Source organism: Sciurus vulgaris (genome assembly GCF_902686455.1).
Source record: "Sciurus vulgaris genome assembly, chromosome: 15".
Classification (NCBI taxonomy): Eukaryota; Metazoa; Chordata; class Mammalia; order Rodentia; family Sciuridae; genus Sciurus; species Sciurus vulgaris.
Window position 1 is genome coordinate 31597675 of NC_136476.1, and position 144179 is coordinate 31741853.

The window sequence follows — 144179 nt, forward strand, 5'->3', positions numbered from 1 at the left end:
CCCTCAGGGTCTGGTTTTAACCTGGACAACTAGCCCCTGATGGTCAAAACTGCACTGTCAAAAATGCATGTGCACGGTTTCCAATGATTACATCATCCTCACTGTACCCTATAAAACCAGAATCCCATCTGTAACTGATGACCATTTTCCCATCCGGAAATGGCACCCAAGTCCACAAAGGAATAAAGGTTTCCCTGAATTCATGGAGGTCTGCTTGCCATCTTTTTGCATTTACAATGGTCTTTTATAAAAAATCATTATTCATGATTACCAAAATATGCATGCTGCCAAGATGCCTTCAGTGAGTGAAGGGATAGATTGTTGTACATTGAGACAATGGAACATATTATTTGGTACTAAAAGAAATGAACTATTGAGCCATGAAAAGATATGGAGGAAAATTAAATGTATATTACTAAGTAAAAAGAAGCCAATATGAAAAACTACAGACTATCTATGTGCTATTGTTCCAACTGTCTAACTTGTAGAAAAATAGGAAACAGTAAAAGAATCAGTTGCATCTAGGAACTATTGAGTAAGGAGGTATAAATATGTGAAGTACATAAGAGTTTTTAAGGCAACAAAACTATTCTATATGATACCACAATGAGGGACTCATAATAGTATATATTTACCAAAATACACAGAATTTACAACACCAAGAATGAACCCTAATGTATACTATGGTCATTTGGATAATAATGATGTGTCACTGTAGATTTATTGATTGTAACAACTGCCCCAGGGAGGTACAGAATGTTGCTAGTGGAAGAGTTTGAGCATGTGTGGGGACATGCTATAAAATAAAGTTTATTTATTTTTAAACTTGAAGTTCCAGACCATTTAAGGAACTTTCCCAAATTAAATATTTGATAGTCAGTTATGTGGGACTTCAATTCAGGTTTATCTTACTCTGTTGGTCTCTCTGCCATGCTGAAAGTTCCACGTGCACTTAAAAAAACTAAAGACGAGGTCCTATCAATCCACATCAGAGGCAAGAGATGGTCTCTGAGTTAGGCTGGGAAGTTTTAGGAAAAGTAAACTGTAAACCAGGTTAAGCAATGAAAATATTTGCAAGTAAATGTGAAAATGCAGGGCAAACATAGAGAGTTAGACATAAACAGACCAAGAGAGAAACAGCCAATTGAAAAATCAGGGACAGGAAAACCCAGGCACCTCAGAGGAGCAGCAAAGACAGAGGACCTTAACTCCAAAGGATTTGAGTAGAAAGATGTCCAACTCTGTCAAAAAACTGGAATTCAAGACTTAATCCCAGAAGATATATTAAAATGTAAGGGAAAAGCAAAGAATGATTTAGAAGACAGAGTAGAAATTCTGTTAATGAAAAAGACATTATTTTAGATAACAGAAAGCTTGAACAAGTAGGAAGATTTCAAAATGTAAGGTTTAAACAGCTGGATTACAGACCATAGAGAAATCAACAGTCATGATAACATGACATCCAAACAGTGCTGCTGCACTGGGTTCTTTCTTTCAGGGTATTTGTCTGCCTAGCATGACTTTTGTTTCAAACATTACCAGTATGTATATGTGTTATGGTTTTCATTTTATTTGTCCCACAAAAGCTCATGTATGAAACAATGTAAGAAAGTTGAGAGGTGAAATTGGGATTATGAGTCTTAACCTAATCAGTGCATTAATCCGCTGATAGAGAGTAACTGAGTTGTGATCCTAGGCAGGAAGGCTGTGTTTGGAGGAGGTGGTCATTGGGAGTCCGTCTTTCTGGTTTATATTTTATCCCTGGTGAATGGAGTCTCTTTGCTTCCTGATACCATGCTCCCAGCTGCTTTTCTTAGCCAAACTCTGCCACCATGTGATCCTGTCTCACCTCCAGCCCTGAGGAACAGAATCAACCATCTATGGACTGAGACCTCTAAAACCGTGAACCCCCAAATAAACTTTTTTTCCTCTAAAATTGTTCTTTTCAAGTCTTTGGGTCACAGTGATGAAAAAGATAACTAAAACAGCATGTGAGCACACTCATGCAAGTGTGTGCATTTAAATATAGTGTCCGGCTCCTACAGGTTTTCCCTAATGATCTTTACAGTTTTCTTTAGAGATAATAATTCTGAAGTTCTTCTCTTTATTGTGTTTCACATTTAACCAATTTCATCATTTATTAGCTTTCCATTCTGAGCCTTGTATTATGCTGTATCAGATAGATTAAATAGATAGATGCATACATATAAATATATATACACACATAGAAATTCATAATATATGGTATTTATGTAGATCAATTAAAGCTACTACTATCAAACACAGATCACTTTCCCCTTCACAAGCACACTCTTTTTATTCTTTTCACACTACAGCTTCAATCATATGTTTGCTTAACTTGCTTCTCATATTAGAGTAAAAGCTGTTTTATCAGCAGCTTGTCAACTAGAAATCTCTATTTATGGGTACTCTTGCTCATTTGCAGTGCTCAGTCACTCTCCAAGTTATGAAATGTGAATCTCTGATATATACAAATAACCATTTGCACAGTGCTTGCTCCTCTTTCCACTCACTTAAGATTGCTCCATCACAGCCACAACTCATAAACTGTCCCAGTATGAAAACAACACCCAGGGAATTCACTGAGTTGAATTGCTACATCAATTCAAGAAATGTCAGTATCTACTAAGTATATGCTGTGTGTCAGGTTCTGTGTTTGGTATATTGTTTGTTTTATTGTTTCAAAACTCACAGGCACATATAAGGTACAGATTTTTTCTTCGTTTTTTAGGGATCATAATTGGGATCAAAGTGTCACTACTGACTGTAGACATTAACACATCTCTAGAAGTGAAGGCAGTATGTAGGGAGGTCATGCCTGGTCAAAGTTACATGCCTGAAGGTAGTTTTATTTTATCAAGCTATGCCAACAGAAGAGCCCTAATACAGGACATGAAAGCAAAATACCAGGAACTCTGTTGATTATTGTCCTTCCTTAAAAGCAATGGATTATTTTAATGAATTGAGTCATTTTAATAAGATACTTGGGAATGTAAATTTTCTATTTACTTAGAAAAAATTCAAAATCTTTTTCACCAGAGCTGTATATGATTTATCAAACCATTTCTTTTATTTTTTTTCCCTGAGAATATGTAAAAGGTCACCTGGCACACTTTAACTTCCTTATAAATGTTCATTTTAATTTGAAAGTGCATGCATTTTAATTGCTTATAATTTCATGTCTTTGTGTCAAGGAAGTTCAACAGAAAAGAAAAATCTTCTGTAGTGATTGTGATCTATTGTTACTCTATTGTCACTGAAGTCACATTAACCTAGTCAGCTCATTAGTCTTACTTACATATTTGTCATAAATCTATAATGATACATTTAAATGTGTTTTCAAATGAAGGTGAAGAACCCAATACTTTATCAAAAACACTGAAAAGCATATTTCTACTAAATAGAATCGAATTATATAAAATCAGTAAACAGATAAATGTTTTTTTTATTTACAGGGGTTTCAGGTGTTTTCCATCAAGAAAATGAATTTCATAATTTGTTAGTTACAGGTTTTATTTAGAATAGACTCTGTAGCATTCAGGATGCTAATGATTTGGGGAAGAAAGAAAAATCTGTAGAGTGGGCAGTGAAAACATAAAGGAGGAAAAATCCTAGAAAAAGAAAAGAAAAAGAGTGGGCTTCTTTAGTAGTATATAGAGTTATTGTCCACATATTTCTTCAAAGAACTAACAAATGTGAGTTTGGAATTAGAGAAAAGTAGTTGGAGTGAAGGAGGGAGTCTTCCTCATCAAAGACTCTCTTTAATAGACTTTTTCATTTAAGGTATGTTATTTGCATTTAAAGATAAATGAATAGATGTGGAGAGAGCCAATTAGGATCCTTGATAGCATAATGAAACAGCATAATGCCAAGCTTCATGCAGCTTATCATCCAGTGAGGGACACAAATACTTGTTAAAGAGTAGTTCATAAAAAGCAGTGGAATGTGAACCAATAACATAAGAAGGCTAGTAGGTTTTTTGATTTGCATTTAAACGACCATCAAGTAACTCACAGAAAAACAACAGGTGTGCTAACCCTGAAAATAAACATGTGAAAACAAAGGGAGTCAGTAAAGAAATGCATCAAGAAGGAAAGATCAGTGGGGCTAATTCCTGACAGGGTCTACTCTGGGATCATTGTGAAGTTAAGATTGATGGCCATAGGCTTATCAATGTATTCCAGAAGGGAAATTTCATTAATAGCATTGTTGCACTAAGATAAAATTTGCCCTGTTATTAACCCCCACCCTCATTAACATAGGATTTACTTGTAGATGAAGTACTCCTTGAATAGGATGGTCTCCAGGACAGTTTCAGAAAGGACCAACTGGGCTCAAAAACATGTCCACCTGCATTAGTCAGGTTCTCTAGAGGAACAGAATCAACAGGAAGTGTGATTTATAAGATCGGCTTACATGACCAGAAGCTGAATAGTTCACAATGGCCATCTGCAGGCTGGTGAGCTGAAAGAACTAGTAGCTGCACAGACCAAGAGGCAGAAGCCCCAGAACAAGAGGGATCACCAGTGCTACCCTAGTCTGAGATGGACAGCTTCTGAAAGCTCACTGGGGAATCACTGGTGGAATCCACTTTGGAAGAGTGAAGAAGCAAGAGTCTGATATTCACAGAGGATTGAAGCAGCAATCACGAACTCGTTCAACAAGATTCGAGGTTGCATTTGTATCTGCTTCCTTGTTCTTCCAGCTTTTGTTTCATCCAAGCCATCATCCTATTTGGTGGTGCTGCCCACTGGTAGGAAGGGTCTCCACTTCAGCTGGCTATTCCACATTCTAATCACTCCTAGACACACCTTCACTGACACACCCAGAAGCCTCTTAATCATTGGCATTACTCAATCCAATCAAGTTGACAATTCAAATTAACCATAGCACCACCCAATATGAAGGAGGATTAAACATCTAATTAATTGGTGAAGATTACAGAAGGTGAACCCCAGTTCTCCTGATAAACATCAGACAGTAATAAATTTGAAAGTAGCATTCACCTCCCTTTGTCCTTTGCTTGGAGACAACTCTCTTTCTCTCTTGAGAGTGTTTTTACTTGTGTTTTATCTTCACTTATAATAAGCTTGTCTTTGTGTCTGACTCTAAATTTTCTTCCTCAGGACACAAGAGCCTAAGTTTGGAGCTTCAGCCCCACACTCACCTGTGACATAATTAGCCTCCATTTTCTTTTAAACATACCCAAAAAAGAAATTCAGTAAGTCTTCCTGATATGGACTACAGAAGAAAAATCAGTGGGAATTATAATAATGAGGTGAAAGAGAATAAAGAAAGGTGTGGGAATCTTCCACAACCAGATTTTCAGAAAGGAAAAAACTACATGAAGAAAAAGCACGATATGCCTAAGCAACTGTTAATGGATCCATATGGCAGAGTGATGTTCTTAATAGTAGATTTTGCTTTAATTTGCCTTGTTTTGTTTGCATATTGTGTAAGCCATAATGACTTTCTCACTGATAGAAACCCGAATGTACTATCATCCTGCATCCCACATTTATATCTATTCTGATTGAACTTAAGGTTGTGAGGTGGTCCTGAAGTCTGGTTCTTCCTTTTTCCTCCTACCCCTACGGTGCATGCTTAGCACACAAAGACAGACTCATACTCCCTGACACACCCCTGCACACACACAACCCTCAAATGCTTCTGAAAGGACTTTGTACAAACCTTCTATTCTCTAGGGTACAATTTTCACATCATGGAGTTGTAGTCTAGAGTATGAGAGTAAGCGCTCAAAGTAAAGGAGATAGTGTGGTAAATGAACCATGAAGGACTTGTAAATCACTTTTGAAGTTCATATATGAGTTCATCTTTGAGGTTAAATATGAGTTCAAAACGCATTGAAGGCAAAGGGGAGATAATAATGACTGTAACGAGGAGCGGGTAAGTGAGGGATCCCATTATGCTTTAAAGAGATTACTCTCACCTTAGTGCCAAAGAGTTAATTATGAAGGCCTTGTGACAACAGGTAAGAAATTATGGACCTTAACTAAGGTCGTGACAATGAAGATAAATGGAAAGAAGTCAATAGACTTAAGACGTGTTTGGGAGTCAAAATTGTTGGATATAGTGATGATTGGAGTGGTCGAAGAGAAAAAGATTTCTTTCTTGAAAACATTAACAAAGTTTACCAAAATAAGGAAGATAGATGGAAAATTAGGGGAAGGCAATAAATAAATTTTATTGAGTTTATGTCCTTTGTAGAAAATTGGAAAATTGGTTTTACTGATCTTATTTAATAATTTCACAAAAATATAAGCATAAATAAGTTAAAAAGTAAATAAAATAAGAACTTTGAAAGAAACAAAAATGACTTTACTCAAAAATTTATTTGAATGAAGTTAATTAGTATATATTTACTAAATACACTTACATATGTACTAAATTACAACTTTACTTCCCAAATACCCTATCCCACTACCTCCCCTCATTGACTTTAAACAGTTGAGAAGTGAAAAAGTATGACAGGCACCTTAACATCAGCAATGAACAATTTCTTATAAAAACCCAATTTTTTCCTGTTAATCTACAATACATTTCACATTTATTTTTTGATTCAAGGTTTAGTCTTCTAACAATGATCAAAAATCCCCAGCCTCATCTGAGCCTATCCTTATGAGGTTACTGACAAAATAAAATAAAACAATTACTTTTTTTTTTCAATAGAGACTACAGGTATGGGTAATATCTACTCAGGTGCATACAGGCCCATGGTAGGTATAAAGATCTGAATTGCTGTTTGTGGTTGTAGCCCTGCTGACTCCAAATAATGAGGCATCTGTGAGTCTGATCTCCTAATTTTATGGTGATTAGCTCCAAACTCTATTTTAGGACTCATTCTCTGGGGACCCACCGACCTTTACCAGAGTCTTTTTTTTTTTTTTTTTTTTTTTTTGAGGTGCTGGGGATTTGAACCCAAGGCCTTATGCTTGCAAGGCAAGCACTCTACCATCTGAGCTATATCCCCAGCCCTACCAGAGTCTTAATATCAGAGTTCACATGGGGGAAATGTGACTGCTTCCCTTTACCAGTGTCACCCTGACTGTGTCCATGCTCATGACAGGAACCTGTCTTTTTTTTTTTTTTTTTTTCTTTGTAGTATATTTTACTTTTAGAGAGGTTTCAGGTTCACAGCAAAAGAGTGGGAAATCCCTAGATATGCCCCACCCAATTCCCCTACAGTCTCCCCTGTCATTAACATTCTATACCAGTAGGGTACATTTGTCACAATCAGTGAACTAGTATTGACATATTATTAATTAAAGTCCATAATTTCCATTAGGATTTGGTGTTGTACTTTTTATAGGTTTGGATGAATTTGTAAGGACATGAATCCACAATTACAGTATCATACAGTGTAGTTTCACTGCCCTAAGAATCTCCTGGCTTCCACTAATTTATCCCTCTCTTTATCCCGATTCCTCAAAACCACTGATATTTTTATTATCTCCATAGTTTTGCTTTCTTCAGAATGTCATATGCTTTGAGGCATAAAATATTCAACTTTTTCAGTTTGTCTTCTTGAACTTAGTAATATGCATCTGTTTCTATTAAATGGTAGTACAGTTAATTCCTTTTTAGAGCTCAGTATAATATTCCATTGTCTGGATGTACCATAGTATATTTATCCATTCATGAAGAACATCTTGATTATTTCCAAGTGTGGGCAACTATAAGTGAGTTGCTATAAATATTGGTGTACAGAATTTTGTGTAAATATAAAGTTTCAACTTAGGTGGGTAAATATGAAGGACCAGGCTTACTGGATCCTATAGTAAGAGTATGTTTAGTTTTGTAAGAAATTGTCAATTGTCTTCCAAAGTGGCTGTACCATTTTGCATTCCCACCGGCAATGAATGATAGTTCCTGTTGCCTCACATCTTGACAGCATTTGGTGTTCTCAGTGTTTTGGATTTTGGCTAAATGGGTGTACAGCAGTTTCTCATTGTTTTAATTTACAAATCCCTAATGATGCATGATGGTGAATATCTTATCATGTGCTTATTTGCCCTCTGTATATTTTCTTTTTTTTCTTTTCATTTTTACAGAATGCATTTTGATTCATTGTACAACTTTTCATTTCTATGGTTGTGTGTGCCAAAGTGTCACACCATTCATGTAATCATACTTGTATATAGGGTAATGATATTTGTCTCATTCCACTATCTTTCCTTCCCCCACCTTTTCCCCTCCCCTCTTTTCCCTCTACCCAATCCAATGCTCCTTCATTCTTCCCTTACCCCCTCCCCCACCCCATTATGTAACATAATTCACTTATCAGAGAAATCATTTGGCCTTTGTTTTTTTGGGATTGGCTTATTTCATTTAGCATGATATTCTCCAGCTCCATCCATTTACCTGCAAATGCCATAATTTTATTCTTCTTTATGGCTGAATAATATTCCATTGTGTATATATACCACAGTTTCTTTATCCATTCATCTATTGAAGGGCAACTAGGTTGGTTCCACAATCTAGCTATTGTGAATTGAGCTGCTATAAATGTAGCATGGTGATTTTAAGTCCTTTGGGTATAAACCAAGGAGTGGGATAACTGGGTCAAATGGTGGATCCATTCCAAGTTTTCTGAGGAATCTCCACACTGCTTTCCAGAGTGGCCACACCAATTTGCAACCCCACCAGCAATGTGTGAGTGTACCTTTTTTTCCCCACATCCTCGCCAACACCTATTATTGCTTGTATTCTTAATAATAACCATTCTAATTGGAGTGAGCTGAAATCTTATGGTGATTTGCATTTCTCTAACCACTAGAGATGTTGAACACTTTTTCATATATTTGTTGATCTGCACTGTGCAGTCCATAGCAGAGATATGGCTGTGGACAGTTCCTGCCTTCAGCTCCTTTTGCCATCTTGTCAGAACTCAAGGAACACAGAGATTTGGCTTGGTGAAAATCTCTTGTAAGCAATCATTGCCTTTTCCCAAATTACTGTGCCCCTCTGCCCACTCCCTGAATTCTTGTTTCATATTCCGGTGGCACTGAGAGAACTCAGTGAACAACCGGCTAGGAAAAAAAAAATACAGATATATCAAATTCTTATCTTGGGGCAGCTCCCAATTTGCAGTGAGAAGATCAAGTGTATTGGCTTTTACACATACAAGTTGAAGTATAACAGGAAGGGGAATTCATCTGTCTAATGAATTCATCTTTTCCCTAAGATACCTGTCCCCACCATTCAGCTTTCATTCTATTAGTGGGAAGGAAGAAGGCAGGAATGTATAATACGGATTCTGCAAAAATGCCACCTCTCCCTAAACCAAGAGGTGACTTATCTAGGAGTGAGGAGGATAATTATTTAATCTTAAAATATGAAATACACAGAAACTTTTATTTTTAGCTATGTACTGTATTCAGGGTGAACTTTACACAGGGCAGTAAACATGTAGACTTAAAGGGAGAATCAGCTGTCATTTCATATCCAAAGTACAAAAAGCCTGCTGTAGATACATACAGAATAAACTCTATCAGCTTCAATTCAGACAAGAAAACTTTACTCAGGTGCTCTTGAAGAGATATATATCTGACCATGGCTTTGGCCCCACCTGGTCTAGTTGTTTTAGATCACCTTATTCCCAGTACTATTCTGAAGATATTTAAAGTGATTGACATTGTCAATATGAAAGTATGCTTGTGAATGTATTTATGTTGCATATATGTGTGTAAAAATTGGAAGAAAAAATTTTACTTCATAGGGACTTATATAACTCCTGAGAGAAGTAAGCTAACATTTTTCCAGCTCTTACTAGAATTCAATTCCAAATACAAGCAATTATATATGAAGATCATAAAACAAGTTGGAAAAATCTTATAAACATTGATCTTTGCATCCTTATGCAATACCAATGTGTAAACTTGGAGCCACTTAGCTTCTTACATGGAAACTGTAGTAAATACTGAAGTCAAAGAAATAATAGATCTTGTTAAAACTTCAAGGTTTTGGACACCATTGTGCTACATTCACCAGATGGCATGCCACCTCATCCAGGCTGCTATTCTTTAATATTTATTACCTGGATGCCAAGTCAATCATGTTTCTCAGGTTTTATCTCATCTAACAAAGGAAATATTTGCTACTGGGTCTCCCTCTACTTCAATTATCTTTTTGAATTTTCGGCTGAAGCAAAACATTTGCAAGGAAGAAATCAGAACTCTCTCTGAATTACAGCCAGAAGGAGCTGCCAGTGAGCTGGAAACAGAAAGGGGATGTGAAATGCTATCAACCATTAACAAGAAATGGAGACGGGAACCACAAAAAATAAATAAATAAATAAAAAGGAATCTCATCACACACCCCCACTTACACACAATCTATAAATACAGTACATCTTTAATTGTGATGTTCCAAGCTAGCCAGATTCTTTATAATAGTAACTCCTGTTTGCATGTCACATCATATTTTCAAAGCATTTTAATAAATCATATCATTTGGTTTTCATAACTATCTACCTAGACAAATTTCTATTATTTTCTAAGATCTGTCCTGATTTTCAGGTAAAGATAACAATGCATGACAAAGTAAAACTTCCTTGCATAAATGCATATATTGTTGCAATGACCCTAATAATTTCTTATGGCCTTTAAAATTCTACTAAAGTAAAACTGGCACAGTATTAAAATTGCAAATAATTAAAATGTAAAATTTGATAAGATTTTCCACGTGTATACATGCACAATTTTTATGAAAATCAAAATAATGGATTTACTCATTACCCACAAGAATTTCTTCATGCCACTTTGCGTTCCCTTCTCAATCTCCATTCTGTCCCTTCATTTTCAGGCAACTATGGATCTGCTTTCTGTTATCTACTTTAATTTGCATCTTCTAAGTTTTTCTTCATAAATAGAATTGTATAATATGTACTTTAACTAGATTTGTTCATTTGGAATTAATATTTTCAGATTCATCTAAATCATGCTCTATATCAATTGCCCATTACTTAAAATCAGTGACTAGTATTCCAGCATATGGGTACTATTCATATATCACAGTTGATTTATCTAGTTAGCTATTCATAGATATTTGAATTATTTCATACTCATGGATAGTACATATAAAGGAGCAATGAGCATTCATGTACAAAGTTTTGTATGCCCATGTATTTCCTTTTTTCTTTGGGATGTATATGTGAATATCTGTGTCATGTCTGTGTTTAAATTTGTAAGAAACTACCAAGCAGTACTTCAAAGTAATTGTACCCCTTTATACACTAACCAGCAGAGGATGAGAGGTTTATTTTCTTGACTGTTCTACATCTTCCCAACATTTTATATGGTCAATATTTTTAATTTTAGTATGATTCTAGGTGTGTAATGAAATTTTGTGATTTTAACTTGTATTTCTCTAATAAATGATGATGTTGTGCATCTTTATATATGTTCATTTGCCATTCATATGTGTGCACTTGGAGTTGACTTTGTGGGGTATTTTTAATTCAAGTTATCTATATCTGGTTGAAAGAACTTTAGTGACTTATTTCAAGGATCCAAATTAATAATTTAACCTTCTTTAGAAACTAGGAATAAAAAGCAAAATAGCTCACTGTATCACTGCAATGAAAATAAGGGTAAAAGTGGTAATTAATGAAATGAAAGACTGGAACTTAATAGTGGAAATAAATAAAATCCAAAACTAAATTTTTTAGAATTTATTTTTATTGTAAACAATTGGGATGCATGTGGTTTCTGTTTGTACATGGAGTAAAGGCATACCATTTGTGTAATCATACATTTACATAGGGTAATGGTGTTTGATACATTCTGTTATTCTTTCCTTCCCCCCTACCCTTCCCACCCCTCTTTTCCCTCTATAGAGTCCCTCCTTCCTCCATTCTTGCCCCCCTCCCACCCCCATTATGTGTCATCATCCACTTATCAGCGAGATCATTCGTTCTTTGGTTTTTTGAGATTGGCTTATCTCACATAGCATGATATTCTCCAATTTCATCCATTTGCCTGCAAATGCCATAATTTTATTATTCTTTATAGCTGAGTAATATTACATTGTATATATATACCACAGGTTCTTTATCCATTCATCAATTGAAGGACATCTAGGTTGGTTCCACAGTCTAGCTATTGTGAATTAAGCAGCTATGAACATTGATGTGGCCGTATCTCTGTAATATGCTGATTTGAAGTCCTTTGGGTATAGGCCAAGGAAAGGGATAGCTGGTGGGTCAAATGGTGGATACATTTCAAGTTTTCTGAGGAATCTCCACACTGCTTTCCAGAGTGGCTGCACTAATTTGCTACCCCACCAGCAATGTATGACTGTACCTTTTCCCCCACATGCTCGCCAACACCTATTGTTACTAGTATTCTTGATAATCACCATTCTAATTGGGGTGAGATGCAATTTTAGGGTAGTTTTGATTTGCATTTTTCTTATTACTAGAGATGTTGAACATCTTTTCATATATCTGTTGATTGCTTGTAGATCTTCTTCTGTTTACCTGTCTATTTTGGTACCAATACTATGCCATTTTTGTTACTATTGCTTTGTAGTAGAGTTGAAGATCTGGTATCGCAATACCCCCTGCTTCGCACTTTCTGCTAAGGATTGCTTTAGCTATTCTGGGTTTCTTATTCTTCCAGATGAATTTCATGATTGCTTGCTCTATTTCTGTAAGGAACATCATTGGGATTTTAATTGGAATTGCATTGAATCTGTATAGCACTTATGGTAGTATGGCCAATTTGACAATATTTTTTCTGCCTATCCAAGAACAAGGTCTTCCTTAATTTCTTTCTTCAGTGTTTTGTAGTTTTTATTGTAGAGATCTTTTACCTCTTTGGTTAGATTGATTCCCAAGTATTTTATTTTATTTTATTATTTTTTTTTTGAGGCTATTGCAAATGGAGTTGTTTTCCTCATTTCCCTTTCAGATGGTTCATAGCTTGTATATAAAAATGCTTTAGATTTATGCGTGTTGATTTTATAGCCTGCTATTTTGCTGAATTCATTGATGAGGTCTAGAAGTTTCCTCGGGGAGTTTTTTGGATCCTCTAAATATAGAATCATGTCATCAGCAAATAGTGACAGCTTAAGTTCCTCTTTTCCTATTCGTATTCCTTTAATTGCTTTAGTCTGTCTAATTGCTCTGGCTAGAGTTTCAAGGACAATGTTGAATAGAAGTGGTGACAGAGGACATCCCTGTCTTGTTCCCATTTTTAAAGGAAATGCTTTCAGTTTTTCTCCATTAAGAATGATGTTGGCCATGGGCTTAGCGTAAATAGCCTTTACAATGTTCAGGTATGTTCCTACTATCCCTATTTTTTCTAGTGTTTTGAGCATGAAGGGGTGTTGCATTTTGTCGAAAGCTTTTTCTGTGTCAATTGAAATAAACATAAGATTCTTATCCTTAAGTCTATTGACATGATTGATTACATTTATTGATTTACGGATGTTAAACCATCCTTGCATTCCTGGGATACGGTTTGCCAATATTTTGTTAAGGATCTTTGCATCTACATTCATCAAGGATATTGGTCTAAAATTTTCTTTCCTTGATGTGTCTTTTCCTGGTTTGGGTATGAGGGTGATATTAGCTTCATAGAACGAGTTTGGTAGGGTACCCTCCTTTTCTTTTTCCTGGAATACTTTGAGAAGTAGTGGAATGAGTTCTTCTTTGAAGGTCTTGTAGATCTCGGCTGAGAATCCATCTGGTCCTGGGCTTTTCTTGGATGGTAGGTTTTTAATGGATTCTTCTATTTTTTTGCTTGATATTGATCTGTTTAAATTGTGTATATCCTCCTTGTTCAGTTTGGGAGGAGCATATGTCTCTAGAAATTTGTCAAAGTCTTCGGTAGTTTCTATTTGTTGGAATACAGATTATCAAAGTAGCTTCTCCTTATGCTCTATATCTCAGTGGTATCTGTCGTGATATTTCCTTTTCATCATGAATATTAGTGATTTGAGTTTTCTCTCTCCTTCTCTTTGTTAGTGTGGCTAAGGGTTTATCTATATTGTTTACTTTCTCAAAGAACCAACTTTTCTTTTGTCAATTTTTTGAATAGATTCTTTTGTTTCAATTTCATTGATTTCAGCTCTGATTTTAATTATTTCCTGTCTTCTACTACTTTTGCTGTTATTCTGTTCTTCTTTCTCTAGGGCTCTGAGCTGTAATGTTAGATTATTTAGTTGTTGACTTTTCATTCTTTTCTGGAATGTGCTCCATGCAATGAATTTTCCTCTTAGTACCACATTCATAGTGTCCCAGAGATTTTGATATGCTGTATCGTCATTCTCATTGACCTCTAAGAATTTTTTTTATCTCCTCGTTATCCATATTTCATTCAATAGCATATTGTTTAGTCTCCAGGTGTTGAAGTAATTTCTGTTTTTTATTTTCTTATTGATTTCTATTCTCAGTCCATTATAATCTGATAGAATACAAGGCAGTATCTCTATTTTTTTGCATTTCCTAAGGGCTGCTTTGTGGCATAACATATAGTTTATTTTTGAGAATGTTCCATGTGCTGCTAAGAAGAAAGTGAATCCACTCATTGACAGATAAAATATTTTATATATGTCTATTAAGTCTAGGTTATTGATTATGTTATTGAGTTCTATGGTTTCTTTGTTTGGTTTTTGTTTGGAAGATCTATCTAGTGGTGACAGCGGTGTGTTAAAGTCACCCAGAATTATTGTGCTGTGATCTATTTGATTCCTGAAATTGAGAATGACTTGTTTGAGGTACAGGGATGAACCATTGTTTGGGCATAAATATTTACTATCGTTATATCTTCCTGATTTATAGTTCCCTTAAGCAGTATGAAATGTCCTTCTTTATCCCTTCTGACTAACTTTGGCTAGAAGACCATTTTATCTGAAATAAGGATGGAAACCCCCGCTTTTTTACTGAGTGCATGTGCATGGTAGGTTTTTTCCCAAGCTTTCATCTTTAGTCTGTGGATGTCTTTTTCTATGAGATGAGTCTCTTGCAGGCAGCATATTGTTGGGTCTGTCTTTTTAATCCATTCTGCCAGTCTATGTCTTTTGATTGATTTGTTTAAGCCATTTATGTTCAGGGTTATTATTGAGATATGATTTGTATTCCCAGTCATTTGGGCTTATTTTTGGTCTTCAACTTGGCTTGGTTTCTCCTTTGAGTGATTTTTCTCTAAGGTAGTTCTTCCCTTTGCTGACCTACATTGTTTTTTTCATTTCTTCCTCATGAAATATTTTGTTGAGAACATTCTGTAGCATAGGCTTTCTATTTGTAAATTCTTTTAACTTTTATTTATCATGGAAGGATTTTATTTCATCTTCAAACCTGAAGGTTAGTTTTGCTGGATACAGGATTCTTGGTTGGCAACCATGTTCTTTCAGAGCTTGAAATATGTTGTTCCAGGCCCTTCTAGCTTTTAGAGTCTGGGTTGAGAAGTCTGCAGCTATCTGTATTGGTTTCCCCCTATATGTAATCTGATGCTTTTCACTCGCGGCCTTCAAAATTCTATCTTTATTTTGAATGTTAGGCATTTTCATTATAATGATCCTTGGTGTGGATCTGGTGTGATTTTGGGCATGTGGTGTTCTGTAAGCCTGTTGTATTTGAGTTTCCATTTCATTTTCCAGGTTTGGGAAATTTTCTGATATTATTTCATTGAATAGGTTGTTCATTCCTTTGGTTTGTTTCTCTGTCCCTTCCTCACTCCCAATAATTCTTAAATTTGGTCTTTTGATGATGTCCCATTTGTTCTTGGAGATTCTGTTCATGATTTCTTACCATCTTCTCTGTTTGGGCAAATTTATTTTCAAGATTAAATGTTTTGTCTTCATTGTCTGAGGTTCTGTCTTTCATGTGGTCTAGTCTTTTGGCGATGCTTTCGATTGAGTTTTTTATTTGGTTTATTGTCTCCTTCATTTCAAGGATTTCCGTTTGTTTTTTTGTTTTTTTTTTTTTTTGAGAATCTCTATCTCTTTTTTTGAAATGATCTTTTGCTTCCTGCAGGTGCTCTTTCAGCTTATTGGTATTATCATTCATGACCTGCATTTGCTCTCTTATCTCATCCTTTGTTTCCCGAATCATCTTAATCATGTAAAATCTGAAGTCCTTTTCTGACATTTCTTCTAACATACTGTCATTGAATTCTATTAATATAGAATCTAGATTTGTTTGGATGATTTTCTTCCTTTGTTTTTTCATGTTGTTCATGTATCTTCCCCTCTAGCAGTGCAGATCTGGGGTATTGCAGATTTCCCCCAATAGTCTTATAGTGGCCCTATAGGTGTCCAAAACCCTTTCTTTAAGGGGAGATCAATATTAGCAGTGCCCAATTCAGACACTATGCAATCCTAGACCAAATAGCCCCTATGAGGACAATAACAAAATTGTCATGATAAACAGAATGAGTTCAAATATTATCTTCAGTAATACGCACAGATTTGCAATAAGGTCAGCAGTTTCTAATGGAGGACAAAGAGGATGCAGAGGGATGTAGGATGTAGCTGTTGATGGGATAAAAAAAGAATATACAGAAGTTCTAGATAATAGAAAGGGTGAGAGTGTAATCAAAAGAAATCAGATGTTAGCATGCAAAAAGGGAGAAAGAGACTCTGAGGGAACAGTAAACAAAAGGAAAAGAGAGCAAAAAAAGTAAAGAAATGAAAACTTAAAATTGTTCAATAAGGAGAAGAAAGAAAATCTACACTATTACAGTCATATAGTATTCAAACCTCCCAGTCTTCCGTAGCCTGATGCATGAGAGATACCTGACAATGAGCTTCAAGTCTCCAGCAGGTGTCTCAGAATGGGATATGCCCCACCTAATGATCTAGCTATGGCTTCCAGGATTATCCAAGATGGCCACTCTGGCTTCCAAATGTGTTGGCAAATGGGGAGCTGCAGCTCGGGTTGTGGGCATGGTCGACTGGAGGTCTTGGAGGCGGGGTGCAGTTGGTCAGGCAGGGGTTCTGGATGTCAGGCATGTTTGGTGTGGTTGCGGGATCTTGGAGGCCAGGTGCAATCAGTCTGTCTGGGGTCCTGGTGATAGGGCGCAGTCTATTGGTCTGGGGGTCCTGGCAGCAGGGAGCAGTCAGTCGATGTGAGGGCCCCAGAGGCAGGGTATGTTTGGTTGGGCTGAGGGATCCTGGAGACAGGGCTCAGTCAGTCTGGCCAGGGGTCCTACGGGGCCTGGCTGTTGTCTTATAATGGTGGCAGTCACATGTAACCAAACCTGCAGGTATTGTCACAGTGAACTTCCAGGCAACAGCAGGTAGCTGGTGCTCCACTGGCTTCTGTGGTCAGTCTGCTAGCAGCTGTCAGATGATCGGAATGGGAACCTCGCGTGGTGGGTGATGGATAGGTGAAATGCAGGCAATGGACAGGCAAGAGTCAGGCAAATGGTGGATGATAGGCGCCTGACCGTGAGCAATATGCACTCAAAAAAGTCATTGATATGCTGGCAAACTGCAGGTGATCACCACAGACAAATGGGGTAAACATCAGGGGATTGATAATCAGCAAAAACTGCCTCACCAAGAAACAGATATCCTCTGCTTGAAGCCAGAGTTACGGAGCTTCAAGGAATGCAGCCTCCCTCTAGTCCGCCATCTTGGATCTCCTTAAATTTTTAAAGATCTCTACTTTTGGACATTTGAAATGGCTTTACTCATAATATCAAAAAATGGAGGGAGACCAAAAATTTACCATTAATGAAAATATAAAGACAGAAAATATAATGAAGAAATATAAAAATTGTGCCAATTATTTTGATAAATTAGATTAAATGATAAATTCCTTCAGGGAAAGATACACCAAAACTTAACTGTGGAAAAAAATTATATTATCTATAGCATTATATGTGCTAAAATTGTATTTATAATTAAAATCTCATGAAGCAAACTTCAGACTTAGATGACTTTATTAGCAACTTTGACCAGAAGAATCAAGAAAAAATTACCAATTTTACATAACCTTTATGGAGAATAGAGGAAAAAATTTTCAGCTGATTTTATGATGCCAGTATGACCCTAATACAAGAACCAGAAAGACATTACCTTGAAATAAACCTCAGACTACCATGTTCCACAGAAACACTCACAGAATTTTTAATCAAATATTAGCAAACTAGATTCAAAAACATGTTGAAGGAAAACTGCATCATAAACCAGGTAGAGCAATTGCCCAGAAACCATGGGTTTACATTTCAAAATCAAGCAATAGAATTCACCACATTTACAAAATAAGAAATAAAGTCCATATGATGATTCCAATAGATATTTAAAAAGAATTTGCAAAACTGGGCATCCAATAATGTTAATAACTTTAGAAAAGTAGGAATCAAAAGCAAATATCAATTTCTGAAATTGATATGAAAGCTACAATAACCTACAACTAATTTTACATTTAATTGTCAATACAATCCCAATAAAATTAGGAACAAGACAAATATGTGAAATGTGTGGATACTACTTCCACATAGCATCATACTATAATTTTCAAGTCAGTATAATAAACATGAGAATAAAATAAAATTATATAAATAGAAAATTAACAAATATAAAATAATTATTTATTCAGTGACTAGATAGTGTAGATGATTCAGCAAATCATCTATATAGAAAATGTTATGAAATTTACAAAATTAAGTACCACAAACTGTAAGTGAATTCAGTAAGGTATAGATACAGATTATATGCAAACTCAATTGTATTTTTGTATACTATTAACAAATATTCAGAAATTGAAGTTTTAAAACATCATGTCAGAGAGTATCAAAATTTGGAAAAATTTACTTATTCATGTACCAATATTAATGCCAGACATCAACATCATTTTTATGACATACTTATAAAAGAAGTTAAAATTTACCTAATTTAATTGAGAGATATATCATGCTCAGAGATTAGAAATACTAACAGTAGGTTAGACATAAGATCAAAATTGCAGTGATTACAATAAATACAGCAGAATAAAAATATTAAAAATTATCAGATTGCATACTAATAAAAGAATCCAGTTATATACAGTTTTTAAAGATTACTTTAAAGTATAAGGAAAACAAATGGTTGAAAGAAAATGGATAAAAACCATTATGATTTGGGTATTAGGTGTCTCCCAAAAGCTCATGTGAGACAATGCAAAAATGTTTTGAGGTGAAATGATTGGATTATGAGAGGATTAGCTTAATTGACACATTAATCCCCATATAGGGATTAACTTGGTAGTAATGTAGTCAGGTTGGGTGTGCCTGGAGGAGTTGGGTCATGGGGGTGTGCCTCTGGAGTAGATATTTTGTTCATGGTGAAGAGAACTCTCTCTCTCTGCTTCCTGTTGCTATGTTGTCCTGGCTGCTTTTATTCACCACATTCTCCTATCATGACATTCTGACTCATCTCAGGCCCTGAAGAATGGCATTGGCTCTCTATGGACTAAAACTTCTGAATCCCTGAGCCCCAAATAAACTTCTCCTTTAATTGCTCTTGTCAGGTCTTTTGGTCACTGAATCAAAAAAAGCTGACTAAAACAAAAACATAGATACAAGGAAAATCTAACCAAAGAATGCTAGTGTACCATGGAAAATAAGCAAAGCCTACTTTATGTCAAAAGGAAATTAGTATGCTAAAATAATTCCAAAATGAGAAAGACATTTTTTCTAGATGATATCTAATGAATAATTAACTTCTTGAACTTAACAACAAAGCTTCAAGTTAAATAAAGTAGAAAGAAAAAGAGATAAAGACAGAGAGGATAAGAAAAATAGAGTTACAAGGGAAAAACCACTTGTGCTTAGTGCAGGTTCTAACTTGAGTGTACATGCATATATGTATGTATAAGTATAAATACATGTATACATATGTACACACATACATATAAACATATATATACATATATAGAGAACAGCTTTACATAAAAGAAAAAGATGAATAATAATAGTGAGATTTATTATATAATGCAATCAGGCTGTTTGATGCAATGGATTTAGAAAATCCATTTACTAAAGTTTAAATTATTTGTATGACTTTGTCTAAGAAAAATGAGAGCACCTAGAAGTTTGGAGTATTCAGTTATCATCATTTGTGTTCCCAAAGCCAGATGAGAAACTGATTTCAGGGTTCAGGGAGAAACCAAATATTTAAAGTATTTCACATATTCAATAAATGAAATAGGCAAATGTTGTAATAAAATTAGTCACATGGATTTTTTTGGCTTCCCATCGCATATAAAATTATGTTTATCTTGTAAGTGGTAATACTAAAAGTGCTACTTATCAACTAAGTTCTTATAGTATTCTAAATTCTTTCTTTTATTATTCCTAACATATTCATACTATATTCCCAGGAGTAGCCTCAGTTTAAGAATCCATTTAATTTGCTTATTCATGATAAGTAACTCCTCATCTACTAAAGTTTCACCATGAGATCCGGCAAGTTTGTCCTGTCTACAGGACTCACTTCAAATTCTAGTTTTCCTTCTGTCTCCATCACACCTGTACTTTGTTGGAGTTTTGAACTTCTCAAAGTCATCCATGAGTGATGGAATCAGCTTCTTGCAAACTTCTGTTGACATCATTGTTTTGACCTCCTCCCACGAGTCACACATTTTCTTGACGGCATCTGGAATGGTGAATCCTTTCTAGGTTTTCAATTTACTTTGCCAGGGTTCGTCAGAGGATCCAATGCTTATAAAGCAGCCATATAGCCTTAAAAATGTATTTCTTAAAAATAAAACTTGATCTACGAACTTCAGAATGGATATTGTGTTAAATCACATTAATCTCCTTATACATCTCCATCAGAGCACTGAGTAAAGGTGCATGGTCAATGCATGGTGATGTTTTGAGACTAAGTTTCTGGGGGAGCAATGGGTCGGATCAGTGGGCTTAAAATCTTCAGTAAACCATATTATAAACAGTTGTGCTACATCATCCAGGCTTTGTCCTTCCCTTTATGGAGTTCAGGCAGAGTAGATTTAGTATAATTCTAAAGAGTCCTAGATTTTCAGAATGATAAAGTGGTATTAGCTTCAACTTAAACTCACCAGCTGTATGAGTCCCTTCTCAGAAAGTCAACCTGGTCTTTGAAAGTTTAAGGCCAACCATTGACTGCTCCTGTTTAGTAATGAAAGTCCTATATGGCATATTTTTCCATTATAAGGCTGTTTCTTCCAAATTGAAAGTCTGTTAATTAGTTACTTACATTCATCACTTATCTTAGCCAGATCTGGATACTTTGCTGTAGCCTCTGCACAGCATTTGCTGATTCATCTGCACTATTATTATATGAAGATGGTCTCTTTCCCTAAGTCTCATGAGCCAACCCCTGATAGCTTAGAACTTTTCTTCTGCAGCTTCCTCACTTCTCTAAGTCTTTATAGAAGAGAAGAGTTAGGGCCTTGCTCTGTATTCATTTTGGGCTGAATGGAATATTATATCTGTTTTGATTTTCTATCCAGATGACTGAAACTTTCTCCATATCAGCAAAAGTCTGCTTTCCTACCTTTTAGGAAATTGAAGGTGTGTTCAATGGAGTAGCACTTTCACTTTCAACTTCCTATAAGAACATGTCTTTGCATTCAAAATATTGCCAGCTATTTGATGCAAGAGGCCAAGTTTTTAGTCAGTCTCAGATTTTGACATGCCAAGCTCACTAAGCACAGTCGTTTGTGACTTTTGACTTCTTCCTTCACTTGAACATTTGGATGTAAATGTAGGGTAATTAACTGGCCTAATTTCAGTGTCTCAGAGAATAGGGAGACTTGAGGAGAGGAAGAGAGATGAAGGAAAGGGCAGTCAGTGGAGTATTCAGATCCCACATGACACAAGTTCATCATCTTGTACTGGTGCAATCATGACACCCCAAAACAAGTGACATCAAAGATGACTAATCACAAACAACCTTAACAGAAATAATAATAATAGGGTTTGAAATATTGTGATCATTGACAAAATGTGACAGAGAGTCATGAGGTGTGTAGAAATTGTTAGAAAAAAGCAGCTAGTAGATTTGGTCAACGTTGAATTGCCACAAACCTTCATTTGTAAAAATCAACCAACCAATCAATCAATCAATCAATCAATAAAATACCTTAAAAAGGACAATGAAACAGAAAAATAAAACTAGATGTGACTATATTCAAAATTGAAAGACATGGAGAAAGTGTATGTGGTGGAGGCTTTGATTGTAGTGGTGTGGAGGCTAAAGGGAAACATGGAAGGGAGAGAAGTGAGAAGAACCCACCAGAGCTGCTGGACCTGAAAAGCTGAGGTCTTTGCAGTGCCTCTCCTTTGTAACACAACAGACATTCAAAATTAATTGAAATGAAACTATGGATATAGATATCACATATATACTTCATATTGTACAGATTTCCTTCACTGCAGTTAGTTGATGTGATCATGTAATGTTGAGCAAAAAGGGGAAAATCATGATATTTTGGAGTGGTATGTAATATAGGTTTTCTAATGACTTATTATATATCTATAAAATCAAGCATGAATAAAGTTAAGAAAAAAATTGGTTGCCTTAATGGTTGAAAAAAGACTCATTGAGAAATACAATGTGATAAGGCACCAAGACAAGGGTATAAAATGTTTTATATATATATATATATATCTTCATATACATATATAAGTGTACAGTATTCTGTACATATGAATACTAACCCAAAATAAGGTTTTGTTGGCTATAAATAAGCATTTACAACTTGCACCACTTTGCTAAAAGTTGCTATAAGAAATCCATCCTTATGATATCTATGTATAAGCTCAAAACACACTTATGTTTGTTCCCATTTTATTTCTGGGTAGGTTCTAAAATGCTGGACTTCAAGAATTTTCTCCTAAGCTCATAATTGTTTAAGTTCCTTAAATATTTAAAAAGCAATCTTGACTCTCTTCACGTCTTCTTAGATGGGAAATAAACCACCTGGGGAGAGGATCAGTTAAGAACATGGTTTATCTGCAGTGCAGGACTTCAGTCTGCAGGCATAAGCAAGGCAGATTGCATAGCTGCACTGCTCACATAACCAGTCTAAGTCACTCCCTGAAAGTCAGGGGTTAAACCCAGATGCTGCCTCAAGACTTGAGGTTCCAAGCAGCCAAGTGCACCCTAAGATAAATCCTTTTATTTATATTTTAAGAGAGGCTGCTAATATTCCAAGCATAGGCAGATACTCTGACTCGGGCATTTCTTTAAGTCCCTGTGGTTCTATCACAGAGCATAGCCCTCTTCTGGAAAGCACTATGTCAGCAAAAGGCAGAGTACTGCACAAAACCTGCACTTTACAAGCATGGACAGATTCTTTACAAAATAGCAAGTGTAATTTTTTTTTTTTTTTTTTTTTAGGAGAAATCAAGCACGAGTGCTTTGTCTTTGAGTGGAAGTTCCTATTGAGAACCAGTGGAGAGAACACTGGCTAAAGATGTGCATTTCAGCACTTCCTGCAGAAAGCAAGTAATCTCACATGTGATTTTTCAGAATTCGTCTTGAATTAATTTGACATTAATTATTCACTTGATAGTCCAAATTACACATTTTCTTTGTACAGAAACCAGGTGTGTTCCAAACACCCTAAGCATCTGCTGTCTTTTACACACAAGTCAAATGGGGATAGCAGTATGAAACAAAAGCATTACAAAAGAATTCTGTTTTTCACATTTGGTGGCATAAAAAAAAGGCATCGAATCAAAAGATTCTTTTGCTTCTTCTTCTTTCAACATGTATATTTGGTGCTGAAACAAATCATACAATACTTAACAAGTATTTATATTACATTAACGTACACCATCCAGACTTTATTTTCATTTTAGTTACCAGGAAATCTAAACCATCCTATTTTCTGCCACAGACTATTAAAATGGCATGTTCATAATTCATGCTATCCTAAAAAAGGAGTTTTGTCTTTTCAGAAAGCATTAAAAGTTTATAATCATTTTGTGACATAAGCTCCTGAGGTGAACTGAATTCCACTGATTAATCAGTGAAGTTATCCAAAATATTAGTTGCAGTACAAGGTCTTATGCTTTTTAAAGCCCAAAGTCAAGGACAATCTTTACATGGAAGGCAGGAACCTCTGTGATTTTAAAAAATGGAGTAGTAGAGAGATACCCAGGTTTGACCTGTGCAAGGAAGATAGAATACATCTTGTCTTGCTGTGCTCACCTAACCAAAAAGGGAACATTTGGTATGCTGTGGTTGCTGAGCTACTTCCACACACGAAGGTAGATTCAGCACTACCGACAGCAGGCCTTCCATCTTCCCAGATGTTGTGATAAAGCTCTTCTACATTTTCTGGAAGGTCAACTTTGAACAAAAGGAACATTCATTCACAAATCACATGATTTCAACCCAGGCAAGGAATAAGCAAAATGATTGATTGTTCATTCTGAAGTGATAAAGGAAATATTTTCCTAAAAAACATTATTCAAGCATCTTACATTGTGTTTGCCTGCCCAAAGAATGGCTTAATATAACTGCTAGATGACCTACTTCTTTGATTTCCATGGTAGATTAGGTTTCAATATAGACATTGTATTTTTTATGATGATAATGCCTTGCAATTTTCTTTTCTTATACTTTGCATTCTCAGCCTTTCTGCAGCAAAAACAAACAAAAAAAGTGAAAAAGACTGAATCTGTCTAAGCAATTTTAGGAGAAAAATTAAAATTCACAATGCTTTGTTACTTAAAATGTGTCACAAAACTAGATCAGTTAATGTGAACAAATACAGATTTCAGATATGAAGAGCAGTCCTTTTTAAGTGGTTTTTAAAGAAAAGAAGATGACTTCCTCTTTCTCTTGATACTCTGCTCGCAAACAACTCTGAAGGTAATTTTGTTTAAGAAGCACATTTTTTCTTTTATGTTTACCTTTTCAGGCAATTTTACAGTGATAGGAAAAGTAAAGTCATTATCAGCGTTTTAGTGAAGTGTTTTACCAAGTAACACTTCACTCTCTGTTGCTGATTTATCTTAATTTTAAACTTAAAAAATGCATCAGACAATTAGTTGACTACAATTATATTTCTCCATTACCAATGATAATAAATGAGAAACTTAGTAAAATAAATATTTTATGTTTTTGTGTCCATGATAGAAATAGTGAAGGTATAAGATTTTTGCACTCAGTAATCTGATTTGGCAAAGCCTGTTATATTTGCTATACTTTTAACATGATTAATACAGGGGCACATTTAGCTGGCAGACACAGTTATACTCACTAAAAATAATTGTGAGTTGAGTAGATGCTGCCCACACTCTCAAAAATTTTAGTAAAATGTATTGATTAATCACAAAAAGTATATTATCAGTACACTATCAATAATAATTTAGTTCAATAATATGCAGATATCAAGCAAGACCGACCACTTGAGTAGCTTCCTTGGAAAAGGATACATTGTTACAGTATTCAACCATATTTTGGTCTAACATATCATTTTCAAATATTCAGCAATTTAATTTTGAATTATGTAAGTATATAAAGTTCTATGACTTCAGCTTACATAACAAGACAGGCTCTAAATTGTAGTTGAAATCAAAGAAGTGTCTATATCACTGTTGCTTCCATGGACAATTTTGTATATATAAAAATGTAAAGTTTGTAGATATTTTATAAAAGACAATTATAAATACCTGAGCAAAAAGATAGTCAAAGGACTCCATTAATTTCTGAAATACCAAAAGAAGAACTCTACATAGCTCAACATATATCCAAAATACACAACAAGCTGAATCACCAAATCCATGCAGAAGTGAGCTTCAGTGTCATGAGTTTTTCTTTTAATTGTTTTTCCATCATTGGACTCAAATTATTAAGAAATTTATATGAATCATAAGAAATGGAAAGAGGAGAACACAGGACTGCTAAATTTTAGAAAGTATTTTGGCCTTTGCCCATTTTATTTAACTGTTTATCTTTAACACATCAGATATAACTGTTGTCCTTTGCAAATCTAAATCATGAGATTAGAGTATTTATGAGATATTCCTATGTAGTATATTGAGAGATAAGTAATTGTAGAAAGGTTTATTTCAGAATAAAGACAAAATCACATTTCACTTATATTTAATTAACAGAAGGATATGAGAATTCTGTCTGTAATTTTCCAACATGTACCAATTATTAGTAAAATTCATTATGACTTTTTTTTTCCCTTTGAGCTTTTCCTCCCACACAGAATTTTTATCTAGCAACTATTTTATTTCAATCTGGAAGTTTATCATAAATTGCAAAGTTACCATTCTTAGTTTGTAAAGGAGAAAAACAAGATTCAGAGTTCCACTGATACATTCAAGGTGTCAGAAGAACTGAAGTGGAACACATTATGTCTTACCTCCATCCAAAGCTCTTCCCACACAGCTACCTAACATTTTCATCTGTCTTTTAAATCCCTCTTCTGTCTCTAAGATTTCATATAGGGCCCACTTTCTTGGAAAATATTTCTGACTCTACAGTCATCATGCTCAGGTTTAGTTCTCTTTTCTCCAGGAACCTGAATGTAGTACTTTTAACCTTCCCAGGAAGGTTATCCCACTGGACTGTGCCATCTCCTGAAAAGTAGGACACAAACTACCAAAAGACTTCTTCATATCTTATTTTACATACGGTTTTACATATTTAACTCCAGCTGTGTTGAGTCTATATACTCAAAGAGACACTCAACATGTATTAAAGGAAAGGATTTGGCAGCATTTTAATTTTTAATATCTTAATAGTTAAAACAAGAGCTGCAGTGGAAATTGGACTGGATGCAGTGTCTGCACATTTCTCCTTACATGTGACACAAGCAAAGTATTGATCATAATCACTTTAAAATCTTGCTTATGAGGAGAAATAATTCCAGGAATAGCTTCCTCAGAATCACAGTATATCTAACAATGATTTTTCAGTGCCAGAAATGCTAATTTACCAGGGCTGTATCATCAATTGTCAAAGTGCTTCTCCTAGGAGTGATGTCACTGCATGGCAAGTTGGCAATTATTTGAGGAGTTATTTCAATAACTGCACAGCTCTTTGTCTGATTAATGAAATTGTCAATGGATTTATAACTCCTGTTACGGAAATGTATCATTGGAGATTTGCTGAATTGTGTGTCATAAATTCCAGACACCTGAGAAATTACGACAGAATTTGATTAGAACAGCTACTTTCATCTCCCTTTTTCCACTAAATTCACTTCTCATTATCTACTGCCAGCACTGCCTGTTCCAAGAAGAGAGAGAAGAGGGCTGTTTGTGACAAATATTCCGTTTGCTTAAGTTATTCTTTCTTTCACTGTCCACACTATCTAAATTTTCTTGTGGTCAATATTTAAACATGTCAAAGCAGATCCAAAGAGAATTAATGTCATTGAAGACAATTTCTTTGGAGTCCATAATGTTTCTGGTAACTAAGGGCAGATTCAAGAATATTAAGAAACCAAGCAATAAGACTCAGCAGAATCTAAGTTATAGCCAAATACTTTTTACATTGTTAGGAGGGAGGTCTCAAGCTGAATGTCATTAAGATCCACACTGCATGAATTATAGTTTCATTACTCAAAGCTCAAGATGTCTTACATGATTACGAAAGTACAAATATTTTTGTTGTTTCTCTTAAAGAAGAGTATGCTGTTTTTAAAATGAGTATAAAAACTGAATATTCCTAAATAATTGCAAACATTTATTTCTATTAACATGACTAAATGAACTATGTTGAAAATATACAAATTAGCAAAAAGAGGCTTTGATTTACGTATAGTCCATTATATATAGTATATCATTATAATTTTTGTCAGATTATCAGTTTGAAATAAGTTTTTTCTCCTAAACTGAAAATTCATTTTGGAAAAAGTTGAAATATTGTGAATGTTCTTAATTACTGATAAATGGTTCATGAAAACAAAATAATACTATATTAAGACTACAAAGATACTCAGTCTTTACAATGTGGTCTCTTTGAAAAGGACCAAAGAAAAACAACTGCTCTTATAAATTGAGTACAGAGAAATAAGCATAGAACAAATCTTGGTTCACAGCAATAGGAGAAGAATATCCCAGAACTCTAATTTGTATCTTCATATATAGAAATGAACAAAAATAGAAGCAGATCCCAGGGATGAATTGATTTTACTTCCTTCAGCTCACACCATATATTATGTCTGTAAGAATTATGATATAAACCAGCATTTATATTTCAGTGAGTCCCAGAGAAAGCCATGAAATATATAGGATCAAAATGTAAGAGGGGAGGGATGATCCATTTGCAATAATGGATACCAGTCCATGATTTCCACCAGACCTCCTAGAATAGTAGCCACAGCAGTGTCTATCATACCCATATCCACTTTACATCTATTAATCTGCCTAATTCTCATGAAAGTCCTATGCATTGTACTAATATTATTCCCATTTTATAAATAAGGAACTGAAAAAGAGGTTATTCAGTGGATTCACGATAGAACAGGGATTTAAAACCTGTCAGTCTGAATTCAGAGTTCACCCCCTTTTTCCTTTTTAATATACAGACCTCAAAAGCACAATTCTTCAAATAAGCCTGTGCAGAAGCTACTCAATAATGTATCTCAGTTAAATTTCCCTATTCATTTCATTCATTATGGTTAGAGAAATGGACATCTCCTTATTTTCTGGTCACTTTCCTTAATTTTATATCTCCCTAAATCCCATGTTCTTCCTTTCATCACATTTCCACATTCATAGTTTATAAAAAAAGAAAAGGAAATGTTTCTTTTCAAAATTTTTAAAATAATTCAAGTTCAAAAAAATAAGTTAATCATTGGCATCTGTAGGGCTCAGCAGGACAAGTAGAATGATATCCTTTAGCCATAGCTCTAGTCTGGAACAGCCATTGATTATTTAGTTAAAAAAAAATCACCTGAGTTTCTTGTATTTTAGTTTTTCGTTAACTAAACAAGGAAAATGAAATTTAAAAATTGTGCAGACTTATAAAATATCCATTGAAATTCCACTGTGGCAACATGCAGATTATTTCCTTTCATTTTGCTCTCTGAGTGTTGCACTTAGAGATCACCACCAATCAAAATACAAGAAAGTCAAATCAACAAAACTGCTTTGGTGTTAATTTCAGGTAAAAGTTAATTAGCAATCCCACTGTATGTCTAATAAAGCTAGTGGGTAGAAGAAATAAAGAGAAATGCAGCATGCATTCTAGTCATACTATATAATCTGTGTGCAAGCCCCTGAACTAAAATTGGAAGTCTATTTAATAGGATTATTGCCCTTCTTCAATTTCTGAAACCTAAAGAGAAAGCTTAACAGGCTGGTGAGGGAAGTGTGGGGATGATTAATGTCCTTTTGTTGTAAATGTGACAGATCATCTCTAATGAGATGCTAAGTGTAAACAATGTAACCTGAACCTCTTAAACTATAGACCTGGTATTGGGGAAAACATACCAATAACTTTTAAAAGCCTCAGCACACTCAGAAACAAACCTCATGGAGTTCTAAAATCCCATAAGCATAGAATTCTCAGCAGAGATACTGGATCAGAATCAGAGAATAGAAATAAAAGAAATGAAATATAAAGCAAATCAGTCAAACTTGCCCGGGCGGCCTTGCCAATCATTGAATAAACTGAAGAGTTTTTAGAAAAAACAACCAAGGGTCAATGGAGTTCCAGTGCCTTATAGCCAAAAAGTCTAACCTCATATGCAGGTGTAAGAAATTTATATGTGCATTTCTCAGCCTTGAGCTTTCTGGAAGGTTGGCAAAACAAATGAAGTAAGGGTACCCCCTAAAAAGAGACCAGGCTATGTCCTTTGAGATTAGTTTTCTGTAATTCCTGAAGTTATATTAGATGTCCTTCATAGTCCAAAACAGGCATGAAACAAATAATGTCAATTATCAAGGTGTATTTATTTATAGGACTTTTCACCCTCTTTCAAGTTGGATGTCAGGTGATAACTCTCTATCTTGATACATATACATATATCAGCTGACATTTCATAGCAGATGCATTTTGTTTATGTACATAATTATGCATGAGTGAGCTTGTGTGTATGTATATTTGCACATTCCAGGTCTTACCAGGTTCATCACAGGATTTATAAAGTATAATGTTGAGATTGGTCTCTTTGGTTTACTATAGAGGAGAGGCCCTATGAGTTCTATGCATAGTCATAAAGGTCAAACTCTTGCTATGTATCTTTAAATGCAATCAAGTGCTATTTATTTTTGCTGGAGTTATTTTTTAATCAGGAAACAAAATTTAGGAAAAGAAAAATCTACACAGTTCATGTTCAGAAGTGTATCTAAATAGAGTCATTTAAAAACTTTTTTTATTATTATAATGCTTTTAAGAAAGTCCTTGGTTGCTAAAAAGCACACATATTTTTCATGCTGAGGTCTATGACTCTAACATTTAGTATACTTCTAGAATGTCCTGTCACATCATTAAATCACATCTAAAGGTTTCATAAGACTAGAAATTATTTACATCAGACTTTAACAAAATCTTCCCAGGGAAGGACAAGTTGTGACCTAATAAACTATCTTCGACATGAGGAATAGGCACTGTCTCCAATAAGAATTTCAAATGACCTTTTTATAAATGAACCCATGTGAATGAAATTCCTGTCCCCTCTTTTAGGCAACTGTAAGTGTGTTAAGTAGTTTCTTGCTACATGTCTCATTTCTCTGATTACTTCTACAAGGAATTGGCATTTGGTGTTGGGACCTGTTCTCATTTCAGATGAACTAGGCAGCAACTGACTATTGAACAACATCCTGAGTCGTTTCTATTTTTTTATTTTGAGATAGGGTCTTGTTAAGTTGTTTAGGGCCTCACTAAGTTGCTGAGGCTGGCTTTGAACCTGAGTGTCTCTTCTTATATACTATGGATACTAAAGCTAGAAGTACAAAAAATTTTAAAACGTGTTTTGTAGAATGTCAACTAGGTATATCAATTTACCTTTCATCTCAAAACAAAGCAAAAAATAATAATAATAAAGACTAAATTGGAAGAGACCCCAAATATTCCATTGTTCTGCTCTTTTACTTGAATATTCTTTGTGATCTTTGCAAGGATGCAGCTCAATTTTATCTTCCAAATCTCAAATTGAATACTAATTCCTCAAAGAGTCCTTATCTGGTCCCAAATTAGTGTTTACTTTCCCCATTATTGTCTATTGCAACTCATCTTCTAGATTTATATAGCATTCACTGTAGTTATATAATTGAAGGGATACCAACATATGTTTAATAAAGGTGAAATATACTACAACAGGATAAAGAAAGCAATGGCAAACTGTAAATAGATGAAATTTGTTAGAAGCAATGTTTTGGGACTTCCTTGGTGATTCCCGCTATTCTTTTAGATTACAAACCGTTAGTTCATTAAGAGGTCTTTTATTCTTTACCGGGCACACATAAACCAGATTATGTAACTGGTTTAACCAGGTGCAAACTACCAATCTGTACAATTTTATTAAACAACATAGACAAGATGTTATACTTCTAGGAGAACTTTGAAATTTATACTGCACTTCATAAATCACTATTTAGTATACTTCATCACTGTCCTACCCAAGAGTTTCCTAAATTGACCAGACTTCTAGTCATCCTTGATATAAGCATAGAGTTATCACAAACCAGTAGCAAATTAGCCCAATACATAATATCAAGCTTTAATTCTGTCACTGTATTTTGTTACTTTTGCATGTATTTATAAGTCCTAGTATTTATTATACATCATTTGTAGGATCTGGGGCCATAAAACAAATGGAGGCCCTGAGTCAATGGTCCACTCATTCTAACACTCAGGCTTCAGAATGTGAGCAGCATTAGCTGCTTGGTGAACTCTCAGAACTTATTGAAAAATGAGGCCCAAACACGAACTAGAAGCAGGTTTTCAGTAGTTTGAGCAGGGACCCAGGAGTCCCAGGTATCTGTAAAATGGACTTGAAGTATATATTGGGGATACAGGCTTCATACACGTGGTCTGTGAGGAGGGCAGAGCCATGAGTGGACCTGCACATATCTTTCTAAAGCATAGGGATTAAAGTAGGGACCTTAGGTATGCAGGTCTATTACCAGTACTGTCTATGCCTCCTGTGTTAATATTAGTAACCTAGATCATAAATGAGTGAAAGAAAAAATGACAGAAGTAAAACAATTTCTGGGAATATAAATCAATATTTGATGCTGCCATTTTTAACGTGACATTGGAGTATAGAAAATGATTGGCAATAGGAAGACTGTAGATTAGCACATAAACTCAAATTCTTATAAACAAAATGCTATTATTAATAGAGATATTTATGTTCAAAGATTAAAATGTGGATTCAAATCAGCGGTGACTTGAGAAGTTAGTTGTATAATTCATTTGTCAATGACAAATCTAATGAATTAGTGATATAACTTGAATATTAGAGATACAACTTAGAATCTCACTGCATGTTTTATTTAAAACTTGATGCACTGTGGAAATAAATCTTTAAAACATAATCCTAAATCAAACTGTAAATAAAAATATAAAGAATGGCAGTCTGAAGCAGTCAAGAGGGAAGATGATTAAATGACCATGGGTATTCGACTTTCACGAAGAAAAGAGGAAGCTTGAAATGAGGACAGAGAAAGGCTAACGAGAGGAAGTTGAAAGGGATATTTATCATAGTTTTATGTCACAACCATCAATATTGTACTTGGCCATTCTGTACTTTGCATTGCAGTAGGTGTTATGAGACACTATTCTATTAGCACTGGTGTTGCTGAATCATCTGGAACTGGAAGTAGGCCCAATAATAGAGAATTTGGTTATCCAACAAAGTTATGTTGGCTATTTAAAATGAATTGATAAAAGCAAACACTTCCAGAGTAGATGCTATTGCAAAACAAAAAGCTGATTGAAACTATAATTCAAGCACTTCAGGTTAAAAAAATATCTAGTTTACATTGTTCCTCTGTATTCTGTCCACACTCATCTTCCTCCTACTTTTTAGTCTCATGGTCATATGGTCACTACCTTTTAAAACAACACTTTCAAAAAATGAAATCCCAATATCCCCAAATTAAGTCTTCGCTATTGACAACTGCCCTCCATATTTGTCTATCATCAACAATTACAGTTATATTTTGTGTCTCAATCCAATTCCTATTTCTGCTATCCCAATTCCTTATATGTGTTACATTCACACACAGAAGAGAAGGAAAAATCCCCCTAAGAGCTCCTTATTCTTTAAGTATTCAATACATGTATTCCACGTTATTTTAATTTCTAACAGACACAATCCTGATACACTGTCCTTAGAGAAATAAAATAGAGGAATTTTTGCTTCTTCCATGTTTTTGCACTTAGTTTTCTCCACTTGACTTACTTGATTTGGCTCCCTGATGAAAGAAACATAAGTAGAATTTATTGTATGAAATACATCACTTCACTATTTTTTTAGTAACTAAAACTCACTTATTTAAAGAGTATCTTTTGCAAATAAAGATTTTTAAGTCACCAAGATTGGTTTCTAATTTAGAACCACTACTTTTTCCTCTAAAGACATCTTAACCATATCTAACTTACACATACTTAGCTAAGACTGGGAAATCTGATTCACATACTTAATGTGTAACAGCCATGGTGCTATTGTTTCAATGGCATGTTTGCAAAGAAGCCTTCAAACCACATTTCTCTCCCCATCCAGTTCCTTGAGGTCCACTCAAAGTCCTCTCAACCTGAAGCCCACTCCCTCCTTTTATTGCCTTTTACTACATTCACTTCCCATATTACTATTAGCCAATTGAACTCTAATCACCAAAGGACTTCCCTTCTGCTCTTGAATTACGCTTTTTCTTCAAATATTATTCTTAAGTATATTATTTGTCTTATTGTCCCATTAACATTATTTCACTAAGTAGAGCATAAACTGCGTTTTGAAAAAAAAACCTTACCTCCTACTTATCTTTTTTAACACAGCAAAAAATTGTGAACTTAGTTATATATCATAAGATTTAAATTTTGACATTTTAGTTACCAACATATTTGAATAAGTTTTATATTTGGAAAACCTAACTGTATGTTGTCTAGTTTATTCAAACTTTATAACAAGGCTTTACATTATTAGTCACCTATTATAAATGATAGAAAAAAGTTCTAGAAAAACTGTGTTACACAACAAGTGAAAGGACAAGAAGCAAACCCAAGTCAGAAGACTCTGAGGGCAGAGACCCTTTTCACCATCCGGGAGGACAAAAGAACTAAATAGTTCAAATACTGGGCTTGAATGTGAAATTACAAACGCCTCAGGAGTGATGTTTTGCCAAAAACTCACAGGTGCATACCCTGTGAGCAGATGAAAATAGCATAGCCAGCAATGGGCAGCATCTGTGTCTTTATTACATGCTCACTTCACAAGGTAACTCTGCATCTGTGCTGCCTTTAAGGTGGTTTTATTAATACATTAGGAGCTAGGTAGAGAATGCATAAAATTCACAAAATGCACAAAAGCAAATAAAAGAAAAGTCACACCAGTGGGAAAAAATGTGTAAACATTCATGTACATGAGATATATATATATCTCCCCACGAATTATTTTCTTTGGCATTTCCTCTAAAGAGCTGTGTAGATGGCTATACTTTTTTCAAAAAGGGCTGCAGGTATATTTGGAGATGGGAAAGTATAGCCGCCACATAAAAACTTCATGATTTATACAGATGAAAAACTAATTTTTCATGGGTACATGTTGCAGGGTTGCGCGGTCATCACTGTTTTCTCTCTCTATGGCAGAGGCTAGCGCTACTCTACTCATTTAACAGATAATAAAATTGTTATGCCTCAGGTGATAAACAAAACTAATGGCACAAGTAGAAAGGAGTCTGGACCATTTAACTGCCAGTTGTCCATTTTTACTATGAAATAAAATTCCATTTTTGATGGTGATATTCTGACTCAAAGGCATCCTGATAATGCATACAACACTGATGTCTCTCTTTTATGCAAATATGATTGGTGTCAAGTCAAGCAAATAAACACAACATTCTACTGCTGCTGGTTCTGGCTTGATTGATAAAAATCTATATCACTAATACTAAAGCTTTTCTTATTTTCCATAATCCAACCTTGTGTGTGAATGAAAGAATGCATTTATTAGAATCTTCTTAATATATTGGAGATTTAACCCTCTTTTGGAAAACATTTCTATTTGGATCCATAAAAATATCTCTTTAAAGATGACTTTGATTAAAAATAACGGTGATTGATGAATGGATGTTAAATTTCTGCTAAATGTTTCATTAACTTTGTATTGCTATTAAGCTAATAGGAGTAATCATGTTAAGATTATGCCTGATTATTCATCAAAATGCTGTCTACCACTTATTTGCTAAGCTCCTTAGAACTACTCTTTACTAAATTCATTATACCAATCTATTTTTCTTATTTGGTTTTTATTTGATAAGTGCTTTCTATAATTTTTAGAATTGATTATTATATATATATTCATCTCTTAATACATTCATTTACTTTTTATTTTGTAATTTTCAATTATTCAATTGACTTTAGCATTGTTTCTCTAGACTATTTCTGACTCCACTTCTTAAATTTTTTTTCCAGTCTGCATTTTGATTCATTGTACACAAATGGAGTACAAATTTGGTTTCTATGGTTGTACACGATGTAGATTCATACAATTTGCGTAATCGTACATGTACATAGGTAATGATGTTTGTCTCATTCCACCATTTTTCATAACCCCCTCCCTCTCATTTCCTTGAAAACTTGGAATGGACCCACCTTTTGACTCAGTTATCCCACTCCTCGGTTTACACCCAAAGAACTTAAAATTAACACACTACAGGAACGCAGCCACATCAATGTTTATAGCAGCTCAAATTCACAATAACTGACTCCACTTTTGATGTCATGTGAATGCCACTTGTGAAAATCAAAGCCGAGGTTAAATGACTCGGGAGAACCAAGTTCTTAAGGTTCTAGTGTGCTAACTACATAATGTTAAGTGAAGACATGCATAATGCTCAAAACTAATATAAAAAAATAAGAAGCATAAACCACATAAAAGTGAAAAAAGACTTTTAACATTCTTGGCACTTGGTATGGCTACTATAACATTCTTTTACATAGTTCTATGTAACTTTAAATCTACATATATAACACACTTATTTTGCTATTTTATTTTCTTTTGCACTCAGCAAGTCTTATATATAACAAATGTAAGAATTATATATGTTATATATAAGATATATATAACATATGTATATGTTATATAAGCTTTCCTGTATTTTTCTTTTTATTATTCAACAAAACATTGTCCGCCACTTTGTTGCTAAGCCCCCTAGAACTACTGTCTACTAAGTTCATTATACCAGTCTCTATTCCATTTTGGTTTTTATTTGGTAAGTACGTTCTTTAAATTCTCTTTATCAAAAAAAAAAAATCCCCATTTCAATACATGTTCTTCTGCAACTTCATATATGCCCTCATCTGCCATTTCAAGAGTCCTTAAACTACACCAAGCAGACTCCATTCTCAGGCTTTTGGTCTTACAGTTTCTTCAGTTTGAGATTTGATTTCCCACAGATATTGTCATTCCTTATTCTCTCACTTCAGTCAGTTTTCTTACAAAGACTCCCCTTCAGAGAAGCTGTTCTTGAGAGCCTCAGTACACTATCCATTCTCAAGGAATAACTCATGGTGACACCTACATATCCCCTGACATTATTTATGATTTATGTTATATAATATAAAACTTTTATTATTTTATTTTCTATCTGACCTAGTAGAAGGTAAACCCCACAAAGGCATGGGATTTATTTTGTGTACTATTTTTCTTCCAGTGTTTAAAATGGTTTATAGTACATGGTAGAAAATCAACTTGGAAAATCAATGGATGAATGAATATTATCTCAACACATGATTTTGACAATAGTTTATTTCAATAGTCCAAGGAAGTGGTTTCTTTGGTGGTGGTTTCTTTTCTTTTTCTGTTTTTATTTGTTTGTTTTTGTTTTGGGTTTTGTGTTTTTTTGTTTGTTTGTTTGTTTTTTGGTACCAGGGGTTGAATTCAAATGGCACTTAATTACGAAGCCACATTTCCAGCCTTTCCTTTTAATTTTATTAATTAATTAATTAATTTTGAGATAGTGTCTCCCTAAGTTGGATAGGGCCTCACTAACTTGCTGAGACTGGTCTAAGTTCCTGCCTCAGTCTCCCAAACCACTGGGATTACAGGTGTGCACCACCACACCCAGGCAAGGAAGAGGTTTTCTTATGGAATTTCCCAAATTATTTTCTAATTAAAGATAGGAGAAATTTCAACATCAAATTCAATTAGCAATTCATTCTTTACTTTAGCAGCGTTTATGTATTATATGTTTATGAAAAAAGATTAAAGTGCATGGATCCAAGACAAAGGAAGACCAGAAGATTTCCCTAATAGAGTTGCTCAGTTTACTGATCTTTGATAACTTCCTAGAGAATGAATAGTAAATTTATCTTTCAACTATATTAACAGTTGTTTTGTGCAGACTGATAGACTCAAGGCTAGTTTCCATATACCTTTGTGTTTTATTATGTGTTATTCTTTTAATAATTTTCAAGAACCTTGACTACAGGTACTATAGTTTGTGTGTGTGCGTGTGTGTTTGTGTGTACGTGTGTGTAATTTTCTGAGAAATCCACAAGTTAGGGTTATAGAAAACACAGCAAATATCTGGTCATCTGCTTGTCGATTGCTAATTACCCCAACTTTGAGTTTCAATAACCCAGTGAGCATAAAACCAACTGTGTACTTTAGCAGGGGATTTCTGGGAAATTTTAGTTGAGTTATAAATTTACAATTCTGTGATATATGTCTTCCTATACTGCATAATGGCATTCAACTGAACTAGAAATTTTCCATTAATTATCCAAATGATGCATATTAAAATTTTTATCATATGAAATAAGGTCATGGGGCAAAATTTTTGTTTAATTAAATATGAGGAGTGAGGCTCCCTAATGTTAAGCTCAAGGTTTCTATAGGTAAACTCCTTGGGTTCAAGTAACATATTTTCTATATCGCTATTATTCAGAATTAATAATTCCTTATTTCTGACTTTGAACAAGCTAATGCAACACTCTTCTGTGTCATTTTCCTCATCTATAAAATAAGAATGTAATAGCATCCTCTTCATAGGGCTGTTATGAAGGTGATTTTCAAGTACCTTGTGTTCTTCAACTAAAATAAGAGATAAAATATTATGTCTGAAATGTAATGTTTGCTGTAACATGTTAGATAGTACTTGCCAGTTGTTTTTTTAAAGTTTGTAACCTCAAAATTATTTTAACATTAACAAAAGTTCTTATTTGCCATATGAATCTAGATTTTAAAAAAATAATTAAATTTGGAATATTTGTGAACTCGCACAGCTCTTATAGCTCTTTTGTAACAGTGTCAATAAAAGCCTGGGTGGGAAATATAGCAATCTGCCTCAGAACTGAAAGAAAAAGAGGAGAGAAATAGAACAATAACCAAGTGAATAGAGGTCAGAGGAATTGCAGTCTTCATTATAGAAAGAAGGTGAGGCTGTTGGGCAAGATGCTCCAGAGAGTCTGGGCAAGATCACTACTTAAAGATAACTGGAGAGAGAATCAGGAAATCCAGGAAATGTTGCCAGATTTTTTATTTAGAATTTTTTCCTTTTATTTTACTTCTAGAGATTGGAGTAAAGAACATAATTCGTTCTTCTCTCTTTCTCACTTTCTCTCTCTTTCTTTCTATCTAATTCTACCACTCCTTCTTCCTCTCCATCTTTGCTTTGCAATAACTTTGTTGTTGTTGTGAACTGGGGATTGAACCCAGGAGGCTTAGCCACTGAGCCACATTCCTGGTCCTTTTTTATCTTTATTTTGAGACAGGGTCTCACTACATTGCTTAGGGTCTCACAAAGTTTCCAAGGTTGACTTTGAACTTGGGATCCTCCTGCCTCAGCCTCCTGAGTCACTGAGATTACAGGCATGTGCCACCATGTCAATCTGGAAACACTATTCTTATATGATACACTAATCTAGGCTGGAACCAAGTGAAGTCTAAAACATCAATCAAGTCCACCTTAAACATTTATATTCGTCACACTCGAAGTTCACCCTTTCTTTTCCCCTATTCTCTACTGAAAGCATACACACCAACATATAAACCAAATACCTGGGACATCTCCATTAATTCTCTGTATGCAGCTATAAGTTTTTATCTATGTGAGAAAAACTAGTAAACAATGAGAATAAAAGATCTGATTTATTTTTCCTACCTTCATACTTCTATTATGTTACAATCTTCACTTATTTATCACACTGATAGAGAAAGAAAACTATTATTTTTTTTTTCATGGATCCAAACGCATTGTTGTGATAAAGCTTCATAAGTACCTCCTTGATCACTGTTGGAAACAGTCTCATAAGACAATCAGTAAAGTGATGTGAAACCAGCAAAAGTAAACTCGATCATCTTATATTGTCAATGTTTTTCTTTGTAAATGTGCTTCAAAATCTCAATTCATCAATGGAGTCAGGAAATTGTGCCAGAATCATAACAACTCCCTTGGGTAATGAAAGTTGAATGATCAAAAGGAGACTCGTCAATGAAGACAGAGAATGATTTTATGATCATGGTCTGTTAAATGTGAGAATCTTCTGAAGAACAAATTTCCAAGCAAAGGAAACAAGACGAAATTTTAAAAAAATTATTTATAGATGGACACAATACCTTTATTTTATTGATTTATTTTTATGTGGTACTGGGGATCAAACACAGTGCCTCACACATGCTAGATGAGAGCTCTACCATGGAGCCACATTCTCAAACCCAAGACTAAATGTAAAGGAAGAAAGGTGATATAAATCAATTTAGTAATGTTTTACTAAAAATTACAATAACTAAAATTATTTTACTAAACAATTTATAATTTAATAATGTTATACTTAAACATTATTGTTGTTCTACTTGATTATGAAATATTGATAATAATGATACAGTCATTGTTGATAATGAACATTGAGAGCTAAGGCTTCATTGAAGGAAAACTGGGAGGAATTTTAAAAGCTATCTTCATAAGATCTGTAATAATGGCATCACATGATGTGTAAACACTAAACAAAAGAAATGACCCACTTTTTATTTAACATCAAAAACCAAAGGACGAATGATCTCACTGATAAGCGGATGATGACACATAATGGGGGATGGGAGGGGGGCAAGAATGGAGGAAGGAGGCACTGTATAGAAGGAAAAGAGGGGTGGGAGGGGCGGGGGGAAAGGAAAAAATAACAGAATGAATCAAAAACTTTTACCCTATGTAAATGTATGATTACACAAATGATATGCCTCTACTTCATGTACAGAGAAACAAGATGTATCCCATTTGTTTACAATAAAAATAAATTTTAATAAAGGGAACATTATTAGTATTGCTTGGATTGTTGGATGTAGACGTGGGATGTTAATCAAGAATTTTCTTACTTTCTGTATATGGAGTTGTGCTGAAAAGAGCACAGCTTGGTTAAGTAAGATTCAGAAATATCTGAGCATGCGTGCTATACTGCTAGGGTCAGGATTTGAGAAGTCTCTCTTGTACAAGAGGCATGAAAGGATGTATGTCTTACATCCTTAAAGAGGATCCAAGAGTGAGACATAGTCAGCCTAATGCTGTGGAGAGAAAGACAAAGAAGTCAGATGAGCAAATATTGTACAATTTTAAGTATAACCTGATGTCTATTTGTCCTGATTCTTAGCAAAGCCAACCTTAGTCTCCTATTTCTGCAAATGACAGGAACTCTGAATCCAGCAATCATGCAAATAGAAATAGCCTGAAAAAACCTTCACAGTAACTCAATGTAAGACACATATCATTGCTTTGGAACACATGTTTAAGAGTGTAACACAATGGGAGAAACAAATTCTTCCCCACTTTGCAAGAGATCACCTAAAGCTTTGACTCTGAAGAAATCAGTGCAAAAGGTTGGGACCCAGAAGAACACCACCAGGCCCTGGTAGGAAACAAACTGCATTCACAGCAATATCAAATTAATGAGCACACATAAAATAAATCCTGGGCATAAACATACATGTATATATGTATTAATTAGAGCATCAGAGGCCAATTCAGCTGAAGCTTGAATTCTTGAAGTTTATAACATCTCTTCTCTATGAATCACATATATTTGTACCTATTTATATATATACATATGTTGTATATATATATATTTATATATAAGTGTATATATATAAATAGGTATATATGTATATGTGTACGTGTGTGTATGTATATATATATATATATATATATATATATATCTTGAAGTTTTGCTTCTGTATCACTTGGAATACTAAAATACTAAGTTCTGGGATCAGGAGAAAATAGGAAGTGCAACACCACTAGACCATATGGGAAAAAAAATTGGCCACATGTAGGCTTTTGTCACAAAATCTAACTCAAACTTGATCACATACCTAGATGCAAGATGCATAGGATTTGGCATAGTAGAAAATCTAAAAGAAGTCGACTTCGGCAATGGTAGTTTTAGGTATAACATCAAAGACACCAGGCTTGAAAGAAATAATTGAGAAATTGGACTTCATCACAATTAAAAATTTCTGTTCAAGCTGGGTACATTGGAGCACACCTGCAATTCCAGCAACTGAGGAGGCTGACGCAGGAGGATCACAAGTACAAGACCAGCTGCAGCAATTTAACAAGGCCCTAAACAACTTAGAGAGACCCTGAAAAATAAAAAGGGCTGGGAATGTGACTCAGTGGTTAAATGACTCTGGGTTCAATCTCTAATACCCCCAAACAAACAAATAAACCAATTTCTGTTCTGTGAAAGATGCAACAAGAAAATTAAAAGGCAAGCCACAGATTGGAGGGAAGTATCTATAAAAGACAGAGTACAGAAAAAAAAAAAAAAAACTTCCATCCTAAATACACAGAGAACTTCTAAACTCAATAACAACAACAACAACAACAAAAAAAAAAAATTTGAAAAATCAAAGACTTGAATAGACACCTCACCAAAAAAAAAAGATAGATGGCGAATAAACGTACAATAATGTGGCCTACGTTATATGTCATGGGAAATTACAAACTAAAAACATCAATGTATCCAGTGCACATCTATTAGAATAGGCTAAATCCCAAACCCCTGAAAATATCAAATACTGGTAAGGTTATGGAGCAATAGGAATTCTTTCATTGTGGGTACGAATGCAAAATAGTGCAGCCTCTTCAGAAGACAGTTTGGTGCTTCCTTACAAATGACATAATCATCATGCAACTTAGCGATCACACTCCGAGTTATTTACTTAATCAAGATAAAAACTTATGTACACTTACAAAGTCTGAAAATCGATGTTTATAGCAGTTATCTTTTTGTAATTGCCAAACTGTAGGAGCAACCAAGGTGAATGGGTGAATGAATAGTTTAGCTATTTACATCCAGACACTGCATTCAGTGTTAAAAAGAAATGAGTGAACAAGCCATGAAAAGACATGAAGGAAACTTAAATACACACTAAGGGGAAGAAGGCAATCTGAAAATGCTACCTACTGTATAATTCCAATTATATAACATTCTGGGAAAGGCAAAGCTATGAAGACAGTAAAATGACCAGTGGTCACAGGGGCTAGGGTAGGAATGGATGAACAGAAAAAGCTCAAAGGATATTTAAGGCAATGAAACTAGTCTGTATGATAGTGCAATGGTGGGTATGTGTCATTAGTATCCATAAAAACCAAGAGGGAACTCTAATATAGACTTGAGTGATAATGATGCTATAATATAGGTTCATCAGTTATAGCAAATGTACCACTCTAGGGGAAAATGTTGATATAATGAAGATGGCTTCACATGTGTACATATAGACGTGACATGGCAAATCTCCTGACTTACAGTTCAACTCTACTACAAACCTAAATCTTGTCTGAAAAATACAGGCTATTTATTTAACAAACAAGCAAACGAATCAATACGTGGTATGATTATTTTACTTTTCTCCACAAAGGAATGAAGAATACTGGAAATGATAAATTTGAAGATAAATATGTTTTCTTTTCATAAAAATTGAATTTAAAGCAAAGATATTAATGTGTGAAGTAGTTAATAACATGCAAAGTTAAAATGTATAACAAGAATATTATAAAGAATGGTAAAATAATATGCAAATAAATAAAAATTTCCTTAGATTGCATGTGAAGTGCTATAAAATCATTTAAAGATGGACTGTGAAAAACTTTAGTAGGTCATCGAGCAGCCAGCCACTAAGAAGGAAGACAAAGACTATAAGGAGATTGAAGAAAATACTAAAGCAATACTTATTCTAAATTAATGTAAGAAGAAAGAGGAAAAGAGCAGACCTGACAAATAGAAACAATACTCAATGGTATATCAAGCCTAAATATGATCAATTATTACATTAAATGTATGTGGATTAAATATTTAATTTGAAATCAATACAAGGCATGTAAAACAGTAAAAAAGCAATTTAAAAGAAATACACATTAAAGACGAAGACAAAGAGATTCAAAGCAAAAGGATGATTCAAAAATAATTATACAAATACTATGCAAAAGGAATCTGGACTTGCTATATTATTATGGGAAATACACTGTATGAGGACTATTACTAGAGATAAAGGAAATTATCTCATAATGTTGAGTCAATTAGAAGGGAAAATGATTCTAAATATGTATTATCCGATAAATTAACTTAAAACTTTGAAAAACAACACAACTGAAGGAAGGAATAGATTTTTTTTTAATTGTTAGAATATTTTTAAGTATCGGTTTTAGTAATAATAAGGAGAAAAAAGTCAATATTGAGAAAAATTGCATGCCATTTGAATCAGTGTTTTTCACAAAAACAGACCTAATAGGAGATGAGGATAGATCCTTAAAACTAGATTTAGTTTAAGGAATTGGCTCATGGAATTCTGGGAGCCTCAAATCTGTAATGGGTAGGCTGAAGACTAAGTACAGCCAGTGGGGTAGTTATAGTCTGAGCCCAAAGGAGTATGAACCAGAAGAACCAAAGGTCTCTGTTTCTCTCCAAGAACCTTAAAAGACATGTCTACTATGGTAATTGACAGGTGAACTTCTCTCCTACAAGCCTCTTTGTTCTCTTCAGATTTTCAGTTGAATGTGCCTACCCACAATAGGAAGGGTGATCTTTACTCAGTTTATTCAAATGTTGATCATCCAGACATATCCTTACAGACACACCCAGAATGATTGACCAAATATCATGGCACCCTATGATCTGGTCAAATTGACAAATAAAATTAATCATCACACTCTGTATCCAAATAAAATTTAAGGAATTATATATAGCCAATAATTGCAAAATGCACATCTTTTCCAAGTGCATTATATGAATACTTCATTGCTACAGTCATAAGTTTATTGGTTCCAAATCAACCTTTCTTTGCCCTGCTTTTTGACACTGGAACTGGTATCAAGACATTTGCCAACTGGTTTGAAGCTAGATTTTGTCAACAGAGGCTGCTGGAAAGGTATACTAAGTCCAAGGCAGGACAAGAGGATTTTTCTTTTGTGCTATTTGCTACTCTGTAGATTAGTATTGAGTGAGGGATATATTAAGCATTCAGTACAGTGCAATGTTCAAAGTCCAGCTGTGACCTACACTAACCTGTGTTCCTGAGGCAGCTACAATCTTTCAACTAAATATTTATTCGTCTCTTATCATAACTTTTTACTGTGAATTATAAAATATCCCCCAAAACACAAAAATATAAACCTACAGTTCAATGAATTTTACTTTAAAAGAAAACCCTCAGGTAAATGAAAATTAAATACTATCGGCACCCCCAGAAATCCCCTCTCTACACTATTTTTATGTGATTCTCACTATTCGGATATCTTCTTTTAAAAGTACCAATTCTAGCCAGGCATAAAGTACCCTGCCTATTTTTCTGTCAATAGTTTATTTATGGTTTTCTGTATCATAATCTCACACATATTTACTAAAATTCATTTCTGGACATGTGAATAATCACATAAATATCTCAGTAAAAGAAGAAAAATTCCAAATTAGTACAATAGTGAAATCTGTCTGTCAGTTCTGGAACTTGCCAAGGTGTGGTATTTGCCACTCCTGAAGGCAGCCTGCATCACATCTTCACTGTGGGCTTATGAACACACTCTGATCTTCTCCAACTACAAAGGAGAAAAAGCCAAGGACTATTCCCAGTGGCCCAATATTTAATCATTAAGAGTAGGAAAGGTCTAGAGAATGGTCTGCTATTCTGATTCAATCCATGTTCGGGAAAGAAAAAGATGCCAAAGGGTGAAACAGGACCATTCACTTGAAAATATTGAAACCCCAGAATCCACTTTACCATCCAGACTTGCAGAAGTGGCACAAGCTTCCTGGTCAAAGACCAGTGCTTCACCTGTGCTTAAAAATAATAAAAAGTTGTTTTCCTGTAAAGCAAAACACTTGTTATCATGATCTGCCCCTATCTACTCTCCTGATCACCAGTTCTGTAATTAGTTCACAACAAAGCTGAGCTATATGTGTCTGGTTTGTTTATTTATTTATTTTAAAATGCTTATACTTTCTAGGAGCTACAGACTCTAGCTGAAATTTTCTGTAAAGAAAATGTATGCTGAAAACGTGTGCACGTATGATGAAACTGAGTACTGAGAGTGCTGGATCAAGGGACAGGAATATAAAGCAAGTTATGGCCTGGTGAAAACTTCAGGAATACTGTACTTGGTGGTAATACTTTGCTAAGATGACTCTTGGGAAATGAAGAAAAAGTGAAGGCCAACATTAAGTGATTTATAAAAGCCAGCATTGTTATTGCAAGTGAGAGAGAAGGGAAAGGAAGGCTGAGAAAGTTCTCTTAGCAAGAGTATAATACAGAATCTAGAGGACAATAAAGGAAAGGGAGAGGGAAGAATAAGATTACATACAGAACCAACCAAATGCAAATTAATAGACAGCAAAACAGGGTCTAGCAGAGTAGAGGCAGGAGAAAGGGAGTTGGAGAGGACAGGAGGAAAAAGGGGCAATCATAAACTGAAATCAATTTCCATATATATCTGAGTTTGTTAGGATGAACCCAATTACTATGCATGACCATTAAGATCTAGTAAGTAAAGAGTTTTTATAAAGTATAATGTACTACAAAACCCACAAGATAACTATGATAAATACCATTTATTAGAGAAATATGGAATGTAATTATAGTGGAGAATAGTGGTCATTAGAAAGCTCGCTGGTTTCTCTCTTCTACAGGTTAAGAAGAATAGCAAGTGATGCTATTGCAGAATTAGTCCCACTGCAAGCAATACAGATGATAGGCAATAACAATTGTCAGATTTTCATTTTTCAGAAACAAAAACTTTGAAGTTAATATAATGAGTGACAAAGGTGGGGTTGTACACAGAAAGGCATTATCTCTATATCACTGTTTTAGTCAGTTTTTTCACTCTTGTGACCAAAAGACTTGACAAGAACATGTAGAGGAGGAAAAGTTTGATTTGAGGCTCAAGGTTTCAGAGGTCTCAGACCATAGATGACTGACTGAGTAGCTTTGGGCCTGAGGGGAGACAGAACATCATGGCAGAAGAATGTGGCAGAGGAAAGGAACTGGGAACATGGCACCAGGAAGCAGAAAGAAAGACAGCATCCCTCACCACGGATAAAATACAAACTCCCAAGGCATGCCGCCAGTGACCTCTAGTCATACCCTACCTGCCTACAGTTACTACCAAATTAATCCCTATCAGGAGATTAATGCATTGATTAAGTTAAATTTATCATAACTCAATCATTTCACCTGTAAACTTTCTTGCATTGTCTCACACATGAATTTGGGGGATATACCTAGTATCTAATCCATAACAATAGCTACAGAGATATTAATAAAAATGTGTATATACAGGCACAAAATTTAGTTGTTACTAATTCAAAACAACTAAAAGAAATCAAAGATAGATGATCAGGAGACTGAGGAAAACCACCACAATGAAAGCTAAAACCCAACTTGAGTGAATTTTATGTGAAGTATAGATTGAGCACTGAGGTCTTACTCCTCATATCTATTTTTTCTACCTAATTTTGCATTTTCATTTTTCTCTAGTATCATGTGTTGAAAGCACTGTCCTTTCCTCACTGAGTTATGATGCCACCATTGCTCAAAATCAATGGACCATATACATTGAGTCATTTCTAGATAATTCTATTCTGGTCCATTGATTTATTTTTGCCCTTATATTACACTGCCCTTATTGTTCTTTTCTTTAAGTCTTGGTACTTTATCTATTAAAAAATTAACTTATTCTAGATTAATTTTATTTATAAAGAACTTTTAACATAAATTTGACATTTTAACAAAGAAATATTTTTCAGGATCGCATTGAAATTGATAGATTAATGTGGGTAAAATGGATATCTAAACAATACTGACTTTTCCAATTCAAAAAAGTTGGATGTTTTAAAAATTTCTTTCAACAATGTTTCTTATGTTCCACACTAAAGTTTCACACTTTTTCATTAAATTTATTTCCAGAGATTTCTGTTTTTATTGCTTTTGCAAACAGTGTATTTAATTTATTTGATGACTGTTAGTATACAGAAATACAATGAATTTAGTGGTTTTTTTATTCTTCTAACTTTTTAAAATTTCCTTACTAATTTAGAACTTAATTTGGAAAGTGATTGATTTTATAGATATAATAATGTCTTTTGTTAGTAGAGATAATTCTACTTTTTTCATTTTTTTATTTCAATTATTTTTATTCCTTTTTCTATTTTTGTTGCATTAGTTAGAAAACATCCAAAATATTGACAAATTAAATTGAACAGGCTTGCCTTTTTCTCAGTCTATGAACAAAAGCTTCTAGTGTGATAGTAAACTGAACATTTTGTGAAAGTTTTGTGAACTTTGTCAAGTTCAACTCATTCCCTTGTATTCCTAGTTATCTAAAAGATTTTATCATGAATGTGTGTTGATTTTTCAAATGTTTTTATGCATATATTGAGTTGATGTTATGATTTTTCTTTTATAGTCTGTTGATACGTTGAATTGTATAGATTAATCTAAAAATGTTTCTTCTTTATCATTTTAAAGTAATAAACTACATTTATTGATATTCAAATCTTAAATTCATTTTTATTATTCTTTTTAATATTGCTAGATTCAGTGGTCCAATATTTTATGAGAATATTTTGTATCTACTTTTAACAGGGTCATTGATCAATAGGTATCTTTTATTGTAATGTTTTTACAATGATTGTGCTATCAGGGTATTAATGGTCTCATCAAGTAATTTGGGGAAAAGTCTTTCATTTTCTACTTTCTGAAAAGTGTTTGTGAAATTTTTTATTCCTTAAATCTTTGACAAATTAATCAACGAAGCTGTTTAAATCTGAAGTTTTCTTTGCAGCTATATTTTAATTTCTAATTTAATTATTTAATAGATAAAAGAAAATTCATATATTTCACCTCTTGAACAAGTACTGGTAGTTTATGTCATTCAAGCAATATATCATTTCATTAAAAAAGCCAAACCATGTGAAGCTGTTCATAATAACTTCTTAGTAACCTTTTACCTAGCAGAACTTCACGACTATCTCTTCCTTTATCCCTGCCACTCATGATTTCATTAATAATTTGTGTACTCGCTCTCTGTTACACTCACTAGAAGTTTTACTAACGCTTCACAGATCAAACTTTTGACTTCACTGGTTATCTCTTTTATTTTTATTTTTCAGTGATATCTACACTAATTTTTAATACTTATTTCCATCTACATACTTTGGATTTAGTTTCTCTTTAAAAAAAAATTCTTGGTAAAGCGGAAGTTCAAATCACTGATTTTAGTTTGTCCTTCTTGGTTACTATGAGCATTGCATATGTGTTGATCTCCCTCAAAGTGCCACTGTAGTTTCTTCCCATTAATATGTGAAAACAACATATGAAAGCCTGTTTTCTTTTCTTTCCTTTTTTCTTTTCTTTTTGTTCTGGGGATTGAATCATGGGTGCTTTACTACTATGCTTCATTCCCAGTCCTTTATTTGTATGTATTTATATTTTTTAATTTGAGACAGGATCTCAGTAAGTTGCTTAAGGCCTTGATAAATTGCTGAGGCTGGCCTCAAACCTGTGATCCTCCTGCCTTTGCCTCCCCAGTCCCTGGGATTATAGGCAAGAACCAGTTTCCAACTTCATTTTCTTTTGATTTGAAATATTTTCTCATCCTACTTGTGGTTTCTTCTTTTCTACATGGATTACTTAATGTGTTTTAAACATACAAATGTTTGAGAACTGTGTTAGGTGGAATAATGGTTCCCAAGTTGGTCCATGTCATAATCCCTGGAAACTGGGAATGCGACCTTAAATGGGAAGATATTTGCAGCTATGATTAACTTAAGGATCTTGAGTTGGGATCCCAAAATATATGAATTACAAGTGTCTTATAAAATGGAAACAAAGGAGCTTTGATGCAGAAGTGGAGGGGGCACCATGAGGACACACACAAAGATTCCAGAGAAGCAACCACAAGCCAAGTGACCAGACACTAGATGCTGGAAGAAACAGGGAGTGGTTTTTCCTCCTGAGGCCTCCAGAAGGAATCAGCCCTGCCAACACTGCAATTTTATCCCCATGAGACTCATCGTGCACATCTGGCTTCCAGAACTGCATGAAAATTAATTTCTCTCTCTTAACCAAGTTTGTGATATTGTTTTATAACATCCATAGGTAACTAATGCTGGAACTTTACCAGATACTGTAAAGTTGTTGGTTTCTAATTTGCATCTGTTTTAGTCAAGGGATATACTCTGCAAGACTTCAGGTTTTTGAAATGTACTGTCAAGAATATGAGTTATTTTGGTGAATGTATCAGTCAGGATCAATGCAGGAGACAGGATCCACACCAGTAACTGGGTATCTGACTTCACAGTTTTTTCTTTCTTCTTCTTTGTAGGTAGTATTAATTTAACATGCCGGGGTATAGGTTTCTTTGTATTTATTGTACTTAGGGTTAGTTAAGCTTCTCAGGTCTCTAAATCAATGTGATTTTTAAAATGATATTTGGGGAAATTTTACTCTTTCATTTTCCAAAACAGTCTATGCTTCATTCTTACTCTATTCCTCCTGGGATTCAGCTGCCTCTATATTAGACTATTTAATAAGCGTCCATAGGTCCCTGAGCCTTCAATCACTTCTCTTCAATCTTTTTCATTCTCTATTCTTTACTTGGGACAATAATCTACTGATGTCCTTGAATTCACAGAACTTTACTTCTGCCATAAGAACCACTTATTTCTTCAGAGAGTTTAAGTGTAATTACTTAATTCCTCTTTATTTTATTTTGCTTTCAGGTCTGAGGAAATAAACTTTTAAGTATTTTATTTTCCTAGATGACTAACCAGTTATCTCAAGGCAACTTTTTGAATTACATAAAAATCTTTATGATTTTCAAAAGAGGTCCACAAAATCTAGATGACCCCCCTTCCTTTAGGTACCTAGACTCCATATTCATTTTTCAATTCTATATTTCTGAACTCACGTCACTTTTAAAAAAAAAAAAAAAGTCTAACAGTATTGCCAACAAAATCCATTTTCCCAATATAGGCACCAAATGATTTTCATACAAAAGAATAACTAGTAATTCCAGTCTGCAAGGTGAAGCCTTATATGAACATCTAGCATAATGGTGTCCTTTGTTCTCTTCTCTAAGCTGGGAAATTGCATGTGGTGAAGAAAGACTGAGTTTCTTTGAGGAAATTATCTTAATTTTATCTGCTGCTTAATGTTGTCAATTTATAAAGTACCTTAATAAATATTATTTTATCAACAGCTTGTTTATTATAAATTCCATTTGATTAGAACATTAAATTTTCTTGATGATTTTTAGGGTTTATTATCTATGTCATATAACTATATACTTTTAGGAATATATATATATTGTGTGTGTGTGTGTGTGTGTGTTCCTATGTCATATAACTATATACTCATCAGCACCCTAAATAGATTTTTAACTTCACGGAAGTTAAAATCAGGAAGATACATGAATCCTAGAAAAAAACCAGAAAATAACCAAGGAGAGAAGTCTCAAAGAGTGGTCAAAACCAAGATTCCAGAAGTAGACGGTGAACATGGTGGGAACACAACTAGCACTGTGCATAGCTGATCTGGGAGGAGGAAGGGGTGGCAGGTTGTTCATGAAAGGACAGAATGAAGCACAAACCAGCTTTACTACTTCTCATTTCTCAGACTTAGTCCAGTCACACATTTATCAGGTGTGTTGTTTCAACTATGCACAAAATGCTTCCATTTTCCATCTGGAATAACTTCCTGGAATAACCTCTAATCTCAGCTCTGCAGAGCCTAACTTCCGTGAGGCTTTTGTCTAACTGTTTTAGTCTAACCCTATGTATGAATTCTGCTGCCTGAGCCAAGCCTGTCCCTTCCTCAGACAAGAAAGGACAGAGTTAGAGATGAAGGGTGAATCCAGTTCATGGGTTTCTAAGGCATATTAGAGGAGTCTGGACATCAACCTTAAGTGTAGGTCCCAGTTCAAACATCAAGTTCAACACCATCTTTTATAAAATAGCTTCCTAGGCTGAGTAGACAATGAAGATTCCTAAAAGATGCTTCAAGCAGGAGTAGAAATAATGATATTGAAGACCTGCTTCTAGGGAATAATGAACACAGATTAATAAAAAGGTAAAGACGAGTTGTGAGCCAAAAAATAAAATATTGCGATTTTTAGATTTCTTTTAAAGGGGAAAGTAGGAGGACAAAATATTAAGTTCTATACTGTAGATTTTAACACACATCTGTTAGGTGATAATTTCTGCCTATTTTGTCATTTGTGACCTCTGAGCCTCACTCATTCTGGACCCTGAGTATATTTTTAATTTATTGTGATTCAAGACATAGATCCCAGAGTCAGCTTGGATGAAAATTTTGAATTTAATACATTTTATTTACATGAATTTGATCAGGACTCTTAATTTCTCTGTACTTAAGTTTTCTTATTTGTAAAGTGTGGTGATAATCACAGCTAGTCACAAAGTTGTTGTGAGGAATATGACTTCTTGTACAGAAAATACTTGAACCAGTAGTCTGGCCCACAATAAAATATAAGTATTACCAAGCACACAGTTACTGTTGGCACTATTTTTCAGGAAAACAAAGACAATTCTTGGTCATCCTCAATCCTATAAAACCCAACCCAGTTGGATTAGTACCAAGCACTCTGTCTGACATGACAATTAAAACAGGTTGAGAACCATAATTTATTGCACCTTGATTCTATCAAATTAATAATTTTGTTTTTAACACATGAGAATCTGCACATTTGGAATTTTAAGAGTCACTTTTGATAATTAATTCTTTATAATAAAATTACTGATTATCACGTTGGCAATGAAAACAGAGCAGTAGGGATGCCCTGATTTCAACTGCAGGAGAGACAGCTCCAAAGGACCTCAAGGTGAGTCGTGCTGTGCATAGGCTATACAGCTAAGCAAGGAGGCCTGGCAGATGCATTCATAAAGAGAAGAGGAAGTATCATCTTATTATACATGGCAGCTTCTATCCAAACAGTGTCAGCATGAGGAGAGCTCTTTGTTTCTCCTACCTAGCATGAACTATATGAATAATAAGCTAAGTAGCTCCTATTTTCTTTGAAAACTGTCAGTTCACTGGAATTAGAACCAATGCTACTTTAAGTTAAAAAAATCAGTTTGAACATATTTTTCCTACACCACAATCTTGAATTATTCATTTTATGTTTAGATTCTTCAGGATATTTTCCTAGACTAACTTTTAGAATATGAATGTATAAATATTGATACATGAAACCACAAAATTGAAAATATTAACAAATCAGTGTAAGCAAGAAGTGCCAACTTCTAATAATCACTAGAAAGTTACAAGGAAATGTGGGGTTTTGTTGTTTTTCATCTTCTTCTTAAATTGCCTCGTAAATAATATGTAAATGTGCTAAAACTCCTTTAAAAATGTTTTGTGAGAAGATACTCCAATGCAGAAGAAGAGCTAGAATTTATCTCTTGAAATTGTGAATTTCCTACAGTTCAGGGACTATCCTGTCACAGTTTGCAGCAATTTTGCTCCCTTAGACAGGCTTATTTCTGTCTGAATTTTCTAGAAGGTATGACAGCACAACAGAAAAAAAACAAGAATTAGAAGAACAAAGCAGTTGTTTATAAGACCTACTTCCTTCGCAGGAGAAAAGCATAATTGAAGAAGCCATTGTTTCATGGAAATAAAATACGTGAAGTGATGCAAGATTTCAGAAGCCATGATAAGTCAATATATAGATAATTTATATCCACTATAAGTTTGCATAAAAAAGAAAGCAAGCTAGAATATGAAACCAGACTTCTTATAAATTTAGAGAAATAAGACTTTGGATAGAGCACAAATGTCTAATAGGGATTTTTAAAGAACTTTCCTGTGTGAAATGAAAAAAACTATCTTTCACATCTCCTTCCCAAAATCTCTGTAAGATGCAGCAGTAGTTACTTATGCTTCTTGGATTAGATTTTCAACACAGCATTTGTCCTTCCTGAAGATTAAAGAAAGCAGCCAAAAACAAAACAAAACAAAAACAGAGGCTGCCAGAAGAGCCCACTATATGGAAGGTTTGCATAAACAAAAGATAGATAAAGAGAATTTAAAATTATGGGAGGAAACAGGCTTCTTTCAGTATCACACATCAGAAATTTCTGATATTTTATAAAATGGAGTTTTCCTCCACATAAGGTTTCATTTTTTTTAATTGAATACTAGCAATTGCTTAAACAGAGAGTACAAGCCGCATGCAATGTGATACTTTGGGTTGTAATTCAATAGATGCTGCGAATGACCAAGTGAACCCAGAGGAAACAGAAACTGTCATGTGAAGAGTGAGTGTGTACACAGCTGTGCAGCTGAATGATTGGCTGTTTTCCTCTAATCTGTTGGCAGTGAAAAGACAGGGGTATGCAGGGTTCTAGAAAGAATGCTAAGATGGCAATTTCTCCTTGAGTCTCAAATCTAAATAGTTTGTTTGCCCTAATTTCATTGGGTACAGATAAAAGTCAACTTGTTAAAACAATTGATTCAAACCTTCAAGAGATTTGAAATAGCCTTATGGTCACTGGGCTCAGGAGAGTCATTCTAATTGCTGCTTTAAATACTGTTTTGGAAGGTCAAAAGGAGAGGCTGCAGACAGACCTACGTTGGAGGGATAACCTACGCCTGGCAGGTTGCAGGGCTACAAATCCCAGGATGGTGTCAGGGCTGGGGTCGACTGCAATCTGCTGCCAGCCTGATCCTTGCAGCCCACAGGGGCATGTACTCAGGAGAAGGACGAGCAGAACACGACTGCCTAACAGATGGCACTAAAACCTGCCTCCTCTGGTGAGAGAAAAATCTGCCAAAACCAGGTGTTTCACAGGTTTTTCCTTTCTTTTTATTTTTTGCCCCTGAATTTCTCTGTGTGAGTCCATTCCAAAAGCTTCAATATGAGCACAGCTGCCTACAAGTTATCTAAGGAAATGAGATTTTTTAAGTGCAAGACATTTTGCAAACAGCTTTGGGGGGCCACCCATACATACCACATACCGAGTGTCCTTTAATCGGGTCATTTCCAGGCACAACATGAGCATGGGAGGAAATTTGGTATCTTCCCTTCATCTGTTCTAATAGTAAAAAGTGGCTGAACTAAATCAATTCCTCCACTGGTGGAGGCTGTTAGCAGGCTGAATTGAACACTCAGGTTATCTTTATTTATACTGTTGCATATAGGCTTAGCAGACCTTGTTTGCGATCTTAAAAGAAGGGAAGGTGTCTTCTAACACAAAAAGAGATCCAGAAATGCATGCTTATGTTCTTTGTGCACCAGTATAGAATGACAACAGAGAAAATGGGAATTAATGAAGATTGAAACAGTGGGAGTATAGGATGATTCTGCATCTATTTTAAAATCCCTTTACCTTGTTCCATGGGAAAATAAACTATAGGTCTCATGATTCAAAACCCAAGACATTTAACTGTCCTGAGTTACATTTACTAGAAGGAGCAGGACACTCTTCCTAAATATATCACGCTGCCTCATCTCAAAGAAGCTATGCCTCCAGCCTGCCATTCATTCCATTCCATACCTCTGGCTGAGTGATTTGATTCAGGGAATTTTATGGCCACTTATCTCTCTCCTCAAGTAGACATAAGCATGAAAGTCCTAAAATGTAGACTAGGAACTGGATGAAGCAATGAGAAAATCCCTTTTGGACTTGAAACAGCAAATCCTTCATTTGGAGATTGTTGTAGTTTACATATATGCATGTCCTCCAAAAGCTCATGTGTGAAACAATGCAAGAGAGTATAGAGGTGAAATGATTGGGTTATGAAAGCCTTAACCTAGTCAACGAGTTAATCTCCTGATAGAGATTAACTGGTTGTTAAGTGTAGACAGGCAGGGTGTAGTTGAAGGAGTTGGGTTATTGGGGGACATGCTTTTGGATTACACATTTTGTTGTTTGTGAGTAGAGCTCTCTCTGCTTTCTGGTGTCATGTTCCCAGTTGCTTTCCTTCTCCAAACCCTTCCACATGATGTCCTACCTCACCTAGGCCCCAAAGAATGGGGCTGTTGATGGACTAAGATCTCTGAAACCATGAGCCAAAAATATGTATACTTTCCCTCCTGTTTCCTTCCCTTGTCAGGTCTTTTGGTCACAGTAACAAAACACTAACATAGAGGGTTGTGTGCCATTGCCCTATAAAATAACACATAATACTTATTCTTTTGCCAACTATTTATTAGGTTCTCAGTGCTCTGCTAGAATACTTTGTAGTTCATTTAGTCTATGATTTCCTGGCTATTCCACTCTTTAGAATGGTGTAGATAGATATATATGATTGTCAGGATTTAAACATTCTAGGGGTCTTAGCATCATAGAAAAATATTTCTATTGATAATTATATGATTTAAATTATGCACAACATCTGGCAATTAATAGACACTTGGTTGTTGTTTGTTCCCATTTCTTTCATTTTGAAAAGCAGTATGCTATTGTGCAGCAAGTTTTTACTTAAATAGAAACCAATTGGCTTCTGTGGAGATGCCTTAGGCTTATGCAGAGGAAAGCCAGGGAGATGAGTATTTCCAATTCTATGCCACTGTCTTCCATGTACCCCTGAACTTTAACTCTGTTTCTATACTGTGGCTTAGTATGAGACTATTTGGGGTGGGGGAATGTTAGAAGAAGGTATGAACATGGAGAAGTATTTGAGTGTATTAGAAGGGTGGAAAAAACATTAATGTAAACTAAGAGAAACCTGAGTTTTAGCCCTAAATTTGATAGGTACATCATTTAATTTCTTGAGTATTAGTTTTCAATTCTAAAACAGTAATCATCATAACTATCCTTTGGTAGAAGAAGAAGGAAAGCTTTTATGAGATAATGTTAGTAAAAATTTGACAAATAGTGTGTCACTCAATTATTAGTTACATATAGTTCCATAAATATGCTTTAAAACCCTTTACTAGTCACTTGCTAGGAATTACAAAGCTGAATAAAATAGTATTTCCTAATAAAATTCTATGGTGCAGAAGAATGAGGAAGAGAAGAAAAGACAAATGAAAATTAGAAAATAGAATGGGATTTGGAAAAAAGATTTAAAATGCTCTTGAGGAAATCATGTCAGTCATGTAAGGCACTAAGTCTTATAAACAATGCATATGGAAAATATTCCTTTGTCCCTTGAGAAGGGGAGACTTTAAGAGTTTTGAAATTTTTGCTTTCTCTTAGCTATAAATGAATTGGTGTGTTGATATCTTTAATGGTTTATTTACCTCCCACTATTCCAAAATGCATTTGTAGAAGGTAAATTCAATGTTGGACTTAGAGGAGGCTTAGGAAGGGTGGAGAAAACTAGCCAAAGTCAGTCAATTGGTTCCTTAGAATCCACTAATATTTAGACAGTTCTAAAGCAATGTATTTTCATTTTGTTCAAGATTCCAATAGTAATTCAGGATTTTAACTATAGAATTAAAATATGTGCAGCCCTAACAAAAAGGAGAAGTTGTCATACTAAGACGTGAAGATACAAACACATGCTTAGGTAGAGACTAAACTAATGTAAACAAATCTCCCAACATTCAGTGGCTCCAGCAAACATTAGCCAATCTCTCTCTGGAGACATAGACTCCTTCCACCTTGTTACTTCTGCATCTCCGAGGGATGGTCTCAGTCAACATGTTTTTTCTCTACATTCTAGTCTGATGAAAGAGAAAAAAAAAAAAATATAAGTTGAAGGCAAAAATTTTTCTTTGGAACAAGTGATATGGAATTTCCAAACATAATTTTTGCTCACATTTTATATCAAGGTTGTAGTTAAAAGGCCACAGCTAGCTACGAAGTAGGCTGATAAATGCACCCAGCTAAAACTTCAATATTCTCTAGGAGAAGGGGAAAATGGACCACCAGCAGTCCACCACACACTGAATGTTTATAAGTCCACTGTGATTCAAACCACATTCTATAATAAATCTAAATATTTAAAGTTTGTTACTTTTTATCCTAATAAAGAGCTTATGTAATGAATGTGATTCATTTTTTTCCATTTAGGTATTTTTTTAAACTCAAAACACTTTGTAAATGAACTGACAAGGAAAACACCAACGTTGGGTTTAGTGAATAAAAATGGCATATAATCTTTTGTAATTATTTTTTATTTTCATATTCCAATGGTTAATTAGTGGATTAATCCTTTTGATGAATTAATAATTTGCACTAACTACTGAGTGGTAACAATAGGCAGATGGGGCATGGCTCTGGAGCAAGTGAGTTACTGTGGGTGTGACCTTAGACTATATATGTCTCTGGCCCCTTTCTCCCTGTGAGCTCCCTGCTAACATGAACTGAGAAGCTTTCCTCTGCCATAGCTTTCTTTCATGATATTCTGCCTTACCTCAGGCCCAGAGCAATGGAGTCAACCAGCAATGGACTGAGGCCTCTGAGACTGTGAGCCAAAAAAAAGCTTTTCCTCCTCTAAGTTGTTCTTGTCAGGCATTTAGTCACAATGATGAAAAGTTGACTGACACTGGACTTCTGTTGAATGAAATTGAACTAAGCTAACAGCTTAACATCTGTGCATTGAAATGTAATAGTAGATATTTCCTTCAAGTTCTGCTATTCTGGATATTACAAATGTTTATATTTCTACAAGCACTACGATTATTCTACTTAACACTTATATTCCTACCCACACTTATATTTTCACCTGCTCTCTTGCACACACATTCTTCAGCATCTCATTCTCTTCTTTGAGGTATGCTTCACTTGCCTTTAAGAGTTCATGTCAATAAAATCATACTCTCTATTCACCAGTGGCATTAACTACGTGTTGGGTGTTTCGTTTTGTTTGCTTATGTTGTATAAAATTATATAAAAATTAGAAAGATCACAATTGGAAGAATACTGTTCTTTTTTTGTTACTTGTTTTAGACACTGAGACACTGAATTGGTGCACTGAAAGCTAATGTTAAGTTTTCATTTCAGCCACATGGAAAGCACAGACACTACACTATAACCTTTATTCCTGAAAATCTGTGCCCTCAAGTGAAGTAATGGGTTGATTTTACTATTCACATCTTGTCATTCATAATTTCCAATGTTCTTAATCATTTCATCTCTAAAATAAATGCCAGTTAGAATATTGTAGCAGGGTTTGTGGATTTAGCCTTGCCTGCATGCAAGTCTTACAAATAAATAAACAAATAAGAAGAAAATAATTTTATTAACAAAATAATCTCCCCCAAAACAAGATTTTATGTGCTGCTGGGCTCTAGAGAAGTTTTGAAACATGAATATACAAGGTGAGACATAAGAGTAAACATAAGAAAGAAACAAAAAGTAAATAATTTATCTAGCTGGACTTTTAAAAATAAGGGATTAGAAAGAAATTCTTTCAAAGCAGAGATCCTGTAAAACCTTAACCATATGCTTTTTGTCAAAACTAGATTTGTTATGTCACACCTCCACAACTCAGACCTGTAGTGCTTGGGAAAGAGCTTGTTCAGACTTACTCTGTAATGATTTTTCTTAGCACTATTTTTAAATGCATGTTTCCCAACTTGGGAAAAAATCGTGGGTTGTTATGAAGCTGTTTCTTTCTGTGTCAGTGAATAGTTTATTGAAGAAGGAACTATCCTCTAGAGAGTGCAGTGAGGATTCACCTGTCTCCAGATGGTCAAAGTCACGCATCCCTGCTATATTTTTTTTAAAAGATTGAGCTGTTACATTACATCGTCCTCTTAATTAATTTACTATCTCATGGTTTAAAGAACATAATATTTTGAAGGTGGGAGACAACAGCCCTCCAGGAGAAGGAGGTAGAACCATCTAAGGAAATGGATTCTACTTTTTTGGTAGAAAAATATGTCTAAGCAACCTAGAGTTTTCTCCATATCTATTTTTATCATTAAACTATTCAGGGTTCATTGCTAGAAATATATTTGGAAAATTATTTTTCAAGTGATCAATTTTACTTTTTAAAAATTAAAAAAAAATATTTAGCTTTGTTGGTGTGACTTAACTTGCCCTCTATGTTCATGAAGCTATGAGAAACGTTTCCCAAAAACCTAGACTCTTTGTTAGGGTAGCAAATGATACACTTTCTTTAAATAATTGAATCTAGGAAAATAAGTCAAATTGCATTGTTTTTTCTCGGAGTGCTTATTTCATTTTACGGTTATTCAATTTTCAGTGTTATTAATTATTGTGGTCACTTCCCTGCCAGATCAAGACTGATCTTGGGAAAATGTCCAATATATAAATACTGCCAAATGCAGAATAATCTTTCTCTGGCTCTCTTGAATAAGGCTGAGTTCCTGACTGTGACAGATCCTGGATTTCATTCCGAGAGTTTAAAGTGTATGAAGTCTCAAGGAGGTCTTGCTTTCTTGCAAGAATTCCAGTCTGGTGTATGAAATTTTGATAGTTTATGTAGTAATTTGTGAGAAGCCATCGTATTTAGCAGAATCGGACTAGGCTGAACCATGGGATGCAGATGTCTGGCTGCTAGGAACTGCTGGGAAGCATGCGACGCCATGTGGGAGTGGTTCTCTGTCTCCTTCTGGAATAGTCTCCCTAAGAGAATGGCTCCCCTAACTCCACCCTTTCCTGTCCATCACAGAAGAAGCTCCTCCTGGTCTTGCCCCCTTCACCTGTGTGTCTATAAATAAAAGAGAGTTGGGTTACTCCATGTTTAGAGGCCAGAACTGGTATGGCCAGACCAGTCACTCCCCCTCTCATTTAAAAAGAGTATTGGGTCTTGTATGTTTATTGATTAAATAAGTTCATGGGTAATTGATTGATAAGCAGTTAACATCATCCTCTGGCAATTAACCCTTATTTTATCTTTATCTTATGCAGGAAGTGGCTGAGAGACCCCCACAGTAATTCAAAATGTCTGTGTCTTAACTGGGGTTTATGCTTAGATTCTATAGATTTAGTTGGAAAGATTCATTACTACTATCATTATTAAGAGACAAGATTAATTATTTGTAGAGTCTAATCCTTCAATTTCTGGAACATTGGACTGGAACTTGTTTTGGTGCATTTAATATATTAAAGTTCATACTTCCACATATCTATTGTATCATCTCAATGAACACAGTCTTTGCATCAGGAAAATATTTCATGGTGGTGATGCATTAAGTATACCTCAAACCTAGAAGATTTATATCAACAACCATTTACTCTTTTCTCATCTGTCTATGGGTGCATGAACTGGGATCCCAGCTATAGGCTTTGCCCAGTTATGCTCCATGTGTCCCTCAACATCCTTAGAGCAGGGAAGTTACTGGGAATGGCAGAAAGACAAGAATAGTGAGGCAAAGTGACACACACTCCTTCCCATGCACATTTGGTTGGTAAAAGCACACCACATGTTAAAGCCAAATATGAAAGATAGAGAACTACACTTTAAAATTAAAGTCACATGGCAAAGAAAGATTAAAGCATTTTGAATAAAGGTATACATTTTCTAGTCTTGCTAGCTGGTAATTTATATAATTACCCATGCTAGTTTAAAAGTACATTTGTAGTGTTGAGGTAAATAAAGCAGATTTGTAATATAAACAGCAGATCTCTATATATATAGACATGTATATATGTAAACTATATATAAAGTAAAACTGCACACACACACACACACATATATATATATATGTGTAAACTATTTGTTTTACTCATTTGTAGCACTAAATCCTTGCAGACTTACTGATTAATGAAAAAGTGCCTGTTTAATAACTTTTAAATGTTGGATAAAAGATGGATGTGATGAGAATTTAAAATGAAATGGTTTGGGAGCCCAAAGTTAGGCACATAAACTATTTCTGTTCAGTCCATGCAGAGTACAAAGGAGAATTCAATATTTTTCTACACAAACCCTAAGATTTGGGATAGATTCTTGTCATTCTGCAGTTGCAGGACAGACAAATGCTCAACCATCTGGGTTTTTAAAATATTAAAATACTTCCATTACCAAGTAGAGCCAACCTTGGATCCAAAACAATAAGTACATTAAAAACAGGTCACCAAATTCCATCCATGGCACCTTTCACAATCTAGTAGCTGAAGGTGTCATACCCAGCACTGGAGGGACTTCACATGGTCTTCCTTCAGTCCTCAGACAGAGTTAATTCTGACTGAACGGTACTCATAAGGTAATCCATGCTGTACTGGAAACTTAATATTGGAATAGCAACTGATAAGTTTGATCAAGAACAGACATTTGATTTTATGATTTGAGTAGTGACTAGATTCCATTGTTCAGGATAAACACTAAAAAGCAAAATAACTCCTTCCAACTCACATTCTGTAATGATTCAACCGTTGTCACTGAAAACAAAAAAAATCATTTCAGTATTTATACTAATACCCCAAATAATCATAACATTTCCATAAGTAGTCTCTAATAATGATTTTTCTTTTCTTTTCTTTCTTTTCATTTTTGCTTAAAACATGCAGTTAAGCTTTATTATAGGAAATAAAAACATAACTAATTTTCACAAATTAATTACTTGAAATATTAGTAATCATAAAAGGCTATGTTTATTTAAAACTGCATTAAGTATATTAGATAGATACCTCTCAAAACCTTTTACCTGCACTGTAAAATCATTGCGATATGTTTATAAAAACATAAATGAGGGGGGGAAAAAAAACGAAATAAGTTTGTGACCCTAGCGTATGCAACACATAACAATGAAAAACCTAAAACATACAATTTCATATTTTTATCACCCTTGTTTATCTGCAGTTTTCTCTGTTGGATGGCCCATCTTTTTACCATTTAAGAAGAGAAGAAAAAATACAATACTATATAAACAGTAACCTCAGAACAAACATTTATATATAGGCCTGACCTACAACTACAGTTTTCTGGGCAGAAGGCATCATGAGTGAGGATAGAGACATTTCTGGAAGGTGTTTTGTAGATCCCAAATCCCATGTGCTGCCTTGATATCTCTGTCACAGGGTCCCAAAGACCTATGCAGATATCCCCTGACCTAGAACATCCCTGTACCTAGATAGGCCGGCTGAAAACCAGACTAGCTGCCTCCCGCCTCATTCTCAGTTTCAGAGGTTCTATCTTCCTGCTAGACACAGTTATGCAAGTTAGTTACGTGCTCCTGAGGAAACAAATATCCCTCATCCACTTGTCACCACAAAGCATGATTCCCACATTGTTTCCTGGTTCATGCCACCCCTGAGTGCAGCCCCTGTGCAAGCCTGTATGGTCTATAGTTTGTTCCTTCCCCAGATCGTGAATATATGATAAATTTTATCTATCTCATGTCTAGTGTCACCAGTCATGGGTTCATTCATTTCAAACTATTTGTGGTAGAGGATCCCTCCTTCATCAAAAGGGTCAGTAGGAGCTGATAAGAGCTTTTCTTTGTTTTCATTTTTGCCTGAAAAATGCAGGTAAGTTTTTAGACTGGAAGTAGACTGATTTTATACCTGTGTCCAAAGAGATGCTACAATTTGGGAGAGGTGGTAGCATCCACTGTGAAAATCCAGTCCATTTTGTCTATTAGACACAGGGCTTAAGCTTTGCCCTGTGAGCTTTGCCAATGCCTGTAAAGGAATTTTGATATGTGAAGAGAAGCAATAACTCCAAATATAAAGATAAAACTGTAAAATTTGGCTTAATGAGAGATTGATTAAATATCTGTTATAATTACTGAACTCTTTCACTGTTACATGTACATTACATTTAATGTGGAATGTGAGAACATTTTAGTATGTTTATAATGAGGAATGTGTAGTACTAATACATTATCTGAGAAAATAAAATTATTCAGAACTTGGAAGACTGACTTAATAAGTAAATATTACTTTATGGAAATTAAAAACTAAACCCACAGTCAGAAATGATTTGAGCATATTAAGATTGTAATAGAGTAAAAAGAAGAAAGGAGAGACTGTGGTAAGAATAAAAAGGTCAGAAAAGAAAATATACCACTGAAGACATGAGGAGAATTGTTCTCTGGAAGGCTAAGGAAGGGTCACTTTGCTTGCTGCAGAGCGTCTGGCTATATCTAACCATGAAACACTAAGAAAACCAGGTACCATGTTGTCTGCTGAACACTGGGGTTAGAGAATAGTGAGATTCCCACACTGTGGTCAGAGTTCTATTATATGTAACATACATTTAAGTCTTCCACTAATGGCCTGTTTCAAGAAAACAAACTAAACTAATATAACTGCGTAATGGCACAGGGCTATGTTTATAGAGCTATTAATCTAGCTCCTTTCAAAGCAATCCAGTTGAGAATAAACAAATAGTAAATGAACCCTGCCAGAATGAACACCAGAAAGTGAATCTGTCAACATCTTTTCCTAACTAAAATAATTCAAATGGAATAATAGTTATGCATTTCTTTGTGCGCCGGAAGAAATGTAGTACCAGTAAACGTTAGGAAAGTGAGTGAATGTACGTAATAAGATATAAGGTTATGAATTAATTTTTGCTCATTTCTTGTCTTTTGAAACTAATTTTCATTAGTACTTTTTAAATTTTTTTCTTGCTTTTCTCCCCCACCTCTTTTTTAATTGTTCTTCCTTGCTATTTCTTCCTGGGGATAAGTAATTATAATTGTGATTTACTCAAACTAAATAAAAATATTATGATGTAAAAACCATCAACTTACTACACATAAACTGTCATCAGTATTGGTTATGACCTTCATGGAGCTGGAATATAAAGAAATTGTCCATAGTACTTTATCTATCTATCTATCTATCTATCTATCTATTTATTTATTGCCAGGATTGAATCCAGGGCTTCATACATGCTAAGAACATGCTCAACTGCAGACCTATGCCCCCAGCTCAGAGCATGTATTTTTAAATTTGAAACAAAATATGCTTTTTGGAGATAATGGTAATATTTCTCTTAAACCTTTAGTTTTGAAAGTATTTTCACCATTCATGTAAACAGTATGATTTTTTAAATTTTTGAAAAACAACTAAAACTGATTCTAAAGAGTAAACAACTTTTCTATTTTTAATAAATTTAAATATGATGACTATTATAAGGTATATTTGTTTATTATTATAACAGCTTTTCTTTTTTAATTTTTAAAGCACTTATTATATATACTTAACATAGAGCTTTCCTTTTGATAACAGTCTACCCTTTGGGTAGGTAGACCTTAAGGAAAAATGATCCAATATTTGAAAAGATGGATGCAACACCAAAAGGTTGTCTACTAACTTTAATTTAATCTCATAAGTCCAAATGTCATTAAAATAGGCAACATTTTGTGACCCACACTGATCATAAAAATACATTTTTTTTCTGCTCAAGTAACAAGATTATATATTATCTTGAATGTCCACCTAAATCTCAGTAAGCAATCATCATGGCATATTAATCTATATTCTATTAAGAGACAAATTTCAATGTCCGATATCAATTTTCTGCTTTCATTTTCATAATGTCCACACAGACTGAGAATGTCCATGAGATTCTAGTACCCTTTCTAACAAACAAAATATTTAAAAGTTTTACTGCTACAAAGTATAACAGAGCTTTAGATTAATTGTTCTTATTTCTCTATAAGCAAAACATTAAAATTTCAGACATGGGATAAATTAAATCAATTGTTGATTTTTTTAGCCTTTGTCCTGATTTAGTTTTAAATATGTAAGTACTTAATAGGTAACTAAGATTATGGAGTAATAATGGCTAATCCTGAAAATATGAAAATATACTATAAAGACATTATAATTTAAAAGTATTGTCGAAGTGCAGGAAAAGATAAGTTAATAACCTGACAGAGAGAGAAAGAGAACACAAAGCAGATCCTGTTAGTTAAGAATTAAGACAAAAAGGCAGCATTTCAAATCACTGGGTTAAACATAGACTTAAATGCAAAGGAAATATATTAAAAATACCAAAAAGAAATACAGATGAGTATCTTCCACATCTTTTATTGGGTAGGTAGACTCTCTAAAGTTAAAAAAATAAATAAATAAATGTAAATTACTCTGTAGTCTGCTGAGAAAGAAAACTCATCACTGTTGTTGGGAGTGTAAATTAGTACAACCATTATGAAAACAGTATGAAGGTTCCTTGAAAATTGAAAGATAGAACAACCACATGATCCAGCAGGTCCACTGCTGGGTACATATTCAAAGGAAATGACATCAGTCTGTCAAAGGTACATCTGCACTCCCATGTTTATTGCAGCACCATTCACAATAACCAAAACATGAGATCGATTCAGATGCTTATTGATGGCTATATGGATAAAGAAAATGTGATAATAAATTACTATCATTCATAGAAAGGAATGAAATTCTGTAATTTGCAGCAACACGGACAGAGTTAGGGGACATTATGTTAAGTGAAATGTCAGATAGGAAAAGACAAATATCACATGTTCTCATTTACATCTGGAAGAAAGTAGAATAGAGGTAAGTCCAAAGGGGTGTGTGGAGGAGAAGGAGGGATGGAAAGATAATGGCTACTTGGTACTGAAGGATATGGACAATAATTTCGATTGGAAATTACCTTCTTGTTCCCCTACTTGCCCTCCCGCCCTATTCTAAATGATCCAGACACTAAAACTCCTATCATGACCTGGCCTTGCCTGCCAAAGGGCCCACCAAAAGTAACTCCTCCCATGACCTGGCTCTGCTTAGGCCCTATAAAACCCAGACCCTCACGGGGGCTACCGCCTTTTTCCCCCTAAAGATGTGCCCCTCCAATGCTGAATAAAGCATCACTGGTCCATGAGGTCTCCCTCCATTTTCTTTTTCTTTTCATATTCTCTTTCATGTGCTTTCAGGTACAGGGATACAATTGGATAGGAGGAATAACTTCTAATGTTCTAAATTGCAGTAGGAAAACTATAGTTCATAATGATTAATTGAATATTTCAGAATAGGTAAGACGAATGTTATCAACACAAAAAAAGAATTTGTGTCTTGGTGATCGATATGCCAATTTCCCTGGTCCAATCTTTACACATTTATGCATGTATTGAAAGCATCACACTGGGCACTATAAATATGTGCAGTTACAATGTGTCAATCAAAATATATTAATTACATTTTAATATATTAAAAAGATGCTACTCTCCAATATTTTTAAATTACTGGCAGGTAAAGGGTTAAAATTTTAATATTTAAAGTTTGTTTGTTTTGGTACTGGGGATTGAACTCAGGAGTGTTTAATCACTGAGTTATTTCCCTTTTTACTTTTTTTTTTTTTTTCCCCTTTTTACTTTTAATTTTGAGACAGGATCTTGCTAAATTGCAAAAGGCTTCACTAATTTGTTAAGACTGGCTTTGAACTTGAAACCCTCTTACCTCAGCCTCCCAAGCTGCTGAGATTACAAATGTGCACCACCACACCCAGCAAGATTGTTTAATAAAATAATCACAATGTTAGCATCAAACAGTTCACAAAAGTAAATAGTGAATGTGAAAAAAATGTTCAAGCTCACTAATATAGTAAATTTACGTAAAATCAAAAACAGTAAATTGCCACTTCTTTTCATTAGACTTGATTAAATGAACAACAAAAATAAAGAATAGAGGGGGGAAAGTGGGGAGACAGAAAGAGAAAGAAAAAGGGACAAGAGGGAAGGAAGGTACAGTGGAAGGATGGAAGGGGGGAAATGAAAAATACAAGATGCTGAGTAAAGGAAAGTTTGTACTGTCACCATACCATGTTTAAAGTCATAGAAACTGACAGAGGTGTTGGTGAAAATTTTTGCAGTACATATAATGTCCCCTAAGTATGCATCTATCTCAGTCTTCTAAGAATTTGTGCTACAGAAATCAATGTTTGTACAAATATTTACTGCAAGTGTTACAGCATTATGTGTGGAGAAAATGTTGCATGTAATCTAAATGACCAATTCAAGAAGTCTGTAAATCATAACATGTACATATGAACTGCAATCTTTCAGAATAATGCTGTTAAAGAGTAACTAAAGATGATCAAGATGTATCATTTACTGTGAAAAGCATAATATAAATTAATATTTCTTAATAAATAATTGCCAGCACTATTTGATAATGTACATTTATTTATATGTTTTACATGCATGAAATTGCTTGCAGTCATGTCAGTACGTTCAGGCTGTTTTGAGAGTATACCATAAACTGGGTGACTTACAAATAGCAGAAATTTATTTCTAACAGTTCTGGATTCTGGGAAGTCTAAGATCAGGGAGCTGCAGATTGGCGTCAAGCTTCCTGACCGTCTTTTCATTGTAAACTCATATAACTGAAGAGACAAAGGAGCTTCTCAGGTCTCCTTGACAAAGGCACAAATACCATTCTTGAGGGAAGCATCCTGACCACTCAATCACCTCTGAAAAGAGCCCACCTTCTTACCATCAACCTGGAGGTGGAGTTTCAACATGTGCATTTTGCAGAGACACAAACATTCCAGCCCCAACAATGGTTACTACTGAATGAAAACTTCTCAAGGATTTTTTTTTTTTTTTCACTTTTGACCTATAGGTTTTTCATAATGATTTACTGCTGAAGCTTCAGGCAAGGACGTTGTCCTGTGAATTTGTTGATAGAGATTTCATGCATATTCCTTTTTTTAAGAAACAGCTCTTAAACTAATAATATTTTCTATATGAAAAATGTATATTCTGATTTTTTTATAGCTCAAAATTTCTAAAAATTCAAATATAATCCCATATCAAGGTATTAGCCACTAGAAATATAACTAGAATTATACATATCTATTTTTTTACTGAAAAAGAATTTTATAATTATAGCTGAAATTTACAGTGTATATATATATATATTACACTATATATATATACACACAGTGTATATATTTATATTACACTACTATATATATATAGTAGTGTATATATATATATATAGTAGTGTAATATAAAGCTGCTTCCCCCGCCCTTTCCCCACAGTCATTTCCCCACCTCCCAACTACTTGTCAGTCTGTGAACATCCTAGCTAGCTATTGGTTCATCAGTCAGCTTGCAAGTATCCTTCTCCATTATTGGTTCCCTGTTAGCCCGGCAGAATTCAACTGCTTTAGTATAGCTTCCCCTGCCATCTTTTCTTATGCTTTCTCTCTCCTACACACTTTCTTTCTCTCTCCTCCTCGTTTTTCACACTCTCTCTTGTGTGGGCCCTTTCTCTTTTCCTCTCATTTTCTCTCTTACCCTGCAGGGAGACACTCCGTTTGATTAATAAACCCTCTTATGTCAATTCCCACATCTGGCGTGGTTTCCTGGGTTCTTACATATATACGTATACATGTATATATATATATATATATATGTATATACATATATACACACACACACACACCATGCACTTATCTAAAACATTTTATATATAATTTCGTAAGTTTATAAAATGTACCTTCATTTTATTTATTCCATCTGATTTCCTGTTGATATTTGTTATAAAATCTTAACTGCTTTATCTGGAAAAATACTGAATTCCCAAATGTTGAAATGCTACTTTTAAGAGCAGAGGAATTTTCAACAAGAAGATAAGTAAAACAGTAAGGCTAGCACTCAAAATACTGTAAGCATACTAACAAATTTTCAATAATTAATTAGAGCTTCTTTTAGAAAATAAGACCAAAAAAGAAATGCCAGCCAAGAAAAGCAAAGGCCATACCACACACTGATCCACTTCCTTCCTCACCAGTTGTTCCCACTTTAAAATCACTGTCTAAAAAAAGTGAGTTTTTCACAACTTGACAGGTTTTCATTGTCCTCAAACCCCTGTGCACTTTCAACTACATGTTTACAACTTGTTTCCCCTGCCACTTCAGTTCAATGGTCTCTTTCCATTAATCTTTACCCAGGAGCAATTACCTGTATACTTTGTTCCTGTAACCTTGGATACTACTAAACTGAAGCTTAGAGAGAAAATGACCTAAAAATACCAAGTCCTTGGTTCATAATAGAAACAAATGAAAGTCACTCCTAAAATTTGAATACAGAATGACTAGTTACTATGGGTTAGCCATTCAATATCATCAAATGATCAAGATTCCAAAATCCACCCCCCAAAACTTATAAGATGATTTAATTTTTATTTTTTACCACTTTCTGTTCCCTCAGGATTTACACATTCTTCTAAAATGGTAGTTAATAAATATTTCAGAATGAAAAAGCTTTTTGAGGAATGAATGAAAAATGTGACAACTCCCCATAAAATCATTCTGTATTACCGAGGAATAGGCAAAGGGGAAAGAGAAAATAAAAACGTAAGAGACAGAACGTCATTTTTCTTTCGTGTAATAATTTGAAGATAGTCTAGGGGAAGTTTAGCATCTGCATGGAGATCAGAAACAGAGACTCTTCTCTCCATGTGTTTCATGATTTTCTGCATCCAAACTTGACCTGATTCCCAACCAGGAAAAAGGGTTAAAAGGCCCTAGGCAATTTCCCCCCACCTGGCCTTGCTGAGGCCTCCATTGGAATGTACACTGCAGCAGTCTCAGCAGAGGACCAACCTGAGACTGAAGAAAAAAAAAGTAAACAACTGCCCCAAGTTGACTCAGTGTTGCCAAGGGAACCCGTGGTCTGATCCTCCATGGCACATTGTGATTGGGCAAGAAATCTATAAAATGTATGACTGTTCCCATAATAAATGAGTTTGCCGGCTGCTCACCACAAGCCTGCTTCCACCCAACTCACAGAGTCTGGGGGTCTTGACTCCGTGTCCTTACCAGTGTCTGAGCTAGCCTGGCACAACTACACCCATGGCTTTACTGAGCATGGTTTCCATTTTTAAGAATACCGGAATTTTCAGGAAGTTCTGGACCTCCTGCCCATCTTGTCTGTTGTCTAGACAGCAGGAGGCAAAAAGAAACTTTAAAAACAGAACAAAGCATTTCATATTCTGGTAAGATAGTTCACAGAGTTTTCATCTTACTTCCATTTGCATCTCATTGACCAACACTTAATTTTATATGAATGTAAGAGAGATCTGGAAATCTGAGGAAGACTGGGAGGATAGGCATTGACTACCAGCAAACTCCACCACATGGACTTCAGGTATATTCACGAACATTTGCTTTCCAGTCTAGGTGGTGTATGATGCTCTCACCCTGATTCTATGTCAAGAATCCCTGTTCACAAGATAAACACTCCCATAGTCTAGGAGACTGGGTTTAGAACATTATAATCCTGTTGGACTCCTCCCCATAATAGAGAACCCAACAAGAAAAACTCTTTGGCAGTTACATGGAACATCTATTGATAACTTATATTTATTCTTGACATTTGCTTTCTTCTATACAGGCAGAATTTCAGCTTCATGTAAAAATTCTTCTCTCTTATTTCTTGTAGAATACAGGATACAGCAGATGGACCTGTCATTAAGTTATCTATTAACTGATGATGGTCATTTTTTTCCTCTTACCTCAGCCTTTATGTGTTATTTTTTTTCTCCCAGAAATTAATTTGATTTGAAATCTTTGGAAAGAGAATCTGCTTGTGTAGTTTGTTTCATTGACTTCGTGGCAAATAACTTTTTGTAAGGGGTTCCAAGGATTTGAGAACTCGCCTAAGAAAAAAATATGACGTGAAGTGGCACTAGCACAGGCAAACTTTATTGGATTGATGTTTTGGCCAGTTTACAGGTGGGAAAAGTTCAGAGGTTATGACCTGAGATAAGGAGGTAGGGGAGAGGTGAGGTGTCACCACTTAGAAAGAGAGGAGGGCCAGGAACTCCAACGTGAGAGCAAAAGGTGAAGGCTCACTTGTTGATTTGGTGTCACTCAGTAGGATGCCTGACCCTAGCTTACCAAAAGTCAACATCTGTCAAGTGAAGTTTCACAGGATATACAAAACAAGCAGGCTCTAGATGACTTAAAATTTGCTTGTTTGGGCTATTTTTAAAATAGATGTGTAAAAATTCAAGTTTGACTTCAGTGGGCTTTTGAGCTCAGGGGGTAGGGGATGTCTCAGCAAGCACTAAGGAGGTACCCTGGAGGCCAGTGCATGGAGATTCTTTGGTTCACTTATACAGCACTACTCAGCTTCACATCAAACACTGCCTTTACTGCTGAGAACTAAAGGTGAACTAAAAGTCTTCATGTGTCCACATGGAAGAGAATTTGTCAAAAGTCTTTTTCTATTCATGTCAGTACTCTAAGTGAAAATGGAGAGAACATTGATGAGTAAGGGGCTTACACAATTGCCTGATGTACCTAACAGTTTAGAGTGGAACCAGAGGCAGAAGACATAGTAGAGTGGACATGGCCTTCAGGCTCTGAACATCCCATGAAGACATGGTTGAGGAGGGTACAATCATGTATTATCACTTTGTAGACCAAAATCAGAACCTTGATCCCTGCTGCTTTCTCTTTTTACTGTGGTTCTGACAAAGCATGTGTAGAAAGACTTAGCTACAAGCCACAATCCAGTCTTCCCCCTTTCCTAGAATGTCTTGAGAAGAAAGGCCTGATGAATTTAAAATTTGGTATCATACTCACTATTCCAAACAATGGCATCTGATGAATCTAAAATGAAAGGATAAATTTCAAGAGGAGTTGATTAAATTCCAAATGATTTACAGATAAGGTATTTTTGCCTGCATTTTTGAACTGTTTCTGAAATCCGAAATGAATGCTAAAGCTGAACATCAAGAACTGAAAAAGAACAAAAGTGTTTGATAAAGATAAGATTAGTATGTCTGCAATGTGAACCTTGCATTATAGTGAATTAAGTAACATGGGAATCTTGCATATATTTATCTATAATCTAGAAAGATTGCTAATAATGTGCTAGTCTAATTTTTGAAAAATATTTCTATCATTTTCTTTGAGATTTACAGATTATCTTTTCCCCAAGTTTCATAGAGCATTCTGATAACTTAGTCACCCATCTTGAGTGTACATTTGTACAATTATTTTTTGAAATGTTTTATCCCTCTGAAGATAATAGTATATTTATTCTGCCACAATCTATTTGCTGATTCTGAATTTAGATGCATCATTTTGGAAAAATAAGCATCTATATGATTTAAATTATATCCATATTTCCTTTATTTTGAGATGTGAAGTCTTATTCAACCTTAGAGACTACCTGGGGACAGAAATTTTAAGAGTAATGGGAATAGGAAAAAGCAGTTATTCTGAGAACTATGCACAAATATATTTCAAATTATCTCCCAAGAAGAAAAGATCACACTTTCACTTTGCTGCACAGGTAAAAGAAGTTCTGTTGGGGTCTTGACCTCCTATCTTGGATCAGACCAAAATACAAGTTCCATGGCATAAGCAGATAGAGGTGTGATGCAATATGAATCAGAAAAGTAAAACATGTTTTAGATTACAGAATTAGTTGGCATTAAATAATATATATTTAAGTTTTCAAATGCCATTGCTGTACTGCCAGTATCTTTTCAAGTGTTAGAATATTTTCCTAAATTTATTCTCATATTTTGTTTTCTACATGTTCTATTCATGAATGTAGTTTACTTAGGATAAGACTTTTGAAGTACATAGAAATAAAAATACCATTCATCAGAAATACTTGTTGGCCAAATCATAATGCCAAGAAATACTGTGTCTTCCATTTAGATAATCCTCCAACCATATTTTAAGACATAATGCCTTGGTAAGTGTTAAAATGGGACTGTACACACTAGCCTGTGGGCTCTGCGATGTCAGAGAGCACAGTAAATACTTAACATAGGGCCTGACTTCTAGAGGCATTCAACAAACAAGATATTGCATGTAAGGTTGGGAAAATTAAGGATTAATAATAATCTCTATGCAACAAAGATCTTTTGTGCTGTTTATATAGAACAAATTCTGGAAAAATAAATATGTTTGTATATATTCTCTCTTTAAGTTCTAAGTTTTATCGCTTTGATCTTAGAATGTTTTTCAGTATTCCTATAATCCAGATTGACAGGTAGAATTTTCAAAGAAATGTACTAGAGAAAGCTAAGGATGTACTTTTTCATACCAATTTAATGATCTCAAATTATATAATTTCTCAGAATCTTCTGTAACTAGGTGATAAAAATATGTAAAAATCCCAGGTTCACTATGGTAAGAATATTGGATAAAAAAGTATTAAATGACTCTCTGGGCTCCCAGTTCACAGACAAAAATAGCATTCAGTTACTTTAAGGTCAACCTGTAGCCCAATGATAATAATTAAGGTCATAATGAGCTACTGTACTGAAACAGAATCTTGACTTTAGTCCAATTTTTTCTTTACTTTGAATCACTCCAACATTGAATTCTAAGCAATATTCCTATTCTCTCTCACTATTCATGAACTGTATACAGTAATAAAAGCATTCCCTAGAATCTTTTAGAGCATTGACTTTATTTATAATAGGGAAAGAATTATCAAAGATATTAATCTGACAATAATATTATCAGTTATCAGTCTAAGGAAAGGCTATCATAGACAAAATTATTGAAAATAATGATTAATTTAATATCGCTTATTTCTTGTTTTTCTCTATTTTCTAAACTGTCCTTAATTATCAATTAACAAAGTTCATTTGTGTTTGATCTATTCTATATTTAGCTACATATCTTTTAATATCATCTTTATAATTTTGTGGGTAGAAAAATTATTCTCAAAAGCATCTGTCCTATTTCTATGTATCATCAGCATTGCTCCTCATGTCATTAATGGTGATGAAACTAGGGTCTGAGTAGAACTTCTGCTAATTAGTCTAAGGAATGAGCTTTGGGAAAGGTGTGCATTCATTGATTAATTCATTTATTCAACAATTAATATTGTTCTAGGTAGTGGTGCTACAATGACGATCTGCACTCAAACAGGGCTCGCCAATGAAAGCTGAAGTAACAATTACAGAAGTCAGAGTATTTGCTGCAGTGAACAGAGATAAAAGGAATTGACCTGATAGAGTAAACTTTGAGAAAAAGTCACCATAGAGCTGAGAGTTATTATGAGAAAGAGAAAGAGCACCACTTTAGAAGGAAGAAGAAAATACAAGTCCCCCATTACAGGAAAAGTGTCACTAGAGCTGATTATAGAACTGAAACACAAAGAATCTGGGTAAAGAACAAGACTTAGTTATTATCCAAGATTCATTTTTTTTCTTTCTGCTCACAAATTAAATCACATTTTTCAGCTGGTCTTGGTATTAACTTTGGTAATAAGATTGAAAGTAGTCAATGGAATAAGTGTATATAACCTGTGCTATATTCAGATGAAAGATTTTAAATGGTATTCCTTCAAACAATCCCTCAGGTTATCTTTCCAATCCTCCTGGTAACATGAAGATGATAAAAAGGTTGGGGTCCAGTGTATTTATAGGAGAAACAGACTGGGCCTCTAAAATAATGAATGAGGGATTGTTGTGGTTTGAATAAGAGGGATTCCTCCAAAGCTTCTATGTTAATTCAGGAATAGTCAGACCTACAATGATTGGATTATGAGAGCTATAAATTAATCCATTCATCCCTCCTCCATGATGTTCTTCCCCATCTCCCCTAGCAATGGAGTCAGTCCACCATGAACTAACCCTCTAAACTGGGAATCAAAATAAACTTTTCCTCCTCTAACTTGTTCATGTTGGGCATTTTGGTCATAGAGATGAAAAGCTAACTAACACTGGGATTAATGCTAGTCAATCAAAATTCTACTTTGAACTGTTAAGATATGAGACATATGTTTCTGCTATGCTTGATACAGCACATATTTTGATGTTATTTGCTACTGAAACTTAACCTAATGTGACTACCATAGAAATGTGAAGACCGAAGTGGGATATTGCCATGACAAAACATAAATATGTGGTACTAAGTGACAATCAATCATATATTTTGCCAGAAAGCTATAGATTCATGTTATGCCATGGTAAAACATAAAAATAAAGCATTGCCTACAATAAATAGGAAAACAGATCATGCGCCTATTGAAGCTCTAATTTTAGGAGAAGATATTAGAAGGAATTAAATTGTAATTCTTGCTCTTGGTTATGTGACATTTATTAATAGGTATTAAGTAAAGAGATGAGTTCAGTCAAGGATTTCTGTTTTTTCCAATGAAAATAAAGGGTAACAGAAAGTCCAGAAATTTGGAGCCATGGCAACTTCGTCTGCTTCTGAGAATTCCAAAACATAGAAATAAGACTTAAGACTAGAAGTTTAAGATACAAAAACTCATCAAAACTTGTCTTTTTTTTTTTTTTTTTTTTTTTTTTACAAAGGAACTCAGTTCAGTGGCAAATGTAGGAAAAGGCTGATAACCTTCCAAGCCATGCCTGCTGATTTACAAACTTCAAGATAGTCACCCGTACCTTGAAAGAGATGGGGATTGTGTGAGTAGAGATCAGGAAAGGAAGCAAAGGAATAAAATAGGGTTAAGATCCGATGTAAGGAGGAAACTTGAGAGTTCTGGAGATAGATGGAATCACATGAAGCAGATGTCTAAAATATTTTTGAGAAACTTCCCAAGAAAAAATAAACTAGAACATGCTTTTACTGTTTGTACTATACAGTAACCTGGGACTTCTCAAACAAGAAATAAGATGGAAGTTTATATGCCTCCAAAGTGGGCACACTACAGTAGTCAACTCGGATGTTCGTTGTGGAAAATAAACAAAGACAAGCCCTCTAGAAACAGAGCAAGCATATCCTCTATGTGAGAAAACCCCTCTTCTGTTAAGGTTCAAAGCCTTCAGGAGCCTGCCCAAGAGGTTTCCATCATTGGTGAAGACAAGAGGCTGCTGTGCATTCATATTGTTGCTTGTTTGTCCATTAGCAATAGTATTGATCTTGCTCTAGCCTCTCTTCCTTTCCTTGGGTGCATACTAGGTTGAATTTCCCAACATTCTTTGCACTCATACGTACCATGTGATTGAGTTCTTAATAGAAGATGAACAGAGTTATGTGCCTTTTATAGACTAAGGATTTTGTAATACAGATGCACCTTCTTCCATGCAGATGTATCCCTTCCATAGCTGAATGAAGGTGCCAACAAGGTGTTTGGGAAAGGAATGTCACAAGAAGGAGAAAAGCACAAGTCCCTGCCTACTGGCATGGAGAGTTGCCCTCTGACAAGGAACACCCACACAGTGGGTTAAGAGAATGAAAACTAATATATAATATAATCAAATCACAAACTATTTTAAGTCTACTAATTACAGTATTTAATTCTGTCTTGACTAATATATACATATTGGTGTATGGGACTAGGTAGAAGGAACCTGGAGGGCCTTATAAAATAAATATAAATATTTTGGGACATATGACCCAGATATTTTGGTCACAAGTCCCACAATATCAGGGCAGGGAAGTCTCACTGCCCCAGAGTCCCAATCAGTTTAACATTTCCCAAGAATTTTCATTTTTAATAAAGTATTATTTTCTCCAAAATTAGCTTTGTTGTATTAGGCAATTTCAATTTTTTAATTCTAGTTTCAACCATGTATCTAGTTATGTGTAAAATGAACAGATAGTTATCAGAGTCTTTCTTGAACACCTATTTAAGCCTGAAAAATTGCCAGCAATCAGTAGGAAGTCTTTGTCAGACCCTTTCCACATGTAATATGACAGTCTTCCTCAGAAAGTTTCATCATGAAAAAGAATAATATTTAGTCACAAACATCTTGGGAAAACTCCATCTGCTCTGATTGGGTGAGTTCTTCAACACTGTTACTCATGCCCTAAATTTAGTATATCAGCCATTTTTATGATAAGCTATTCTGTAACCTGTGAAAAGCATGAAACCACCAGTTGAGGAAATCAGTGGAAACTGGAAAATTTATAAGTTTGGAAACATAGAATATGTGATGAAAAAAGAGTGAGCAGACCTGGTCAATCTCAAAGAAATCTGAATCTTTTTGCTATGGTGGCTTCACAATTTATTTTACACAATAAACCTACTTTTCATGATTAATAAAAGAAATTAAGAATGAATCTGTGCTACTGGCAAAAAAAATGTTCTAACTTTTCCATCCACCATGGGGATTGTGAGGGTATAACTGACCACAAAGAAACTAGAAATACAAATGTCCTCAGAAAGCACCTATTCAAAATGTTACCTATTTAAAGAATACTGTTCTGAAGAACACAATTTAACACATGTGGCATTGAAAGGTGCATTTATATAGCACTATGGTGCACACCATTTCACTTAGATCAAAGAATTATTAATATGAGTTTTACACATCTTTAACTTCAAGGTACTTATGTGCACTTTAGAAACATGAAGAGGAAGAGCTATTTATGTATTGATTCCAACAGCAAAAGAAAAGTATTTTAAGCAATTAAATGGGATCAATTTTAATAATGTCATCAGATGGTCCAAATAGAAAATAAGTTTTGATAGTTCAGTGATTTGATGTTTATTATCCATTTTATAGAAATAAAATAAAACATTCAGAAGTCTATTCATTCAAAAGTGAATCTGTCCAACATTTTATGAACACTATTTAAATTATCTTTAAAAGGGCAATATAAAGATAAAATAATAGTAAATGTTCTAAAACAGCACAATGTCTTGCTTATATACTGCTTTGGGGCCAAGGATTGTTTTACAGGTGTCAGTCAAAGGATGTTCTAGATTTTTTTTTTTTTTACAGTGAAGTTCCTCAAAAATACTTCAGGCACATGTCTCTTTTAATTTCAGTCAGCTCCCTGTGCTAATAATTACTCTCAAAGTTTTTTTCCTATTTTCTTCCCATTGGATGCTCCCAAAGACTGGCTGTAACCTGCCAGCACCAGTGGACTGGGAAAATACTGAGTCCACTGCCAGGGAATGGCACCTCCCATAGGCTTGCATAAGGCCTGGCAAGAGTTCATGCCCTCATCTTTCACTGTATGGAAGTTTTTGGGTAGGTCAGAATGTCATCATAAGGAAAAAGAAGAGAAGGTCAATCATGGGGTGAGGTCGGGAGAGGGATGAAATATAACTTGTGAAATATTTAACTGAAAAATATCAACTGACATTGCAGTGCCAAGGTTAAAGTGTGTCTTTCTTTCTTTTTGTACAAATGGGAACTTCAGATCATTTTGAGAAGTTATATTAAATAAGATGAAATTGTTGCACATGATCTACATTTTACAAAGTATGTTATCAGAACAAATATATTCCTCACACATCTGTTCATTATAAAGTTCACCACAGCCTACCCCTTCATAATTTGTACCCCTGCCGGATACATATTTTTATTTTCCACAGAGACATTTACCTTCACCAATGAAAGATGTATTTTTCCAATTTAACATATTCAAATATTGGTCATAGCCCTTTCTGATCACCTTGACCTGCATTCTGCATGAAGTGTATGTTTTTTCTATATTTTGTTGTTTCCAACAATACCATAGAGACTGAACTGAGGCTATATATTAGCATATAGTGTTAACCACCCTCATGTGCAACTCTGTGCATGGGGTTCTCAATATATAGCAAAAAGAATTAACCAGTCAAGGCACAGATTCTTCCACTTGCTCATACCAAAATTCTCAGAGCTATTATTGACTTCCCACTCTACATAATAATCTAATCAGAAGCAAAGACTGACAGCTATTCAAATATATTGATATTCTGATTACTTTTCATCCACTCCAGAGTCCTAAACTAGTCAAAGGCACAGGTCGTTCTCACTTGCACTTTGTTATCCCAGGTGGTTATCATCCTTCTAGGCTTGCTCCTCTGTGTCAGTTCTTCACATGATTTCCAAAGTGGTGCCCCTCCAGCTCAATTGAGATTAGACCCTCCTCTGTTCAAAGCTCTCCAAATGATTCCATCTCACTCAGAAAAATTACTGCTTACTGTGTTTTCTAAAAAGTCTTTACATTAGCCAGGATTCTCCAGAGAAAAAGAACAATTGAAATATGTATGTGTTTGTGTGTTGTGGGGTGGGGGGACAGAGAAAGAGAAATTAAAAGAAACAGGCTTACACAACTGTAATAAGCTGAGAAGTTGTAAAATCTGCAAAGCTGTGAGCTAGAGACTTATAGGAGAGTCAGTGGTGCTGCTCCAGTTTCTCTCCCTGGATCACACATTCATTGTGTATCACCTTTAGGGACTGCTGGGACTTGAATCTAGTATAAAAGTAAGGAAGGATGATACATCCTGAGGAGGATCACCATTGTTTTGTATGACTACTCTTTCAAAGGAGAACATTACAGTTTTCTCAGACAATGCAATGTTTTTTCCTGTCAGATGGGGGCAGAGAGGCCTCTTCCACTGGCAAAGAAGATTCATCAGGATCAGAGTGCCCAGCCTCATCAGGATCTTCTTTCATGACCCCATGCCAACTTTCAGTTTCTCATTCTTTGGCAACTAATGCCTCATATTAGCAATAGACCTTGTTGTTGTGGGAGGATGGAAGTTCAACTTTTGTTATAATTCAGGCAGTCACAGGATGATACTTATTCAGCATTTGATTTTCAACCTTTTCAGTCCTGCAGCTACAGGAGATAAGGGTCTACTACAATTCTCTCATATAAGTCTTTAGGTTACTGATGCAGTGCTTGAGCTGGGAATTCAAATCCCCGAGCTTGCCTTTTCTTCCATCACTTTGTTCTGCAACATTAAGAACAACCAACCAATATCATTATATTCACCACTTTTCCAAAAATGTTTGAAAATTTCAAACATGGTCACCTGGCTCCTTTTTCTTTAATAAGCAATTAATTAGAAATATCCAGTAGAGAAATTTTGCATATATCTATTGGGAGATTGCATATGGACTATCAGTACTCTAGCAGACAGATGAGAATTAGCATCCTTAAATCTCAGTAGATGAAAGTAAGTTCCCTAAACCCCAGAATGAATTTTAAAAACCTCCTCCTTAATATTCTGTTCCCCTGCAGCCATTTTCAATACCAAAATTACAAGTTGTATTAGTAGTCAGGTGACTACAAAGAGAAAATGGTGACATTTTCTTTCTCCATTTGCTGTCGACGGGCACCTGGGCTGGTTCCATTACTTGTCTTTTGTGAGTTGTGCTAATATAAATATTGATGTGCTTATATCACTATAGTATACTGATTTTATTTCTTTTTTCTTTTTTTTTTTTTTTTTTTTTGGATAAATAGTAAGATGTTTAATAGCTGACTCATGGGGTTCCATTCCTGGTCTTTTGAGGAATCTTCATACTGATTTCCACAATGGTTGTACTAACAATGAAAGAGTGTTCCTTTACCACCTTATCACCCTTGCCAGCAGTGATCATTATTTATATTCTTGATAGTTGTTATTCTAACTGGGGTGAGATGAAATCTCAGTGTAATTTTGGTTTGCATTTCTCTGAATGCTAATGATTTTGAACTTTTTTTCATATACATGTTTGCTATTTGCTTTTCTTCTTTTGAGAATGTTTGTTTAGTTATTTGCCCATTTATTGATTGGATTAAGCTTATTTGACTTTTTTTGTGTGTGACTTGCTTTCTTTTTTTTTCAGTTCTTTTTTCCCCATTATTTTTTTAATTGGTGCATTATAATTGTACATATTGATGGGATTTGTTGTATACATTTTTACATGTACACAATATAACAATATTATTTGATCAGTATCACTCCCCAGCATTCCCCCTCCCTCCCACCTCCCCACCCGCTTTGCTCCCTTACTATACTTATCTCTCTGATTTTTAGGAGATTCACTGGCAACCTTGTTTTCCTTTTTCTTCTCTGGCTTGCACTTATGAGAGAAACATATAACCCTGACTGTTAATCTTCTGAATTTGACTTATTTCATTCAACAGGATGGTCCATAGTTCTATCCATTTTACTGCAAATGCCATAATTTCATTATATATTCTGCATATTAACCCCTTTGTCACAAGAGTAGCTGGAGAAGACTTTCTTCCATTTTGTAGGCTCTCCTTTCATACTCTTTACTGTGCAGAAACTTATTGATTCTTGGATTTATTTCATGCACTTCAGTAGTTTTGAAAAAGAAGTCAATGCCAGTGCCTATATATTGGAGTACTGGCACAATTTCTGGTCAAATTTCTAGTAACTATGTTGTACATAATTGAAACAAAGGGAAAGCTTTTAGAGCCAAAAATGACAAGGAGTATGTCAGATATTTTCAAACATCAATCCTTGGCTACCACATTGAATAATTCCAAGGGAATCCTCAGTCTGATAGTTGCTGGGCAGCTTTCCTTGTTGAAATATATTTTGTATACAGTTGCAGGGGTAATGAGGTTGTAGTTTTGGCAAAGTCTACTATACTATGATAGTTACTATCAGAGTATCATGGTAAGAACCCATGTTAATCAATGCTCGATAATCTCCAGGTTTCATTTTACTTGTTCTTATTGCTGTTTTAGAGTTGAAGTTAAAGAAAAGAAATTAAAGAAAATTAAATTAAACTAAATAAAATTAAAGAAAAGATATTAAATGGGCATGAATAGGCAAAGAAGAACTCAAACTATCACAGTTTACTGATGACATGATTCTATACTTAGAAGATCCAAAAAATTCCATCTGAAAACCTCCAGAACTAATAAATAAATTCATCAAAGTAGCAAAATATAAAATCAACATTCATAAATCTAATGCATCTCTGTTCATAAGCGATGAATCCTCTGAAAGAGAAATTAGGAAAACTACCCCATTCACAATACCCTCAAAAAAATTTAAATACTTGGAAATCAATCTAATGAATGAGGTGAAAGACTTTACAATGAAAACTACAGAACACTAAAGAAAGAAATTAAAAAAAAAAAAAAAAAAAACCTAAGAAGATGGAAAGATCTTCCATGTTCTTGGATAGACAGAATTAATATTGTCAAAATGTCCATACTACCAAAAGCACTGATAGATTCAATGCAATTCCAATTAAAATCCCAATGATGTACCTCATAGAAATAGAGAAAGCAATCATGAAATTCTTTTGGAAAAATAAGAGACCCAGAATAGTTAAAGCAATCCTTAGCAGGAAGAATGAAGCAGGGGGTATCACAATACCAGAACTCCAACAATACTACAGAGCAATCGTAACAAAAATGGCATAGTATTGGCACCAAAACAGACAGGTAGACCAGTGGTATAAAATAGAGGACACAGAGACAAATCCACATGAATGCAGTTATCTCATACTAGACAAAATTGCTTAAAACATACATGGAAGAAAAGATAACCTATTCAACAGATGGTGCTGGGAAAAATGGAAATCCATATGCAGCAAAATGAAATTAAACCCCTATCTCTCACCCTCTACAAAATTCAACTCAGAATGGATCAAGAACCTAGAAATTAGACCAGAGACCTTCACCAAATAAAAGAAAAAGTAGGCCTGAATCTTCAACATGTCAGCTTAGGACAAGACTTCCTTAACAAGACTCCCAAAGCACAAGAAATAAAAACATGAATAAATAAACGGGATGGGTTCAAACTAAAAAGCTTTTTCTTAGCAAAGGACACAATCAACAATGCAAAGAGAGAGCCTACAGAGTGGGATAAAATCTTTACCACATGCACTTGAGATACAGCACTAAACTTCAGAATTTATAAAGAACTTACAAAACTTTACACCAAGAATACAAATAACCCAATCAATAAGTGGGCTAAGGAACTGAGCAGACACTTCACAGAAGATTTAAAAGCAATCAACAGATATATGAAAAAATGTAAAACATCTCTCGTAATAAGAGAAATGCAAATCAAAACTACCCTAAGATTTCATCTCACCCTAGTTAGAATGGCTATTTTCAAGAATACAAGCAACAATAGGTGTTGGTGAGGATGTGGGGAAAAAGCTACACTCACACATTGCTGGTGGGATTGCAAATTGGTGCAGACACTCACTCTGGAAAGCAGAATGGAAATTTCTTAGAAAACGTGGAATGGAACCACCTTTTGACCCAGCTAATCCACTCCTTGGTCTATACCTAAAGGACTTAAAATCAGCATACTACAGTGATGCAATCACATCAATGGTTATAGCAGCTCAATTCACAATAGCTAGATTGTGTAACTAACCTAGATGCCTTTCAATAGATGAATGGAAAAGAAACTGTGGTGTGTGTGTGTGTGTGTGTGTGTGTGTGTGTGTGTGTGTGTAATGGAATATTATTCAGTCGTAAATAAGAATAAAAGTATGGTATTTCAGGTAAATGGAGTTGGAGAATATCATGCTAAGTGGTGTAAGTCAATTCCAAAAACTCAAAGGCCGAATGTTTTCTCTGATAAGTGGATGATGATACAGAATGTGGGGGGAGGGGGCAAGGGAAGAATGGAGGAAGGATAGATTGTGTAGAGGGAAATGAGGGGTGGAGAGGGGTTGGGGAGAAGGAATGATAATGGAATGAGACAAATACCATTACCCTATGTACACGTATGATTACACAAATGGTGTGACTCTACTTCATGTACAACAGAGAAATGAAAAATTGAACCCCATTGTGTACAATGAATCAAAAAGACACCCAATTCCCATACATCAAATATATTTCTATACATCAATGATGAATCCACTGAAAGAGAAATTAGGAAAACTATTTTAAAAAAATACTTGGGAATCAACATAACAAAAGAAATGAAAGACCTCTACAATGAAAACTACAGAACACTAAAGAAAGAAATTGAGGAAGACTTTATAAGATGAAAAGATCTCCCATGTTGTGGATTGGCAGAATTAATATTGTCAAAATGGTCATACTACCAAAGTGTTATACAGATTTAATGCAATTCCTACAAAAATCCCAATGACATTTTTCATAGAACTAGAAAAAACTATCATAAAATACTTTTGGAAAAAAAAGAGACCCAGAACAGCCAAGGCAATCCTTAGCAAGAAGAGTAAAGCAGAAGTTATCACATTACCAGACCTTAAACCATACTACTGAGCAATGGTAACAAAAATGGCATGGTACTGGCACTAAAACAGACAAGTAGACCAATGGTACAGAATAGAGGACACATTATCTCATACTAAACCAAAGTACCAAAAACATATATTGGAGAAAAGATAACCTATTCAACAGACGGTGCTGGGAAAACTGGAGATCAATAAGTAGCAAAATGAAATTAAAACTCTATCACCCTGCACGAAAATCAACTTGAAGTGGTTTAAAGACTTAGAAACTAGAACAGAGACCCTGTGCTTAATAGAAGAAAAAGTGGGACCAAATCTCCACTACGTTGGCCTAAAGTGCAAGAAATAAAAATCAAGAATCAATAAAGGGGGCAGATTCAAACTGAAAAACTTCTTGGCGAAGGAAACAATAATGTGAAGAAAAAGCCTACAGAGTGGGAGAAAATCTTTACCACATGTACCTCAGATAGAGCAGTAATCTCCAGGATATATAAAAAATTCAGAAACTTAACACCAAAAAACCAAATAACCCAATCAATAAATGGGCTAAAGAACTGAACAGGCACTTCAAAGAAGAAGAAATACCATCAATCAACAAACATATAAAAAAAGTTCATTGTGCCTGGTGATTTAAGAAATGCAAAACAAAACTACCCTAAGAATTCATCTCGCTCCAGTCAGAATGGCAATTATCAAGAATACAAGCAACAATAAGTGTTGGTGAGAATATGGGTAAAAAGATACAGTCATGCACTGCTGGTGGAGCTGCAAATTAGTACAACAACTCTGGGAAACAATATGGAGATTCCTCAAAAAAACTTGGAATGGAACCACTATTTGACCCAGTTATCCCACTCCTATGTTTACACCCAAAGGACTTAAAATCAGCACACTGTAGTAACACAGCTACATCAGTGTTCATAGCAGCTCAATTCACATTAGCTAAACCATGGAACCAACCTAGGTGTCTTTCAACAGGTGAGTAGATAAATAAAATGTGGTACATATATACACTGGAATATTACTCAGCTTAAAGAAGAATGAAATTTGCAGGTAAATGGATGGAGCTGGAGAATATCATGCTAAGTGAAATAAGCCAATCCCCAAAAAACAAAGGCCAAATGTTTTCTCTGATAAGCAGATGCTGATCCATAATGGGCAGGGGAGGGATGAAGGAACTTTGGATTGTGCGGAGGGGAGTGAGGGGAGAGGAATGGGTGTGGGGATGAGAAGGATGGTGGAATGAGATGGACATTATTACCCTATATACATGCATGATTATACTACCAGTGTGACTCTGCACCATGTTCAGCCAGAGGAAGAAGTTGTGCTCTATTTGTGTACAATGTATCTAAATGCATTCTACTGTCATGTATAATTAATTAGAACAAATTAGAAAACGTAAAAATGTAATAAAAAAATTCTCCACATCTCTCTTGTTGAGAACAGATGAATAAGAACAAAAGTAAATATCAAAGTTGTTATTAAATAAGTTACTAAATATTTTTATAGTATAAGCTGCACTGCTAAATATACAAAGTGTCATTTAATTTCCACAATATGTGTAGATATGATGAGGCACTGAGCATCTAAAACATGTTGTCACTGACTCAAGTTTACATAGCCAGTGAGTGGCAGATCCTGTCTCAACCTTTATTCATGTGGCTCCCATCATTTCATTTTCCATCATATCACATCACTTCCAAACAATTACATTTGTGAACCAGTCAAAGCAGAATGGTTCAAGTTTGACTATTCTCCATGACCCTTGATTTGAAACCAATGCAGACTGGTAAAGTACCTTGTTTTAATATCCTTTCTTCAGTAACTTTTGCAGGAAAAAGAATTCAATTTCCACTTGATGTACATAATTCTCTCTCATGGTGCATTTTTATTACTCTTTCTAACTTCTAAATTTTGCACCATTTGGGGGGAGAATTATTTATATCCATCCTGTTTTTAATTAACTAATCTTTCAACAATTCAAGTAGCATCATCAAATTTCTACCAAGAATATTCTGGTCACATGGCCTAACCAATCATTTTATTATAACATATTTGCCTATGCTAGGCCATCAGCATTTTAGAAACATCTTTGGGAAATTTGATGCTATGATCCAAACCCTAGTGGTTAATTTCAGAATGGCCCCTCATACTTCTAACAAACAGCAACCTAGAAGTAACACTTACTTATAAATAAGCAAATAACTCATGTCAAATAACATTTGCTTATTTACAATATTGAAAATGTATGATATTTATCATATTTTACTGAGAGCTGCTGCTTTTTGCCGAGGGGCTGCTTCAAACGGCTCCGGTTATAGAGGAAAACCGCAGCTTTTTTCCCTTTTCGCTTTCCTAAAACCGCCGCTTCTCGGGCTTAATGCCCGACCAACCGGACAGAAGACAAGTACTTCAAAAGTTCATCAAGCAGCTTCCCCTTTATTCAAATAACACCCTTAATATATAAGCAGTCTCATGCATAAGCAATTGTAACCAGATATGTCCATCCAATCCTGTTAATGGTCAAGCAATCACTCGCTGGAGCATACATGTAAAGTATATCTGTCCACGTGCTAGGCGGCTGAACTCATTATAATACAGCCAATTGTAGATGCGTTCTGCCTTTCTCCATGCATAATGAGAACGCACTTTGCTCTTTGCCAGTCGCCATCTTCAGATGCACGTGGCGTAACCCTGGGCCCCGGTTCTGCCCGCCACAACATTTAATTCTAGTCTTAAGTAAGTAGCAATGATTTTTTTCTTGCAGAAACTGTCTCTTCTCTGTAAATTCATTTAGATAATAAGCAACAACATTTGAGTCCCAGGTCAGACCATATATCTCAAGAAAGCACAATTAACATTTTACTTACTTGTTGCCAAAATCATATAAAATCCACAATGTCACAAAAAATGTGAATACTTCCTCAAAAATTAAAATGTTACGCAAATTAGAAGTCAACAAATCTTAGTCATTTTTTAAAATTCTGTACTGCCAATCACTATTCTATCTTTGCAATAAGCATTAACATATCCACTAAAAGAGCATAATATATATATTTTTTACAGCCTATCTACTTATATTCTACTGTACTTGCATTTTATTATGTAGTATATAATATACATTCTACATATATTTATATTCTATTGATAATATATGTGATTTGCACAATGCATAAGTTTAAATTTTATTATAGCACACTGTGCAACATTATATACAAAATAGAATACAAACTTCCTTAACAATAATTCTAGAATCATCAGCATTTAGCAAAGAGTTATCTATAATGTTTCATAAAAATTATAATCACATATACTTCATGCTGTTATTTTTCTTTAATTTATATTGGTAAATAAATTAATAATTAATCTTCATAATAGAACTATTTAATCCTAAAGTGTTTTAAGCTTGAATTTTCTTTTTAAAGGAGAGAAAAGAGGATTGAAATAAAATAAAATAAGCAGCACAGGACCATCTCTGGATAACCTGGTGAAGACATAAGAGATTTCCAATTTGACTTTCACAAGAACATTTACAATTTGCTTCAAATTTTATATCTAAACTGGAAGTTGTTATATTTGTTTGATTTTGCAGAGTTTTCCAAAGTTATTTTAGGAGCTTCTTGTCCCATTCTATGAATCTGTGGTTCAAAAATGAATCTCAAGTTTTAGTTAATGCTGGAAGAATTTTATTTTTCAGAGGCCACAGTTTGGATTTTGTGCCATTAAATGAAGGAATAGGTATAACTTTTTAAATAAAATAAAAAATAAAAACTCATAAAGCATCAAATTGAGATGTACCTTAGTGAGCATGAATTTCAAGGTCAATAGGGAGTCATGGAATATTATCTTTTTCTGCATCTTTATAACCCTAAATTTTTCCCCTATGCATGACAGCATATTAAATCTGAGTAGCTCTTGAGTTTAAAATTTAAATGATCACACAGGTGAATGACTTTAAAGATTAGCTTGCTTCGATGTTTTCTGCTCTTAAGTTTATATCTATGATTGATATTTTAAAAATACATTTCTTAAAATATTTGTAAGGATAGATATATAACATCTCTTCCTTTTCTACTAAAAATAATAAAAAAGTAATTTCCTAAGAATTTTTTTTTTTCCTTATAGGTGCAAAGATCTTAAAGTCATAAAGTAGCAATCTTTAAAAGTTAACCAAACAGTGACTTGGGAGTGTCCTAAAGACATGACATCATTTTACTAATAATAATTCAATTCTTAGTCATTTTTAGTAAATTGAAAAAGGTGGTATATTTTTGTTCATGAAGTACTTAAAAATAATTCAGATGCTATAGAAAAGAAAAAAGAAATAACTTCATACCTCAGAAAAAAGTATAGTGAACATTTGTCTGTCATTTGAAAAATATGTTAAATTTTGGAATAAAGAGGTTTCAGGAAGTTGAATATTAACTTCTAAAATTGATGACTTTAGAGAGCTGACTAATCTATGATTATAAATTTGACATAACTTTTCAAACTTTTCATAACTTTTTTCCTATAGCTACAAATAGAGAATAAAAGGAGGATGAATGTGACGTTACAATTCAAGGTCAAATGTTAATCAAGTTTTCCAGGAGAATAAATATTTAATGGATTGGATTCCAGGTGTTCCAGCAAGAACACAAGTCATCTGAGTGGTCAAAAGACCAACTTGTTCATTCCTTTATTAGTTAATTGCACAAATAATCCTTAAGTACCTACAATGTTCATAGTACTTTACTAAACCCCTGGTAAGTATATGAATAAAAATGCCCCATTCTATAAAAGTTAAATAACAAAAAGCCCAGATTTAGTCTATGTGGGTTCTTCCTTCCTGAGAAAGAGGCATTTAAACTGGGAGATAAAAGATACCTAAGAGTCAACAATTTGCCCTGATAGTATAGAGAAAGTTCTGCTCAGCAGTGGGAAGCACTTATGCAAAGGCTCTGAGATAAAAGGGCAATTAAGAATTATGGACTAAAAGAACTCCAGAGCAGACAGAATGTAGACAGGGCTGGGTGAGGTAGTGTGACTACCATGGTGACAATTTATATAGATGTCACAAAAGAAAAATCAATGACTCATGAAGCAAAACTTTGACAATTTTTGGCAAGAAATTTTCAATCTATTTCTAAATGTCTATTCTTCACTGGTTGGTATTTGAAAAACCCTGCATAAAATACTTTTAAATTGGAAACATTAAAAGTTATTTTCAAAATTAAAATATCTCTCAAAATTATTTCTAGCAGCTTTCATTTCCTTTCATTCTCTCTACTGTAACATGCATATGTGCACACACACACAAACACACAAACACACACACACAAACACAATTGAATTTTATTGCTCATATTTCTAGAAGTTCCCAAGTCATCTTTACTTCTTCCTTTCCCCATTGCACTAGACTTAAAGAAAACATTTATTTGATGAGAACAAAGCTTTCCAAATTCCCCAATAACCACAAGCTCCTTGAAGGCTGTGAGTAAATGAATGTACACAAGGTAGAATTCATTTCATTTTTTTCAAACCTGTGGATTTCATTCTTGTCCAGAGCTTTATTATTGCGTCCATGTTCATTCTTTAGACCCCAGGCCTTGACGGTGGAAATATTACTGCTTCATGGGGAAGGATTGTAAGTGGAAATGTCTACATACCTAGCAGTACAAACTCACATTTTATATAATAGCTACATAAGCAAGACTATTTTAGTGGTATTTATGAACTATCAGCTCTATTTCTGTTCTATCCAAATATAAATTGTGTGATAAATGTGGGTGTTAAGAGGATATAATAAATGTGTCAGATAAAAGAAGTCACTGGAAAATTGCTCTTTAGTGTTAATATGTACTTTTAAAATTACTATTATTGAAAGTATACTTTGGGTCAGGGTAATAGATACTTCTGGTGTGACTTTATATAATTCTGAAAATAACTCTAGGAAATGGATATTGTTATTCTCATTTGATGAGGAAAGATGATAGGGCTTTTGAAATTTCTAGCCCAAGTTCATGACAGAATTAAGATTCAATTCTAGGACTTTCCAATTCCAAATTCCATTCCCTTAAGTACTTCACCATATTTCCCATAAGATCTCTGCTTCTCTTGTTCTTGGCCATAGATTTCCAAGTGCTTTGAAATTTTATGCTAGTTTCTCTGCACAAGGGCTAATAATCTCTCTTTATATGATATATGGGGCTTTAGTATAAAATGGGGGACCCCATTGATTCTCTTTTAAAGATGCTTATTTGGTCCTTAGGACAAAAAAGAATTGATCTTTTTTTCTACCTCATTTTCTGTTTCCTCTTTTTTCTTCTTCTTCCTAAATACAAGAATCCTACATACAATTCCTCCACTGACTCTGAACTTTCCTTCTAAAATGTATTATTTGAATATTTGGTTTTAAATGTGACCATAATAAAAGCCAGTCCAAAACTTTTCCTTCCATCTACTTGTCTGGACTTAAGTCCACTATTTAAATTACCTGAATGTCAACCAGATTTATAACCTTTGAGTCATATTTTATTACTTCTGTCTGCCCCTTTCTGAGAACAGTGTTAGCACAACTTGTAATATCGCTTGTTCTATTTTTACTTTAAAAGAAAACCCAAAGTCAATTCAAAGAAAACTTAATTTATTATCAATTAAATACATAAGCCACTCAACAAATAACCATAACTTTCCATAAAACAAAATGCACGTTTTAAAAAATAATGCACCTTGAACATGTATTTTTCATAATGTTTTTCTGTTTGTGATTCCTATAAATAGTATAGAGTTGTTTTTGCTGAATCTATGACTTGGTAGGTGTCATAAGGAGGAAAAAATGGGGGAAAAATGGTCCCAGATACCATAATGGGGTAATGTCATTTTGTCTCATGTATTTCTTGAAGCAGTTTCCAGTATAATTAAATAGCTTTTGATTTCTTTAGCTCATGGCCTTCCCTCCTGGTTCACTATCCACTTTTGGACAAGCTGTCTTCTCACCTGTGTGATTTCACAGCTCCTAACTATTCTGGGTCCCTACAGTGGATATACATTTGGCAACCTCGCCACTTTTTATTGAACTTCTCTTTCTCAGAGTTCTATTGAATACTATAGGAGTTCTGGGGGCTCTATGTTAAGTTTCCCTCCTTCCCAAAGCAATTTGATGTGTTTCTGATGGTCAAGAAGTTAAGTTTGCACTATCTTATGACCCTCCCATGATTGCTGTGAGTTTCTTTACCTGGTTCACTCATCCTTTCTGTCAATTCTGTGAGCTAATCTGAGACTCTCAATACATGCCTTTTTGCTAGGTTAATATTGGTATACATGTATGAAAACTCCACATAGTACCTCATTAGTATGTATAATTTTGATGTTTTATGTATCAGTCAAAATATATTTAATTAATAAAACACAAACATCATACTTATGCTTAAAAGATATAATGAATGCAATGGAAAAGAAAGGTTGCTTGTGGGGTTCTGATAATGTTCTGCTTCTTTAATGGGGTGATTACCACATAGTGATTCTTTTTATGAATTAACACACAATTAAATTTATGTGCTAAAAATAAAAAATCCTAACAGACACACTTTTCTAGAACATCCTCTATCATCTCTTATGAACACAACTGCTAACCTACCTTCTTACTTGTAAAGGTAATTAGAAGTTTAATAGTTTATGAGACTTCAAATTAAAAAGCAAAAAAGGATTCAGAAGTTTAGAATGTTAAATGCAAATAGAAACATAGACAGAAACTTATGATGTCATAAAGAAATACATATTTCATTTATTTCACTAAAATTAGCCCCAAAATTGCAACAACACTAGTGCTTACCTTTACTATGAGTGAGTACAACTTGTGCTCCATTTCCCTCTCTAATAACATTCTTCACTAAAAAAAGAAGGGTAGCGATTCTGTTTGTTTGAAGCAGGAAAATTCAGGTTAGGACTGGAACTTCCAGTCTTCAGAAATTAAGATTACTTTAAAGAATAATGAGAGATACTCAAAGGAAAACCACTCAATTTTAAGGGTCCAGCCCTGACCAAATTAAACAATTTTTTAAAATGTTTTATTATAGATCAGTAAAAGTAACCTACAAAAAAAAAAAATTATAATGCTACAATACACAGATATTTTAAAATAAAGCACTGAAGATATTAATTTAATATATAATAATGGCTATTATTATATATTCAAGTTGTCATTAATTTTAATAACCGGAAAAGGTATTAACATGATTTTTTTCTTTTAAAGGCACCATGGCATGTAAATATATATTTATACACATATGTTTAAAGGCTTATGTTTGCACATGTATAGAAATATATATGATTTGTAAAATGTTTTTGCCACTATAACTGGGGCATATTAATCAAAAAATATTCTAAGTAAGCCAAAACAAAAAATTAGGCACAGAATCCAAAGCAAGAAAGAATGCTTAACACCAATCACACAGAACATTTCCAAAGACATGGTATTAGTTTGCTACAGCTGCTACAACAAAGTGTCATGGACTGGGTGACTTAAATAACATAAATAGATTGTCTCACATTTCTAGAGACTAGAAGTCTGAGATCAAGTGTTGGTTCCATCTGCAGGCTGTGAGAAAGAATTAATTTTGTATCTGTCCTCTAGCTTCAGGTGGTTTGTTGGTAATTTTTTGCAGTCTTTGGCTCATAGAAGCATTACCTCAATCTTGGCTTTTATCTCCACATGATGTTCTTGTGTGTGTGTGTTTGTGCACAAATTTCTTTTAATTTGTCAAAAGACACGAATCATTTTGAATTTCGACCTACACTAATGACCTTTTCTTAACTAATTACCACTACAAGGATCTTATTATTTCCAAATAAGATCACATTCCTAGGCAGCAGGAAGTAAAGTTTCAACACATTAATTTTGAGAGGGACACCATTCAACTTACAGAGAGACATTTGATACCATATAAAATGCAATATGCATTATATATTATAAAGGCTGATCATAATTAAGTGTTGATATTTCAAATAAGTGATCTGGAGTCATCAAAATTGCCATGATGATGACCCCTGAAAATGAAATTATTAGAAAAGAGTAATTTTATATTATAGTACAACTGTGAAAGCTGCACATATGTGGCAAAAGATTAAAAGGAAATATGAAGAAGTAAATATAGAGAAAAGGAATTAGGTCTGCATTGTTACCATTATTATAATATTGATTTAATAGTAGTGCAGATATTAAAAGAGGATTGATTACAGTAAACATCCCAGATATGTTTTCCTACAGGAAAGCCTGATTTACAAGGAGGAGCCTCAAGTAAGCCACTCCTGCTGATACCTAAATCAAAAGTAGTCACAGAGGAGCAAAGGGAATACACTTCTAACAGCAGGCACACAAATTGAGTGCATTCAATAGTTGAGAAGAATGTGTTATTCTCTTGAAAACTACCTATACACATAAAAACTCAATATAAGTAGCCAGTGTGCACAGGGGAGCAACTCTACTTGCCACAGAGCAGTCGAGTGAACATTTTCAGTTTGGAAGAGATGTGAAAAGTAAAGGCTGCTCTTGCCAGCTCAGGGAAGGATAATAAGCAGTGTTTCAAAGAAGACTACAGAACAGTCCTGCTACTCCAACACCTAACCCCAAGGGAGCCTGAACTCATGGTGACAGCAAGCATGGTAACTGTGAGTTAGGAACAAAGACCTCATGAATAAATACTACCAAGGCTTCCTATAAAATGGATGCATATATTAAAACATGCTGTCTGTATATCCTTGGGCCTGAAATACACAGGCTGCTTAGTGGTGGGAATGGTCTACAGATGAACAGAACACACCCAGGTGTTACACAGTTCTAGAGGGTGTCTGTGTAGTCTGCATTTTTGCATTATCCACCAGGAGAAGAGAATTTTCTCTTTTATGTAATGTAAATGCAAAGCACACTTACGTACATGATTTGAATGTTTTTTCTTAATTTTGAAATAATTTTGGATATACAGGAATATTTACAAAGATTCCTCTTGTGCTCTTTAATCATTTCCTTTAATGTTAAGGTCTCATATGGCCAGGTTATATTCATCAGAGTAAGAAATTATGATCAGTACATTACCATTAACTAAACTTCAGCCTTCACTAATTTTATCACTAAGACTTTTTGATCTTCCAGAATATAATTCTGGATGTCATAATGCATTTATGGGATATAATGTTGTGTTTTGATAGATGTATACATCACCTCATATCCTTCTTTTTTAATTTTTTATTTTTTGGTTCTGGAATTCAAACCAAGGGCAAGCACCATAGTGCCAAGCCACATCCCCAGCCCCAACACTGCATTTAACGTACATAATTTTAAAAACGATAGTGGATGACTTTAAGAAAAATCTTACGTTATAATCAGTTTGCTGGTTTATCTCTATTTTATTTATTTATTTTATTTTTTTGTTTTGGTACTGGGGTTTGAACCCAGGGTCACTTAAGCCCTGAGCCACATCCCCAGTCCTTTTTTATGTCTTATTTTGAAACAGGGTCTCACTAAGTCCTTATGGCCTCACTAATTTGCTGAAGTTGGTTTCAAACTTCCAATCCTCCTGCCTCAGGCACCAGAGTCACTGGGATTACAGACCTGCACAACTGTGCACAGCATATTTTTTTTTTTTTAATGGAGCGGGGGATTGAGCTTAAGGTCCAAGGTCTTGTGCATGCTAGGCAAGCACTCAACCAACTGAGGTATATTCCCAGTCCCCACAGTATTGTTTATTAAATATATATTATCCCTGCTTTTATTATTGAGAACAATATTTACATTTTCTGCAAAGTATGAAAAGTAAACTGGAAAATTACTAAAATTATTCTTATCTTTTTATGAGTCATTCTATCTTTTTATCTTGGGTAAATATGGTTCTTCACAGTTTATGTAAGAAAAAGGCTAATGAGCCTATAAAATTCCAAGTTTAAAAAAAAGTCTGTAGTTCCCAAATATATGTCCTACCTTCAAGCAAGTTCTAAATGCAATATTTAAAATACATTTGTCTATAAGTACCAGAATATTCAACTCCAGTGACTTGTACAAATACCATTTCATTTCTCTCCTCCCTTTTCTTTCCTAAATGAACAAATCCATAGGTACAGAAGTTCTGTTTTTTTTATTTGTTATTTTTAGACATATATCACAGTAGATGTATTTTGACATATTACACATACATGGGGTGCAACCCTTTACAATTTTGATCCCATTCTTGTGGTTGAACATGATGTGGAGTTACGTTGATTGTGTATTCATATACAAGCACAAGAAAGTTATGTTGGATTCATTCTACTGTCTTTTCCATTCCCCTTCCCTCTCCCTTCCCTGCATTCCCCTTTGTCTAATCCAAGGAACTTCTATACTTTCCCTCCCTACGCTCCCTTGTTATGGGTTAGCATCCATACATGGAGAGAACATTTAGCACTTCATTTTTTGGGAGTGGCTTATTTCACTTAGCACAATATTCTCCAGCTCCATTCATTTACCAGCAAATGCCATGATTTCATTCTTCTTTATAGCTGAGTAACATTCCATTCTGTGTATATACCACATTTTATTTATCCATTCATCTGTTGAAGGGCACCTAGGTTGGTTCCAAAGCTTGGCTACTGTGAATTGAACTGCTATAAACATTGATGTGGGTTGCATCATTATAGTATGCTGATTTTAACTCCTTAGGGTATAAACAAAGGAGTGGGGTGACTAGGTCAAATGGTGGTTCCATTCCAAGTTTTAAGAACTCTCCATACTGCTTTCCAGAGTGGTTGTACTAGTTTGCAATCCCAACAGAACCTTTCCCCCCACATCCTTGCCCACATTTATTGTTACTTGGTATTGTTGATAATTGCCTTTCTGACTGGACTGAGATGGAATCTCAGTGTAGGTACAGAATTTCTTGCATTGCTTATTCCTAAAGCAATTCTTTCTCTTGTATTTCCTTCACACAAAATAGCAGCTGAAGATCCACCATGATCATTGGAGCTCAAGAAAGAATAAAAGTGGGAGAGTTGGGTGACAATGATACATCAGAAAGCAAAAACTTTCTGGAGTACCCAACAAACTTCCACTGACATTTCATTAGCCAGAAAATATCACATAAGCAATCAATGTTGTGAGGGAAGATGAAAATAAAAATATTTTATTTTTCTTCTTCCCATAATGTAGGCAAAGAAATCTCCTTAGGAAATGACTATGATTAACTAACCAACCTTATTTTAATAAAGAAATTGGTTACTTAACTAATTAAATCTCAAAAAAATATTTTAGGTCTTTTTCCTTTTATAAAGAAATGTATATTTTACTATTATTCACATTTAATTGCAGATGTCATCATACAATAGAAATAGTTCAAATCAAAAAGAACTCCAAAAACTAAACCAATTAATAGCAGGAATTTTTGCTGAACTTGAGAATCATTGTTTAAAAGAGACACATGACATGTATATAAGAAATGAAAACACACGGTAAACTAGAATTCAAAACTATAAGAGGAAAGCTATGCTGTTAGGACACTTACATTTATCTATTCATTCAACTTATTTTTGTTGTCAATTCTTTTTTATTTTCAATGCAACTTTATTGGGATATGACTGACATACAAATAACTGCATATACTTAATGGAGACAATTTTATTGTTTTGGACATACTCAAACACCCACAGTAACACCAGCACAATCATGGTCATACACATGTCCAACACCTCCCCAAAATCTCTTGTGTCCCTTTTGGTTTGGTTTGGTTTTAATTTGGAGAGGGGGCATGTTTGTTTGCTTCTGTGATAAGAACACAGTACAAGATCTACCTTCTTAACAGATTCTGAAGTGCACAATACTAAATTTAGTGTTAGGCACTGTGTTGTATAGCAGAACTCTAAAATGTATTTATCTAGCATAACTGAAACTTTACACCCAATGAATAACTCCCCATTTCCCCCAACCCATGACAATTACCATATATCCTCTGCTCATACCAACTTGACTATTTTAGAACCTAAGTTAAACAATAGGTATTCATCCTTTTGATATTGGCTTCCACTCAGTTTGATATTCTCCAGTTTTATCCAGGTTGCAAATGGTAGACTTGCCTCATTAGGCTGACTAACATTCCACTCCATCTATACACATATTTTCTTTATCCATTCATTGTTTATAGACACTGGGTTGTTTCCATCTCATGTCAATTGTGAATACTGCAGCAGGATGAGACAATGTCTTATGATATTGAATTCAATTCTTCTGAATATATTCTGAAAACAGATTTCTGGATCACATGGTAGTTCCATTTTTATTTATTTAGGGAATATTCATACTGCTTTCCATAGCTACTGCACCATTTTGTATTCCTTACAATAATATATATGAGTTCCACTTTCCACATAATCTCACCAACACATTATCATATTTTTCTTTTAATAATAGCCATCTTAACAAGTATGCAATAATATCTCATTGTAGTTTTGATTTTCATTTCCCTGATCATAGTGTTGAGCATCTTTTCACATACCCATTTTTATATTTTTGAGAAAATATTTGTTCAAGTCCTTTGCCAATTTTCCAATTGGACATTTGAGTTATAGGAGTTCCTTATAAACTTTTTAAAATTAACTCCCCATCAGATGTATGGTTTGCAAATATTTTCTCACAATCTGTGAGGTGCCTTTTTATTCTGTTGATTGTTTGCTGTGCAGAAACTTTTTAGTTTGGTGTAGGCTCACTAGTCTATTGGTGCTGTTGTTGCCTATGCCTTTGGTATAAAAGTCAAGAAATCATTGCCAGGACTAATGTTAAGAAACTTCTCTTTTGTTATCTGGTATTAATGTTTAAGGCTTTAATCCATTGTGAATTGGTATTTTGTCTTAGTATAATTAAGGGTAAAATTTCTTTCCTTTTTTTTTTTTTATATATATATAACAGGTATCTAGTTTTCCCATTGCCATTTGTGGGAAAGACTATCCTTTTGCCACTGTGTGTTCCTGGCACCCTGTTGAAGATCAGTGGACTGCCTATTTCTGGGCTTTCTATTCCATCCATGTATGTGTGTTTATGCCAGTATGTTACTGTTGTAGTTATTAAACGTTTGTAATATAATTTGAAATTAGGAAGTATAGTGCCTCTAGCTTTGCTTTGCCTGTCCGAGACACATTGCTAATTCTGTCTTTAGTGGTTCCATGTGAACCTTAGGACTTTTTTCCATTTCTGTGGGGAAAAGCTATTGGAATTTTGATAGAGATTGCATTGAATCTACAAATTGTTTTGAGTGTTTTAGACATTTTCATAATACCAAATCTTCTAATCATGAATATGGAATATCTTCCCATTATTTGTATCATGGATTTCTTTCATCAATGTTTTACCATTTTCAATGTGCACATCAATCACCTCCTTAATTAAGTTTATAGCTAAGTATTTTTATGCTATTGTAAATCAGATTGTTTTCTTACTTCTATTTTGAATGGTTCATTGTTAGGAGATCTATGTATATATCCTGACTATATTTCTTTAGTCATATATATGATCTTGGGACTGATATTTAACTTCTCCAATTTTTTTATCAACTCCTCTAGATAGCAGAGATAGTGATAATTTCTTCTTTGGACTATTATGATAATTTTGTAAAAAGTAAACATCAAAAGTCCAAGAGGTTAGCAGTCTAATAGTTCTTTAAATTTCTCTTTTCATGTATGAGCAGAGTAAGTGAAGTGCAGAGTAAGTGAAGTGCTAAAGATCAGAGGCAGCGGACATCACATTTTTGTTATGGTTTTAGCTATTCCTAGAGGCTAAGTGATTCTGAAGTCACACAGAATCAGATCACCATTTATTTACAGTGGAAGCTAACCAACCTGAACTAATTGTAAATGTGTTCAACTTGTTAAACTGTTTCAAGAATCTAAACCAGAAATTGACAGATAAAGAGACAAAATGTAGCTTATAAGGGTATATTGAAACACAAAGGCATATCATAATACTAATCTGGCAAACCACACTCTTCTACTGGGAGTTTCTGGAGGTAGGAAATCAGAAAACAAGCACCAGGGGCCACACTATATCTAATCAGAGACAACTCAAAATTTCAGAAGGTAAGAAGGGACTTCTAGAAATACAGATGTGTGCTTGCACATTTATCTAGATCAATATCTCATGATTCAAATCAATTTGCAATTTGGCAAACTGTCTAAACATTTTCTTCCTTTGGAGTGATAAAGGCAGAGGAGAGAATAGATTAATTCCAGCTACTGTTTCTGAGCTGAAGTTTCGTACATGCAAGGTATGAAGGCAAGGAGAGGTTAAAGCAGCTTGTCAGGTAGGATACAATGAATTTAATTACTACATTAAAAGTTACAAATAGCATATAAATGTATTTCAACGAATTTTGTACCAGACACAGATTTCATAAAAACCAGCAGTAAATCCAACACAAAAGTCTGGGAATGAAAGACTTCGTTAATTTTTGGATTAAATAAATGGAGTATGAAAAGACTACCACAACCAGACACAGGACTAAGAGATGTGGAGAAAATAATATAACCATTACAAATTGTAACCATTACAAACAGATTCTGCTCAGAGGGAAATGAATCCTCCACACAGGCATGACTCCTCAAAACCAAGACTGACTAAAAGTAATCTCAGGCACCACTTCAATTAAAATGGGGAATTCATGGGCACTGTATTTTGTGAAGAAATACTTGAACCTAGTACAGAAACATCTAGAGTATATTACTGGTATTTGTGTTGTGAATTTGAAGCTGAAATCTTAGCACATTAGTACAAGTGTGAGTGAGCATTCCTTTTGGAATTACTAACTGGGTATTAGGCAACTGATGGCTGTTGCATAAAATGGATTCAACTGAATATACTGGAAACCACCAGAGTCATGAAGACATTATCACACAGATCATTACCCATTCTAAATGATAAAGTCTGCAACATTTTTGCAATGGTTCCAATATTCCACTCACTTACATACCTTGCTTCAAAGGATGGAAAACTGTCCTTTAATCTGAAAGTGCTAGAAGCTCCACCACTTGTAGATTTGGAGCCTTACATGCCCCTAACTCATTCAACTGAGAAACCTCTATAACTGTTCTTCCTAGAGTTCTATTCATTTGGTGGAAATGATATGCCTTTACAACTTGTGTAGAAAATTGGGTTCTAAGTCCAGACACAGTGAACATTTTTAAGCCAGCCAATAATAAAATTGAAATTGACTGAAATTTATTCTGGTGTTTTTAATTATGTCTTCCCCAGTAATTATATGGATATGTTCAATATGTACATCCTGTGACAGTATAACTTGTTGTACTACAAATAATCACTGAGAAATATACTATGGGAATCATCCTCCTGAACCATTTAGTCCAAATTATGACTAGGTCTGTCCTTTAGGTTTGATAATTATATGGATATATTGACAAGATATAAGAGACTGCAATCCTAGTGCCATGTCAAAAAGTTGAGTTAACTTTGCTTTGGATCAGTGTTTTCTTTGCCAAATGAGATACAATAATGACATTACTGTCATGATGGCTTGATAAAGTTTTTAGATCTGGGAAGGTTTCAAACCTATACTGAAAGCATCAGATATTATACTTTAACTGTTTAGAAAATATTTAAATCTTGATTACCTAGATAGAATCAGTTTTTGGAAGCATTTATCTCAATCAATTCTTTATGTTTAATATAGTAAAGATAGATTTATGACTATAACACATCATAAGGATTTCAGAAGGAAAGAGGTACTTCATCAACCATCTCTTTCATGGAAGTTATACTTAATTTGCTTTATTTTTTTTTTTTTTCTTTTTTCTACTGGAGATTGAACCCAGGAGTACTTTACCACTGAACTACATCCTGTGCCCTTTTTATTTATTTTTTATATAGGATCTCACTAAATTGTTAAATTGTTGAGGCTAACCTTGAACTTGGAATCCTCCTGCCTCAGGCTCTGAGTCTCTGGGTTTACAGGTGTGCACCACTACACTTGGTTCAATTTGCTTCTGAAAATCAGAGCTTTGAAAGTGGTAACAACTTGACAAAATATCCATCCCCAAATTTTGATACAGTTAAGACAAAATATAATGAATGACAAGAAAAGAACCATTAAGTGGTTTACACTTCACATAGTTAAGGGAGAATAAACAACTCCTTTTTAAAATATCGGTCCTATCAGGCAAGGATGCTTGCTTGTGATCCCAGCAGCTTGGGAGGCTGAGGCAGGAAGAACAAAAGTTCCAAGCCAGCTTCAGCAACTTAGTGAGACCCTATTTCAAAATAAAATATAAAAAATTAAAATGGGCTTGGGATATGGCCGAGAGGTTAGGCACCCCTGGGTTGAGTCCCTGGTACAAACAAACAAACAAACAAAACTGGCCAGAATTATACAGACTAGCAGGATTCATTGTGACATTCATACAAGAACATGACAATTTTATCAATTTCATTCCCCAATACCTTCTTTTGCCTTCCCCTTTTTCTTCCCCAATTGCTTTCTACCATATTGATTTCCCTTCTATTTTCATTATATACTTTTTCTTTTACTTTTTTCATTCTAGCTTCCACATACAAAAGAAGATATGACCCCTGACTTTCTGAGTCTGACTTACCTAATATGATTAAGTCCCATCCATTTCCTACTAATGAAATAATTTCACTCTTCTTCATGACTGAATAAAAACTCCATTGTGCATACGTACCATATTTTCTTTATTCATTCTTCTGTTACTGGACACTAGATTGGTTCCATAACTTACATAGGTATGCATGTATCCTATAGTATACTGACTTTAATTCTTTTGGATAAGTTTCCTGGTATAACTCAATCATGTGGTGGTTCTTTTGAAGAACCTCCATATTGATTTCCATAGTAACTATGCTCATTTACATTCCCACCAGCAGTACATAAGAGTTTCTTTTCTATAGTATAATGATTCGGGGAGACTGTACTACGTCCCAGAGAAGTACTTCCCAAATTATGTTCCAATTACGAACATTAATTTGTGACATTCTCTGAGAATAAAATCCACAGTTAAATTAAATTTGCTGAATTTAATTACTAGCTTTTTGAAGAAACTTTATTTTCATTTGAAGAATTTTAACTCTCATTTGTCTATTAAACAAACTCTGAAATTTTTAAATATTTTTGAACCAAAACATATTTCTCTTTAAGACTTTTCATGCATGATAGATGACTAGTAGCATATGACAGACTGAAGCACACTTTACAAATACTGACTCTAGAAAATGGTGATAGGAGGCAAGTGAATCTTTCAGGCATTTTATAAAATCATTTTATCTTATCTATATTCTATCTATAAAGTTAACTTAAATTAATTAAAAATTAATTAAAATATTGCACACTATTTATTTCACCAAATTGTTAAATATTTGAACTACATGTACTACTTTACTAGATAGAAAGTGAAATAAGCAACAAACTGCATCAATCTCTTGTCATTCTCCATTGTGTCTGTCAAAGCAGCAGTCTGCATAGGTTTCTCTAAACATTTGTGAACCAGTAGCATTGTTGTTATGAAAAGTTGGAGGCATGGCCACTATAAATCTTAAAATTAGTGTGCTTATGAATTACTGATTAGAGTTCATCACTGAGTACAATTTTAGTTAAAAACAGAAATGAATGAATGACATAGACCAAGTAATTTCATATCTAATCACCATTACCAAAAGCTTGAAATCGTTATTAGCAATCTTTGTGGTAAGTGATCAAAAATTGGTTTTTGAAGTAAACACTTTCATTTTCTTCTTCTAAACACTCCTGCGTTAAGACAGGAATGTGCCAGGCTTAGCAAAGGATTCACCTCAATCAATACCACTGGAGCAAGAGGAAGATTGGTCCAGTGATTAATTTCATGTTGTACTCATGGGAATAGAACAGCTGAGTATATTTGTCTCTATAATCCCTTTTCCCAAATGTAATTACAAATGGAATTGATCAACTCATGTGTTTCTACTGAGGCTGAAGTGGGCATATTAGAATTGCTAGGGTGTGTAATAACTTAGCACAAATCATCAGTCCTTGGGGCTACAGGGAATTGAATATTAGAATCTTATTTTAAAAGAAGACACTTTTTCTTCTTCAAGTTCCTTCCTTCTTGTCAAGGTTAAACAACTTTCTCTCTGGCATCTTTGTAGATCCTCATGAAAAAAAGCTAAGAATTAGATATTTATCAGAAGCATGGTAGAGTTGGAAGAATAATAGGTTTTGGAGATAGACTTTCTTAAAGATATTCCAGTTGTGATAAACTCACTTTCTTGGAGCATCAACTGCCACATCTTTATCATGTTCATGATAGGTAGACTGCAGAGCCGTTATAAAGAATATATGTGATCATCCTTGAAAAGTAATCAGACATTTCCAGAAAAATGGCAATCAACTCATAAAAGCAGTTCTTCAAATTTCAGACACTATTTTTGCTGAGTAACCTCTATAGCAAGTCATGATAGGGATTTCATCTAATTTATATGCCTTATTGAGCAGTCGTGAGATTTGACACCAATAAAATATTCGTTTTTTTGTACATAAAACATTGTTAAGGTGGGCTTACACAACAAAATGAATAAAAGGAAAATGGCACTGAAACGAATTAAAATCTGCACTACAATCTCTTTAGACATAAACCCATGACAATATAATCTTAAATACTAAAATCATACACATCATTCTTCATTTGGGAATGTGATCAACCATAGGTTCAAGATGAAAAGCTCAAATCTAAGTATTTTTGCTAAGTAATATGCATTTTGTTAATTCAGAAACACGAAAAATCCAAATATCTTGATTCATCTATATTTTTGAAAACTTAAGTTTTGTCTATTTGTTTTTCCAACATATGCACATTGCATTTAATACTACTTTTCCTGCTCTAATTCATCACATTGCTCTGAATAGTTTCCTAAAGAAAAACTGTATATTTGTGCGTGTGTGTCTATTATACATTTTCCCTAAATTTTGAAGACTTGAAAACCTTCTTATTCAATGGTATTCAGAGTTTGTATAGCATATTGTGCTATAAATCTTCTGCCAAAGAGCTTTACTGCACCATCCTACAAATATTTGCACCCAATGAACAGTTCATCACACCACTCTGATAGAGTATGTTCTGAAAAGTGTGTTTCTAGTCACAGAAACTGACACATTTTCCATTTATTTTGTACTAACAGCTTAGATGTGTAATGGCTGACTAAAGTTGTGCCGACGAGAAGCTATATTTGCTGGAAAGAACCATCATTCTGGGTGGTAAAAATCAAGTTGTACAAAAGCTCATAATGTCTACAAGAGAATGGCTTATACTATAGTGAAAACTCGGTAGGCAATTAGATAAACAATAAAAATACGTTGACCTTGTGAAGGGCATTGTAAACTTCACTACAATCTGATGAAGGCTGGCCAACAAATATACAAAGATTGTGGATGTGGCCTGTCATGGTTACAGGGGATCTGAAGACAATGCCAGAGACTGCTGATGAAGGAGAACCTGTATAATTATTACATAATGGCCACTGTGCTCATTCATTTTGCTTTGAAATAAAAATATCACATTGTAAGCACATTTTCATGTATCTCAATATTAGCCTTTAAAACCAAAATGATATAAATCCATGGATCCTTTTTTATCTTCAAAATTCCTCAGGTAATTACCTATTCATTTCTGTCCTTTTGGCTAGAGACATACAGTCTGATTGAATATTTTTTAATTTTGATCTGAACTGACAAGTGACTGTTGTCTTCTAAATCTTGAAAATGTGAAAATTCCTCCTGAGGAAAAATATTACTAAATATTTCTGACCCAAGATAACATTCTTACCATATATAGGTATAATATCTTTTGTCCTTGAGAATTTCTCTGAGTTGGAGCTGTTTCATTCTCTTTCACAAACCAACTGTACATTTATACATGTCATTTCTTCTTGTGCTCTTGAAACCATTTTTATAAATAAAGCCAATAGTAGTTGTATCCATCAGGATAACTTCCATTGCCAACGATAGAAAACACAACTCAAACTGACTGCTAATAAAAAAGAACTTGCTCACAGAAGTATAAAGTTCAGAGTTAAATCCTCTTCAAATGTGATTTATAATGGAAGATGAACTGAATTCCCCTGTATTTGGTTCTTCTGTCCCTGTTATCTGTGTGACCTCTTTGTTCTTGTTCTTTTCAGGAAGCCCAGAAGATGACTTCAGTACCTCTCAGTATTACATCTTGTTTTGTTCGTATGTTTCATATGTTTCTAAATTAGTTCTGTGACTAATTCTGAAGGGCACCAGCACTGTCCCTGATGGTTGACTCTGAGTGAACTCACTGAACTGACACAATCACTGTAGCCACTATGATTGGAATTCACTAAATGTCCTTCGGGTCCAGGAGGTTGTCATACTCACAGGGGGAAGTAGAATTGGTTTTACTAGGCACAAACTCTGAAAGTACAGTGAGCCAGGAGCAGTGGTGCACTCCCATAATCCCAGCTATTCAGGAGGTTGAGGTAGGAGAATGGCGAGTTCAAATCCAGCCTCAGCAAAAGCGAGGCGCTAAACAATTCAGTGAGTCTGTCTCTAAATAAAATACAAAATAGGGCTGGGGATGTAGTTCACTGGTCAAGTGCCCCTGAGTTCAATCCCTAATATCCCATCAAAAAAAAAAAAAAAGGGGGAAAAGTATAATGAGAAAGAAATATCTACTCCAGTTCTCTTACCAAAGGAAGAAAAAAATGGATGTTGAATGACTCAACACAAGTAAATAATACTTTGTTCCAAATCTCAACTTGTCAAAAATATCATTTCAAACAGAGTTTTGGTGACATTGAAATCTGAACCATTGGGCTGGGGGTGTATCTCAGTGCTGGCATGAATAAGGCCTTGGACTTCATCCTCAACACCACAAAAATAAACAAACAAATAAATGAAAATATTTTTAAATTAATAAATCTAGACCATTAACATTTATCTTTCCTTTCCATCCTCCGCTTGAGTACGTGCCCCCTTTTATGGTCCCAACTTGTGGTAGCACTGAGGTGGAATGTGTCTCTGCTTTTGAGAGGGGCTAGGCTATATATCACAGGTGCAAATGAACCTCAAAACAGAATGAGATATTACCCTGAGGAAACAGAACGCTCTGACTTTAGTCATTGATTCACAGCTGTGGGAGCTAACAAAACCTAGAAGTCTTTCTCTGAAGTTTCAGATTAGATAATCGTTGGTTTTGCATGGAAAAGGACTTGTCTCTTTCTTAATGGATGATGTTGTCCTATAGATTTATTAAATCTGTGATGTCAATCACCATAAACATAACATTATATCATGTACCACGAGGACAAAAAAAAAAAAAAAAGCAGCAAACTACATCATGGTATGGCATTGATTATAAGATGCTTCTAGATATCAGAGATGTTACAACAAGAAAAAAATGTGCTTCTTAGAATTGATGCCATATGAAGCAGAATACAATTTCCATTGGACTATATATGTATGTGTGGGTATACACATATATAAATATATAGAAATAATAAAGTATAATTGTTTATGGCATACCTTATGGAATCAGATTTGGATTTGAAACAACATTTAATATACAAGTTGTTTATATCAAATGTCTTACCTTGTCTTTCTCATAGTAAAAAAATAAAATGTCAACAATATTAATGATAAAGGTTATTGAAAATTCAAAATAGATAACACATAAAACCCATCATTACTTGCAATAACTGTAACAGTAAATATTAAATAATTCTTTTATCTTAATTAATTTAGGATACAGACAGTATAGATAGATTTAAAAAACATAGGTATTTCAACACATTTGGAACTGTGAATTTGGGTGCTAACTCTCCTACCCAGTTTTTTTTCATAATTAAGCACCTGTTTTATAGGAAAGGACTGCTGTAACTGTTATCTATAAACTAGTTATGCTTCATCAATTAGTGCCCACATGTTTTGTTCATAATAAATTACCTACCGTTACCTTTTTTCTTTCACAGTGTTCTTTTTCCATACAAGACTTATTCTTAGATACTCTCTTTAGATTTCAATACTTTATCCTCTTTCTTAAACTTTTTGTGGTAGTCATTAGAGCTGTCCCACAAATATCCTTTTTCTTCATGTTTTTGGCATATGGGATGATGCTTCAGCATGTCTCTTTTATTTTAGCCACACTCAGACATTTCGCTTTAATCAAGGAAATTTGAGCAAAAATTAAATTCTGAGCAGAGTTTTAAGTAAGGACCATGAAATTCACCAGCTCCCTTTTCTTGTCTCAGACTGTGGGAAAACTTGTAGATTATAGCAGAACTTTCATACTAATGCCAGAATGAATACCACAAGTCAAGAGTTTCTGCATTGAGTATAATTTGGAAATGAGAAATCTGCATTTATTTGTTGGGTAAGGTCTTGGAGATTTGAGGAGTTATTACAGTAGTGCAAAACCCAGGCCACCATGGATGACAAGTTTGCTTTCCAAGAGGTGTTTGATACCATGTGGAAATGTTTTCGATTGTCACACTTAAGGCAGGAGTGCTACCTGCATGAGGTAAGTGGAGGCCAAGGAGACTGCAATGCATAGGACAGTCCTACACTTAAGAACCTTCTGGCTCAAAAATCTCAATTGTACTGATACTGAGAAGACTAGCATAGGCTATTTTAACTGACACATTTTCCGTTTAAAATTAGCCATTTCTTTAAAGAAATTCCTAGATTAGTGTTTATGCATTGGTAGTGATAAATGTTCATTGACTAAAATTTAACCCAACAAATTTCTTTCAGATGTTTTACACAAAGTGTGTGTTCTGAATAATTTTAAAATGGTAGCTATTTATGCTTTTATGCAACATAAAGAGAATATATTTATTTGAAGGTTTAGACTGTAATAAGTTTAAAAGTCCCACAGTAAAACTCTGTAAATATGGATGCTAGGTCGAAGACTCTGCTACACTTTCCTACAGTGGGAACACAATTTACTAAATATTAGTGATATGAAGTTTATACCCTTATAAAAATCAGAACTAAACTGAATTAAAGTAAATGCATTTAACTGTGCTATATGGTGGTCTTCGTTTAATTTCTGTGAACTACTTTTCAGTTATACAGTAGAGTTCTGTCTAGAAGATAACTAATAAGATTAGTCTAAGTATTTCTAAACTTTATTGTCTTCATAGGAAGATCCAGTTTGTTTTCAGAGATTAATGAAAAGGGAACTATTTTTCCTGTTATATATAATTTATCTACAATTTGAGTCATTTCAAAACAGGCATTCGATTGAAGAGATTTCAACTGATATTCAATCTTCAAAAAGTTCTTCAGGGGTAAGGATAAATGCCCTAAGTTTCAAGCTTTTAAACAACTTTGAAACACACTGACAATCTTACTGCTATATGAAATCAGTGAACAGAAGGGTAAGTAGCTGCAAAAATAGGCTTTGCACAGGACCCTATGACCCTTTAATGTGTACTTCATAGTAATTCATGAACATATTTGTAGAAGAATATGAGTTTGTGTTTGTATCATATGATTTATTATAACAACTATCTGCCAAATAAATAGTATTGTCTCAAAAAATGAGGCCTATTTTTTTATCCACATATTGACTACTTTTCTTCTCTTGGCAAACTCTTATTTCATGCACTTTAATGCCACAACCACTCTCTCTAAATAATGATGTAAGGTAGAAATGTAAGTAAGTATATAACATAACAAATACAGTACACAGATATAATTGTAAATTTTCCAGCATCCACATTAAAATAAGTCAAGTGACACAGGTCGTTTACATAAATTTTGTCTAACCAAATATATCTAAAATATTATCACTTCAATATGCAATCAATTTAAAAATATTGATAATTTTACTTTTTTTTTGGTACTGTTTGGAAACTGATGTATGTGTGTGTTCTACTATAGGACAACGCTAATGGAACCAGTCATATTTTGACTGCTGAATAGCCTCACATAAATATAGAGAAATGATCAAAGAAAATTCTCATTTTGGAAAAATAAGAAAAATTAGGGAGAAAGACCAAACTTCAAATATGGGGAGCAATGAGTGCAGGAGAAATAAAATGTATGGTTTTACTCTGAAGAACAAACCTCAGACTGGCTCATATAACATTTGAACTTAAGAATAATTTTGGTTTCTTATGTTACTCCAACAGTGGAAGCATTTCAACTTAATTGAAATGCAGGAGAAATTCAAACTAATTTAAGTACCTATTTTCCATGTAGAAAAATTAAATAAACATTTAAAGGTTAAACATTACTATATCAAGCAAACTTACCACCAGTCATAGCAATTCATAAGCTCTTCTACAAAATATCCCAAGTATTTTACATCCTGTATCTTAATCCTTTTACCAGTTGTTAGTAAATAACAACACTTAGAGTCCTCATTTTGACAGATGAGGAAACTGAGACTTCAAGAGGTTTAGAAGTGTATAACCAGAGAAATGAAAAGTTGTACCTCTTTTGTGTACAATGAATTAAAATTAAAAAAATGAAAGAGGTTTAGAAGATAACCCAAAGACAATGGATAGTAAGTGGTGGAGCCACATTCTGAGTCCATGGGGCCATGTGCACTCAGAACCCTGACGCATCTACAGTAGGCTTCTTACATAGACCCTGCCTCCTAACTCCAACACAGACAAGAGCAATTTCAAGAATCAGGTGTACTTCTATAGCAAATCCTTTTGTGTTGCTCTGAGATGATTTTCTAAAACAATCTATTCAATTATATGAAACACTTTACTTTCTTCCCCAGTTCTAGCATCCAGTTCCTCTTTAGTTTTTATCTCCAGGGGAAATGTAAGAAATAAATAATTTAAAAGAGGGGAAACTAAATTTTTACTATAAAGAATTTGTGGTTGGGTTGTATTACATTCAGGATATTTTTGCAGAAATTTTTCTTCCACTTTCAATATATGATCCTTGTTTTAAAGCTGAAGAAAAATTCTTAACTATACTTGACTAAATTATTTACCCTGAATGTCATCAGCATGCCTTTCTTAAATTTAACGTGTTGTTTATAATCCCCCTTTTTAGACATCAGCTCTCAGGTGAGCCAACCTTCATGAAAATATTAGTAACCATGTCCTTGTCTCCATTATCATCCCCGTGGAGTGTTATAATTGTTTTTCTTTAATCTATTAAGTCAATCTGCAAGGTGCTGGCATCACATCCAGCACTGTGGAAAACATCATTCCCCTTAAAACCCTTCCTTCTTTTCATCTTCAGAATCTTACCCCGAGTTGTTTTCAAAGTCAGCCAGCATCCATGATTTCTCTGATGCCAAATCTTTACTACCTTTATCTTGTGAAAAAGGTAGAAAAAATGAAGGCATAAGCATAGGCTTTAAAGGTTATTTTCACTTGGAACAGACTAAGAAGATTGAAAAACAGAAACCTTTTCAGACAATGGTATGAATTGCTCTGAGACTTATCAAACAATTTGAAATGAATCATCTTGCTACAATTACTCAAGCGATAGTACTGGCACCCTCTTTACATTAACAGAACTCTGAGAAAGGTGTGTCTTCACTTCGCTTTAGCTCTTCTTTTTATTGAAGTGCTAAACAGAAATATTTAAACGGATTTTATGCTTTCTGTTAGCATTTGTTGACATTTCGAATGTTTTGGAAAGGAATGCCTCTCTGCAAACATGCATAGGTCCATATTACATATGCATCATTTGTTCATAACCTTGAGGAGACAACAGAGGCCTCTGAAACATTATCCAATTACACACCCATATCTTATGATAACCCTAGAGCATGTGCCTATTATGTAGAAAGAGGCTTTTAATGATGGCTATATTTTATTTCCCCTCAGAGTCCTAAAATATAAGCAAAGCCAAATCATAATGTAGAGCTAAGAGAAAATCAACACTTGAGTCTTGCACTTCTGATAACCTTATCAGCCACATTCACAACAAGACATTAGAGTGGAATAGATGGAGACACTTTCTGGTACTAAAGCAAATTGCTCTATATTTCTCTTAAGCTCTTGTCATCTGTAATTTGTGTTAGTCAAATATTTTCTCTAACTCAAAGTCACACTCTACCTTGACCAATTGCCTTGTGGGTGATTTCCTCATTTTGTAAATAATTATTCAACTCTGACTTTATTGTTACCTATAAAGGGCAGAACTTGTCTTTATTTTTGTTTTGCTTTCTCAAAGGAAAAAAAGGAATGTAATTCTAGCCAACTTGCTTTTCATTAGCAAAATATGACCTTATATTCTGTTTGGCAGATGAAAGGTAAACGGGGCTTATGATGAGGTTGCAGGTTGGGGATTTAGAGAATCTTTTAAAGATTTAGTACTTTAATAGGGAGAGAATTAGTCTATAAAGCTGAAATAGGAAATTTATTCAGAATACATTTGCATCTGTTCCCTAAAACAGTTTTCTCACTATGATCTTTCCTTACTCTCATCTCTTTCAAAAACAAAAACAAAAACAAAAACAAAAAACACTTTTCTAACTGCCGAGAAGGGGTCATTAAATGAAGAAAAACATGCAAATGGTTGTTTGGTATCTAACGTAACATTAATATTTTGGGCATATTGAATGGGTGTTTGGTGGGAGGGTTAAAAAATCATACAATGACAAGAGATCTCTGTTCTGAATCTGAACCCAAGCTGGATTTGAGAAGACAGCCTTAATGTTTGTGTCTGTTAGGAATGTGCTCAGCAAAGTAAACCTCACTAATGTCTTAAATAAATAGAGTGAATTCATCTTGCTCAGCAGTGTGTTCAGAGTATGTTATTCAGGCTGCATATGATAGATAGGTATCATAAGTCTTTGTTTATATATGGATCTACCTGTTTTGTTTTGTGTGTGTGTTTTTTTTTGTTCCACCATATGTGTAAAACTTACATTTGAGTTTTGCTGCCATCATTAGTTACATGATATATTTTGAGCACTATGTTCTAACAAGAAGATAAAAGGGAGAAGGATCACAGGATGCATGCCACTGGAATCTGCTCCTTTAAAAACCTTTTTGAAAAGCTCCACCAACAGCTTCCACATGCATCTCAATGACCCTATCCATTATTTAAGCTTATCTGGACCAATAGGATACACACACACACACACACACACACACATACGCAAACATATATATACAAACACAGATACATATGTATAAAATCTATATACATATATACACACAGACACATACATTTTGTATATATGTGTTGTTTACTATATATATAAGTAAATATATATGTATTTTATAATCCATTGACTCATGTGATTACAATGGCTAAGAAGTTCCACAAGCTTTAGTCCACAAGTCAGAGATCCAAAACAGAGAGCTAGAGAGTCAATGATACCAATTCTAGACTAAGTCCAAAGGCCATGAGAACCAGGAGCATCAAGAACAGGAGAAAATCGATGTCTCAACTCAAGCAGTCAGACAAAGGAGGGTAAAGCCAACCTTTTTCCACCTTTTTGTTCTAGTCAGGCCTTTGATGAACTGGATGATGTCTACCCACATTGGGGAAGGTTGTTTGCTTTACTTGAGTAAACAATCTAAATGTCAATTTATTTCAGAAATACTCTTACAGATATACCCAGAATTAGTGTTTAATCAGTATAAAGTAATTTCAGAGACAGGAAAAAATGAATTCTTCATGGAGAAACATTGTTCATACATAGCAAGTTTGTGGTCATAGTAAGCATCCTCCTGAATAAGGATGAATTGTAAAACTTAATGAGTATTTGACAAGTTTCTATGGGATAGTTTACTTTATTATTCTCACATTTCTAAATGCCAATGGTTATAATATTTTATTTTAAAGTTGCACATAATATTGCTATTAATTAGAAAAGTGTTCTTAATGAGTTCTTCACTTTTAGAAAGACAAACACAAAGTAAACTGATATTCCATATTATTAATTCATTAACATCACCCCTGCCCTGACTCACACACAGTAGTTGGATAAGAAATGCAGCCATGGGTCTTTAACTCCTACTCTAAAACTTGACCAGATTGCCTTACTTTATAGCAACTTTCGTTGTAGTATTTAACTATATGTCAACCAAAAACTCTGAACAGGTTACAACAAATATTGTTTTCTCATTCTCACATCTAGTAATGCTTGAGGTGTGACTGAATTAGACTGTACTTACTAGGGGTTGATTCCAAGTGATGGATTCTATATGGGGTTGTTCTATCTGTGTCTTGCTCCCTTAGACTGGTGCTATATTTTTCTGGTGATGATGAAAAAAGCACAAAAATCACAATCACAAATGTGCAATCACATTTCCGGCCCCTTCTTATGTTAGGTCTCTTGTTGTTCCATTTGCCAAAGCTAGCACATGACCCAGCCCAACTTCAATGTGATGAGGAAGTAATTAGCTCTTCTAGTCAAAAGACACATAAAGACACATTGCAAGGAAGAGAAACACTGGTGTACTGGAGCCCAGTACACTACAGTTACTACAGCCCAAATACTATGTGATTAACATATGTGGATACAGTGATGGATAAGATATTGGTCCTCTGTTTTTTGCTTTTCACCAATAAAAACAGTCATATAATCAAGTCCTTCTAAAAAGTTTTGTGATAAGCAAAATATCCATGTTACACAATCCCAGAGGAAAAGGAAACATTTTTCTACTAACTTCTTCAAATGTTAAAACAAGAGCTGAGTTGCACATAGGTCTGAAGCATTTAAAGTTCAGAATGTGCTAGAAAAGATATGTTAGCACTTCTGTACACAGTTCTCCATGCTGTGACCCTTGACATCTTTAATCACCCACGACTATTCAGTTACAACAATAAGCACTAACACACAACTAACAAAATAGCAAGAAATGATAATTTAATTAGTCTTTATTAAAATAGGTGACTAAATGATTCCAATTGGATTGCCTTCATTTTATTAGTGTACAATGTTTTAGCTTAAAATATTATTGCTATCCTTTTTTAGATTAAATAAACTCTAAAATGTTTCCACCTTATATATGTTCTTCTATTCTACAGTTGACCTACTTAACCCCTGTGCAAATGATTTTCAAAGTGGTATATGAAAACCAGCCATGGCCAGGAGTGCATTATCTTTCTTGCTTTAAGACACCCAGTTATGAGCCAGTTATTTAGGAACTTCAATTTATCAGGTTTGACAACACTGTAATTGATTGCAATAATAAAGTCCTTACCAAAAGCTGAATTACTTTGAGGGAATTTGCCTTGTTTTCTTAAGTGTTTTGCAAGTATGATAAGTAGGTTGTGGTGCTTTTCCTGACATAAGTGCACAAGAGATATATGATCTCTTTTAGCACACATAGTGACAAAAGATCAAGCTGTTGGGCTGCAGGCTACAACAAATTGAATATATTGAATTTCAACTGTGGTTTAATGCAGTCTTGGGTTTATTTCAGTCCATTCGAATGATACCCTTCCATGCTACTGCCATAACTGAATCCACATGACTGATCAATGGAGAAGTGGTGTTTCATTATTTTAAGCATGCATGCATGGTTTAAATGCAATGAGCCTTAATTTATTTGTATTACAAATTAATAGGTAGGATTTAAATAATTAATATCTTGCTTGAACCACTTTATTATAGATTTATATCAAAACTTCATAACACAGTTTTCTGTACTAAACAAAATGGAATATCATTTCAATTCTACTAGTGACTATTCAAGTCAGGTGAATAAAGCACTGGCTACTGAGGCATTTAGTTGTATTTAGAGTTTTCTAAAATTAGAAATGCCAATGTATATTTTCTTCAATTTTTCTACTGTATTTGAAAAGATAACACTATAATTGGAATCTTCAGTCTTCTCCAAAGTTCTATGTTCTAAAGGGCTTGATTCCCAACCTGTTGCCCTATTGGGATATGGTGCAGGGTATAATGGAAAGAATTGAGGTCATTAGGAGCATGTCCTCGAATGGGGATATTGGAACCCTGGCTTCCCGTTCTCTTTCTCTCTCTCTCTCTTTGCTTTCCAATCAGCATGAGGTAAAAAGCTCCGTGGTCTGGTGCTCCTGCCATGATGTACTGTAACTACCACAGATCCCATGTGTCAAGGTCAAATGATCATGGAGAGAAACCTCTGAAACCATAAGCTAAAATAAATCTTTCCGTCTTATAATTTGATTGTCTAAGGTATTTTGTCACAGTGACAGAAAGCCAACACTGATAAAATATTACTAATTGACCTTGGGGGATAGTCTTATAATCTGATGCAGAATAGCAATTATTTTTTACTTGTAATCATCTTCGTTTGAGAATGGAAGAGATAATTTATTTTATAACAACTACTCCTGGGTTGAAAATGATAAATTTCATCTAAAACTAGCATAAAACTAGAGGTTTTTTTTTTTTTTTTTTTTTTTTTTTTTTTATTAAGGAAGTTTAAACAGATTTTAAACTCACAAGGTACAAAATCTGGGTGAACATTTTATATATCTGCCTGGTAATCATAGAAAATGTAGTATTTTATAGCAATATTGGAACTAATCTGCCAACAGCATTCCTTAAAAGAATTTCCCTTTTAGGGAAACATATTGCCATTCCAATTTCAACAACTAATTCTTATGCATAAAACTATCTTTTTTAAGCATATATTTTAAGTCCTTTGCACACTTTATATCTATAATATGTGACAGTAAGTATGAAACTTCATAATCCAAAATTCACCATTTTTATTCACTAAAATGAACTTCTTACTAAGGAGTTCTTATCTCATGCCTGTAGAAATACAGGAAAAGACAATGAAAGCACTTATTCTGATGTTTGATGTTAGTAATTTTAACACAGTTACAGCAATGTACTAGATAATTTATTAGTTTTTTTTCCCTCTCTGATATCTTATGAATTTACAAAATGTTCACTTATCAAAAAGTAGACACAAAATTAAAACCAATCATTCAGATATGCACTTAGAATGCTTAAAGAATATGTGGTTGTCAGATTACTTTGATAATTAATTATCCTATTAAGTAAATTTAATCTCTCAAGAAGTCTCCTTCCTGCCCCATCTACTTGACTATAACAAAGTTAGCATTGTGGGAATGTGTACTATCTACAGCCCAGTTATGTTAGGGCAGTGGGTTAGGTTGCTGAGAGACCAAAAATTGTCACACAGAGATAAAGTATGAGACAAAGTTTATTGAAAAATGCCTGTGAGGATGGCAATGAGCAGGACAGACACTTTGTCAGAAAGTCCAGTGGTGATGGGCTGGACAGGTGCTTCACCAGAAAGGCCAGTGGTAATGGACTGAACAGGAGCGCTTCCACTTAATATGGTGCCTCCAGTTCTTGGTCATAAAATAGTGAATCTGCCCTCACAATACTTTGTGCAGTGGCAACTGGCTGGACAAAAACTTCTCCTTCCGTGTTGTTTGGTTCTACATCAGTTACCACAGGCATGGAGATTTTATAGATTAGGTTACAGAAACAGTGACATCATTGGCTTAGCTTGCTTTGTCCCTTTGTGTGACTGGCATCCCAAGGAACTTGCTGTGAGTGCATGAAAACAGCTTTCTACAAATAACACTAACTTGCCATAATTCCTGGCATGCCTACGGGAAAGCCAGTATCCTTTGACATCATATGTATCTGGACATTCTGGTCCAAACTCACTCATTGTTCCCTTAACTTGGCTAAGTTCTTGAAAATGGAAAGGGGCACTTCAGGTATATAATGCTTTACTGTCTTCTCTTCCTCTAAGGATAGCACAAGAAGAAACCATGAATCAATGTCAATATACAGGGACATTTCTACTATATATCATAGGATTTTCTGTTTTAACTTGCTAACTTTGATTATTTCCACCTCTTTAATCAATGACTCTGCAGTACACATAAAAATGTAGGTGAATGCTATTATGGATGATGTGCGTAGTATATGAAAGACAAAATAAAGGTTCAAAAAAACAACATAATTAGTGCAAAATACTGGAGTAAGTAAAGTAAAACTTAGTAAAATTTAAATTTATGTAGAAAGAAACAGAGGAAGTTTTCTAGAGTATGATAGTGCTCTAAATTTTGATGGAAATTTGGAAAATACATTGAATTCTACTTTATGGTACACAAGCTGAGCGATTTATTGGTGTCTTGAGAGATTTATATTTGCCATTTTATTTAAAACCTATAAATGAAATAAGATGACTTGATGGATGAATAAAGGGTTAGAAGAAGATATAAATATTCATTATATATAATGAAGTAAACACAGGTAAATGTTAATTGTGTGTATGTGGTATTGTATGATCTTTCAAATTTTCATTATGTTTTAAAGTATCCCAAGTAATGTGAAAAATTAATACATTTGTACTTAAAAATATTATGCAATGTCTGACATATGGTAGTATCCTAATAATTTTATATGAAAAAAATTATCAAATAATCACATGAAAGAATTAATAATTTAATAACTCAATTAACAAAAATGGAGAAAATTCTTAACAGCAGATTTTTGAAAAATATTCTAAGGTTTTAGATAACCTATCGCTTATTTTCCCAGTAATGTGCAATGGACATGAGGGAACCAAACATGATTACAGATAATAATATAATAAACGCAATGTTCAAATCAGGAGATAATAGAGCCATTCTGTCCTGGTCTGAGAATATCTAAATTATTGCAACCTGTTCCAGATATTCACTTTTATAAATGTATTAGAGAAAGGACAGTGTGTAGAGGAAAATGACTAGGAAATAGCAAGCTCTGATGATCATGCTATATAAGAAACAGTTAAAAGAACTAGAGGTCTTTCTAGAGGTAAAAGGAAAACTAAATGAAGAATTTTATAATGCATTAATTCTCACCATCCACATTACTTAGACTTTTTCACATCCTTAATTTCAGTTCATTTTTAACCTCTTGTAGGATACTTTATCCTACAGGCCCAATTGAATTAGTATCTTTATTATCTGAAGCTTTGTTCAAATATACACTTATTTTATTTTATTCATTTAGTTCCTGGCACCTGGACCTTACAACAATTGCTCCTGTTCTTGAACTTACTCTTACCTTACTCTTATCTTACTCTTACACATGCATGTACACACACAAGGTACACACACACACACACACAACCACACACACACTCACACAAAGAGTCTCAATACTCAACCAGAACCTAGAGTTCATGCAGAAAGGCATTGAATTTTATGCATCTTTGTACTCCCAGAGCTTAGCATAAGCATTTGTTTCACAAACATATATTGAGAAATCTTTTTGTGCTAAGCCCTGTGCTGAAATTTATTTTAAGTTTATTTTAATACTGACTCTGTTCATAAACAGCTCATGATCTAAAACTAGATATATTATGCAAGTGTTGTAGTCAGTACAATTACTGGGGTATACACAAGATATTACAGAAACCAGTGTGAAACGTTCATCTAACCCAACCTGAAACAGGAATAAGAGGAGCAGAAACCTAAACAAGTCTTCAAGGATGGATAGAAATTACCATTATTATGCAAGTGGTAAGGAGAGAGTTATATCATAGAGGAAAAACAGGAGGAGTTATATCTTAGGAGATCTCATAGGTAGAAATCACCCTAAGGGAAAATCATGTCGAGAGGAGGGTCACAAAGCATAGGTGTATTTCTATTGGGCACAATTTTTTTCTGCTAAAGGAGTATTTGGTTTAGTAGTAGCATTTTTATGTTAAATAACTACTAAGACTTTCGTGTAACCATCTGTTCTAAATTAGAATATCTCATCACCTAGGCGAATTTTAGGATACAACTTAAGCTCTCTCCTATGAACTCAACCAATTCTAGATATTGAAGATAGTTATATGAAAGGAAAAAAAAAAGCATTTGTTCTGAATGAGGATCCTTAATCTAATAAATCAATCCAATAACTGCAGTCACTACAACACAAAACTAAATATGAAGCTAAAACACAGCACAGTCATTAATACTATTTACCCAAAGGTAGATTGGTTGTTTTTTTTTTTTTTTTTGTAATCTGAAAACACTATAGAAGTTCTCAACCTGTAATTCACAGACTCTAGATTTCAAGAAGTATAAACACTTAAGTGGGAAAAAATTGAGATATTTTCTAAGTTGTCCTTGGAATTTAGTATTTCTTCTCACTATAAACCCTATAAACCAGGGTGACAAACCATGGTAGTATTGGCATCACCTATGACTTGTCCTCAGTACAAATCTATGATATTTTCATATCACATTGCACATTGTTACAAAGGCAGCAGTGTTTATTAAATAATGACTTTGCAATTAGAGTAAATATTAGAATGACTGCCAGAATCTTCTTTATGTGAGAATAGAGTCATGTTCCTTACTGCGTTGTAAATCTTTTAAATTGTTTTGATAACTGCAAGTCTTATGTTAAACTTGAAAATCCTATATGTCATTTTACATATTTAAAATATTATTCTTCTGAAAAGTCAGCCACAAGTTTAATCAAGACTACCAATGCAATTAAATGAATTTTAAGTTTTAAAAAATAAGTGATTTCACAAGATTTCTAATTAGTAATGGAGCTGACATTTTGTTTTGGTTTCGTCTTTTTGTGTGTTCTTTCCTCACTCTGGGGCTCCCTTTCAAAAAACATTTTATAAAACATTTTGTTTTGACAATAAAATAATGTTTTTCACATTTTAATTATTTATGAAGCTCTATCTTTATCAGTCCAAAAGTTATTTGCAAGTGGGAAACAGATTATAGTTATAGTTCCCAAAAATTTGGGTATAGAAACAAGTTGAATGACCTCTCACATGCCTTGTCAAACCCACTTTGGCCCTCTCCACTGACACACTGACACTCTCAGGTCAACCATAGCCTTCTTGAACATAATTGCTTATAAATCTTTCTTCTAAAGTTATTTGTTGTTATTTTCTCCATTTTAACTGAGCCTAAACATGAAGGTATTTGAGTGCTGGCTTTCTGAAGGGTTCCTTTTATGGTTGACCTTGGTTTTGAGTTCACCAGATGCTGGTTCACTGAAGAGGTGGACATCAGATGTCTGAATAACAACAATGGCACTGCCAGCCTAGGGTGATGGAAATGCTCTTGGAGGTGTTTTACAGTCCTCCAATCCATTTCCTTCTGCTCACAGTAAGATCGCCTTGGGCTTAGCAACAAGACAGCCCCACTGCCTTGCTGACTTTAAAGACCTTTCATCCTCCATGGATAAAAAAGTGTGGATAATATTAGTAGTGCCTTTGGTGCCTCTATAGGCACATCCATCCCCATTTAAATACACATTTTTATGTTTAGCCATTTATTCCTAGCTGTGAAATATTGCAACAGCTTAAACATTAGCATACTAATCCAGGCCTGAGGTCTGGGGAGATTTATGTTGAACATTTTTGATGCCATTATTCACACTATGTGTGAAGCTGAGTAAGATTTTCTTCTGAATCAGAGGAATACCAGATTCATGCCTCACTGATTGCTCTGCTAAAACTCTAACTATTTTAACTCCAGTGATATTTCAGTGTTTAAAAAAAATATGTTTAGCTGATGATGTCAATTGGGCACTTGCAAATATGAATTACAGCTATAGCATCAACGAGAACCAGTTTAAAAACCTGGCTCTGACATTTACCAGCTATGCGACCTTGAATAAGGACTTACTTCACTTAGCCTCAGTTCTTGGACTATAAAATAATTAACAGTATGAAGATTAAATAAAGGAATAGAGAATGAACATTAAATTAAGAATGAGTATGAAGCCTGTTATGTAGTTACACTCAATGAAAGAAGGCTATCATGATGATAATTGTCAATAATGAACACAGTAGATGTAAATTCTCCTAATCCAGATTGAGCAGAAGCAAATAGACACTTCTTTGTCAGAGATGGAAGGAACATCTGAGCTCATCTAGTCTACCTACCTTTCCTCACAATGTAGGAAAAAGCCTCTGAGGGATTAAGGTGTTTAACCAAGGTCACTTGGTTATTCATCTAACAGAAAAGCTAAAGCAAGATCTATTTCTTCTGTTCAAATATAAAGACCTAAGCTCCATGACACAATGCCAAGAAGTCAAGGCAGGGCATTTTATCATAAAGTAGGACATCCCCATCTCCTCTGTACAAAGAAAAAATTCTAGGAGTTAAAAGAGCAATGAGACCATAAAAGAAAATAGCTGCTTCTCTCCATGGCAAAGTTACCCCTCAGAGTATTTTATTTTTGTGGAGAACACAACCACAGGGGAACTTGGTTTCAGATATGCCTTCTTTTCACATAGCATAAGAAGCATAGACTAGATTAACATTAATATCATCATGGATTTTTAATACCAGTCTTGCTCCAACTGTAAGAATTCTCTCATTTTCTATCGTATCTCCATCTGCTTTGTTCTGTCTTCTACCAGCAAGATTCTTTTCAACTTAATCCAGTTCCTGTTCCATATCCTTGCACTGCACCTCAAATACTCAGTAGAAGCTAAAAAGTCTGTGTCAGTCTACTGTCACCATGACAAAATACCTGAGAAATGCAACTTAGAAGAGGAAAGATTGATTTGGGCTCATGGTTTCAGAAGTATCAGTCCATAATCAGCTGCCTCCATTGCTTTTAGGCCTGTGGCAAGGCAGAAACATCGTGACTGAAGAGTTTGGTGGAGGAAAATTGCTCACTTTTGGAAGGAAGTAGAAAAAGAGAGAGGGGAAGACTCAAGAACAAAATAAACCTTTCGAAGGCATACCCTTCGCGACCTTTCTCCATCCGGTCCCACCTCCATAACTAATTTGGATATGAACTCAAGAGTGGATGTACTCATTGATGAGGTTAGCACCCTCCTGATCCAATCAATTCCTCAAGTTCCACCTCCTACCTTTGCTATATTGGGGGCCAAGTCTTTAACATCTGAGCCTATGGGAGGCATTCCAGATCCAAATCATAGCAAGGTCTTAGTAGTTGTTTGTTTTTCTGCAGATCTTCCCACCTATTCAGATTGTGAGATCTGAAAATTCAGTATTACATAAACCTGTGTATTCACTCTAATGGAGCATTCTGTCATTAGTGTACCCATCTAGTTATTCAGCAAATATTTGTTAAACACCTACAAGAGGGTCATCAGGATAAGCAGTAGGAAAATTATAATGGAACAAGAAGGAAAGTGGTTCTGACTCTCCCTAGGGAGTTCGTGATCTTTTGAAGAAGTCAAAGGTGCATCTTTATATTTATTTTCTCTCTTTCTCTCTCTCTCTCTCTCATTCTCTCCCTCTCTCTCTCTCTCTCTCTCTCTCTCTCTCTCTCTCTCTCTCTCTCTCTCTCTCTCTCACACACACACACACACACACACACTTCATTTAAAATTATGACAGAGTTCACAGGATAGCTATTAAACCCACAAAGTCTGGATCCAGACTGCCTGGGTATTAACACTTTTGTCACTTGTTAGCTTTGTTTCCTTAGCCAAGTTTTGTTAGTTTCTCTAAAATCAGTTTCTTCATTAGTAAAATGAGGGAATATCATGACTTGTCCCAATGAATTGTTATAAAGACTAAATGAATTCACGTGTGCAAAACACTTAAAGGAGTAACTGCACACAATCAATAAGTGCCATAAACTTGGCTATTAGCATTATTTTGCAGTTATATTCTCCCAAATGTCTTAACAGTAAATTTTCATTTCTTTTCTGAAATTATGTTGATAGTATATAACAATGATTTTTTTTAATGGCCCTGTTTGACAAAAGATAAATGAAGGATTTACGTATGGGGCAGGGAGGGTGATGACTTTGCCACTTTAGACTGGGAAATATTAAGTATTCAAAATGCTTGATGTTGCATCCCGGGCTCTCCATCATATTTCCCTTAGATGGTTCTTTCTTATATTCAACTGGGCTGGAATTCAATTGCTATGCTTCAAACTACCCTAACACTTAATGGTTTTAAATAGCATTCATTAATTATATCTCATGTTTGTATAAGGGTCAGGAATTCTCTTAGGAGTCAACACAGTGACTCAACATTGACTGGTGACACACCACAGTGTTCTTCCAGTGACTGCTCTGATCTGGAGGGTCCAGAATGGTTTTTGCTCACATTTCTGATGCATAGCTGGAGATAACTAGAAAGTAGGTTCAGTTGGTCCCCTCAACCTCTCTATGCAGTGTCAGGAGATCTCCACAGAGTTTTTATAGTAAGATAATGAGGCTTCCAATATTATGGCTGGCTTCCAGTATAATACTTGAAATATAACCAGTATTTCAAGACTCAGGAAATGGAGTCACCAAACTTTTAAGGCCCTATCCAGAAACAGGTCCAGCATTTCCACCATATTTTATCCAACTATTCACAGAGACAGAGACTGCCAGACAGAGACTGAAGGAGAGAGGACGTGAAATCCACTCAATGGGAGAGTCAAAGATTTTTGTGGCCATCTTTAATCTGCCGCACTTACAGTCCTCTGCCTGGAATGGTTCATTTAAATAATGCTGAACTTCTCGTAGTCTCTCACATGCCTCTTTGCTGATGAATGCCTCCATGCCTTTGTGCATCCTAATCTCTGTAATGCCACTTTCACCTTCCTTCTTCAAGCTAATACTAACTCACACTTCAACTCAATTTCAGCTCAAACATCACCTATCCCCTCCTCATATCTCTAAATAGCCTCTGCCTGGGTATCACCCTGATTACATACTATCTTATCTCTTGCTATATATTATGGGGATGTTCTGCTAATCTGTTTTCTTCACCAGTACATCAGCTCTGTGTTGAGCACAAGTACTGTGTTTTATTCATTTCATTGTTTTGGTTCTGGAGTCTGGCACAATACTTGGTATACCAACATACCTGATCTAACCAAAATGACTCATCATTTTTATTTTGATTGAAAATATATCAAAACTATTATATAAAACAAACGATTTTAATTCAAATGACTGAAGTACTTTATCAGAAATATTGACTTCCAAATAAATTTTATTGGATTAATTTATAGAATTATAAAATCATAAATTTTATAAAGACATAGACTACTTTAAATATTCAAAATGAGATTGTTTTATATAATATATCTTTATTCCATTATAATTTGCATTTTATTTTCCTTTTGAGAATTGAATTGGCATAGACAGTCTGAGAAATAATTTTTAAGTTAGACATCACCTGGAAGTCAATAAAAATGATGAAGAAGCTGTCTTGATGCTGACAGAGAAACAGAATTATGTATGATCTTTCAAGTATGGAAAATTAATCTATATCTGGCTATAGATGTATTTGATCACAATCCAAAAATTAAAGTACAAGTAAACCTTAAGGAATTTTCCATTATTTCTAGGTATAACAGAGGCAGCTTACCAAACTGTTCTGTTCACAAAATTTTCTTCTTCAGCTAATCTCCTCTTATGCCTTTGATCTTTCTGTTTTTTCTTTCAATTCTCATTCATTGATGGTAGAAAATATTTCATGAATAAACATGACAACAATGTGTTTACATTTACTAAGCATTACAATATTCCAGGCACAATGCTAAGTGCTTTATGTACAATATTTCTCCTATTTTTACAGTGACTCTGAAAATTACTTATTTATATTGAGGAATTCAACTTGAAACAGTAAGTGACTTGTCCAAGGTCACACAGTATATAAGTGGTAGTGAGAAAATTCCTCTAAATCTAAATACCTTGCCTTGAATCTCAAAGCATTATTTCATAAAGAAATTGAATCATGACACTTAATCAAATCCACTTGGCTGCTCTATGGACATTAAAATTTCTTCACACAGTGTTGAATAAAATGTCAGTAAATTAGATGGAGTATTTATTCTCCAATTCAATGAAATGAGAAAGACCCTAGGAGTTAGCCCTTTGGGAAGGAGTTTGCAATTTATATTTGGCATTGGACGTGTTGTGGTTTTAGGTAGATATGGCCTCAGATATCTTACCACAGAATTCAAGACATCTTTGATATCAATTGGATTCAGTGCCAGAGTAGGAAAGGATTCACTATGCCTGCAGATGACATCATAATGAGGACAAGAATGTGTTTTGCTTATGGGTTAATCACCCTGTGTATGTCTTTATTTCTAGGATTTACACAAGAAGAAGAATGTTGGGGCCCACCCTAACCCCCCTAGGATCTCTTACTTGTTTGGGGGTGCACACATCTGCAACTTCTCCAGGAGGTTGTTCTTGGCACTACCTTCCTACCCAGAGGGCCAGACCTTACACCAAACTTCACCTACCACACAGTGGCCTGTACTCAATCTACTGGTGTGGGGACATCTCTGCTTTATATTGGAATAAACTTTGTTCTCTCTTTAGGATCAACTTCCTCCCCTTTACCTTTCTGCTCCTTCCACTCCTCTGTAGCTTTCCCTTTTGAGCAATCACTTAATAAATCATTTGTTCATATTTTGCCACTTCAGGCTCCACTTTTAAGAAATCCAACCCAAGAATGGTGTTGCCCCCTTGAAGTTTACCTTTCCAAACTAGAGAAGATGAAGTCAATGCTCTGTTTCTATGGTGTTTCTGCTATTATTCATGAATGTATTTAATTCACTGAATGCTTTTAATAAGCTAATTTGTACAAAGTGTTAGTTCAAGTCATTTTAAGCCATTTGGGGTAATGGATATCATTTACAATTTCAATAGTACTAACTTATTTAAATGACAATTTAAGGAGTAATGCAGATGATACATAATGTAATTGACAAATGACTCAAGCACTAGGTGATGCTGAACTTCTGTCCACACTCCTGAGACCCTACAGAGACTGTATTCCAATTGAAGCAAAAGTTTCATTACATAAGCATGAAAATAAGTCAACCGTGAGTCGGGGTGGAAGAATAGGAATGGTTAGGGGCAATGATGTGAGTCTAAATCCCATCCAAATATAAGTCCTGTGACTTTGTTTCTTTTTCCTTCTCTCTTCCTCTCATATTAAATTTCTCAATCTGGGAAAAAAATAAATAAAACCAAGAATTTTACTAGGAGGAATTGAATGTTCAATATAGAATATTCCTTAAAATGTCTGTATCAATAAATATCTTAATAATGCTGTTGGCACAATGAGAGTTTAGGTCTGGCACATCTCCAAAGAAATCAATGAAAAGAACAATGAGAAAACTTCAGTATTCTCATGGTCAGAGGGACAGATGGCAGATAGCTACAAGACTGTAAGAAGATATCAATCATACTCACTTTAATACTTTGCAGGGTGCTGGGGTCCAGCCCTAGCAGGGGTCGTAGTGGTCACAGGTGATGGAGTAGGCGTCGGCGAGGTAGAGAACAAAGCAACACAAACTCAAGGAATAGATGCTAAGTTCTAAATTTTATTTTTCCCAGCCAGCTTTTTATACATTAAAAGGTTGACAGTTACACATGTTTTTTCCAGAACAGAAAAAGATCACAAGGAAAAATAACAAAAATATCTTGTATAATCATTACTAGACCAGGCAATGAAGTATTCTAATTATTTTTAGTAATTGCTTACTCATGATAACCTATAACTAAACAATAAAACATATTAATATTGCTTAACTAATCATAAAAGTTAAAGCAAGTTCAGCAGGGTTGAGTCAATGTCAGTTGTGTGGCTACTGCTGTGGTTAATAAGTGCTAGACAGTTTAAGCTAACAATAATATGACATCATCTTCTACTATGTGAACTTAAAATTGAGGAACTTTTTCTCAGGGGGATAGGTGGCCAATAATATTTACAGCAGTTAGTAAATCCTAATCTTTAAGAAATGGAATATCTTGCACTCTTATATGTATACTTTGAAACCAGATTATAAGATGTCCTGATTTTACATCTAAATATCCCATGGGAGATAAAGGAAGGTCTAAATCCAGGGGCTTAAGAGGCATCCCTCTGTAAGGATGTCATGGCTTTCCATTAATTAAATAAGCATAGTCATAAGGTGTTTTAACTGTAGGAACTCTATTTTCTTTATTTCTTCTGTTCCTGTTAATCATTCATGATGGAGTTGGAGTTATTTGCCTACATACTTCAGGTCATCTGAGAGTAGTCAACAGGGGATCGGCAGCTAGAATCTATTTTTGTATTTTCTCATGACATTCTTGGTTACTCAAATTTCATTACAAATGACTAAATCTGAAATCACTGTTCCATTAGAAGTCTGGTTTTTATGTTTTAACCCTGGTTCTGTTAAGACCCCTGTTTTCAGGGAAAACACATAAAATATTAATAGTAAACCTACACATATTAAGCAAGCAAGGAAGGAAAGTCCGCAACCGAATTCCCAATACAATGAGACTTTGCAAACACCTTTATTACTCAGCGGAATCCTTGTCAAGCACTGAGGGGAACTGTAGGTGGTGTAACAGCAGAGGATTTGAAACCTAGGAAATCATCAAGTATGAGTACTTCTGATTTCTCGATTCTGTTCCTTCCAAGCTTAACTACTACCGTCTCTTAGATCAGATACTGAATAGCTTATGCCTGAAATATTGTGATAGTTATTAAAATCAATTTTTAAATATCTCTTTGTTCATGCTATTCCTTTAACCTAAAAGGTTTCTGTAACTGTTCCAAGTTCATAGAACAAACTCCAGATTGCTTGGTCTGGTATTCAAGGTTCTTGATGATCTCATGCTAAGCTGTTTTTCCAGCCTCATCACTACATTCCCTTGATGCAAATCCCAAATTTCAGGTCTCTGACTCTATATCTGTTCTGATCTTATCCCATTCTGTCCTTGCTCAAAATGAACAGAATGTCCCCATTGTTACCCCTTGAACTCTTATCAGTCCTCCAGTGCCTGATGTAAATGTCGTCTCTTCCATAAACTTCCCCTGATCATCAAAAAAGAGACACTTCCTCAGACATATGCAATTTACTAATTGACTATTACTGCAATACCAATAATTTCAGTCTATGATCATAGTTCTGAATATGACTTTGTTGTACTTTATATTCTTAAGAATAAAATATATGTCTCTTGCATATTTGTATCTGTTAGAGCACCTATCACACTGTAGGAAGTATGTAGGGTGGTGAATTAATATTCATTAAATGAATATTTATTAAATAATTATAATACTTTATATTATGTTTTTTACTAGCTAGCTTCAATAATTATCCAAATAAGCATAGAAATTTGGAATTTTTAAAAACTGACCTTTTCTATTCTAGATTTATAATCCAGTCTTGATTTATTAATTTGATTACTGGTACAGTAAAACATACAAAGTGTGTAATGAGTATTCTTCCAGTGTTTGTTAAGTGAATAAGTAATCAGCTGTGAATTAAAGTGTATCTGCCTCCATGGATACCTAAGAATCAAATATTATGCCATTCCTTTCCAAAGTAGTAACTAATTCTGTTTAGTCTAATTCTATATTTTAATGTGGAAATAAAGCCTTGCAACTGAAAAAGTTAATTAAAAAGAGAGAACATTATAATCTTAAAAATCCAATGACTAATAAAAGGGAGCTCTTTAAATGCATACTTGTGGGATATAAGACTTTCAAGTGTCCTCATGTAAGTAAGAAAACATACATTGTGTATAACCATAGAAATGAAAAGTTGTACCCCATTTGTGTGCAATGAATCAAAATGTGTCTGTAAAAATAAAAAATATTTTAATAAAAAAAAAAAGAAAACGTAAGTGTATAATAAGTTTTGGTTGACTTCAAAGCCTGATCTTTTCTTGAAACATTTTGTTCTCAATAATAGACCCTCTGAGCCGGTTTTATTGCTCAGTACCAAATTTTAAATATAACTAAGAACAGACAGTAACATGATGATCTCTGCAGACACCACTATGTTCTAAGCTGGCTACTCTCATTAGTGTGAGTGCACATGTTGATAAGCTCCAGGGGGCATTTATGTGACACAAAAAGTCTTCGTGACATGCCTTCAGTCAAGATCCTGCTCAGGCATTTTGGGTCTCTCTCTAGTGCTATTTCCTTTTTTTTTTTTTTTTCTGTAGCATTTATTCGCACTTGACCCTATGTTTTAGAAAGTGCACACAAGTCAGTATTCCAGACATCCCAGGGACTTGAAGAGCTGATCTAATGCCTGTGTTGCAAGATGAAAAACAGAAGAATTTTGTTGAACCTATAAAAAGGATGACATTTTGCCTGGCCCTGAGCTGTTCTGTTCAAAATTGAAGCTTTTGCAGCTTGCGGCTCTTTGATTTGTGAGCTAGAGAGCATCATATCTTGGCCATTACTGAATCATAAAAGTTCTCTGCCTCTTCCCAGCTCATTTTATTTAAAAGAAAAAAAGAGAAACCCTTTATCTTACAAAATGCATTTTCTTTTTATTTTCCTTCATTTTGTACATTGCTGGGATGGATTCTGTATGGGTTCAGTGAAAACATATGTAAATGGTAATTTGAAAAGACCATTGAGCTGATGCAAGGAAGGTTATTTGGGTGGTTAAATTGGAATAGGTGTCATGAGAATAGAGTATTTTGCAGCACCTTTTTCTGCCAAATCACCTTGTGAAAGGCCAGAACCTTGTACACATTATTTATTTTCATCATCTATAAAATAGTAATATAGAGCCATAGAGCACATCCGGGTCAGGGTCTGGCTTAACCACAAAGTATTGATTGGTTCAGGATGGAATGAGCTGAGCATGAAGGGAGAGACTTCATTAAAATTTCCTCTTCATTCTTTACACTGAATAAGAGCAAGACACACAGAACGTTTTCTTAACATTTGAAGTAGTAATCTCCTAACTAAACTGTGTTATGTTTTAAAGAAATCTTTCTCCATATTTTAATTATTCCTTTATTCAACAAACATATGTTCAGTGAAATTTCAATGTCAGTCATTCTTCTAGTTGCTGGGAATCAATAGTACAGCACGCCTCCTCTTCAAGTTCTCTATTTATAAACATATTATTAGGTCAAAGCAATAAACCATATTTAAAGGCTTACATTAGGAACCCTTCCATATTTTGAATAAAAGATACAGATAGAAGGGACTACAGTATTCTAAATGAAAAGAATATCAGTCTTCCACCCAAAAATTAAAAAATAAAAATAAAAAACATGTGTGTCATTCAGTTAAGTTTTTCAAATCATTCTTTTGTGGATTTTGTAATATTTGTATATTTATGGGTTTTCATGTGGTAATTTTCTCATTCTAAATAAAGGTTTTGTACATAATTTTGTATTATTTTTCTTAAAGAACGTCCCCCAGAACAGTAGAAGCTTGAGGCCCCGCACAACCTAGATTCAGATTATGGTACAAGCCATAACTGACAAGATCTACACAAATCCACAACATAGCACCTGGCATAAAAAATGGTCGCATACATGCTAACTATGATTATTATTGTAGTTCTCTACTAATTCTCTTGTCATCTTCAAGCCCTGGAAACATATTTTCTGCAGAATCATCATATCCATGACTGTTCCTATTTATGCTAAGGATTGTTGTAGTACATAACAAAATTAACAAAATTAAAATTTTTTTTCAGGAGTGCTCTATTGGAGTTAGTTTGCAGTTTAATATTTTCTAAAATGCAGCAATTCATGTAAGTAGTAGGAATTCTTTAAGAAAATAAGTCTAGAAACTCTGGAATCATTTATGAATTAAAAGCACAACTATACACAAATAGAGAAACAAATAGTTCTTATAAATTTTGACCAGTCCTTGCCCCTGTTGGTTGTATCTATTGGAATAGTGGAGATGAATGAACATAAAATGAACAGTCCTTCAGATTGGTGTGGAAAAAAACTCAAGGGTGCTTAATGGCCTCTATAAAAAAATGTCCTTAGCAGCAATTTCTCCCTCTTTTCTTTTTCTCTTTCCTGAGTTAGCTGGAGAAAGTATTCAGGGTCTCTGGGTGCTTGGGAAGAAAAATATAGCCATCCTCTCCACTGGCTTCAAACAGACTAAATAGGGTGAACAGACCACTGCAGCTGAGTCAGAAGGAAGATAGCCATCTGTTACAGATAAGCAGCCCGGGTAGCTTTGAAACTGAGCCAGCTAGAGATTGAGGACAAGCTTCAAGGAAGGACTTTTGACTTCAAGTTAATCACTTGGTGCTGGTTGATAAGGAAAAATGAAAGATCAGCGAGCAAGGCACTGACCTGCCTTAGAAGCATTATTTCTTTAAAATGTGCTTTGGAAATGCCCACCTGGGAAGATGTGATTAGTTAGGTTAATGTGAATATGGCCTTGTAAGTTTAATAATTGTGTGAGAAATTTGGGGCTCCATGCATTTTGGAAGAATCTGTAAAAAGGAAGCAGCAAAGTTCAAGGGTGCTGTAGTGAGGAAAGCTGGCTCCAGCGCCACATAGTTTGCATTCGAATCCTGAAGGAAGTTCCATGACCTCAGATAAGCTCCTGAACCTCTACAAGCCTGGGTTCCTTGAACTGAAGAAATTAAATTAATGATAGCATCTACTTCATCACATTGCTATGAGGATTCAGTGAAATGTTCTCTATAAGGATATGTTAGCCCAAAGCCCAACAGACAGAAAGGGTTCCATAAAAGTAAATGTCCCATTGAACTAAAAGTTCCCTATTCCCAGTACCCAGCTAATAAATTGACCTTAGCTTCAAGAGATTCTTGTGTTCTTATTAGTGAGAACAGTAGTTGATAGGAACTGAAGAGCCTTAACAGCGTTTTCCTATTGAATTCTAAGAGTATTTTACCTAAGAAAAACTCAAACAGTCCCTGTAGGTAGTGACATTCAGTGGGTCTACCATAAATAATAGATTCTGGTTTTGTTGCTGGGGAGCTAGCTGTTGGCAACTGACAAGGCTCATCAAAATCAATCAGGTTCTATCTTAGGCAAATGGATCTATCTCATCTATCCTAAATCAGAATGGAAGTTATAAAGTGCCAGTTCCCTGGTCTGAAATTTTTGTCTTTTCCCCACAGTTACAGTAATAAAAGGTGTGATATGGGGACAGCAAAAATTGAACAGAAATGACAGCGGTAACTCTCTCAGATAGAACCACATGTAGGGAGCCATAGAGTCAAATACCAAGGTTAATGGCTTCACTGTGACAAGACGTGTAAGACCACAGGATACTTCACTGGATGAAGAGAAACAATTTGGGTCTAGTGGAGTAAAGCAGCATTCTAGTAACCTGCTGTGTTACTCCTCCCTCACCTGCAAACTGCTTTTTTCTAAGTCCATTGTCTTGGTAATTCGGGTTTTGTGGGGTTCTGGGTTTTCCTGGCTTGTTTTTGTTTTGGTATTGCTGTCTCTGCTCAGACAATGAAGTCTAACACAGTACCATAAAGAAAAGCTGAAATCATTCTTAACAGACCATCACAGAAAAATAGAAAGAATGGGTTGGGTGGAAACTTCTGCCAGGGTACCAACACCTGTAGAGAACAGACTTCCAATTTCAGTTTTTATTTAATCGATCAACAAATGTACATATTTAAAAGATTATACCTACAAGTCAAAAACTAAAATGAAAACAACATCAACCTTGTTGAGCATGCTACATAAGCATAGACGTTGTTTAATACTGATTCCAGACATTCGGTTTACAAGAAAATTCATATTTGTGATTGGTATAAACCTCTGTCAACCGTATCAGGTTCCAGGTCAATTCTCTGCCTGATAGAATGTGCATATTTGAACTCTTGTTTGGAGCTTCCGAGATGCAGATGTTTTTCACTGTTCATGTTTTTTGGGTTTTTTTGGTTTTTTTTTTGTTTTTTTTGGTACCAGGGATTGAACTCAGGAGCACTCAAACACTGAGCCACATTCTCAGCCCTCTTTGTATTTTATTTAGAGATTGTATCTCACTGATTTACTTAGGCCTCACTGAATTGCTTAGGGCCTCGCTCAATTGCTAAGTCTGGTTTTGAACTCATGATCCTCCTGTCTCAGCCTCCTGAGTCACTGGGATTACAGGTGTGTGCCACTGCACCCAGTCTTTTCATTGTTTACATACATTTTGATGAACCCATTATCTCAAACAGAAGAATTCAGGTGAGAAACTTTAATAATAATTGTCATGAGATTGAGTACTTGATATATGACAGCTTTGTTCCAAGTGTATTTATCTCATTTAATTAGGAAATGGACTTATATTGATTATTTTCACTAAAAAAAACTGAAAAATACAGTTATAAGAAAGATCATTGGTTGAATTGAAATAAGAATAGAAAGCGTATATATATGTATAGAACTCAGAGAAAAATATAAAATCACCTTTGAAAGATTTATAAATTAGTAATAATTAATAAGACTAATTTAAAATCTCAGATAAGCTGCCAAAAATCAGGAGGTGGGGAAATATGGAAGGAAAACCAAAGATGTTCGATATCTCTCCATTTTCATAGTAATGTTCAGATTTACAGTTTCGTTTTTTATTTTCATTTCCTTCTACTTTGGTAATTAGAAAAACTTAGGAATGCTTAAAAGAAAAATATTTGAAAGAAAAACAACGAAGAAATAACCCCACACAAAAAGAATAGAAAATAAAGGTAAAACAAAGGAAACTTCAAAGAAAAATTAGAACACAAAAATAAAACTAATGTAATAAATACGAAGGATGAAACATTTATATGAAAAGCCAAAGGGCGCCTTTAGGGCTCTGTAGTGCTCCATGCTCTCTGTTGAGAGAGGCCCCAAGTGGTTCTGTCATCTGGTCACCCGGAATGTCTCAGTGAGTTCCCCAGGAGATCCCAGAAGCGGGGAAATAGACTCAGTGACCTTTGAGGACGTGGATGTGAACTTCACCCAGGAGGAGTAGGCTTTTCTGGAGTCTTCCCAGAAGAAACTCTACAGAGATGTGATACAGAACTGGTCCTCTGAAGAACTGGAAAACACCAGAACATGGAAGATCAGTGCAAAAATCCAAAGAGAAATCTAAGAAGTCAAGTGGCAGATAGACTCTATGAGCATAAGGCAAGTAACCTATGTGGAAAAACCTTCAGCCAGTTTCCAGATCATATTGTGGCCAAGAAAACTACTAGATCAAAATCAAGAGGAAGCCATGTGATTGGAGGAGTGGCCATTGGTCATTCATCATTTAAGAGATCTAGATGCAGATTGAGTATCAGGAATATAGAGACAAACCCAATGAATGCCAGGCGTGTGATAAGGACTTTAGGTGGCCCGGTTACCTTCAAAAACAAGAAGGATACACACAGGAGAGAAACCCTATGAATGTGAGCAGTGTGGAAAAAATTTCACTTATCCCCATCATGCTGAAAGACACTTGATAACACATGGTGGAGACTGGCCTTATAAATGTAAGGTGTGTGACAAAGGGTTTCCCAGTTTTCTTCAAAATCATAAAGCAAGTCACATTAGAGAGAAAACATATGAATGCAAGCAATTTGGGAAAAACTTATTGAATTCCAGTTCCTTCAACTACACTAAAGAACTGACACTGGAGAGAAATCCTGTAAACATTAGCAATGTGATAAGATCTTCTGGCCTTCCAGTCACGTTCAAACACACGAAAGAACTCACACTGGAAAGAAACCCTATGAATGTTAGAAGTGTGACAAAATGTTCACTTATCCCCACTCAGCCTAAAGACACATGGCAGCTCACAATGGAGAGGTGGAATTACAAATGTAAGGTGTGCAACAAAGGGTTTTTTTTATCCAAGTTCTGTCAAAATTCATGAAATGACCCACAATGGGGAGAAATCCTATGAATATAAACAGTGTGGTAAAACCTTTACATACTTTGTTTCCTTTTGAAACCATGATATGACTCTCACAGGAAATAAGCCTTATGAATGTAAGCTGTGTGGGAAAGTCTTCAGTTGTCTTACATTTGAGATCACAAGAGAACACACAGTAGGGAGAATCCATATGACTGTAAGGAATGTGGGAAAACATTTGCTTATTTCAAAAGTCTCTGAAGACACATACTCTTACAGTAGGAATAGATGGCCCTTACAAATGTAAGCAACGTGGAATAGCCTTTGGGCATTTCAGCTCCTTATATAAACACGAAAGGACTCATGGTAGAGAATAGCCTTATGAGTGTGACATAGGATTATGTATTTAGTCATTTCAGTTAGAAGTATTTTAAAAAATTTAATATGGTACTCCCCAAGCATTAAAGACTTTTACTGGGACAAATTCTATACACAGAATGTGGGACACATTTTCACACAATCCTGCTGGCCCATGTGAGCAAACAATGGAAAGAAAGTCTACAAATATTACCAACATGGGAAAGCTTTTCATTCTCCAAATTTAATTTGAAGTCATGAAAGAACACACAGCAAAAGAAACCTTGAATTTAAACAATGTGGAAACGTCTTTCATTGGCCCGCAGCCTTATAACAACATGTAAAAATATATACCACATCCAAGCTCTGTAAATGTGAGAAAAACTTGAAATTTGTTGTTAATAAATGCTCTTAAAGGCTTGTAAAAACTCTCCATGTGAAATTCGATAAGTCTAAGAAATACATAATGTTCCCCAGAAGCCACAACTGGAAAGAAAATACAACAAAAATCACATTGTCTTTCACATGGCTAATCTTGAAGTGGATCTCTGTTAAGGAATGTATTAAAAGAATGGCAAAACTGTTGCCAGTGTAGCTGTTTCTACCGGTTTTATATGCATGTCAATAGTTAGTCATGTCATTTTCATATTGAGTCATGCTTGTGTTGTGAGATATGATGCAATTATGGCTTAATTTTGCATTTTTCAGACTCATGATAGTGAATATTCATGTGCTTATTAGCTATTTTGGTAAAATTCCTCTGGGTTCTGACACTACCTGACTCTACAAGTTTAAGGAATCAGTCCCCCAAGAGAGCCCTCATGTCAGAAGCCAGTGAAAAATTTGGGATTCAAAAGTACCCACACTTCTGCCCAGATTGGCTACAGCGTCAAGTTCCCAAAACCCCCACCACCACTTCCTTCATGATTGCTAATTTGCTAAAAGGACTCCCAGGGCTTAAGAAAATTCTTAGTATTACCAGTTTAGGATAAAGGATACAACCCAGGAACAGCCAAATAGGAGAGATGTAGGGCATGCTATGGGGGAACGGGATTAGGAACCTTCCAAGTCCTAACCGGAGGTCCCAAACTCCCAGCACTTCTGTGTGTTCACCAACCTGGAAATTCACATACCACATTTAGGGGTTCTCACGTAAATTTCCGATATTTTCACACGATTTATTAATTCATGAGCCCTTGAGGATTCACTCACTACTCATCCCCTTTCTCCTTTCTGAGGTCCAGGGGATGGAGCTCAACATTTCAACCTTCTCATCAATTGCAAATAAAAATAATTAAAAATTTATAAAAAGAAAAGTCAAAGGGCTTTAGACTGAAAAAATTAACATGCTATTGACAGAAGAGCCACAAGAAATAAAAAGCATTAAAATGTAATTTTTATAAATTTACAAAGATAAACCATGATAAAATTAATTATTAAGAGGAAAAGGAAGCTGGGCTTAGTGGGACACAACTATAATCCCAGCAATTTGGAAGACTAAAGCAGGAGGATTACAAATTCAAAACCAGACTTGGCAATGTAGGGAAACCCTGTCTCAAAATAAAATTAAAAGGATGGGGATTTAGCTCAGTGTTTCAATGCCCCTGGATTCAACAATCAGTACCAAAATAAATAAATAAATAAATAAGGGAAAACAAGGGATGTAATAGAAATAACAAGTAATTTAAAGTTAACAATCTCAAATAACTTTAAAAAGAATAATTTTCAACTTTTAAGGATATGATTTATGATGATGAAATCATTATGATTATATATATTCCAATAGCCATATCCTCCACATATACATACATAACATGAAATATATAGTCTTCTGAAATTAAAATGCAAGACAGATTTCATGTTAACTTATGGTGTTTTCTGATTTACTAAAAAAATGGAACTGAACCTTCAAGTACCAAGGAACATTAATAAAAATTCATCATATTAGCCCTTAGGGGAAAAAAATCAATGCATTCCCCCCAAAAATAATCTATGAGGCTATATATTCCAACCAAAATGTATTGATATGTGAAATGAATAACATTTTTAATAAATAAATCACAATACAATTTTGTAGAAAAAAGAAACCCAGAAAGCTTAGATTTCCAAATTATTCGTTTGAAAAAAAGAAGAAATAGAACTATAATTATAGACTACTGAGACACATAAAAATGTATACATCATATATCAAAATTTATGAGGTGTTGCCAAAATTATATTAAGGCAAATGTAAGACCGCAGCCACATTTCATTTTAAAATGAAAAAATACTTAAATGCTTTACTCACAGTTGCCCTATAATCATATTTTACTCCCCTTTTCCTTAACTCATATATATGGAAACTGGTTTTTATATACATACACACACACACACACACATATATATGTATATATATTTATACACATGTGGACACACACATATTTATATTTAATCAATTCCCATTACTCACAGTAGTTACGTTCAATAAAATCACTCTGAACACTGAATTAGCAAGTGCTGAACCATAGCCCCAGGGGAAATACAGGGGTTATGTCCTCACAAGTCTCTGATCACAATGTTTTTTACAAGTTAACAAATCCATAACCTTGTTTAATGTATATTTCCATTTAAAGACACATTGTTTAACATATTTTGTTGGTTCATTAATATAGAACTTATTGCTCACATCTGAAGGAAGCTATGTAACATATATTTTCTCCTTAAGACACATCACAACCTTCTTATGCTTAGGAACTCTAGATTGCACTTTAGCACTACATTTAGGATCCAGGGTAAACAAAAAAATTGCCACTAAAAAGCACATACACACAAAAAATGTGATACTCACTAGACTATAAAACGGATAGTAATTTATGGTATGATGGGCCCTCCATGTCTATAGATTCTATACCAAGAATTGAACCAGCAGTGACTTGAAACTATTTTTTTTTAAATGTGTCTGTCTGTGCTTGAATATGCACAGACTTTTATCTTGTCCTTATTCCTTAAGCAATGTAGTTTAACAACTATTCACACAGCATTTATAGTGTATTATTATAAGTAATCTAAAGAAGATTTAAAGCTTGTGGAAGGGTGTTCACAATCTATGTGCAAATACTATACCATTCTAGGTAAGCAAATTGCACATCCATGGTCTTTGTTATCCAAAGGTCCTGGAACCAATGCCCCAACAGATACCAAAAGGCAATGGTAAGAGAACTGAAACAAGAAGGCAGGTCCTCATCAGCTGGGAACATGTGCACTGGGTGATTCAGATCTTTCACTGCTCTAAGCAGGTTCATAAATGATCATCGAAGTGCCACAGATACTGATTTTAGGATTACAAATTAATTTTGGCTTACAAACATTCTTGCAAATACAAAATCACAAATGATAAGCATCCACTGCATGTGTGTATTACCTGTAGGAAAATTCACATATTTGAAGTTGTATACTTAATATAATTCCAAGTTCATAGTAAAAGAGCTTTGTTTGAGAGATATATTGATGATGGCTTTTTTAATAGCAAATATTGAAAATGTAATATTAGGAAAAGGTAATGTTTTAAGACCTTTAGTTGCAAAATCATTGAAATTTGCATTCTTTTAAGTAAGGAGCATGCCAGTATAATCGTTTATGAGTCTATGCCTACCACCTATTATAAGCTAATTGTGTCCCCTCAAAATTCACATGTTGAAATCTAATTCCCATTGCGTTGACATTGGGAGGTGGTGAAGTCATAAAGGCATAGATTTCATGAATGAGATTAGTAAACATATAAGAAGAGCAGGGAGTTCTCTTACTCTCCTTCATTCACCATGTGAGGATACAAAGATGGCACTCTGCAACCTGGAAGAGGTCCTTCATCAGAAACCAACCATGCAGGCAGCCTCATTTCAGAATTCCAGTGCCAGGAAGATGAAAAATAAATTTCTGCTCCTTATAAACAATCTAGTTTTATGGCACTTTGTAGGGGCATCAGCATCTCAGGATAATCAAAAAATGAAATTAAGGCTTCCCTGAAATTATAAAGTAAGTTAATATGGTAATTTAATATGATTCATAAAAGATAATTAAAGCTTTTGTTTATATAACTATGACCCATGTTTGAAACCAAAATTTTCCAGGGTTCTCTGTTAAATAATCCATCAGAGTCTAGCTTATGAAGCCTTTTGAAAAATAATAGAATAGTTAAATATTGGAAGGAACTCCTCTTTGGAATCATAGCAAAGTTCTATATAAAGAGAGGAAACCCGTAAAAAGGAATGATAATTTTGGTTGTCAATGCTTTCCTCCACTTCTGAAAATGACTCAGTGGAAGCAAATTCTCTTCTTAAACTACTCCCATTTCCAACAGTCCCACCCTCAGTGGACCCTGTCCCTGGGGACAGGTCCTCATTCCTTCTTTCCCATCAACACCTCAATGATATACATTTGATACATTCGTCTTTATGACTAAACTCTGTACCTAAGTCCATCCTAATAAAGTCAGAAAACAAAAATTCCTATCCTTATCAGTGTGGAGCTCAGAAATTGATCTGATGGTTTCAAGTGTCGTAACTAGGGTGTCTGGGGTGAGTCAACCAAGTCCTTGCCTTTCTCTCATGCATGCAGAAGTTGCTTTTTTTTTTTTTTATTGTAAACAAATGAGATACATGTTGTTTCTCTGTTTGTACATGGCGTAAAGGCATACCATTTGTGTAATCATAAATTTACATAGAGTAATGTTGTTTGATTCATTCTGTTATTTTTTCCCTTCCCGCCACCCCTCCCACCCCTCTTTACCCTCTATACAGTACTTCCTTCCTCCATACTTGCCCCCCTCCCTAACCCTAACTCTAACCCTAACACTAACCCTTTCCTCCCCCCCATTATGTGTCATCCTCCACTTATTAGCGATATCATTCGTCCTTTGGCTTTTTGAGATTGGCTTATCTCACTTAGCATGATATTCTCCAATTTCATCCATTTGCCTGCAAATGCCATAATTTTATCATTCTTTATGGCTGAGGAATAGTTGCTTTGTTTTTATGTTTGGTTTTCTTTTTCAGTTACCACCTAGAACTATGGTGTCATTTTAGAGGTCATCTTTTGTCTGGATCTCAGATGCCTGACATCTTCCTTTCTTTGCAAGTCGATCCACTCTATGTAATGCAGCTACTCATCTGAGATCAAGTCAATTGGCTGCTAGAAAGTATTCAATATTTATTTCAATGACCAATTGAAAACTGCACAGAAAAACAGAGCTGGCCTTGTACAGGTCTTGGAACAATAATTTGGACTACTCTCTGCTCACCTTCTTCAGGGACCAGGCCAACAGGTGGTTCTGTTCTCTATTTGCCTGCCCTCCTATATCGTTCTACTCTATTCTCTTTTTCTCATATTTCAACATTGTAAGCCAACTCTGACTCTCCTGCACAAATATTTTAAGCAATAGATTATGGTCAGATGTCAGTTCAGAAACAGAGGAGAGACCAACTCTAAGAAAGAATAAAACAGCAGATCTGTGAAATACATTGTCTTCATAAACCTGTAGAGAGATTTAATTCTATTCTAAATCAATGAAATAAGAGCAATTACAATTATCCTCCCACCTGAGATACTTGAAGACTTTGCTAAGTGCTTTAAAATGACAATGAGTTCTGCAACCCAAGAGTGTTTATTATGTTCAAAGGATCAATCTTATTATAAAGAAAATGTCAGGTCAATTTTTAAATCCCTTTTAACTAAAAGTCAAAGAATTACTTTATATTGAATTCTTTATGGATGCAAAACTCATCTCTTTTTCTCACTTTCTAGGGTTTGCATCTTTCCTTTGATACTTACCTTATCCTTCTGAAGGAAAAAAGACTTATAAAACAGTTTCCCCAAATAGCAAATAATTACATTTAGGAGAAGGAAGCATTGTCTTCAAATTTTACTATTACATGTTTCTCTGTAACTGAAACATATGATTATGTAAACATAATCAGGTGAAAAAAAATGATCCTGATTTAATTCTAAAAAATAACTTCATTTTGTTTCACTCATCTTTTGGAGGACTTCCTCCTCTGCATTTTGAGTTATGATAACAGAATAACCCACACCAGGAAATTGATAAAGAAACTTGATGCATGACTTTGGAGACTGGGAAGTCCAAATGCAGGACATCAGCATCTGGAGCCTTTGTGCTATGTCATCCCATGGCAGACCATGGAGGAGGCAAGAGACGAAGACAGGGACAAGCTTGCTTTTGCTGTGAACGAACTCCTGGGACAACTCACTCACTCCACAATAATGACATGAATCCACTCAAGAGGGCAAGGCCCCATATGCTAGTTGCCTTTTAAAGTTACACTCTCCTCCCCAAGCATCAACACTGTTGCATTGGAAATCAAGTTTCTAGCACACGAACTTGAACTTGAGGCACATTCAAGTCATAGTTACCTCCATTTTCCTTTTCTTTTAAACTTAAAAGAATTGTTTCTAATAAATACAGCATTACGTATTAGAAAGATAATTCCAAATATCAACTATATTTGCTTTTTTAGTATATGAATAAAGTTTTCCAGTACGTATATTAAATTTAATGTAATAAAATTCTCTGCTTGAAGTACATAGCATTTTCTCTATATTTCAAGTATATTGATTTTTTTTTTTTAAATCAGGCAAAGATCTAAGCTGTCATTTCAAAAGCAAAATTTCCACAACAAATACAATCTCTAGTGTGGAAGGATTGATTCCCAAGGATTTTCTGTTTCTGTTTGACAATTCTAAATATTAACAATGTTCGGATTTATGTTACCCAGCAGAGTGCTACAGAGAGAGCCTGATTTTTTTCAAGACCAAAACTAAAGTACAAAGAACATTAACCACTGATGAAAATGAGGGCTTTTAAAATAGTATAACTTGGCTGAAACACTTCGGGGAGAAGTGTTTGAGTAGAAAATAACATTTTTCCAAGATGCTGTGATATTTTGTGCTAATATTTCACACCTAAGGTGTTGTTTTCTACATGCAGAGGCAGCAATCGGTTAGAAAATAGAGACAACACAAACTACCACACTTTTTTTTTTTTTTTTAATCTTAAAGCGTAAGCTAATTTGCTACATGATGATTAATGCTTTAATCAAGATTCTTGGGTCTGAAAATTAATCATTTCATCAACTGAATATGGAATATATGCAGATGGAAAAATACTATAAATCAAAAGGAAAAAAGTGGAACATTTAGACATTCTAAAATTATTAATTTTTCAAAGAAACCTCTGTTCACTTTTCCTTTGGAATCTCTCCTGCTGAAGCTCCAATGCACTGTTGAGTGGCTGGATTGCTCTGAGGAAATTGTTAACTTCTCTCACATTTTGTCTTCATCACTTTAAAAGCTTCACAAGAAATTATGAACTGATATCTCCTCTTGTCAAAAGGAGCAGCAAAGTCATTTGCAAAGGGCCATGGACATAGGGAGGTCTTCTCATTGGGAGCCAGTAGTATAACCATATGCCATCCAGCCTCAAAGAATCAAGTTCATTGCTATCTTGTGATAAAATTCCAGCAGTGGGGAGAAGAAGATAAGGAAAAGGGGAGGGAGGCAGGAGATATATGTGTTCTAATCTTCCCTACATGAACAGAAAGCCCAAGGCAGGCAGATAAATTAAACAAGTTGAGCTGAAAATTAGAAGTAAAGATGGAGCTTGAGGCCAGTACTATCAGAGCTTCTAGAAAGAAAGCAGTTCGCAGAGCACTACCACACAGATACACTGAAGTAGGGCAGGTGCAACAAAGTAAAACCAGCAGTGAAGCCCAAGCTTAGTCTGTCAGAACTTCTTGGTTCCTGTGTAATGTTGAAGCCGCCTACTTGTTTACAGGTGCTCTGGAGAAGGACACAAGTACCCAAGGCAGCTGTTATTGCTGTCTTGTGAAAGTATCCTTGGAGAATTGCTGAAATGTGCTGGCACATTGAAAACCTTTAGCCAAAGATTTCATTCAGGCAACTTCAATCTGAGTGACAGCATCAACAAGAAAAAGAGGGACTCCCATTCAGAGGATGACCACAACTCTGTGGAGAAATAACAGCTCTGGGTAGAAAAGCTAGATTGAAGTATTGATTATCTCCAGGGCACAAAGAGGAGTGTGCAAAATCCTCATTAGTGGGTCCCAAGCCCTCTGCTTTCCAACTGCTACCTAGCCACATGATGTCCCTAATCTGACCCCACATATAGGCCTCCAGAAGCACTGAGGATGAGAGGGAAGATACAAGAATGCACATTTTCTTGGGAGAGACTTGAGTTTCTAAATAAAATATCTAAATATCACAATTAAACTAAGATAACTCCCCTAAACAGGAGTAAATGTATTTCCTTTCAAATCATTCCTGTCTTTCAGTAATATAAAAATTTTATAAAGAAGGGCAGATCAGTTGTAAGAAAATAAACTGCTTTATTTTGCACTTCTAAATGTTAATATCCAAAATTAAGATGACCCCATTGTACTTTTCCCGTGTAGTTTTGTCAGTTAAAGAAGCTAATTAACTAATGAAAGATGTGAAGCATCAAGCACAGTGTCTGTGACTTAGAAGTCCTTCGATTGATGGTGGCTTCTGTTATTATCAGATGATTAAGGCAGGCTCTTAGACCTGCTTACTGACACCTGCTTATCATTTGTAAAGAGCTGTCTCCCACCTAGAAGTTACTTGGTTGCAATGTGACTGCCCATGTGCGATGTACCCTGCTTATCAAATAGGCTGTTGACTCAGAGAGACATGACAGGCTGCCAGAAAAAGGAATTCTAAGCACGACACGATGAAAGGGCCTGGCTATTAAATGAATTATTACGTGACATTTTTAACACTGTATTTTTATTTATCTCGGACTTGCAGGGTGATATAATTGGGCATACAGGAAAGTTGAGAAGCTCTCATTTGGAAATTCCTAGGACCAGAAAGATCAACCTAAGCAAACATCATCCCCAATAATTAAATGTTACTATTATCGATAATGCTGATAATGCTTGATATGCATCACAGACAATTCTAATTTTTGTAAGGCTGATGCAACAGCGTTCGTATTCAGCATCCAGCTGTACCAGTTCTAGCAGGCATGCACGGCCC